The 142,676-nt window shown below is 44.9% G+C and overlaps 8 protein-coding genes across 11 annotated transcripts in view; 6 read left to right on the top strand and 2 right to left on the bottom strand.

Moving 5' to 3' along the window:
• The window catches only part of LOC307231778 (CUGBP Elav-like family member 2), a 32,458-nt gene extending 19,092 nt beyond the window's left edge, over positions 1-13,366 (top strand). Inside the window, exons 6-14 of one of the 2 annotated variants that reach the window (XM_080002606.1) lie at positions 454-533; positions 2,262-2,423; positions 2,525-2,588; positions 4,538-4,672; positions 5,660-5,788; positions 6,351-6,524; positions 6,896-7,039; positions 7,968-8,147; positions 9,976-13,366. In XM_080002606.1, the coding sequence (XP_079858732.1) occupies positions 454-533; positions 2,262-2,423; positions 2,525-2,588; positions 4,538-4,672; positions 5,660-5,788; positions 6,351-6,524; positions 6,896-7,039; positions 7,968-8,095 (1,016 nt within the window). In that variant the 3' untranslated portion in view covers positions 8,096-8,147; positions 9,976-13,366. The remainder of the gene's footprint in view (positions 1-453; positions 534-2,261; positions 2,424-2,524; positions 2,589-4,537; positions 4,673-5,659; positions 5,789-6,350; positions 6,525-6,895; positions 7,040-7,967; positions 8,148-9,975) is intronic. The other variant, XM_080002607.1, reaches the window with a different exon arrangement.
• A 7,911-nt stretch (positions 13,367-21,277) lies between these two features.
• On the top strand, positions 21,278-35,685 carry dhtkd1 (dehydrogenase E1 and transketolase domain containing 1). The gene is made up of 17 exons (XM_080002147.1): positions 21,278-21,523; positions 21,785-21,937; positions 23,667-23,878; positions 24,244-24,438; positions 24,704-24,973; positions 27,551-27,722; positions 28,135-28,333; positions 29,697-30,009; positions 30,131-30,215; positions 30,813-30,952; positions 31,085-31,235; positions 31,546-31,652; positions 32,426-32,590; positions 32,732-32,814; positions 33,975-34,141; positions 34,253-34,338; positions 34,870-35,685. Exons 1-17 carry the CDS (start codon positions 21,349-21,351, stop codon positions 34,969-34,971), a joined length of 2,775 nt encoding a protein of 924 aa, XP_079858273.1. The 5' UTR covers positions 21,278-21,348; the 3' UTR covers positions 34,972-35,685.
• A 657-nt stretch (positions 35,686-36,342) lies between these two features.
• camk1db (calcium/calmodulin-dependent protein kinase 1Db) lies at positions 36,343-50,806 on the top strand. The gene is made up of 11 exons (XM_080001854.1): positions 36,343-36,745; positions 42,877-43,008; positions 44,007-44,081; positions 44,347-44,485; positions 45,584-45,710; positions 46,260-46,335; positions 46,843-46,955; positions 47,651-47,729; positions 48,557-48,644; positions 48,843-49,005; positions 50,479-50,806. Exons 1-11 carry the CDS (start codon positions 36,645-36,647, stop codon positions 50,622-50,624), a joined length of 1,239 nt encoding a protein of 412 aa, XP_079857980.1. The 5' UTR covers positions 36,343-36,644; the 3' UTR covers positions 50,625-50,806.
• Positions 50,807-52,354: 1,548 nt separating this feature from the next.
• Positions 52,355-60,098, bottom strand: ucmab (upper zone of growth plate and cartilage matrix associated b). Its single transcript, XM_080002107.1, has 6 exons — positions 59,977-60,098; positions 56,135-56,206; positions 54,484-54,552; positions 54,302-54,394; positions 53,355-53,453; positions 52,355-53,250 (listed from the first exon to the last, which is right to left on the bottom strand). The coding sequence occupies exons 1-6, from the start codon at positions 59,993-59,995 to the stop codon at positions 53,153-53,155; spliced, it is 450 nt and encodes a 149-aa protein (XP_079858233.1). The 5' UTR covers positions 59,996-60,098; the 3' UTR covers positions 52,355-53,152.
• On the top strand, positions 59,109-97,020 carry LOC307231411 (cyclin-dependent kinase 17-like). 2 transcript variants are annotated; one of them, XM_080002105.1, is made up of 18 exons: positions 59,109-59,433; positions 72,011-72,159; positions 74,117-74,281; positions 75,688-75,821; positions 83,107-83,232; positions 85,143-85,199; positions 86,243-86,357; positions 88,409-88,503; positions 89,135-89,197; positions 89,921-90,044; positions 90,348-90,468; positions 91,837-91,934; positions 92,072-92,177; positions 92,911-92,964; positions 93,364-93,406; positions 93,836-93,926; positions 94,083-94,160; positions 95,047-97,020. In XM_080002105.1, exons 2-18 carry the CDS (start codon positions 72,033-72,035, stop codon positions 95,082-95,084), a joined length of 1,635 nt encoding a protein of 544 aa, XP_079858231.1. In that variant the 5' UTR covers positions 59,109-59,433; positions 72,011-72,032; the 3' UTR covers positions 95,085-97,020. The 2 variants fall into 2 exon arrangements, with proteins under 2 accessions (XP_079858231.1, XP_079858232.1); XM_080002106.1 differs by lacking the exon at positions 92,911-92,964.
• A 1,098-nt stretch (positions 97,021-98,118) lies between these two features.
• elk3 (ETS transcription factor ELK3) lies at positions 98,119-115,861 on the bottom strand. 2 transcript variants are annotated; one of them, XM_080001997.1, is made up of 5 exons: positions 115,270-115,861; positions 108,454-108,662; positions 105,706-106,518; positions 101,647-101,769; positions 98,119-100,347 (listed from the first exon to the last, which is right to left on the bottom strand). In XM_080001997.1, the coding sequence occupies exons 2-5, from the start codon at positions 108,658-108,660 to the stop codon at positions 100,249-100,251; spliced, it is 1,242 nt and encodes a 413-aa protein (XP_079858123.1). In that variant the 5' UTR covers positions 108,661-108,662; positions 115,270-115,861; the 3' UTR covers positions 98,119-100,248. The 2 variants fall into 2 exon arrangements, with proteins under 2 accessions (XP_079858123.1, XP_079858124.1); XM_080001998.1 differs by lacking the exon at positions 115,270-115,861 and adding an exon at positions 114,983-114,988.
• Positions 115,862-117,482: 1,621 nt separating this feature from the next.
• hal (histidine ammonia-lyase) lies at positions 117,483-125,690 on the top strand (the record flags this gene model as incomplete). Its single annotated transcript, XM_080002878.1, has 20 exons — positions 117,483-117,729; positions 118,245-118,305; positions 118,605-118,632; positions 118,741-118,815; positions 118,916-118,988; positions 119,138-119,204; positions 119,308-119,345; positions 119,605-119,730; positions 119,901-120,040; positions 120,249-120,296; positions 120,560-120,707; positions 122,099-122,194; positions 122,767-122,825; positions 122,963-123,043; positions 123,165-123,230; positions 123,954-124,119; positions 124,418-124,552; positions 125,149-125,257; positions 125,377-125,446; positions 125,553-125,690. 20 exons carry the CDS (start codon positions 117,483-117,485, stop codon positions 125,688-125,690), a joined length of 1,971 nt encoding a protein of 656 aa, XP_079859004.1.
• A 15,842-nt stretch (positions 125,691-141,532) lies between these two features.
• LOC307231996 (netrin-4-like) overlaps positions 141,533-142,676 on the top strand; it is a 9,688-nt gene continuing 8,544 nt past the window's right edge. The window contains exons 1-3 of the mRNA XM_080002877.1: positions 141,533-141,555; positions 141,658-141,754; positions 142,519-142,676. The exon at positions 142,519-142,676 is cut by the window's right edge and continues 378 nt beyond it. Of these exons, the coding sequence (XP_079859003.1) occupies positions 141,679-141,754; positions 142,519-142,676 (234 nt within the window). The 5' untranslated portion in view covers positions 141,533-141,555; positions 141,658-141,678. The remainder of the gene's footprint in view (positions 141,556-141,657; positions 141,755-142,518) is intronic.

Here is a 142,676-nt window from a genome sequence, read left to right as displayed (position 1 = left end):
AACAAGCGGCCTCTCTTCTGGGAGCCGCATGTGATGCAACCGCAATTCTGGAACAGATCCCGCATCCCACAAAGTGTCTTGTTATTAGGAATATCGATGCATTTCAGTGCATTCCACCCCAAAGCCTCTCAATGTGTATCTATGTGTGCGTTTTATGTGTACATAATCACATTGTTGACTGCCACAAGCCTCTCTGGGCGGTGATTAAATCTTTGTCTCTCTGTGCTCATGTGACACGTGTTACTGTTCTCGTTCTGTTCTTTCTCCGTGTGCTAACCAGCGAAGGCGGTTATGTGTGCGTGGGAGTCACCATTCTCTGTACAATGTGTTTTTTGGGGTTCATAACGAGTTGTCCAAACCTTTTGTCTTGTTTTGTTTCTTCTTGTTCCTCCCCTCCCTCCCTCCCTCCCTCCTCTCCCCTCTCCTATTGTCCCCCCCCCCCCCCCCCTACAGGCTGTGCGTTTGTCACATTTGCTACCAGGGCAATGGCACAGAATGCAATCAAAACCATGCATCACTCTCAGACTATGGAGGTACTGTACCCCTTAGCACCTATTTCTCATCTCCCCCACTCCTCCTCCTCCTCCTCTGTACATTCTGCTGCCCCCTTGTGTTGAAAAGATGGAAAACCAGGAAAAAAAAAAAAAAAAAAAGCAAAGCAGAAGGCATCCATTCATCAACATGGCATGAGTCATTCCAAAAGTCTTCTTTCTTGTCACCAAAATAGTTGAAGAACACATTGCTTCTCACATAGCAACTGGATCTAGAGCGAATGGCCAAAAATTGCTGAATTTTCCTTTTTTTTTTTTTTTTTTTACTTTACATCTCATTACCTATGAGATGATAAACCACAGAAGGCCGCTTCCTCGACCTTATAAGCCCACATTTTGTCCCACAGTAAAACGAGACCACCCCACTGAATGTAGGTTAACAAAAAACATTAGCCTAGACTGGAGCTATCTGATTCCTTCAAATCTGGGTCTGTTTCCCTGCGTATCCAGTGGAGTCTTTAAGGAAATGGAGCAGGAGTAATTTGACAGCTAGCAGGTCAGAGGCTCCCCAGTGAAGCATCCGACCAAGTCTAATTTTAGGAGCCCAGCCAAACATAACGCACATCTTCCCAGATTAAAAGCAGGCCCCATTGATGAAAGCACCTTTTTACCCCCCTATCTTAACCACATCTTCGATGCAATGGGAGGTGTTGCTGGTGCAGAAGCCATTTTCCCTGTCAAGCCTGGTCCCTGTCTGGTTCTCAACTCACTAAACACCTGACAACGCATGTCTGTGCGTCTGTCTGAACAGTATGTGGCAGTCTGTTCGCCAGATCAATCACTATGAGCTTTTTCTTTCCTTTTTATGTCCGTTTATTGTTTCTGTCTGACCTGATGTGTTTTTTTGTTGTTTTTTTTGATTGTCATTGTTTCAAGTCTTTTCTCCATCTTGTGTTGGCTTGTGTGTATGAACGTGGTTCCTACCCTCTCGGCACCAAAAGGTCTGCTGTCCTGTTGGAATGTGGCCTGGCTTCGGCTTATTGCATGACAGCTGTCATCTGTGTGTCAGCCTGCATATGAATGCAACAGATTTTTAATTAGGGACAAAAATGCTGTGATCGTCTTCAGACGTAGTATAATTCCACCTTAAACGGATACTCCAGTTTTCTTTTAAGTTTGCTTTTCATCCATCTTAGTGATGATCAGCTGTAAAGTAGCCGAAGAAACTCAAGGTGTTGGTGCTGTAGGGTTGCCAGTTCAGTCAACAGAGTTTGGTCGACAGTAATGTTCTGGCGCGAGGCCTTACAGTGCATACCCGGCAACCCCCAACTCACTGGAAGCAGCACTTTACAGCTGATTAATACACCTGTTGGATGGAGAGTCAAAATAGTTAGTGAATTAAGCTTTATTCAAAACTATCTAACAAATTTTTAGGATTTTATTTTTATTTGTCGTCCTGATGCAAGATCTTTTGCTTAAATAATTCTGCTTTTGTGATGCAGGAATATGTATTTCCTCTCATTTCCCAGGATCTCGGCTAGTTTATCCCCTCTACAGACTTTAATTAAGCTAGCACAGTTAGCATGCTTCTGAATCTGGATAAGCTGGACCAAAAGCAAATTTCCCAAAAACCGGAGCATCCTTTTAATAAACAGGACCTCTGCGATGACATCCTGCGTCCTTGCTTTGGCAGTGACAGTGAAGTTTGTCTCTATCCTTGTGAGTGCTATTGGGGTAGGTTTAAACCGTCCTCTCTGCTCCGTGCCCTAGGGCTGTTCCTCTCCCATGGTGGCGAAGTTTGCCGACACACAGCGGGATAAGGAGCAGCGGCGGCTGCAGCAGCAGCTAGCGCAGCAGATCCAGCAGCTCAACAGCGCCTCCACCTGGGGCAACCTGGCCGGCTTGGGAGGTCTCACCCCACAGTACCTGGCTGTAAGTGTTGGCCCCCCCTCCTGATCTGATCGGTCCCCGACACGGATGACTGAGGTCCTAACTTTCGTCTTTCCCTCTGTCCATGTCACACACACACACAGTTGCTCCAACAGGCCACAACTTCCGGGAACCAGGGCAGCTTCAGTGGCATGCAGCGGTTAGGGGGTGAGTCGGTCCTTCAGTTGTCAAGGCAACTCTCTCTGCATGCTCGTTTTGTAAATCAACATGAAAGATTAGAAGCCCACAAGCCCATGAGGTAGTCCTACTGCCAAGTCACATTATAACGTAACGAGGTCATGGACGCATTTATCAATGCTGCTGCTTGAGGGTTTCACTGGCTGCTTAAGACAAACATTGATTGCATCGGCACAACTTTATTAAATTACTCTGATAACGAGGCAGAAGGGTGTTGACATGAGGAAATATGTAGTGTCTTCGAAGAAGGAACTGTCCTTGGACTGCATAATAATAATGAAATGGGCGGTTAGCTGGGCGGCGACATTTTTCATTCAAACTAAATTTGCGTGGATATAAAAATAAAGAATTGACTTTGAACTTTTTCTATCATTGATAGCCTTGGATCCTCTTGCGCCATACAACATCTAGTTTGTGTCTGCCAATACACTGGAAGAATAACGATACTCAAATGAAAGACTTAAAATAGAGGTCCAATAATTATTTGCTATTCAATATAAATATTAGATTTGAGATTTTAGATATTTTTTTTTGGCCAAATAATAGTGAGCACCGAAAATATCAGTACTGTCCTTAGCACCCCTAATTTAAACAAAACAAGCCATTTATGGATCAATGCAATTGCATATTCCGCAAATTCTCTCATGCATTTTGACTTCTACAGTGTTGTCTAACAAGGAACATAATTTCAGTTCTGAAAATGGTTTGCGTGTACATGCTGTGTGAGGCAGACAATGTATTTAAAAACCATGACAAACTGACATCTGATCCATGGCACTGATCCAGGTCTGTCACTAATGAATATTTTGATAATGTGTGTGAGTGAGGGAGTGTTCTGTAGATCATTTAACAATGACGCGTTGACAGCACAAAAATGAGAGCCTATTTTTATTCTGCTTTCATGTTCCTCGTGTGCATAAATACACACAGGCGCAGGCAGTGCAGAGAATTGCCACAGGCTCTCATTATCCATAAGTGTGGAACTTCTGAATAGCGTTTTGCAAGGCTGCCGTGATCGATGAATGTGGGGAAATGGCCTATATTTTACCTTGTTGACATTCCCCTTAGCCCACTTTGTTCCCAAGCTGGCATGAACGGGCGAACGCAAACAGAAAACCTGGTTACCTCCTGGCTGTCGGCTTACTTTTACAATCTCGATGCATTGATCTGGTGCGGCCGTAGCGTCCCCTGGCTCCGCTGTAATTCATACATGCTTGGTTAGGTAGCAATTTGGACATGATGACCAAGCTGGGAGAGGAATTCATTGTTCATTTCACTCGGCTGGAACAGCCCAAGTTGAGAAAATTGGATCACATTACTGTAATGCAGCCTTGGAGACAAATATAACATTTAAGCAAGAGATGACAATTGGCAGGGACCTTCAAGTTCTAAATTGCAAATTATATAGGATTGTTACTAGTACAATAAAGTTAGATTTCCTTTTTACAATTTCCCATGAAATAAGGTAATTTTCATCTTTCACCTTTGTAATGTGTGAAATGCCTCCTCTATGTTGAAAAGTAGTAGAATAAGAGAAAAAGGGGAAATGGTGTTTAAGCTGTATTGTAATAACTAGAATCACTGATCTCGCTGATACAGCGCTTAAGCAGTGGCTTCAGAGTGGAATCCTACTAGTTACCTGAACCAACCTTTATGGCTCCCTGTTTGTGCCCCAAGCAGGACTCAAACTCAAATGTGTCACAAAGATTGACATTACAACAAAGACAAGCGTGAATCTGAAGCACGACTGGTGCGGTTTCTTAACAATATGAACACAATGTCACAGTTAGCCAGTTTTACTGTCCCTCTTGGTACTGCCATCTTTGGCGTTTCAGATCTTCCCATTGGGAAAAAATGACAGCCTGCTTTGCCTCCTCTATAGCAGAATAACAATGTCTGTGGCGTTTCTACGTCCTCAGGTGTGAATCCTCTGCAGTTGCAGAACCTGGCAACAATGGCTGCGGCTGCGGCTGCAGTCCAGACGTCTGGCAGCCAGTCCTCCACCAACCCCCTGTCCGCCGCAGGCGGAGCACTGGCAGCTCTGGGTAGTCCAGGTAATTTAGAAAGGAATTCCACCCCCTGCACAACTTAGAAAAAGGCCAAGAAGTGGGCAGAGGGGGTGTGTCTTGATTCCGAAAAGAATTAGAAAATGGACGAAATTTCAACGTCCCCACTCATTGCGCTGGGCGGTTGGTGGAGATCGGACTGCCTTTGTTTGTTTGTTTGTTTTTTGTTTGTTGTTTTTTTGGTGACGTGACCCACTAAAAGTACTAACCCATGTCAGCATCCTCCCTGCACGCTTTGTGCTAATTTCAACTGGTATAATTTGCCTAGCCACATTTCCAATAGATTACTGAGCCCATTAGATCGCATTTATAAAGGAAATGTTAAAATGTATGACCAAGATTGATCTTTTTCATTAGAGGGGAGTCATATAATTCAGTTTACGGCTCAAAATGGGTGTTCTGTGCACCGTGCAGTACCTCGAACATCAGCGTACACGGGATGATATAAGTCTCATGAATGGCATTTATGCGAGCATTTTAAGATGCGATCGTAAATGATGATCTCACTACCTTCCTGTAAAAACACATCATTAACTATTTTTAACCGGCAAATTATAAATTCATTGCATCTCTAACCCGTACTTGCCCATCGAACTACATAAGGCGGGCCTTATTCCTCAGACTCCCATTACGGTTCCATCCAGTTACACTGAAGCCGTCCTGCTATCTGCTGTTTTCCTAACAGCCCTATCAGCCATCCCTCATTTATTTTATGAGAGTTAATCAACCTAATAAAGATTTTTTTATGAGGACCCCCTTTTACCCCCAAGTCTATGTAAATATATATTGACTCCATCTGTCTGAGTTAAGCATATTGCCCTGTGGTAATGACCTCTCCTCATTGATTGCTGTGTCATCCTCTCCTGGCCATAACACTTTGCAGACAAGATGACAAACATTTAGAGCGATGAGCTTGTGAACCACTGATTCACCCTTGTGGTAATGTTTGTGTCATTGTCTTGTGATTCCTGGCAGCTGGTGCAACAGTGGGATCTGGGGCGGGCGCTGCCATGAGCACCCTCGCGTCCCTGGGCACCCTGCAGAGCCTGACTGGGAACTCTGTGGGCCTCAACAGCCTTAACGCTCTCACCAGCAGCGTCAGCGGTGAGGACCCTTCTCCTTAATGGTTAATGCTGCATTAACTCTGTTGTGTTTTTTGTTAAATGCCATGAAGGCATATGGTGCTGTGCAGAAGACCAGGGAAACTGAGGCCCCTGTGGTCAGGTGGTCTGGCTGGGCGATATTCAAAAGCAAATGATACACAAGAGATTTAGTTTTATGTTTATATGATACTCCTTCCTTATGGTAAAGACAGAATTTCACTTCGCTCTAGGTCACTTAACTCTAGGGCCCTAGAAGTCGACAAGTCCAATCATCAGTCTGAAACCCATCAGTAGACTAAGATTCTTCAGGGCGAGGAGTCGTTTATTTTTTTCCAGTGAGTGTCCGTTACCATGAGAGGATAAAACAGATAGAAGCTTACAAAATGCACAGGGATAACATTTCAATGAGAAATTATAAACAAAGGGAATATATTTTTATGTGGCAATCGTCCGGACACGGACTCCAGGCATGTGCGCTCTCATTTTAAAGATCCGGTTGACTCCCCCTGTCAACCCCATGTCGTCACTGTTGCGTACTAACGGGTTTCCTTGATGTTTGTCAGGTATGGGGGGCATGAACGGCCTCGGGGCCTCCATGGCCAATGGCTCAGGGGCCAGCTCCATGGACGCCCTGACCCAGGCCTACTCAGGGATGCAGCAGTACACAGCCTCCGCCCTGCCCTCCCTCTACAGCCAGTCCCTGCTGCAGCAGAGCGCCGCTGGCAGCCAGAAGGAAGGTGAGGAGGCACCGTGCTCATTTACACACCACAGCCTCCTGACATCCCATTCCCTCGGTCTTCACCCAATCCTGTCCCGTAAATTTAACTTAAAAAATATGTATATATTTAAACATTAAGCCAGATATTGATAATTCCAAGTTAAGAACGTCAAGGTCCTGCCATGTTTTTGCTCCTCCCTGGGTTGATGCTAATTACCAAATCCACATAGTTGACTTAAAATCGGGACTGGAACTTTACCCTCCGCCGCTGATTGACACATGGATGTTTGTGCACAGTCCGGTGCAGAAGGTAGTCTATCGTGGTTTTTGTGTTTGTTTGTTTTTTTTTGTTTTTTTTGCTAATTCCCTGATCTTTACCTGATATTACAGGACCAGAAGGGGCCAACCTGTTCATCTACCATCTCCCCCAGGAGTTTGGGGACCAGGACATCCTGCAGATGTTCATGCCTTTTGGAAATGTGGTCTCTGCCAAAGTCTTCATTGATAAACAGACCAATCTGAGCAAATGTTTTGGTACGTAAATCTTTCCCTGCTAAATAACAACTCGCTCTGTGCTAGGATTGGGCGTAGGGTTGGGCGGTATTGACAGTATCACTATTGTCACACACTGTCAATATTTTTGACCGAATACTTGGATATTGATAATTAGACGATAGTTTGGAGATGACTGTTGGTGCATTCATAGGATACTTACACACAAGAAACATTAGTAACCAGTTATTACAGATATAGTTATTACAAATCAGGTAGAGGCATTCACTCAAACAATGTTTCCTGAAGTATTTTTCCCCTTGGTGGGCCATGAAGGTACTGCAGGTGAGAGGTCATTTACAATAAATAAAAGGTTTTTAATTTGAGTTTGAAATGACCATAAAATATAAATTATTAAATATTTACACTACAAAAGTAATCAGAGCTAATAAAACAAAGCCATGAATTTAAATGATGTTATTGAATGTTATTCTTCATTTATGACTTTTTTTTTAATTATTATTTGTTAACCCTATTTTTACATTTGTTGCTTTGCAAATGATTATATGGATGGATTATTAGCTTGCACTGCATCACCATATGCCCACGTTGACGTAGAAGTTTTCTGTTTAGGGAAGTCAGTCGTCTCGCGTGTTGATCAGAGTTGTGATTAAAGGTTGGGGTTGCCGCAGGAACCTTTCTGTATTCAAATTGGGCTGCGGTGTTCTGAAGTATGGTAATTCCTGCACTAGCATCATCTGGAACGGTTTACGAAGTTCGGAAAAGCGGGAAGTTGAAGTAGCCCTCGCCCGTTTGTTTTGTTTTCAAAGCGCAAATGATGTGATTATGCAACGCCAGATATCTTCCAGGTCACTGGTGTGTTGCGGAAAAATTGTTGGAGCTTTGCGGTTGAGTGGAATTTCTGATACCGTATGTGTAACCCCTCTTCCTGCTCCTCTTCCTCCTCTAGGGTTTGTCAGCTATGACAATCCCGTGTCGGCACAGGCCGCCATCCAGGCCATGAACGGCTTCCAGATCGGCATGAAGAGGCTGAAGGTTCAGCTCAAACGCTCCAAGAACGACAGCAAGCCCTACTGATCCCCGACCCCCGCCCTCCCCCATCCCAAGCTCTCATGTTAGCACTGCTAGGGTAAGTTCACCCTCCAGCCAAGGTCACCACAGCAGAGACTCGCTGGCGGTGGGACGGGGAGAGGGCGTGTCTTACCCCACTCCTGCCACCGGAGGGAGACTTGTTTTTTCCTTTTTTTGGTTTGTTTTGGTTTTTTTTTTTTTTTTTTAAACGGTTGCAATGTTCCACATTTTAACTGTGTCCTGATCTTTTTCGGTTTCACAATGTTATTTGAATAGTATGAAATGTTTTCTTTTTATTTTATTTAACAGATTATTTATGACTTTTTACACTGAAGCCAGTGTTTTTGATGGAGGCGGTTATGCGTCTCTGTGGCGTTAAAAAGGAGTAAGGAACAGCGGTGGATAGCTCCCGGTTCACAAACTGAAAGTCCCGCCGGGTTTTTGCTCCACCTCTGGGTTCACGTTCACGAGCCTGCGCGGTTGACTCAAAAGTCCCGGGGTGGAGTTTTACTTTGTGAACCCAGAGTCGCCCCCCCCTGGTTACAAGTGTATTTCCATACCATTTCATTGCCTTCAGGTGGAGCCGCTGTAGTTTTCGAGCCCAGTGCTTCGGCCTTTCGTTTGGGTCTCCTCGAGTCTTTCTTGTTCACGTGTTTGTCGACCGTTAAATGTGGGGTGGGGGGCGGGGCTCCGTAACACGGCGTTTTAGTCATTGCCACCATCTCTCTCTCTCTTTCTCTGTGTCGTTCTCTGTTTTCCTCTCTCCCTCGAAGCCATGTTAAGCTAGGCTACCTCTCCTAACAGCTTCCTCCAGTCATTCCATCCATCCCTCCAGTCTCGCAGGGAACTGGCTGCAGATGGATCTCTTTGGGTGCCAACTTTACTCTTTCTCTGTGCATGTCGGCGTCCCTATCCATGCGTCTGGTGGTGTCGGTTCCTTTTGGATCTGTGCCGGTGTTGTTTTGTCCAGGGGGTTTGTGGGGGTTGGGATTAGGATTGGGCGATATATATATATATATATAAATTTTCCTATCGGCCGCCGTCAGCCCAACGATTGCCGATATATTCGCTCGGTTGGGTGTGCAACGCGCACGGGGCGGGGCCAGGGCGGTGCGGCTCAGGTGGAACATGGTAGAAAACTAAAACTTTGACCCCCATTTTTGTGGCAGCTTCAGCATGGACTTAAAACCGAAACAGTGGTCCGTGGAGGAGACAAACTGTCTAGAGCTCGAGGCGGGCCGGTACTCACGGGTATACACAGTACCGGCGCTACTCCTTGGCATACTAGGACTTCTTACAAGCTGCCGGTGTCTGCTCTGCTCAAATGGACAAATCAAGTGGACGTATTCATATATATATCACTATATATCATATTTTATTGAGTCGGAGCAGCACAAGCTGCGGGCGCCGGCAAACCCTACCAAATTGTCCCGGTTTTCACCACAATTAAAATATTATACTTGTTTTAAAGGGCTTACATTGACGTTTATCATGTTCTGTCCCACTCATTATCCACGGCGCTTTGACTTCCGCATGCTTCGAATTGCACTTTACAGGTTAATTATTTAAAACTGTTGAAATCTCGAGGAGGCAGACCATTCAATTATTAGCAAAATAGAAGGACGAAAATCGCCCCCAAAAAAAACAAAAAACAATATATGCCGATATAATCGCCCAAGCCTAGTTGGGATGGGAGGGGTGGGGTTAAACCAAACTGTCTTACGTGGTGGTGGATGGCATTGTTTTAGTTTGTTTGTGAGTCATTGCTAAAAGGTTCTTGTGTTGTGTGCCCTAACTTTCTCTCTCTCTCTCTCTCTCTCGCTCTCTCTCTCTCTCCACCCTCTTTCCCTCTCCTCTCTGTCTGTTTATGTTTTTCTTCCTTTTAGAACAAATCTCCATGCCTGTTTGCCCATCATTAGCCTAGCATGTCTTCATGGTGTTGAAAAGCCAAGCCAGACTCCTGGCCTCATCATCCCACCATTGTCTGTGGTGTCTCTTAAAGCTCGTCTGACCAATAACTGGCCCACCCACTGACCTTTGACCTTAGCTCAACCTGTGTTCTGCATGTGTATTCCTTTTTGTTTCTTTTGTTCCTTGTTTTATCTTAAAATGTGACCGGTGGGAGGGAGATCAAGAAAATCAATGTGAAAATGAAATACCTACTCTCAAGAGTTGTTCTTTTTTTTAACAAATGTTTAAAAGCCTGTGGGATTTTCTTTCGTTATTTAGCTTAATTATAAGTTGTTGTTTTTTTTTTTTATTATTTTATTAAAATTTTTTTTTTTTTTTTTTACCTCTCGTAAAGTTAACTTGAAAGTTGAATACAGGGATTGGCACGAAGCTGTGCTATTTTGTGCCATTAGCAATATGTTGGCTTGGAAAACAAATGCTCTTGACCACTTTCCAACACTTTTGAAAGTCAGATCAGAAAAAAACCCTCAATGCTCTGTAATGGTTTCTACATTTACGGCAGTGTAAAGATTTTCACCAAGGCTCTTTTACAAAAAAAAATCTTTCTTTTGTTTTTGTTTTTTTTTCTCCCATTTATAAAAAAAAAAAAAAAAAAAAAATACTCAAATGTATTGTTTTTTTTTCCTCTTTCAAAAATATTGATGGCACAATAAAAGGTACATTTGCTCTGGCTAGAGAAATGATTACCTACATGAGTCAACTTTTTTAGAACTGATTCACAAATAGACAATCTGTGGTTTAAATGCACACTTAGATGACCTATATTTTATACCATTGAATCTATAGATGTTTAACTAACAGAAACCCAGGCAGACTTTGGGTTTTTTGTAGATTATGTTGTAATGTCATCAATCTATGTTGGGGGTTCCTCAGTTTGTCAGTTTTTAAAGAGGACTAAATTGATTTTTGCTCGGTCAACACAGCCTTTTCAGTGTCATTTATAGTAAATTAAAACGCTTAAGTAAAAAAAAAAAAGAAAAAAAAAAAAAGAAAAATCCTCTGCATTCATTTTGATTTGTAAACTCTGGGGATGAACAAACTTATTTTGAAGTACCACAAAGGGTCACATCTTGAATATATATACTTTTTCCCCCTCCATTAAAAAACACAAAAAAACGAAACAAGTCAAATCTTAGTGTTGAATTTCTATGGTACGTCTTGTTGCATTATGGTGACTTTCTTGTTAATAATTTGATTAATGGATGTTTTACTTTGATTTAGTATGGATGCCTCATGTTGAAAGATAATGATTTATAATGTTTAATAACATAGATGCCAGACAATGTTCTTATTACTTTGGTTAAGTGCCCATGTGTCAAACTTGTGTACATCGTTTTTAAGTTCACACAATGTTTTCTTGTGACGGTACCCGGTTTTCCCCACAGAAAAAGCTGGATAAACACATTTTTAAAACTGCAAATATGGGAGTCCCTGAAGAAGAGATCACACGTCATATATAATCACATATATCATCACATCATGTGTACTAGTAATTCTCGCACATTTCTTTGCCGCCGCCCCCCCCCCCCCCCAAAAAAACAACTTGTTTTTGCTCGTGAATAATTTGTTTAATCGTCTAAAGTTTCGTTTAATAATTCGTTTCAGTTGACTTGCCTAGCATGTGTTAAAAACTTACCAAATTCACCAGTGCACCATTGGTTTTCAAAATGCATTCCATTGATTTCAGCTCAAGGTTTACAATGTGTCGCGTGATGACATCATCCTAATGATTACCGCTGCACCGCATCTCCCCAGACCAAGTGTTTCCAAATACTGCGTACCTGGTGGCGCTAAAAAGTTGTCGACTCAGGGTTTTTTTCTGTGTGTGTTATTGCATCACACGAGGGATTAAGATACTAAATGCACAATTGTTACCATCTGACATCTTATTTTACTTTTTCCAGTTCGTTTTTTTTATTATTATTAATTTTTTTATTTTTATTTTTTGGATTTCACGGTTTCTAGTTTAGTGATGTTCCAAAATGGCACCGCGATTTGGAAAATGGTTCTCAAGGGAGTTGTTTAGTTTGAAAGCTCGTTGCCAGAGTTAAGCACAATTATGGGAGATACGTTTGCAGAATGGTGTATGGTTGGTGTGTCCCTATTTGTAAAGCCACTAATTTCACTTTTTAATATGGGCATGTGCTTTTTGCAGTGTGGTTTTCTATCCAAATGCAATACAATACTCAAAGTGCCATATATACGTCTAAATACTGCCTACACATCGTACTATTAGGCCTTGGTTAGAGACTTCTGCAGTTCGCCTTTTTTGTCTATTTATGCCACTGTACTGAAAGCTCTGTCCCTCCCTCTCATGTGCTCCCCACTCTGTGTATTGAGTTATTGGTAAATGTGTATTGTGATGTACTAAATTTTAAACAAGTCTTGGTTACAAAGCGATGTAGATTCACAATAAACTACCCCAAACATTTTAAAGGTTAAACCATTTTGTGAGTGTAAGACAAGACGTACCGTAACACTTCGCGATACCAACGGGGACAGAAGATAGAAAAACGCAGGTACACCGCGACTGGTTGAAGTCGAGCGAAACGAGTCCAGTTCTGCTTTGCAAACGCACCCGTCCGTCACCTTGAAACAGCCGGGGCTCACATCTTGAAATCAAAACCGACTGGCGGACCTGCAGACGTATGGTGAAGTGTTACCGTAGAAACCAACTGAGAACGTCGTCAGGAAGTGAAGACTCGCTTCAGGGGCTTCCATCACAAACACCATTCTATTTTAAGAAATCTTACTGATCACATTCTTCTGCTTTGACATAATTTTTTTTTTTTTTTTAAGTGCTTTTTGATAGTGTGGTAGACTTGCATCTCTAGATATTGTCTTGGTCTCGAAATAGTCCATCCTATGTTATTTTTTCTTGTCTGATAATTGATAGAACTTTGTTCATGGTTCACAAACCGTTTGCATAGATGTTAGTTGTCTTGATGAAAGCCAAAGTGGGTGCATCTTGATGTGATCTGTACACATAGATTTCTGTTTTATCAACTTTTTTGAACTGGGTGGGATTTAAAAAAAACAAAAGGACAAAAATAGGCTTTCCAATTTCTACAACTGGTTGTTCATATGTATTTTGTACCAGTGAAGCTTTTTATATTGGAAATTAAAGAAAAAAACTATATTGGAAAAAATTGTCTGGCCTCTCAATGTGGCCTCGTCTTGACTAGGTCTCGAGTTTGGCCTCTTGTTGGTGTCAAGCAATTTTTGGTCACTAATTTTTGTCTCCAAAATACTCTTGATTTTAGACATGGATCTCCGCGTGTTCCTCACTTCGCTATTGAGTTTTAATTTGGGGGCGGGGGGGTTGGGATCCTCTAAATCGTGGTAAGTTTCATGTTAGTATTGTGCTGCTGTCCACATGGTTTAGTGGTCATCAGAATTTAGCAAAACTTGTGTGGATAAGTGTCTTAGTTTTATTGCAGTTTAAACTCTCTGTTTAGTTTGGGCTTTTGCTTTAACCTATGTAGAGTTTTCTGTTTTCCCATAGCAGAGTGTGTAGAAAGACTCAATGTTTTTTTTGGTCAATGTTTGTTCATGTGTGGTGTGTTTCTTTGACTCTTGTCTCCAAATTAAACCATTTCCCTTAATATGGAGTGTGTCTTTGTGTGTGTGTGTGTAGTCCTGGTGGTCGTCCAGTGTTGTAAAAGCATTTACAAACTTCCCCCAGTGTGTCACGTCTCCCTGACTTGTTCCTCTCCATCGTGCTTCTCTTTGCTTATTATTTTCAAGTGATCCACAGCATGGGAATATGTAGTTGCATTGAATTGATAACACACACTTCGGCGACTTTTGCGAAAGTCCCCAAACCATCCCACGGGAAACGTGGGACAATTTATGGAACACAGCCCACACAAATGGAACTCGAAAAAGGGGTTCAATTGTCACTAAAACTGAAGTTGTAGTTCCTCCTGCAAGTCAATCTGAATGTTTAGATTCACAGAATGCTCCGATTTCATGCGCACATAAATGTAAAAGCAAGATATGAGATGTGGCGATATGTGTATCTCCAAATAAACCACTGTGCAGAGTCTACAGTAGAGACTGTGTTCAAGGGTTGAACCTGAGGTCAGAAGAATTGCCTGAATTGATCACGTGTTGGATTAACACACAAGCATCTTTGAAAGGCCTGTCCAAACCCCTGCTTCTTTAAACCCAGAAGTGAAATAAATCAATAAAAATGGAATGTCGCCATCTAGTGCTGCACTTGAATGTTGACTTTAAGTCACACCAGTGTGCAGTATGGGTTTGTACTGAATTCTGGTGCCCATAATGATGACTTTGCAAAAAAAATTAAATTTTTTTATTTTCTCTTTGGGGGAGAGGCTGTTTTTTTTTTTTGTTGTTTTTTTTTGTGATTACCTTCCATTTCATGACCTATCATCTCATCCTTGTCTGAAAAAGCATTGGGTTGATCTGGGTGTGAGTTTAAATGAAGCAGGACCGCAAATAAACTCCAGGCAAACTCTTGTCGGCATAGGTAATACATGGTAATGTTCGTCCGTTAGAAATAAATGGTTTTATTCATACTTTCAGAATGAGTAAACACCTACAGACTCCTTGATCAGTTTCATGTATTATCTCCCATTCACACCAGGTTTGACCACATCACGGCAGCAAAACCTCATCGGTACCTGGGCCTGGAGCAGGAAAATAAAAACCTTATTAGCAGTAATGCTATTATAGTGAATAATTTGATTCTCATCACATGGAGCTTAGCTATATGCACTTCCTACATGAATGCTCCAACCTGCGTTAAATGTCAACTGCATGTGTACACATCATAGTCACAGTGTTTTATATAAGGAATAAATAAAACAATGACATCAAGCCTCCAGCACAACGGCCCCTAATTGTTAATGGTGGGAGGACATAAATAATTCAATACATAATTATATAACAGCCAATAAATCCATGTGAAAAATTAATCAACAAAAAATCCTCTGAGTCAGAGGTCGCCAGTAGCGTCTGTCCAATTACAACTTATGTTGATACTTCTTGAAGAAGACAGAAGTTTGGTCACTGGCCTGTCCAGTGCGCTGCTCTTGGTTTGCACTCGGTCTCACTTGATCTCCGAGTAACCGGGAACTACGTGGAGCTGTAAGCATCTGCAACAAGTACAAAGTGTCCGGGAACAGGACTTTGTCCCGCTTTACTCCACCTTTGATGCTCCTGTAGCAAAGGCAGGTATTCTCTCAGCCAGCGTTTCCAAAAAAGGTTGGGTACGTACTGTACCACTTGTCCCCACCTCCTTTTGATGTAGGGGTCGGTCTTCTCAAATCGTCCGGGTGGTCTCTCTCCCTTGTGAGCAGGAGATCGGGTGTGAGAGCTTCCAGATCGCCGGGAACACCGGACAACTCGGTGATGGGGGCATTTAGAATGGCTTAGACTTGGCACAGAACTGTATGGAATCCCTCGTTACTCGGGGTTCGTTGATGTAAAACGGATGTTGGTATGCGTCGAGCCACGCTTATGATGCGCGCCCATACACCTCCATGATGATGAGAAGCTGCCGGTGGGTTGAAGCGCCGCTGTATTCCTTCCCGCGGAGAAGCTTCTTGCATTTTTAGCGGCGAGAGCCTCCCTCAGCTGCCTCGACTCGAGCTCTCCTACAAACAAACCTGCGCAGAGCGTGTATGCATGGGTATCCGATGAGTGGGCAGCTTCCAAGTGAACTGCTCCAGGCCGTACATGTTGAAATGACTCCATAGTGCTTTTCAAGGTTACGGCCTCCCTCTATCGCAATTGGCCGGAAACAGTCAACTCCCAACGTCGCTGAATGGAGGAAGATCAGGAATGTTTTTTTCTATATGCAAGTCTTTGGACAGGACGACCGGATGTTGTGTCTCCCCAGACGTGGCCGCCTGACTCAATTTCCCACCGACGCTAAGCAGTCCAGTCCAGTTCCAGAACAGGGTCCAATTCGTAGATGGTGCTCTCCTTTTTCACTTCAGATTTGCCGGATGATAATGCCGAAAATTCATTGCGGAAACGTTCCCGCTGCGTGAAGGGAATGATGTATGTTTCTGCTTTTTTCTGCCGATAGATCGCCTGGAGTCAAACTCTGTCCCCCTAACCCGGCTTTAATCCGTTGCGTTTCCTGTTCCACTTTGTTGCCATGGACGTCTGCATCCTCATTTGTTCACTTTTTTTTTGACTCATTTCCGGTGGAGCCTTCCGTATTTTCAGGATCCGTGCAACTGACCTTTCTAACTTTCTCCGGTCAGAAAAGCAGGTCCTCGGATGACGAGCGGCACTTGGTGCATCCGAAACAATCACAGCATTGGTTGTGAGCTCCCCCTTCTGACCTCCAGGTCGTCAGCAGCAGCGTCGGGAACCAAGCTGTTAGATGGCCACCATCCCTCAGTATTCGACAGAAACTCCGGCCCATCAATCCATCTTCTTTCGGTCAACAAGTGATCCACCTTCAACCCCCTTGAGGGTCGGACCGCAGTATCTCCACGACTGTTGCTAATCCATTTCGTCAAATTGAAGCCTCCCTTATGACAAACGGCTGTCAAATTCCAAACCATTTAGACAGCCTCCTCCTCTTGTCTCTGGGTTTTAATGAGTCTCTCAGAGTTTATATGAAGAGACTGTTCTCTCTCAAAAATGTCAATTGTAGTATTGGAAAAACCAGACCACATTCCATCCTCACTTAAACTTGTGTGGAGATAAGGATAACCCCAGGCGGAGCTTAAAAGAGCATTGTGTGTTTGTTTTATGGCACAGTAGGATTGTGTCTGTGACCGGAGTTTGACCATTAAATCACTGTTTGGGGGTAACACCCAGGGAAGGTGAGGGTCACAGTGTTGTAAATGACACTTGACATAATGGTACACAACCTCTCATCGGTATAAAACCCTCTTCGTCAGTAGTAGGGGTAGACTGGTCAGAACACTGCTTTGGAGCAGCTCTGAATATTCCTCTTTATTCTGCAGAATAAATATCTTTGATACTCTCAGTTTTGTTTTCCTGTAGCGGGCAGATTAGCCTCACCGACCACGCAGTAGAATTTCTCCAACAATCGTCAATCTGTATTCCACAAGTTCTTGCTCTCGATCGCAATAGGGCCACCACAAGAACCAGACGAAAATCCAAATCAGTCTCTGCCTCCTTGACTTGATGGAACGTGGCGTGAACATCAGTCATCAATGCCACAGGTTCCTGTCCGAATCGTGTGAGGACTCCTGACAAAGAACAGGTGAGATAAGGGCCTTGTAGAAGAAGATTTTCCTTTAAACTCAGCTCCACAGTGAAATAGATGACTGATGACTGCTAATATCGAGCTCCAGCCTTTCCTTTGTCTTGCCGTGTGCATCTCCAGCTACAAGTGCAGCCCCCTCTGTCTCTGCCCGCGTGCGTGCCGATGAAGAAGAGGATTTACCGGATCTGCTGGTTCTTCAATGGGTGTGACTGTTCCTGCTTGATTTCGTACTGGAAACATTTGTTTCAACATTGGAAATGCTGCCACTGGGCTTTACTTCGCTCTCATTAGAATCATCATTAACATTTTCTGTGGGTTTGGAAATGACTTATTCACATTGTCAGTGAATAAATCGACAATCATTGAAACAATTCTACTTTGAACCACGTCTTATTTTCTCCTTTTCTTCAGGATGTCAAAGGTTGTAACAGAGGTTTGTGAGGTTCCCTCGCTTCATTGCACAGGCTTTCGTTTTGGTCACAAGTGCAAATGCACCTGATTCATATTCTCTGTCCTGCAGTAGCTCTTGAATTGTTCTTTTAATGTTCGATGCTTTGTTTAGTTTGAATTTCCTAGCTTTTCGTAGCTTGTCCGGTTTATCCACAAATGCTTTTTGTGTTTGTTTATTAGAACGTGACAGATTCTATTTCACCATTGGCCGCGCCCACACGGGACTGCGTTTCAACAGTGACAGGCTTATTAGCAACAATAGAACATTGATTCTGTAACCTTACATGTATATCAGAATCAATCACCAAATGCATAAACAATAAATACTTTTCACCGATAGACCACCCTGTAGCTCTTTTACTGTAAATACAAGTTGGTACCAATGCATTTGATTTATATTCAAAATAAATGTGTGCAGGAAATGACGCTCTCGCCCCCGTTCTCCTCTAAAGTGAAACAAACCGGAGATAAAGCCAATCCCTTTGTAACACGGAGAGAGCTTTTGAAAACAATATGTGTCACGACAAACGTCAACAAACTTTGAGGGAGTTTCATGTCTTCGGTGACGGCGGCTGAGCCACCCTATAATGCCTGTGTCGCTCTCCAGCAGTGACCTCCCAGTTTTAACCTGGGAGACTGTCCTCAAAGTCCTCAAGTGTGACTGACTTGTGAGTCTACATACATATACTGTACATCAATGCTCCACCCTGTGTTCAGTGTCAGAACTACATGTCTATACATCATAGTCACATAGTGCTTAAGAAAAGGAAAAAATAAAAAACAAAAAACGACATTAAGCCTCCAACAATAGGACACAAATTCTGTCCATATGACCAAGAGACATCAATTCGTAGACAAAGTTACTGCTTGTTGACTGAACAACTGGAGCTTAAGCCTCTCAGATTACATCTGCCCCTCACTCCCCCGCACCTTGGACACACTGCAGTTTGCGTACCGGAAGAACAGATCCACGGATGACGCGGCCTCCCAGGTACTGCACACCACGCTCACGCACCTTGATGGCCGGAAGGGGGCCTATGTGAGATTGCTGTTCATGCATTATAGTTAAGCTTTCAATACCATAGTCCCCACCAGACTGGCTGTCAAGCTGCAGGAGCTAGAACTAAACACTCCGCTGTGTGCCTGGATGCTGGACTTCCTCACAGCCAGGCCCCAGGTGGTTAGGGTGGTTAGGGTGGGGAGGCACACGTCCAGCACCCCCATCCTGAACACAGGGTCCCCTCAGGGCTTCGTCCTCAGCCCCCTACGGTACTCCCTGTACACACATGACTGTGTGGCCAGGTCCAGCTCCAGCTCCAGCTCCAACACCATCATTAAGTTTGCTGACGACACTGTTGTGGTGGCCCTGATCAACGACGACGATGAAAAGGCCTACCGCGAGGAGGTGGCTGACCTGTCACTCTGGCGCCAGGACAACAGCCTCCTCCTGAACGTCAGCAAAACTAAGGAGCTGATTGTGGACTTTAGGAGAGAATTACAACCGAGGAGGCACGCGCCGTTGGTGATTAATGGGATTTCTGTTGACAGGGTGAGCCGCTTCAAGTACCTGGGAGTCCACATCACAGAGGATTTAACATGGACTATACACACAGACACTCTGGTGAGAAAGGCGTGGCAGTGTCTTTACCACCTAAGGCAGCTGAAGAAATTCCAGGTCTCGGTGAGGATCCTCAAGTCCTTCTACTCTGGAGCAGTGGAGAGCATCCTGACAGGCAACATCGCTGCCTGGTTTGGGAACTATACTGCTCAGGACAGGCGGGCCCTGCAGAGGGTGGTGCGTTCAGCCCAACGAACCAATGTAACTACCCTCCCCTCCCTGCAGGACTTATACACCAGGGGGTGTAGTAGCAGAGCCCGTGGGAACATGAAGAATCCTCACCACCCTGCAACAGACTGTTCCAGCTGCTGCGGTCGGGCAAGCGCCTCCGCAGTCACACAAGAAGAGAGAGACTGAGACGGAGTTTCTTCCTGCAAGCCTTAAGAACGGTCAATGTTGACCTCACCAGGGGTCCTCACTGAGCCACACACATAGGCTCCACTACTTTACTGTACTGTATGTAGCATACTGTACTGCATTCTGTATCACTGTCCTGGGTTAGTGCATCCTGTGCTGTATTGCTGTTCTGTTCGGTGTTACTGTGTTTGCTGTGTTGTACTGTTGTATACTGTACTGTATATCTCCACACACACTGCCTCACTTTATTCACATGCCACTTTAATGCACATATCTGTATATACATAATAGCCTATCCCATATACATAAGTCTATTCCCTTTATTTCTATTTTGTACCCCCACCCTGCATTACCTTTAAGTTATTTTATTTTATTCTGTGTTATTCTATTTACTTACTGCATTACGTTTTAGGAATCAGTTCGTTTCAGCTAGTCAGTCAAGTAGAAGTTAGGTAGCTATTGTGTTAAGTTTAGAACATATTGTGCGTAATAAACAGGTGCGTTGCATTGACATTTCACGGCATATATGTATGAAAATATGTATACGTATGTGACGAATAAACCTCTTGAATCTTTAACACACACACACACACACACACACACACACACACACACACACACACACACACTCACACAAACATGAAGCTCTTTGGAAGGAAACACTATAAGCCAATAAATATTTCACTATGCAAGCAATGTCGGCATACATGACATGCAGGAATAATTAATTAAAACCATATTTACTTTCTTAAAATAATCAGCCTCTTGTGTACACCATAAGCCTCAACATCAGCGCTATTAGAGTGGGTGGCTCCACCTAACTCCTACATATACTTTACTCACCACCATTTAACTTTTACACTGCACTGCACCGTTGGATTAAGTTGATATTGCTTGGCTTTTGAAAAAATAAAATAAAAATAAAAATCTTCATTATAGCTTCCCCGGTCTGTTTAAATTTCTTAAACACCATTCATTTCATATTTGTTTCTAATTGTCTGTCTGTCTGTGTGTGTGTGTGTGTGTGTGAACGACAGACACGTATCCCTGTGCTCTTCGTGGTTTCATCAGTGAACTATGAAGCGCTACAGCTCTGCAGGCAGCTTTGCGTGCAGGCAGCGTTGCCAAGTCCGCAGTTTTCCAGCGGTAATACGGCTGCTTTCCAAGTGTTGCCGCGGATTGAACCTTTGGTGCGCGGTTTGGGCAGAACTGTTTTGTGTATGAATTACATGAATGATATTTATCAATGAAGTTAAAAAAATAAAAATAAAAAATAGTCGACAGTCCGCCCAGAGCTGCAAAATGGCAAGAGCCGGCTCCGATGACAAGAAAGCTTTTTGTCGGCGAAAAAGCGAGATTCGCGCGCATCACAGTCATCTCCTTGGGCTGGTTTTGAGGTGGTTTTTAGCTGGGTTTGGGCTGGTTTCGGGCTGGTTTTTAGCTGGTTTTGGGCTGGTTTCGGGCTGGTTTCCATTCGCCATTACGCCGGTTGTGTCGAATAGACGTGGCAACCCCGCCAGCGGGCAGCGCCGAGCCTCCCAGCCAATCACACCGCGGTGCGGCGCCTCCTCCCACCGCTGCAACATGGCCGCTGGCCCACACACATGCACCTAGTGTGGAAAGGGGGTTTCGTTTAACACCATGTCCGCCGTCCTCTTGCTGAGAAACTCGCCCCGCTTCAGCAGGCTGTCCCGGGCTGCGGGGCGGCAGGTCGCGGGGTTGTTCTACCACACGGAGAAGGGGGTCTACGGCTACAGACCCAGGAACAGCGGAGAGGAGCACAAGTTCCAGACCGCGGGCAGCTCACTGAACCAAGGTCAGCCCCGGTATTTAGAGATAAAGTGGAACTGCATCACGCTTTTTCCTTTATTCCCACGTTATTTACACACGTTACATTAAAGCGTTATGATCACAGAGTTGTACTAAACGGATTGATACGGACTGACTAACTTTATTACTTTGACCACCTGATGTTCACACTTGACCACCTTGTTTACAACCGTATCCGTGCTGTTATTCCTGTTGGGAGGGTTTAAAGATGGACTTATCGCTTTGTTTTGTTTTTTTTTAAACCCAGATCATGGTCTGGCTCGGCTGGTTGAAGCATACCGGGCACATGGACACAAGGCAGCCAAGATTAACCCCTTACTGCCCCAGGAGCCTGTGGTGGACACGGTGCCAGAGATCAGCCTGCTGCTGGGGGCCCTGCGGGAGCCACTCAACACCTCAGGTAGACATACACGGATCAGCTGCAATATTAGAACCACTGACACTGGTTGATCATCTGGTTTCAACGGCACCTGTCAAGGGGTGGGATATATTAGGCGGCAAGTGAACAGTCAGTTCTTGAAGTTGATGTGTTGGAACCAGGAAAAATGGGAAAGGGTAAGGATCTGAACCTTTTTGACAAGGACGAAATTGTGATGGCTAGACGACTGGGTCAGAGCATCTCCAAAACGGCAGGTCCTGTGGGGTGTTTCCGCTATGCAGTGGTTAGTACCTACCAAAAGTGGACCAAGGAAGGTCATGGGCACCCATGGACTTATTGATGCATGTGTGGAGTGAAGTCTAGCCTGTCTGGTTCGATCCTACAGAAGAGCTACTGTAGAACAAATTGGTGAAAAAGTTAATGCTGCTATGATAGCAAGGTGTCAGAACACACAGTGCATCACTGCTTGCTGCAAATGGAACGGCGTAGCTTTAGACCGGTCAGAGTGCCCAAGCTGACCTGTTTTTTACCACCGAAAGCGCCTACAATGGACACGTGTGCATCAGAACCAGACCATGGAGCAATGGAAGAAGGTGGCCTGGTCTGATGAATCACGTTTTCTTCTACATTATGTGGATGGGCGGTGTTTGGGTCCGATCCTATGGAGCATCTGTGGGATGTGCTGCAACAACAAGCCTGATCCATGGGGGCCCCACCTTGCAACTTCCAGGACTTAAAGGATCTGCTGCTAACGTCTTGGTGCCAGATACCACAGGACACCTTCAGAGGTCTTGTGGAGTCCATGCCTCCACGGGTCAGAGCTGTTTTGGCCCAATGAGGGGGAGCTACACAATATTAGTGGTGGTTTTAATGCTGTGGCTGATCGGTGTATATGGATCTGCCTTAAAAGACTGGATCAAGTGCAATACAACACAATACAATGCACTGAAATAAAATGTTATTCATGCCCGAAGGGCAATTTGACCCTGGGCATAATTCAGGCACAGGCAGTGCTGGAAAGTGCCATTTTTGGCCATGGGCTGTGAGTGCAATAGCTTTAAACTAAATAAATCGATGCAAAAAAAAAAAAAAGAAAACACATCTCGTAATCAAGTGTTATGTGTCATTAAAGCTCAATACAAAGAAAATGTCGCTGAGATTTCCTTTGTCTATCAGATCAAACAGCCCAAAACCAGGATAGGATTAAAAGTGTGTGTATGTGTATATACTAGGGGGTGGTCATTATATGGTTATTATATAACTTTATAAAAAACTGATATACTTTAACTGTCAAATACTACTGTACATACAGTGTGGTCAGTGGTAATTGGCAACCAAAAAAGGGCTTTTTGAAGTGTCTTTTTAAAAAATTTTTTTTATCACATTTATCATACTAGGTAGCTAGTAGCCTAGTAGCTAGGCACATCCTAAAAGAGCATCAAAATCAAAAATACATACATACATACATACATACATACATACTATATAGGGAAATTTGACATTTTGACATGCATACGATGCCTTTTGAATACTTCAACCTTGCAGTAGGTATAACAAAGTGATGACTACTTTAACTTGTATAAAAGGGACACATTGGGGACCCCAGAACAGAACCCCACATTATCATTAATATTATTATCATTATAAATGTAATCCCTCTAAATACTAAATTTTTAAAAAATAAATATCAATATAATTTACCAAGTGTACGATCAGATCGTCACAGCTCACATTGCATGTGTGTCCCCAGGGCTGAGGCATTTTGGGAAGGCGGAGGCCTCAGTGGAGGAGGTGCGAGTGTACCTGGAGAGCGCCTACTGTGGTCACCTCTCGGTGGAGACCAGCCAGCTGACCACGCTGGAGGAGAGGGAGTGGTTTGCCGAGCGCTTCGAGGAGCTGAAGAAACAAACCTTCTCCACCGAGGAGAGGAGGCGGCTCGCTAAACTCATGCTGGAGTCCCAGGTGAGTCCAGGAATCTGTCTCTCACTCCCCAAGCTGCCTGAGATTGGAAGAAATAGATACTTTATTCACCGCCAGAGGGAAATTGCAGTGTCTCAAATGGCTCGCATCAAAACAGTAGGCAAAATAATAATAAAGCAATACAATAAAAAAGAAAATGGAAACATTGGAAAACATACAACGAACCTAACATTTAAATGTACACAATAAAGATATGGCATTATACACTAAACCCATTGATAAACAGCAAATATAACAATATGCCGTCAGAATTAACCATGTAAGTATATCTACCAGTATAACCACATACCAATATACAAATATGACCATCAGATGTAATATTACATTTATTTTTTCACCCTAACTAGGAATTTGACAATTTCCTGGCCACCAAGTTTGCCACGGTCAAGCGTTACAGTGGAGAGGGAGCAGAGAGCATGATGGGATTTTTCTACGAGCTCTTCCACCAGTCGGCCCACACTGGAGTCACTGATGTCATCATCGGAATGCCCCACCGAGGGCGACTCAACCTGCTCACCGGGCTCCTGCAGTTACCGCCAGAGGTCAGAGGACCGCCGGAGCCGCTCCCTTCGCGTGGTTTTACTGGTTTAGATGGGAAGTGATGGTTACTGGGAACAAAGGCTCCCAGCGCTCCCCAGAAGGAGGGATTCTAACCAGAGCAGAGCTTTAAATGAATCTATAAATCAATTTCTGTGTATATATAGTCCCCCAAAAGAAAGGTCATAATTTAGGACAGCTTTACAACGAGAAATTCATCCAAGTTTACTGAATGACCAAATCCAAGTGAGCTTCCCTCCCCGTCTCCAGCTCATGTTCCGTAAGATGCGCGGCCTCAGCGAGTTCCCGGAGAGCTCCCCCGCCATCGGCGACGTCCTGTCCCACCTGACCTCCTCGGTGGAGCTGGACTTCGGAGGCAAACAGCCTCTCCATGTCACCATGCTGCCCAACCCCTCGCACCTGGAGGCCATCAACCCCGTTGTCCAGGGCAAGGCCCGAGCCAGGCAGCAGCTCAGGCAGGAAGGGGACTACTCCCTCGAGGGCGGCGCTCAGCCGGGGGACAAAGTCATCTGTCTGCAGGTACCGCTGTCGTGATATATCGTGGCATGACGTTTCGCCACACTAAAATGTTACTATATCTATCATGAAGCTGACAAATGGATCGGTATATCAACATGTACTGATCTTTCCTTCACATGCTTTAACTCTATAAAGCCCAAATAGAATGATGGCAAGAGATGAGCTCAGAGGAAAGTTGGCAGACTGTGTGAGTTCATGACCAAATTTTCCAGATCTATGAACACATTATCCAGCCAATAGGGTTACGAGGATAAACAACTGAGACCAAGTGGGAATGTAAATGTAGTCTTTTAAAGTGAGTTCTGTAGCAGAGCTAATTACAACTGGGCTTGACAGGGTTATATGACCGAGTTAAGAGGACCTATTACGCTGCTGAAAACACCACTCAGATTATGCATTCTGACATGCCTCCCTCCTGAGGCCACAAGCTCTGTGAGCCAATGAGGTTTGAGCTTCGCTTCCAGGCTTCCGTTGTTTTTACTCTAGGCCTGCCCCCGATGTAGGATTTTCCTCGTCGACTATAAGTCATCATTTCAAGCAATTATTCGCCTTAATAGTTGCACGCTTATGATAGAAATTTTATTATTTAGATATATCTTTTTGGGGCATCAGAAAATTGTTTGAGTTCCAAGGCTGAGAAAGCATGTTATAACGAACATTATAAACACTGTGCTACATTACAGATAAATACGAAATCTAATAACCAGCCTTTAAGACATACATTTAATTGACGAGCGCTGCGCACACAAAGCGAGCCGCCTGTTAATTACACCGGTTAAACATTACATCCGTTAAACTTTAGGTCCTAATATTATTATTATTATTTGATTAATGTACACATTTAAATTACATAGTGAATTCATATTGACATAATTTGCACTGAAATGCGGCGTACAGAAGATAGTTCTCCTGGTGTTGTGTGTCTTACTACCCCCGGGGCTCAGGCGCACAGCCAGCTGGCCTCCGCCCGGTCCGTCGGTACATTTAAAATACGATTATTTGTCATTGAAGTGACAAAGTTGTGATTAACTGATGCAAATGGCTCTTACACAATATTTTTTATAATATACACTATTTTTTTTTATAAGATACACAATATTTTTATAATATATGCAGTATTTTTTTCAGACTTTTAGACTAGTCGACTTCCGCTTAATCATCAGGGAAATTAGTCGTTAGGAACATCCCTATTTTGAATGTGTCTGAACAACCAGCAAGCGGACTGAACATTTTGGCAATTCATCAGTAACACCAACAGAATAACTCAGAACCAGCCTTTAAAATATAAATTTAATCTACATGCGCTGCACGGCGTGCACGTATAAAGCGACCCGTCTGTTTATTACCGGCAAAAGCCAATCATCAAAAGCTGTAGTTATTCTTCTGAATGTGTTGGAACAACCAGCAAGGAGACCGAACATTTATTCTTGTTAACATTTGTTGCAAATAAAAGGCCCTCTAGCGTTTCATACACGACGCCAGCCATATAGGTTTCAAGAGTAATTTTGACAAGGGGAAGCTTTAATTAATTATTTTGTGTGTGTGTGTGTGTGTGTGTGTGTGTGTGTGTGTGTGTGTGTGTGTGTGTGTGTGTGTGTGTGTGTGTGTGTGTGTGTGTGTGTGTGTGTGTGTGTGTGTGTACACGTACAGAGCAGTTCCCAGCGGCTCGTTATTTCTCCAGCCGTGGGTGGAGTTACTCAGGCGGGAGGTGGTTCTTATTCTACTGTGTCACAATTTGACGTAGGACTGAGACACTAATCTGAACGGCGTGTTGAATCACGTTTTATGAAATAGGCAGCTCCCAGACTGGTGGGTTTGATTTTACAGTTTGTGTGTTAGTAGAATCGTCAGAGACCCCAAATCTATGTGCACAAGTACTGAAAAAGTGATTGATTCATTTTATAAAATATGGGATTGTTTGCACTTAAAATGAAATACGTAACAGAAAACTAATAAAATAAACGATAATAAAAGATATTTAAATAGAAATTGTTATCGCCTTTTGAAGATTTGGTGATGAAGAAATGAAGCCAGAATTTTCTACGGTCAGAAATTGAATTCCATTCAAACTTTAAAATATTGGGACGGTATCGAACCGTGAACTGCCGCCTAGCCAGTGCATCATCGGTTGTACTGCGAAGCGCTAACATTTCTGGCGTTGGAAAAGGTTCTCAATAATCATTTGACTGAAGTTATGATGATTATGAAGAATATCCTGAGGAAAATTGTGTAGAGGGTGGAAAAAATTCAAAAAATAATAATTATCTAAAACTTCTATACAATCAATTTTCAAGATGTTTGATATCTCACGACTTCTTGCCCGTTTCCCCTTGACTTCACAAGAATGCATTTTTACATGAGTCATGCAACCAACGCTTGGCAACCGGGCCTGCATTTCGTTTTCACGGTATCTTTGTCCTTGACGACGATGAAAGCCGCTCGGGGAGGCAGGTGACATGCCGAGAACTACTTCTGACGTGTGCAGCGCTCCGGGATGAATAGATCAGATTCAAACAAACCCTTCTTCCATCCCTTCTAGCGCGGCGTCGTAAGTGTCACGTTTCCCCCGTCCCCCAGGTCCACGGCGACGGCTCCTTCACCGGCCAAGGCATCGTTCCAGAGACCTTCACCATCTCAAACCTCCCCCACTACAGAGTGGGTGGGAGCATCCACCTTATTGTGAACAACCAAGTGGGGTATACCACTCCGTCCGAGCGGGGGAGATCCTCCTTGTACTGCAGTGATGTCGGTGAGGAATTATATAGTTATTGATATCCAAAATAATACTTAATATGCAACTTTCTTTACAGACCTGGGTCAAATGGTTCTTGTATGTGGATTTTAAGCTCATATGGAAGTTTGTTGTGTGGATGAGGAGGTGATACTTGAAAGTCCAATAAATAGAATTGGGATGGAAAAATATTTCACCTCCCACTGTGTCTTAATTACCCTGCCGAGACTTTGAATCAGTATCAGCATTTAAAATAAAAAGTGGCATCGCTGCATAATAACAGGAAAAAAAAACTAGGTTGGCATAATCAGGATAATGCACTGCAGAGGAAACTTTACTACCATTAAGAAGAAAAAAAATACATAAAATGGAAAAATCTGACCCTGAGCATAACCCTCATCCTCCTGTCTGAATGGGTCTACGCTGGCAGGTAAGATGGTGGGCTGCGCCGTGGTCCACGTGAACGGTGACGACGCTGAGGAGGTGCTGAGGGCCACGCGGCTCGCGGTGGACTACCAGCAGCGCTTCAGGAAGGACGTGGTACTGGACCTCATCTGCTACCGCCAGTGGGGCCACAACGAGCTGGACGAGCCTTTCTTCACCAACCCCACCATGTACAAGATCATACGGTCAGCCGGCTTTAATCTTGTCAATTCTATAAAAAAAAAAAAAAGTACCTTTTTTAATTTTCCGTTGAAAAGCTACACATTTACGGTCCCATTAATTGACTGTGAGCTATGGAAACAAACAGATAAACGTCGAATTAAATGGACATTTTTATAATGAATCAGTCTTAACATCGACAAATGAAACAATCAAATAATTCCTATTTTCATGAAGATGTTGATGAAAATGAACAATTCTCACATTTCCCTACAGAGTACCAGAAATGTCTTCACTTTGGAGTAAATCCCTGTTGTGTACACGACAGGGATTTCATGTTTGTCCGTTGCGTCATCCTGTTTCTATCGCTCTATCCGCGTAAAAAATAATCCCATTTCTCAGAAACGTTACGGCATAACAATGCATTAGCAGCGTGAGACTGGCCTTCACTGCCCTTATGTCATTCTCTCTGTACAAATGAGTTTTTGGTTATGTGGAAGGGCAAAGTGAACATTCATGGTTTCCTTCTTAATTTGGTCTTGTACATAAACTTATATACTGTTGGACCAGGCATCTCTCTATAGAAGTTGTCATCACCTTATTTAACTTTGATTGTGCCAACTGTTGTGTTTTTCAGGCAGATTTGTTCGTCAAATCAATCATAACTATTTAGAGTCTTAATATTTGGAGACATCAGCCACTGTTTTTCTGTGTCTTTCGAGCAGAATTGAGATTCTTTTTTTAAATTTTTATTATTATTATTGTGCGAGGGGCAAAATGTCTCATAAACTGCACGTCCATTTTGAGCCAGTGCGATCAAATTCGTCAACAGAAATGAATAGTTAATTCATAGTTAGGTATAATGAGCTCTTCTTCTTGCTCCTCCACAGTCCGAAGATGTCCGTGCAGCGACGGATGCAGGGCTAAAATACATGAAAGGAAGCGAAAAGCAAACAACTTTTCAGATTTTTTTCAAGTACTTTTCTGTTTTTATTCATTCATTTATTTATTTATTTATTTATTTATTACAGCCAACTGCCTTGAAGGTATTTGCGTCTTGCATCTGTGACTTTTCTTTTCATGTTGTTCTGCCCGAGGCTGGAAGACGCCGACTGCATCATCTTAAAACACAGCGGCGACGTGGAAGTAGAAAGTTGTCGAAATCGGGCAGGTTCCCAAGATTTTGAACGGTCCCCAAGGTTCCGTCAAATGGTAAAAAATGATGCCAAAGAGGTTTTCGGGTGACTCAGCCGGTAGTGGCTTGATGTGTCACAGATATGTCAGCGCGCCGTTCACCTGTGACTCCAGACGTCACGCGTTCCTACACGCTCTTTACGAGAAACGCGAGCAAAATAAAACACTCGAAAAATGCTTCCGCCGCCCACGCAGCTCCAGGAAGAGCATCCCGGACTCCTACTCGGAGCAGCTGATCGCCGAGGGGCTGATGCAGGAGGCCGAGCGCGCGGAGATCAAGGCCAAGCACTACGGCATGCTGAACGACAAGCTGGCCAACGTGACGGCGTACTCCCCTCCGCCCGCCAACCTGCAGGGCCGCTGGAGCCACCTGGTGGAGCCGCAGCCCCGGGTTTCCACCTGGGACACCGGCGTCCCCGTCCCCCTGCTGCAGTTTGTCGGGGCCAGGTCCGTGGACATCCCCGAGGACATTCAGCTGCACAGCCACCTGGAGAAGACCCATGTGCAGGTACCGCCGCGTTTGCAACCTTTTTTTTTTTTTTTTTTTTTCTGGCTGTTCCTTTGGCGTTAAACGGTGCTTCGCCGGTGTGTGTTTTCCAAACATTTGACAGTCGTTTTTGTTGTTTCAGGCTCGGCTGCAGAAGCTGGGAGACGGGACCAGGTTAGACTGGTCCACGGCAGAAGCCATGGCCTTCGGCTCTCTGCTCTGCCAAGGTGCGTGTTTCCCCACAAACACACATTGAAGTCAACATCATTTGAATGTCATTGCTACGAAAAACTGCAAGGACTTCCTGGAAAAGCTCCAGTGGGTTTTTATTTTGAATTTTTTGCTCATTCTGATGCCAGTCACTCTGACCCCCCCAATGAAATGAGGGGCAGGTTCAAACCTACCGTAGTTTTCCGTTTAAAATGGTAACTCGAAAGATTATTTTGTTGTTAAATCCCATATTTGATTCTTTATTTAGCTGATACTTTATAGGAAACAGCCATTCAATGTTATGCTTGTGCTCCTCTATATGCTGTTTCCATTGTTTGTACCGGGGTCCGCCTTTCCTGGCGAAAATGCACTGATTGGACACGTGCAAGAAGTGAAAGGCAGCCGTGGTAAATTTGGTGTGAAACAACGTAGCTAGCTGTGGTCAGTAAACTGTCGATATGGATGAACATTCTCAAAAAAGGACAAATATCCCCCTGTTTTAAGTGACCAGGAAGAAAAAATGAAAAATTAAAGTGATTCCTGGACTCTGATGGATGCCCTGCTTAAAAATGTCCCTCTTTTTAACACTCCTTTTCACCTTTGTTTGCCCCCAGGCTTTAATATCCGTATCAGCGGGCAGGATGTGGGGCGGGGAACCTTCAGCCAGAGACACGCGATGGTGGTTTGTCAGGACACCAACGACATGTACATCCCTCTCAACCACATCGATCCCCAGCAGAAAGGATTCCTGGAGGTAAAAGTGGCTGGAAGCGGTAAAACCCCAAATAAACCTCCCATCCTGCTCATGAGTGGCCATTCTCACACACACACACACACACTCTCTCGCTCTCGCTCTCTCTCTCTCTCTCTGTGTGTGCGCTGACAGGTGTGTAACAGTCCGCTCTCCGAGGAGGCGGTGCTGGGCTTCGAGTACGGCATGAGCATCGCTCAGCCCAAGCTGCTGCCGATCTGGGAGGCTCAGTTTGGGGACTTCTTCAACGGAGCGCAGATCATCTTTGACACCTTCGTCTCTGGAGGTGAATAACAGCCACGCGAAACGCCGCTTAAAGGGGTGACTCGCGGGAATATTTAGCCAAAGAGAATCCCGTACATTCCTGCCGTATTAGCTCTTCAACTGACTGACACTACTGTAATGGACTCCTCCTGCAGAGTAGAAACCGTGTCGGTGTGGCGCCTTCCCACATGTTTACCAACGCACGTAGGCGTTTATCGCAACGACGCACAAATTCTGACAAAAAAAAAGGGGAACGTCATTTATGTCCGTGGGAACGTTCAAGTCCGCCTTCCTTGGGTTTGGGTTCACATAAAAACGTGTTCCTCGCTCAGGTGAGGCCAAGTGGCTGCTGCAGTGTGGGATGGTGATCCTGCTACCTCACGGCTACGACGGAGCCGGACCCGAGCACTCCTCCTGCCGCATGGAGCGCTTTCTCCAGGTCTGTACTGTGGAATATAGTACAGAGTATGATATCTATAGTACAGTATAGCATATCTATAGTGCACTATAGCATATCTAAAGTGCACTATAGCCTATAGCACTTTAGCATATCTAAAGTGCACTATAGCGTATCTAAAGTGCACTATAGCCTATAGCCAACAGCACTATAGCCTATCTAAAGTGCACTATAGCGTATTTAAAGTTCACTATAGTATATTTAAAGTGTATAGTGCACTATAGCATATCTATAGTGCACTATAGCATATCTATAGTGCACTATAGCATGTCTATTGTGCACTATAGCATATCTATAGAGCACAATACCATATCTATAGTGCACTATAGCATATCTAAAAAGCACTATAGCGTATATTTAGTGCACTATAACATATCTATAGTGCACTATAGCGTATTTAAAGTGCACTATAGCATATCTATAGTGCACTATAGCATATCTATAGTGCACTATAGCATATCTATAGTGCCCTATAGCATATCTATAGAACATAGTATAGTGCATTATTCAACTTGGTCCACTGTTTACATTGATGGAACATGATGGAACGTCTCAGAATGGCCTAATCCTCCTCACCGTGCATTGCTGGATACACTTGCCAGTGCAGTGTTGGCATCCTACCATATTTCACCAGATGTACTATACATACTATGGTGTCAGACATATAACACCAGTTTGGCATTCTGAATAGCGTGCTATTATGCTTTTTATTAGTAGTCGGTTCGACTCGGTTCTGTTCACCTCCCTCCTTTTAGATGTGTGACAGTAAGGAGGGTGGAGTGGATGGGGACAGCGTCAACATGGCGGTGGTGAACCCCACCACCCCGGCGCAGTACTTCCATCTGCTGAGGCGACAGATGATCCGCAACTTCCGAAAACCGCTCATCGTGGCCGGACCCAAGATGCTGCTGAGATTCTCTGTATGTGTTCTGCTGGGAAACGGAGGCTGTGCTTTGCATTGTTTTTTTTATTATTATTATTATTATTATTTTTAGTGTTTGAATTAATCTACAATGTTCTTCTTCTTGTTCTTTTTTTGTTTGTTTGTTTTTTTCCACCAGGGGGCCACGTCCAGTCTGGCAGAGTTGGCCCCGGGAACATCTTTCAAACCAGTAATCGGGGATTCCTCAGTCCCGGCTGAAAGGTACAGGAGTCCACAGCAACATTAAAACCTTCACTCTCGCTTTGAGACAGGTCCGATGTAAAGGTGCCTTCAGATATAATCACCTGAGTCATCTGAGTTCCGCGCCTTCGAAAATACAACTCATCTGTGTTGAAAATGTGGACACTTTCAGCTTTCTCAAGGGTGCGTTTGATCGCCATTTTCCCGTTTTGTCCATCTGAATTTTGTGGTCGAATTTCATTTTGTTAAGTTTGGCATCAGAAATATTTGAAGTGGTCCTAAACCCTGCAGGTCACAGGAAGCCATGTTGTTATTTAACTTCATTACACTGCATCACTCTGTAGGATATACTGAGCTGTTCCAACTGCAATATAATGAATTGCACATTCCTGATGATCCTATTCAAATCAAATCAGGATAATTAAATAAGTAATGTCACCATTTTGATTACCGCGTGTGACTAATGTACGCTGATTATGTTCCGATCACTTTTTAAACGGGCTTTGGCTGTGCAGAGATATTTCCAATCAAAACACTTTACATTTAAGATTGACAAATACAAAAAAAAAGAAAAAGGTCTTTGCACAGCTCCTCCTGAGTGGGGAAATGCGACGGTGTTCGTCTGCTTGTCGACCAACACCAAGAGAAAACCGCAGGCGAGGTGCGAAATGTGGACAACCTGCCCCCGAAATGAAGGACGAGGCGACGGGGTTCGGGAACAAAAGACAAACGGTTTAATGGTTTATGGTTTAATTTTAATCTGAGGTTTAGGTCGCAAGGGGAAATTGCGCTGGAAGTCAAACTCAGTCACAAATAGTTCATAAATAGACGGGACGCTTTATTCTAACGAGGGGAAATTGCGGTGTTACAGCAGCACACAGCAAAACAACAGGCCATAATAAGAAGTGATGAAATAGAAGAAAATGACAATATACAATAATCCATAAACCAATGCATCAGCAAGTCATGATTCTGACAAAAGATGAAGATTGTTGCAAATAAGATTCAATGTGATCCAGCAAATTTGAAACACACTCGATTGCATAGTTTCCTCTGTAATGGATTGAACTCTCAGGTTTCTTTTGTAATTCACTTACGTCACACACACATATACACATACACACACACACACACGTGGGCATGCGTTGCTCCACATCCTGCTTGTGTTGTTTCCCCGCCAGTGTCCAGAAGGTGGTGCTGTGCTCCGGGAAGCACTACTACGCCTTGCTGAAGCAGAGGGAGGCGTTGGGGGCCGGCAGCACTGCGGCGCTGGTCCGGGTGGAGGAGCTGTGCCCCTTCCCCCTGGAGCCGCTGCAGCGCGAACTCCACCGATACACCAACGCCAAAGGTGCTGCAACCGCCCTCTGTTTTCGGCTTTAAATTAACCAATGAAAGGGGGGGGGGGCATGGTTCCGTTTGATTTCAATGAATAAAAGAGTGAAAGCTGTTTTCTCTGCAGAGTTCGTCTGGAGTCAGGAGGAGCCGCAGAACATGGGCCCCTGGTCCTTTGTGGCTCCCAGGTTTGAGAAGCAGCTCGCCTGCAAGGTGAGCACGGGCCGAAATAATGCTGAGAATCCCGAAAGGTGTGGTGGCACATTGGCCCCGTGGTACGTTAGCCCGTCCCAAACACAAGGACCTGGACGTTGGATAAAGATGAGATGAGATAGTACTTTATTTAGGAATTGTATCTGCACACAGAACATTGTGTATTCATTAGAACTGTTTGTCTGGTGAAACACCCCTGCCCAACCCCTTTATTTTGAGAAGACACTGAAAGGCAAACTCTTAATTTATTTTATTTATTTTTTTACCCAAGCCTTATTTTTAAATTATTTGGGCCAGTGGGACCATGTTCTTCAGTGACGCAGTGATCAGCTGAAGCTGTTCTCTCAATACTGGATCAATTTTCAATATTTTAATGGCAACCACTAATGGCTGACTTCCTGTGATGGATAAATAAAAAAAATACCAGTTTCTTTAATTTGGTTATCAGCTGACTGGCGCTTTGCACCTGCCTTGCTGGATTATTTGGTATTTATGTTTTGTTTTTTTTCTCCTCCCTGTTCCGCTCCCCAGCTCCGGTTGGTCAGCCGACCCGCCCTCCCTGCACCGGCTGTGGGCATCGCAACGCTTCACCAGCAGCAGCATGAGGAAATCCTCAGCGCCACCTTCTCCTAAAACACCAGAACTGAAACATCGATTGGGGTTCGACCACCCGAGAGAAAAAAGAAAAAAAGCACAAACTCTGTGCTGCAGAACGCAGACACAGCGGTTTAAATGAAACTATTACACTACCAAGCAAGGTCAACTGTTGAATAGAATAATGTTGTTTTTACTCTAATAGACTCATTTTGGTTTAATTGTGGGGGTTTTGTTTGGGGTTTTGAGGCGAGGCTTCCTGTGTTCTGTATTCGGGCGTTACAGTTGGGACTGGAGCACCAGCTGCTCCCAGGAGGGTTTGGACTTTGATTCAAGGCCTTACAAATGGAAGTTTACAATATGATAGTTTTACAGTGACACTTTTGTCTCGAGTGCAAGGGATCAGAAAAAGTAAAATCACTGTAAAGTTCTTGTACCGTCTAATTCACCAAACGAGTAGCAGAAGTATTTGGTTTAATGTGTTAGGCGGAACTATTTGGTTGGGTTTGAATTTTTTTTTAAAGATATAGATATTCTATTCGTCACCGTGTTGTGCAAAAATTGTTTCGCTTTCAAACGTTTGTCTTTGTTCTGGAAGCAGGTGTGAGTTCAAACAAAACCCAGATCAGTCATCCATGTTAAATCTTAAGTCTTGAAGTTCAGTAGTTACGTCTAAGGGCTATAATGTGAATCAAAGTTTACCGAACTTTGGAAAATATACAATATTTACAAATAAATTATATTTTCACCATTTTCATTTTTGACCATTTTTTTTGGACTGTAATTTTCCAAGAGCTCTACTCGTCTTTGCATGCTCTATAAACACAATTTCCTATATAGTCCTTCATAGTCGTCATTGTAGAAAAAAAGTTTTTTGTCTTTTTTCTTTTTGTTTCAAGAACAATAGACCAATGTTTCCCAAACGTGGTGCCGCGCCCTCCTAGGGGCCCGTGAAAGAATTGCAGGGGGTTCTGTGCCAAAAAAAGGATAAACATTTTTTTTTTTTTTATGTATTCATCGTATATATAAAAATGTCAAATTTAAAGATATAAACATTTAGATGTATGTATTTATATATATTTGTAATTTTTCGCGTTTTTTTTTTGTGAATGGGAGGGAGGGGTCTATCAGAACTTAGTCTTCCGTGCAGGGTGTTGCCACGGAAAAGTTGATCAACCCAGAACCAGAACCACAGCACCCGCGGTTCGCTCCAGCGGAGTTCGCCCCAATGGATCGTTGGATTTGGTGCAATGCGAACACTTGGAGCGCTCCGTCCGCGTGACGCCCGGCATCCTCCCACACTCCCGTTGTCATGACGACCGCGGGGCGGGCGGTGTGACTCAGTGGCTCCTCCGTGGTTCGGTATCAGACCGACTCGCACAAGTCAGAACGCACTCGCACACCGGCGTCTGTCGCCCTGCAGGGAGGGGAGTTGAGCCGCGCCGCGCCGCACCGCACCGCACCGCACCGCATCGGACGGGACGCGCCGCTCGGAGCAGATCGGGCTGGGGAGCCGCGACGTCAGACAGATTAGAGGACCCGGAGACCGAGAGCAGCCGCACGGATGGGCTGATCGGGAGCCGGAGCCGGACCCGGACCCGAACCGACGCATTTTGGGAGAAACGCGGAGCAGCAGGACGCGCGAGTGAAGCGGCGATTCCTGCGGAGACCGACGCCCGGACGGAGCCTCCTGCCGCCGCCAACGCCGCGGAATGGCGAAAGAGAACGGAGAGTCCGGAGCCGGAGCCGGGTCCTGGAAGAAGCACGTCGAGGACATCAAGAAGATCTTCGACTTCAAGGAAGTGCTGGGGACGTGAGTGAGCGTCTGGTCTTCGTGTGTGTTTCTCTCGCCGCGCGCCGGCTCCAAACTTCGCGTCCAGTCGCGCGAATAGAAGGAAACCGGCGCCGCGGCCCCGGCAGCTGTTGAATATCCCCCAAATTAAGTGCGGGACGAGGCGGCCACACGGCCCCGGAGGCCCGGGTGGGTGCAGGTGGGGGAGGGGGGGGACAAACCACCGGTCAAACGGTCAACATTAAATCATGGATGGAGGTGATGATGTCTGCAGGTTGAGAGAGGGATGGTGCGCGTGCACGGCTGAGTTGACGCGCGTGCCCGCGCGCTGCTCCCAAACTGTGTTTTACAAAAAAAAAAAAAAACACTTGGATGTGAAAAAAGGCTCGAGAGTTGCTGCTGCTGTTGTTGTTTACTCTCATTCCCCCAGATGATCATTATTAATGTGTGAAATGGGCCCTGACCACAGGCTTCCCTCTCCTTGCTGCTCCACATGATGATGATGATGCAGCTCAGAACAGCAGACATACTTCATTTAACATTTTACCAGATTCCAGCCAGAAAATAGACATTACAGTGTCAGGAATGAAGGCGAAGGCCGAGTTTAAAAGGACTTATTTACAAAGCAAACACGCCGCAACCACAGTTAAAAAGTGCTCCATGCCTGTGGTTTATTTGTCTTGTCTTGTTAAGTGCATGTAAGTGGCTTTACAAGTTGCTTTATTGGGCTTCGAGGATAAAAAAAAAAAAAAGCATATATATATATTTTACTCCTCGTAACTTGTCTCCTTGAATGCTATTTTACCCCAAATAGAAATGTCTTGCGGTGGAGGGGATTTTGGTCAAGACCGAGGTGAGGAACGAAATGAGTTATGAGTCTGTCCAGCGGTGATGTTGACGTCTGGGAACGTGGTGATGACATTTCAGTGTTTATGTAAGGGATGCACGCATTAAAGAAGTAGCGCCCCCGGGGAAATATGTTTAGTGTCTTTGGAATTGAATGTCAGTCTGAGCTAAAAAGAAAAATAAATAAAAAATAAATGAATAAAAAAAGGCGAGCAAGCGGCCCCAGCGGCCCTCATTAATCTCCTCCGTTCATAAAAGCAAATGCAGGCTTCCTGGCCAAGTGATGGCTGCTTGCTAGGGGCGAGTTTCATCCCAATATGAACACAAACTATTTCATAGCGTATAAGAGAGGAATGAGAGGGGCTTGCTAAACGAGGCCCGGGGACAATGTGCTCACCCGGGTTCATCTATCTGACGTCTGTTTCACGCAGAACCCCCTCTTCTGGGATCCGCCTTCTCCTCTCCAGCCACAGAGCAGCATCATAACGTCCGAATGGATTTATGATTCATAACTCCATGTGTGACACCGCCGCTGCGCCGCTTCCACAGTGACACAGTCCTAACGGACAGCGCGCAGTCATGCCCCATCCCCCTCCGCCCTCCGCCCTCCTCCCCGTCCCCCAGGGATTTTCATTTATCTGTGAAGGACCCCTGAATGACATCAGAGAACCGTGCCGACTCACCGCCCAAACAACGACCTGGTTGAATGAGCATAGGGCTCTGGACCCCTCCTCCGTTTGTCCAAAACCAAGGGGCGGCTTGTTGCTCCATAGGGGGGTCACAGGGTCACAGCGGGGCCCAGAAAGCCGCCGCGCCACTCCTCACCGCACCCGAGCCTTCACCACCCTGCACCACCCTCCCCCCCCACCCAGGGCTTTGCCTCGCCGTGAGGAGGGGATTAAAACCAGATCTAGAATAAAGAGCGACGCGGAGGGGGAGGAGGCGTAGATTATCGCGGTCTTCCTCCTCCGTCCCCTCCTCCCCCTGACCCCGCCTTCCCTCTGCACCGCGGTCGCCAGAGGGGATCATCCCTTCGAAGCTTCCTCTGGGCGGCCGCCCGAAGCCGCTTCCAACTCTGCGACTCCTTCGGCGCCGTCCTAACCCTAATCCTCGTCCCTTCCCCCCGCGGCAAAGCTGTCGCCCAATCTGAGGAAGCCAGGTTGGAGCGTCCAAATAATGAGGACGTCCGGTGTCACTCCACTCGTTTTACATTGCACGCCGAGGTACAAGATTCACGTAGGGAAACAATTTTGTTCTCAAACTGCAAGTGGTGATCGATCGCTGCGAAAAAGGTGGTGACTGGTTGTGTTTCACGGATCGATAGAGGGTTTTGGAAACGGGGAACCGGCAGCGCTGCCGGCAATGCTCTCGCGGCTTCTTTGTTTCTCCGTTGTCACGCGGCGGCTGTTATGAGCTAATGAGATTTTGCGCTTCCCCCAAGCCTCCCTTCAGATCTCCCACTTGCCTCACGGCTAAATTTGGGGCCTTAAGGCGGTGGGGGGGGGGTTCCGTGGTGCCGTGGTTCTGAGGAAGCGGACTCCTGTGGGGGGTGAGGTGCTCTGCGTTTCTCTGCCGAAAGATGCACTCCACTTTTTGGCCCTCTCGAGTGCTTTGTCGTGTTTCGCCGCCGACGCACTCCTTCTCTTTTATTTTATTTTTTTATTCGGGCGGCTTTGTTGATTTTGAATGGTCTGCTGGCTCCGCTCTCGGGGGGGGGGGGGGAAACCCGGCCGACAAGCCGCAGACGATTCATTTTTAAATTTTATTTATTTTTCCCTCCGATGTTCACGGCCTCATCCTCGGCGCATTCTTTTTTTTACATTCAAAGAGGATTTCCTCAGCTTGTGTCGAAGTTTTAAGTTGACGAGCAGGAAGTGGCGTTCCCCAGCTGGTGTTAAGCCGGCCCCGCTTAGAGCCCGACCCGGCCCCCGCCGTGGGAGCGCGGGCCGCATTGATCTGTTCCTCCAACGCGGCGCATGGAGAGGGTGGTGGTGGTGGTGGTGGTGGTGGTGGTGGTGGTGGTGGGGGGGGGCCTCAGGTCCTTGAGAGCGAGCCGAGTGTGTGAAATGGCAGCTAGGCAACTGCGATGATAGGAGACCTCGCCCGTTCCATCAGGGCTGCCTCCCATCTCCCTCCTCCAGCACCCGAAACACATCTTTAAAAAAAATTAAATGAAAATAATAATTAAAAAAAAGCACCGTACTTAAATGGCATAGGTGGATATGAAAAAGCTGTGGCTGTCGATGACGGGGCGACAATCACTGCAAAGGAATACAGGTGTTGCATGGCGCGCGCAAGATTTAGTAACCGTCTGTGTTTTAATTGGTCCTTTGTGAGAGTGCGGTGCCGGACGGTTGACGTGGGGGAGAAACAGCGCCAGTGGTGGAAGCCTTCGTCACAATAACCACAAGGTATTTTTAGACTCTTATTGGCCAAACCAGGCCCGTTGGGATCCGACACGTACGCACACCGACCACGTGGCTTCACCTGGGATCCGTTGGGTAAAAGGGTAAAAAAGGGTAAAAGAGCTGTTTCGGTGTTCAACAAACGTCCTCACGAACACAGACCTCATCTCACGGAGGAAATCCCCGAATTGGAATCGATGTAGTCAACATCGGTCCATTTCCGTCCCGGCGATTTTGCCGTCTTTTGTTTTTTTTTTCTATTTGATTTGCGCGCTGCGGAGCGTGGGCGAGAGGCGAGGGGGCTTCTTATCCGTTTGCTTTTCCAAAGAAATTTCAAAACCAAAGACGGCGTTTTCTATCCCCCTTCCCCCCCGGCGGACACAGTCGGTTACACCTGGCACACACCTGGCGCACACCTGGATTAGCCGTCACATATGTTGTGTAACGGGCCGCCCCAACACGTCTCACGCAAGGTGATTCAGGCCGAAACAACACCGGCACACGCACACACACAGCAGAGGTGACGCTTGCATGAATTAAAAAAAAATAATAATAAAAAAATAATAATAATAAAAAAAAAAAAAAAAAATATATATATATATATATATATATATATATATATATATATAACATTTTTTTCCAAACACTCAGACTTCAGGAAATCCCCCCAGACAGAACACAGCACAACACTGAGGCCGAGACATTTTACTTTTTGGGGATAGCGTCGTGCTCTATCTGCAGCTGCAGCCGCCGCCGAGGGGCCTTCACAGATGAATGGATATGAATTTTAAAAACGGGCACGGCGATCTTTTCTGTCGTGGCTGCATACTCACGCGCACACGAAGACACATGCACACGCACACGAACGCACACTGTCGTACTGTGATACAGATGCGGTTTTAGGGAACGTTCCGCCTCCTCGTCAGATCACGCCTCTGCAACAGGTGCTCGGAGGCGGAATGCACGACGAGACGTTTCGGCAGATTCGACAGTGATCCTTCATCAAGGCGTGGCGTTCAGACGACCTACGTGTGGCTTCATGTCTGTAATCACTCGAGAGCTAAATTTCACCTGACGTGAGCTGTGTTTAGTGCGCGTGGCCATGGCTGCTTGTAAAACAAAAAAACCCCAGTTGCTCTCGGAACCTGTATCAGAATTTGTCACGGGTGACGGTGCAGGGGGGTGGGGGTGTAAGGGAGGGGGGGGAGTCGCACCCGGTTTGGTGTTATTGTGTCATTGACAGGAAACGCTGCAGCCGCTGCTACGTCTCAACCCAGCGTGGTGGCGGTGGGTTTGGGGATGGGCGGGGCCACAGATAGCGCCGCTGCTCCGAACAGTTCACGGGCTTCCTGTGGGTTTTAATCATCAAGTTTCTCCTGTTGCCGAAAAACCAGACATGTGCGAGGCGTGTCGCAGCCCCTGGAAACCTGTACCGCTCACGTCCACGGTCACAGCTGTAGGACACAGCTGCATGCGCGGAATGGAAATGATGGTTATTTTCCCTCGCAGCAGCGGCTGGGGAGGGAGGTATTGTTGTAGAAGGGTGCGCCACGGTGACACTGGGGTTTTTTTTTTTTTTTTTTTTTTTTTCTTTTGGGCCTCAGTTCCCTCAACCCGCACAAGCCCTCGACTTGAATTTTTTTCACATCGTATCATATCCCATATCCCAACCTTCTGTACCCTCACCGGTTCCCTCCCTTTGCTCCCGGGTGGTTTTCCATCCCATCGCCGACAGGCCCTACCCCGGCCCCGCCCCCGCCCCTGCGCTCAGGTGCCGATGTACTGACTTTGCCCTTGGTCTTTGTTCGCATCCTGTTGCTCCGGCCGTCCCTCCCCCTGCCGGGCGCCGGGAGAGGGATTAGCATGGATTTGATGACCGTAGGGGACTTAACGTGCCGGGTTCAGAGCCTGCTGGGAGGAACTTATTACCCGGCGAGTGTATAACGGCCTGGAAACTGTTATGTGAGCCGTCGTGCTTGGTTTTAAAAGGGATAAAAAGCCGACGCGGAGGTGAACGTCGACTCAGATCTTCAGTTCGCTCACGCGGATCGAAAGGCGCGGCGGGGGGGCGGGGATAAACCAACCCAATAAACTGAAAAACGAAAATTCGGGATTGATTGGTATTTAGTTCCCGCCGCTCAGACAAGCCGATCACGGCGCACGTTTGATCGAGCAAGTAGATCCTGGATTATCACGCTATCGCTCCTTTTGGTCAAAGGGGTTTTAGACGCGTGAACCTCAATCGATTAATCCCCGTTCCAGATCTGTGACGCAACCCCCCCGGAGCCGCGTGGACGCCGCGTCTCAGGCGGCGGCCAAGAAAAAAGGAATTAGGCTGCATGTGTAACTCAGAGAGACTTACCCAGTTAACCTTGCATGCGGTGACATGGCAACAGACACAGATTGCTTCAGCAAATATTCCCTTAATTCCGAATTTGCTTTTTAGGGCTTTCGTGTATGAGGACAGATGGCCCCTGGGGAAGCCACGCCATTCGCCGTCCTAAATGGGTGTTTTTTGGGGGGGGGTTTTTAGGTCTTAAAAGGGTTTGCCGTGCGATCGGCCGGACACGAGTGCACACACGCAGCAAGACGGTTCTCAGTAAATATTCACAATATGCTGTTTGTGTACCCTGTCCCGTCTGCCCGCGCCCTGCTCACTTAGCATAGCTTTTCTATGTCAATACCCCCGCGCTTATGTAAGGCTGACCAGTGTGCTCTCTCCCTCTCTTGCTCTCTCCCTCTCTTGCTCTCTCTCTCGCTCTCTCGCTCTCCCTCTCTCTCTCTCTCGCTCGCTCGCTCTCTCTCTCTCTCTCTCTCTGTCTCTCTCTCTCTCTTTCTCTCTCGCTCCCCTTCCCCCTCTCCCTCTCTCTCTCTCGCTCTCTCGCTTGTGTTTTTTCCCAGCGGTGCGTTCTCCGAAGTGGTCATGGCTCGGGAGAAGGCCACGGGAAAGATGGTGGCGATAAAGTGCATACCCAAAAAAGCACTGAAGGGGAAGGAGACCAGCATCGAGAATGAGATCACCGTTCTGAGGAAGTAAGCAACGTCAGCGCGGCCCCCCCACCCCCCCGGAGGGGCTGGTGGGAGGGAGGGGAGGGAGGGGTCACCACCCCGGGATGTCGTCGGCCCGGGGGGGGATAAAAACTTGAAACTTCTTCTCCCTGAAAATTCCTCCTGCGGCCGGAGCAAACTCGGGAGATGATTTAGAGCAGGAGAGGAATGGAGGCTCGACGCGGTTTGTTTAACAGCTGCTGTCGAGCAAAGTGACTTCCTTGTCAAATCCCATCCGTCCTCCCAGTCTATTTTAACACACAGGCACGCACACACACACACACACACACACACACACACACACACACACACACACACACACACACACACACACACACACACACACACACACACACACACTCCCTCACAACATAACAAATGGCTGCGACGCCAGGTGACACTCGGTTCACCCCCGAGGCCTGATGGGTAATTCCCCCTCTGAGGTTTGGGTTTATCACTCACTCCTGACATGAGAACTCCAGTTGTTGGGCACGGTTGCCTGGTTACCGTTGCTATACTTTGACTCCAGTTACCCCCCCTCCTTTTTCTCATGGTTTCTGATCCTCTGCCTCTCCTCTCGTTGGCCCACCCCACCCTGCCTGCCTGGCAGCCTTCCAACACCTAGATCGATTTTTTTTTTTTTACCTTCCATCCGTTTCCGCTGCCTCTGTGGCGAACTTATTAGCCTGTTTTCACAACCCCCACCCCCTCCCTCCCCCTTCCCAACACAGAAAATGGTGTTCTTCCTCTTTTGAGATTTACATGGGGTTTTCTGTACTATGCACGCACGCACGCACGCACGCACGCACACACACACACACACGTACCAATACCGGCAAAGCAGCGAAACGCTTCATTTGCGTAATGACTGAAGCACTTTCCCTCGACGCGGCGTCGCTAATTGCGTTGTCCTCGTCGTCGGCGCTGAGTGAGATGACTCCTCCACTCCTCTGGGCTTTTCTCTATCTCTCTCGCTCTCTCAGGATCAAGCACGAGAACATCGTGGCGCTGGAGGACATCTACGAGAGCTCCAACCACCTGTACCTCATCATGCAGCTGTGAGTACCTCACCCCCTCCGCCCGGCGCGTTTGTGCGCCGCCGCCGGAGTCGCCTCTCCTATCGTTAATCGCCCGCTCGTCTCGCGGTCGTTTTCCTCATTTCGCGCTAAGTCCAACCTTCATCCCGGAAGTCTCCGCGCTGACATGCTCCCGCAGGTCAACGCGTGACCGATTTCTTTAAGCAACGGCAACGCGGGCCGCAGACGGTAGCGTCCTCATGAATACTCCGTCCTCATGCTGTTGTCTCCCGCCGTACGCCGGCAGCGTGTCTGGAGGAGAGCTGTTCGATCGCATCGTGGAGAAGGGATTCTACACCGAGATGGACGCCAGCCGGCTGATCCGCCAGGTCCTGGACGCTGTCAACTACCTGCACTCCATGGGCATCGTGCACCGCGACCTCAAGGTACAGGCTCCCCCTCCCCGTTCAGACCCGGCGGGCGTAGGTAAATCCGGACGCATATCGTTATGATACCGATACCGCGGTTATGAGACTAGAATATCGTCTGGCTTATTATAATTATTGTGATATTGTTGAATGTTGCCTTAAAGGAGGATTACAATAAAGTAATGCAGTTTTCTGGCACTAAGGCGCCATGGGAGCTCACTTCATTTATAATAGGAATCAGCTCGCCAAGTCTGTACTCATTCATCAGATCCAGACCAGGAAAAAAAAACGGCTCCAGCGAAGAAAAGTGACTGGGAGCGAGAGTCAGAAGAGTCGGTTTGGCTCGTGACATTGTCAAGGGCGGAGTGTTCCTCAAACATATGAGTCCAGCCCTGACCACATACACCGCTCCGGTTTCCGTAGAGCGGCACGCTCCGAGTCAAAAGAAAAGACGGAAAATCTGCTGGGAAATCGCTCCGTCGGCGCTCGTTTCTCAACGCCGAGGCTTCTTTAGATGCACAGAGGTTGTCGGACTAAATACAAAAATTAAACATTGTGCGCCAGACCTATCCAACCGCTGGCCCACAGGCCAAATGTGGCCCACATATTAATGCAGTCTGGCCCTTGGAATACATTATGAAGGTTGGCAATGAGCTGCAGGTACATTCATTTCAGAAATACCTGAAGGGCCCGAAGGACCAAAAACAATGACTCTGCAGAAGCAGGAATATAAAACCTGACAGAATATCCAGAATGTACTGTTGTACTGAATGTTACTGAATGTACTGTAAACATTTTTGTAAACTTATAATAGATAATTTGAAGAATATTGTTTTGCATTGTCTTTTTTAGAGATTTTTCTTTTTTTCTTTTAACTGCAGCAACAACAACAACAACAACAACTCTCTCAACTCTTAAACCAATTTGTCAGACTCTTAAACCAGTACCAGGTCTCAAAGACTTTGGCCCCCAGCAGGATGCAGTTGAATACCCCGGGGGGCGTACATAGTCGATTGCAGGTCCTTCGGTGCAGCCAGGGACACGTGTACCTCCACACACACGCACACACACACACACACACACACACACACGTTCTAACTAGTTGTTTCCTCCCAGCCAGAGAACCTGCTGTACTTTAACCCTCATGATGAGTCCAAGATCATGATCAGCGATTTCGGCCTCTCCAAGATGGAAGGGACGGGCGACGTGATGGCCACGGCCTGCGGGACCCCTGGATACGTGGGTGAGTCTGCCGAAAACCAAAAAAACTCAACGTGTTCAGTGAGATTCATCCCCGTAATGAATTTCTGCGTGTGGAGAGATTTGATGTGTAGAATAATGGCTGTACATTTTGAGACGCTGGAACAGGATGCTCACGCCCCCAGACCGAGTTACAAGGAGGTCAAATTCCGCAAATTATTTTGGCCAATGACTTAATTCATTCCTGTAGATTCAATAAAGTAAAACATTTTTATTTTTAAGTAGTAAAGAAAAATTTGAAAAAAAAAAAAAAAAAAGTTTCTGAGTAGACCTCTGCGCGCTCTTTTCGGTTATTGGTATTCGATTTAAGATTTAGACTTTGGACATTGGACTTTAGACCTTTTTTTTGTACAAACACGTTGCACATGTTTGCATTAAAATTCAATGTGAGGCTCAGTTGTCATGCACTTTTTGATTTGAATTTGTACTGACCGATTTTGCGAAGAAAAACGTGAAAAAAGGTGAGCTTCTACCTCTTGACAATGAATTAATACTTTGTCGGACACCATGTTTTGTACTTGTGTTTTCCCAGCCCCGGAGGTTTTGGCGCAGAAACCCTACAGCAAAGCTGTGGACTGCTGGTCCATCGGGGTCATCGCTTACATCCTGTGAGTGCAGACCGCGGCGTCTTATTTTTTCAGATTTGAGGCGTCTCCTCTTCAGGCAAAACGTGTGGGTGGGGGTGGATGGGGGCGATGGATGTACGCGCTGGAGGAGAAACCATCTCGTACCTCTTGTCTCCTTTAGCTTATCCGGTCGTTTGTTAAGTGCTCCCAGTGACACAGATCTGACGAATGAGCGGTGAGAACCCGCAGCCTCGTTATCCCTCATTTGTTAAGTGTGAAAAGTGTGGAGGTTATAGAGTGGAAGAGTTTATGATGCCGCCACAAACCAGGGAGGTAGAAACATCGACAGCCACTGGCTCATAGTTTTCAAAGGGCTTTTTCGGGATTTTTTTTTTTTTTTGTTCTCTTTTGGGGTGTGTGTGTGTCTGTGTGTGTGTGTGTGGGTGTGTGCTTAAAAGACCAGACATGAAGGAGATGAGTCCACAGAAAATGTTTTTGGGGTGAAGTTTGGGCGGCAGCAGCGCTTAGTGTTGTGTAACGTGTGTGCAGGCTGTGCGGTTACCCTCCCTTCTACGACGAGAACGACTCCAAGCTCTTTGAGCAGATCCTCAAAGCCGACTACGAGTTTGACGCCCCGTACTGGGACGATATCTCCGACTCCGGTGAGCACTGTCACGCGCACGTCGTGTGTGTGTGTGTGTGCGTGTGCGTACAAATGTACTATTACTTCACAATGTGTCTTCGTCAATGTACTGAATGATTTCTAACTCTGGGGAAAAAAAACTGACTGTAAGAGCATAATACTGTATCCCAATACTGCTACACACAGCAAAACAATAGGCAAACATAATAAAGTAAAAAGAATGAAAAATAGAAAACTAAAAAATTACAAAACAAGGCAATATTATAATAAAATAACCAAAAATACCATGAAAATGAAATAAATCTCCAAAAAAGAATAAAATCAATAAAAGGCCATCTGTATAATCAATTCACATTCTGGAGAAGTAGAAACATTTGTCAGAATGTTAATTCATCTGACATTTGTGACCATTAAGACCGAACCCATCCTTTGTTAACCGTGTCCATACCACTATTATTATTCATCCTCTACAGAAATATCCTAACATATTTCGGTTTAGAGCCACAGTCGATACTGGCAACCACACTGCCGCTTGCCAGACACTTTCATTTATCTTTATTGTATATAGAGCACATTTTGTATATTCAGTTTTTTTTACTCCTCTGTCTGGACTCAAATGCACCAACCCAAGATCAATTCCTTGTACATAAAAATAAATGCAATGTGGCTCCGGTTCTGATTCTCATTCTGATTGATTTGTTGTGCCCGGCGCAGCCAAAGACTTCATCAGCCGCCTCATGGAGAAGGACCCGGAGAAGCGGTTCACGTGCGACCAAGCCCTGCAGCACCCCTGGTGAGATGCTTGCCCGGGCCCCCCGGCCTCAGACAATACCCGAGGCCCCCGCGCCCACGTTTCGCCGCCGTCGCCAAACAACGGCGTGACGCAGATCGCCCCCCCCCCCCCCCAGCTGACGCATTTGTCACGGCGAACGTGTCCTCCCACTGTCATCTGTCGCCATGGCTCTGAACCTCGAAAACCGAGCGCTGTGAGAGAATTCTCAGAATAAATTAGCGCCAATTAGCGGTCAGTGTCCTGAAGGATCCTTGAAGAATGCCAGGCCTCTAATGAACAATTAGAATGCTTTCCCAGGCCCGAGCTGTGGCTAACGAGAAGCGGCGAGCGTGGGCGGCCGCATCCCCGGTACCAATGGCGCCGTTCGCCGGTAATGGCCGCTCCAGGTTCGGGGCAGGTGGTCCACCTGATTCAAATCTGTGTTTGGTGACACAGATAATGGCCGTCTTAACGGTGAGAAATGGCCGTCGCTGGATGCAGACGTCGTATGTGGAAGACAACACGATGAGGAATGAATTGGATCTGTTTCACCAGATGTGTTCCAGAAGGGTGAAAATGTATTATCTGGCTTTGGATTTGATTGATTTTCAGATGGAACTGTATGGATATGTATTTCCAGTTGATAAAGAACTGGAGCATTTTATTATTATTCCTTATTTTTTGTGCAGTTTTTTTTTTTTTTTTTTTTTTGGCTCGGGTTGACTCCCAATGATTAAAAAAATATATATAAAAAATCAGGGGAAAAAAGGTAGGAATTTCCTTTATAATGCAAAAAAATGTTGTTTACATTGCCTTAAAACTTTCAACTATTATTGTGTTTTTTAAAGGATTGCCGGAGACACGGCACTCTGCAAGAACATTCATGAGTCCGTCAGCCGGCAGATGCGGAAAAACTTTGCCAAAAGCAAATGGAGGGTAAGAGCAAGTCCTTCACCACCAGCACGTCAGTCCAAAGTAGCTCCTCAGTACTTACTCAGCTTCATACATTACTTGCGTGATCCTACTGGAGCTGTGCATACATCCCTGAGCGAGCGGAACAAGGAATCTCAACAAGCAATCTCAAATGTTTAACCTTCCACACTTTATCACCCCCCTGTTCTCCCCACATCGCAGCAAGCCTTCAATGCCACGGCGGTGATCCGCCACATGAGGCGTTTGCAGCTCGGCACCAGTTTCGGCAGCAGCGTGGACGCCGCGAACCCTTCGGCCAACGCCCAGACCCGGGCGCCGGCCAAGAGCCAGTCGGTGGACTGTGCCCCGCTCCCCTGCAAGGACTGTGAGTGATTCACCTCAGAGTGTCGCTTAATGATTTGCTTCGCAGTCTTCATTGAGCTGTGTTCAGCTTGGCCTCTTTCCATCAAGCTCATTCTGTAGTGACGAAAAAAACAAGTTGTCCTGAAAACGAAGACCCTCCAAGGAGCTTGTTCTGAAACACACTCATTCGAATACACATGCTGGAGACATCCCATACAGAAACATTACAGGTTTATACTCATGCACATGTACACATACACACATAAGCTCATATATAACATATACACTAATCAGCCACAACATTAAAACAGTGACTGGTGAAGTGAATGACATTGATCATCTGGTTCCAATGGCACCTGTCAAGGGGTGGGATATATGAGGCAGTAGGTGAACAGTCAGTTCTTGAAGTTGATGTGTTGGAAGCAGGAAAAATGGGCAAGCGTAAGGATTTGAGCCACTTTGACAAGGACGAAAATTGGGATGGCTAGACGACTGGGTCAGAGCATCTCCAAAACACCAGGTCAATGGCGCCCAAGGCTTATTGATGCGTGTGGGGAGTGAAGTCTAGTCCGTCTGGTCCCATCCCACAGAAGAGCCACTGTAGCACAAACTGGTGAATGCTGCTATGATAGAAAGGTGTCAGAACACACAGTGCATCGCAGCTTGCTGCGGTTGGGACCGGTCAGAGTGTCCAAGCTGACCCCCGTCCACCGCTGAAAGCACCTACAATGGGCATGTGAGCATCAGAACTAGACCACGGAGCAATGGAAGAAGGTGGCCTGGTCTGATGAATCACGTTTTCTTCGACATCATGTGGATGGGCGGGGTTAGGGTCTGATCCGATGGAGCATCTGTTGGATGTGCTGGGACAACAAGCCTGATCCATGGGGGCCCCACATCACAACTTACAGGACTTACGTAAAGGATCTGCTGCTAACGACTTGGTGCCAGATACCAGAGGACACCTTCAAAGGTCTTGTGAAGTCCATGCCTCCACGGGTCAGAGCTGTTAGTGGTTATTTTAATGTTAATGGCTGATCGTGTATATACAATATATAACCTAAACAAACCGCAATAGACAGCCGGTCATTGACAAAATATCCCCAGATGGGGTGATCAGGTCTTGTATCAGTCTGAAGGGGGTTATTTTGCGATAATGACCAGCTGGCTTTTACATTAATCATGAAATGAATCATGCTGAATGGGACGTTTGGGATTTTTACCGACGTCCGCATTCATCTCTGTAAGTTTTCCATTGTAGTTTCTATGTAGCGTCACCAGATGGCGCCACAAGGATTTGTCAGCATTAGAATGTAGGCGGAGTGATACAACGTGAAACCAGGCGGAGAAGTGGTTGCCCGTGGAAACGGTCATTATTCACAGATCAGCAGTTATCATTATTCAGAAATAAGTTGCCGCTGATTGCCGCCGTAGACCAATCTGATTCAAGTATTCCACAGAGCAAATTCCATCCGAAATATTCCTCCTCCTCCAGGTCCTCCGATGGCCCCGTTGCCCTCCTCTGCCAACGGCCCGGACCCCAACATCCCCTCCACGGTGCGGGAGGAGCCCCCGGCGGTGGCGGAGGCCGCCCGGAACCGGCCCTCCACCGTCACCGTCATCCACACGGGGACTAAATGACGCCAGGTTCCGCGGGAGGTGAGCTGGGAGACCACAGAGCTTTGAGACCACCCTCAGGATTCTGCCGTTGTCCTCCGGTTTTGCCGAGCCCGCCGCCTCCTCCTATGTAACCAATCGTTTCCGTTTGTGGGAGGAACTCGAGAGACGCGTCGGCTTTAAACGGCGCAGCGCCGCACCCCAGCGCAACCTTTTGGGAGAGGGGTCGGGAGAGGGGCTGGGGTTGGGGGTGGGGTGGAGGGGGGGATCACTGTGACTCGAAACCAAAGGTTGTGATTATGGAGACCAGGTTCCCCGGAACAGGGCTGCTCTTGGATGTGCCACACTATGGGAGCGATGGTTTTACTGGACCCGGGGAGCCTGCAGGGGGCTCCGCCGAGCGGCTTGTGTGAATAACCCGTGTCTGTGGAGTCGAGTTACGTTAACACAAGTGTAACACGAGCTCTCAGTCAAAGTGTAAAATAGTGACTCTGTCTGTCGTCTGTGAGGATTTTAATTTTCTGTGGTAACTGCAACGACTCTTCACGGGGTCATGAATACAAAACAGTATGAGATGTTTCTTTCTTTCTTCGTGGTATCTCAACATTGAAAATAATTATCCACAGAATTGTGTGTGGGAGTGTGTGTGTGTGTGTGTGTGTGTGTGTGTGTGTGTGTGTGTGTGTGTGTGTGCGTGTGTTTGTGTGTGCGTGCGTCGGTGTGTGATGGACAGTTTATGATGGCCAGTGCATTGTGCTGAAGACCCGATTTGAAATGTATTGAATTATTTATTTTCTTACAGCATATTATGACTTTTGTAAGAACATAACGTACCGCTTAATGTGTAAATGTGTATTAGACAACTTTAAGATGTTCAGTGGACTGACCATGACACAGTGTGTGCTGGAGTATGTACTTGATTAAGTTACACGTTTTTAATCGATGACTTTTTTTTGCTTTTACTTCAGAGTTACTGTGAAGTCCTGCTTGACCACAAGGGGGTGACCACGTCAACTAGCTTTGTGACCATATCTCAGGGATGTGCTTTGAAACTAATCAAACTAATCAAACGAAATGGAGCGTAACTGGGGTTTGGGTTGCCATGGACACGGTCAAAGAGTTTAAAAAAACACCAAATCCTACTTCATCCCCATGTGCCGAAGGGGGGGTGGTGTTGCAGAGTGAGGGGTGTGTATAAAATACAATGTTCCTCTTCACGAAGCTCTATCCTGCTGCGTTTGCACGGTCAAAATTATAAACACACAAAAAAAAAGAAATAAAAAAGCCTGTCCAGGTTCTATCTAAATGTTGTGCTTTGCGTCCATTCCAGCGCTGGTGGCCACAGTGTTTGGCCCCTGCGCTTTTCATACAAACCCTCTGAATTTAGCAGGAAGACGTTGTCTCTCTCTCGCCCCCCCCCCCCTCGTGCAGCCGTTTCCTCTGGTCAGAATGTGTCGTTTTTTTTTGGGGGGGGGGGGGGCGTTGCAGCCTGCTCCACATGGACGGCTTGTCCGGCCCGATTGCGGCGGATGTGGAGCCTCCGTGCGCTGTAAATACAATCCTCACCGTATGTTTTGATTTTGCGTGTGTCGTCGTGTGTTCCTTACGGTTTTCCTCTCAAACGTCAAATATACAGCAAAAAATGAAAATAAACACGTATTAATATCCAACCTCTTGTTCTTGTTTTGCAAATGTCTTTTTATTCTCGTGCTGTTTTTTTGTAACCTTGGGGCCATTTTTAAGCTAATCAGGGTTATGCAAGTCAATATACATTACGACAACGTTTGGCCAGCACAGTAATCTCGGGGTGACGTAGCGACAAAGTCCTGGTTGGTTGGTTAAAATGTAAACAGGAAAAGCACAAAATCCTTTCACAGTTTCACAGTTATCAGGCGATGCATCGCTGTTCGAGAAACATTCTGTAACCAAAAAATGGACACGTCTAATAGAATTACCCCGAAAAAGTTTGTAACAAAAGGTTTGAAACTCAAGGTTACCCTGTTCCATGACAAGAGTAGCGATCGAGTAGAGAGGGAGCAGAGACGCATCATCAGCCGCGTAACCCGTCGGGCTGGAAGGACCGTCATTACCGCCCTAACGTGTCATTTTGCCTAAAAACAAAAAATAAATCCTTATACAACACAAGTGAGATTCATTGCAAAGACTGAGGTAGAATCTGGATTTCCGCCAATCGTTTTTGACCCATAATTTGCAGAAACCAGACATTCCTGACCCCCGCCACGTCTTTGTTCCACCCACGCACCGATCGGGCTGATTCCTCATCGCTTGGGCCCTCTGGGTTGTGCTCATTCACAAACCCGCAGGGTGGTCTCGAAATCCTGGAGTAGAGTTGGAATTTCTGGATCCGATTTTTTTGAACATCCGCCCAAACGGCCTGCTCAGCGGCGAGGGAGATAAAGGTGCATTGCATGCTGATTGAATCGGAAACAACACAATACAAGGAATAAAAAATGAAGATATGGGGTTTTAAAAGGTGTCAACCCTTTTCTCTCCGTCTCCACCTCCACACCCCCCCCCCCCCTCTGCCGGCCTCAGATGGACTGTCGGTTGTACTCGTGCGGGGGGTACATCCCGTCGTAGTGGAACTCCCTCCACTGCTCCGTGCTCTCCCGGCTCCGCTCGTCTTGCTCTGGAAGGTCAGAAGGATCAGATAAACCGGGGGTCAGAGCTCCCACTGCCACGGCCCGCTCTGCTGTGGGGCGCACCGGGGGGGGGGGGGGTCAGGCCACATACCATCGTCCTCCTCCTCGGCGTGGCGCTCAAACTTGGCCCTCTTCATCTCGTGGAACTGCCTCCTCCTCTCGTCCGCGGCCAGAACTTGTCGTTGTTCGGCTGCGAGGGACAGACAGGTGGGGGTGGGGGGGGGGGTTTGGTGATGACCAGCAGGAACAGGGAGGAAAAGCAGCCCAGGCTTCACATGGACACACACAGGTCAGGATGTGGCCTTTGACCGGAGCACGGCTCTGGGCACGCAATACGGGCCGTTACCAAAATGCAATGCACAAAGAAAGGAACGGCAGATAGAGGTCGAGGGGTCGAATGTCCCTTTCATGGCTCCGTCTCTCCAGATTCCACACAATAAGGATAAAGAAATAACGTGCAGTTCTGTTGCGTTTCACCTCTTGTAAATGAAGCAACCAACCATTTCATCCTCTTCTTTTCCCTACTTTTTCCACTTCCCACACTATTTTGCATAATAGCATTTCATGACATGCATATCGACCCTCACACTTAGAGTGATCTATCGTTCCAGTCTTCCCTGTAGTTCTGCTTCTTCGTCCCTGTACTGCGGCCACAGCAAGACTCGTGGTGCCTCCGCTCCAGTCCAGCGCCGCTCCTCTCACACCTGGCTGTCAAGAATACGTAACATTTCCTCGCACCGGCCTGGGAACTTCAAACATCGCACAGTGCGAGGAGTTCTGAGAGGATATAGAGTGGAAAATACTGCACGGGCCGTCCGCACTGTGGTCGACACGCAACTCTGTGTGCGTTCCTCCATGCTGGCCCGTGATTCCAGGAGGGTCAGGGTTCAGGCATGCCTGTCTTGGACTGTTCTGGTCTGGCACACGAGGCCTGGCGTTCCGACGCAGACCACCCGAGACCTTCCAGATGACCGGAAACATATGCTGTCGGCAGAAAAAAAAGCAAAAAAAACCCCTGGATCATCCAGGCGGCCTCACCGTCAATCTCCTGCTGAGATTTCACGGCCCTTCTGCGTCGCCTGAGGAAGTGCGAGGCGTCGGACCCCCGCATGAAGACGTTCCCCAGCCGGTCTGTGGAGAAACGGAGGGAAGACTGGTGGTTTCAGGAGAGATGGACGGAGAGCAGAGTGGAACGAGATGGAGCAGGACGCTCCTCTCACCTGGTCCGTCTTTGGCCACAGCGCCGTCCTTACCGTCAGACACCGCTGCTGAGTCAGCCTCTGGTGGAACTGGAACAAAAAAATATGATTCTTCCAAATCAAAAATAATTAAAATGATAAAAAACTGAATATAATAAGATACGATAAGAAGCCTTGTGGAAATAATCTTAATAATGGCATTATAATGATACTAATAGCCTACTGATAAAAGTGATAATAAATATAGCTGCAGGCAGCAATACACAGTGTCCAGTTTAGTCATGTTGGGTACGTTTTACAGTTTCCCGGGTTCTCTGAAACGCAACACGATTTTCCGAGTTTACAATGAACGCTGCGTGGGCTCCCCTCCCGGTCATCTCCCGGTTGCTCGTCTCATGGAGCAACCACTATGCGCTCTACACAGCGCAACCCTCCTGTCTTGAAAACAACCGTCCATGTTTGCCTGTAAAAAAACAGAACTTCTCATTGTTGGAACTCACCATGTCTGCGGAAATAGAGCTGCGCTCTCAGTGACCGGTGGCCGTTTTGGTGCCGTGTCGGGCACGTCATTTATTCGTTGAGTTTTTTCCTCGGATAACATTTTCAGTAAGTAACGTTTCCATGACAAACAAAAAACGCTCTGGCATTTCTGTGAGTTATTTCCATTTCCCGACGTATTTCTCCGATACCTCGGTGGATCTTGAACGCATCACTCACTTGCACATTTCAGTGTTTTCAAGTGGATGTGTTTTTGTGGACTACTTTTATTTTATTTTTCATTAGTCTGGCCAAGTATTTGGGACCAAATAGATCAAATATAAATCGAACGGATCCCCAGACATCTACCAGGTAAGGAGCTATATCAATATACACTAAAATCTAAACCACTACGGAGAGTCTACACCGCACAACGAGACACGGTTCAACTGCACATTCTCAATCGGAATCTGTACATTTACAGTAAATAGTATGATGACGTCATAAAGCATCTTGCTGTAAATCTCATCTCCTTCATTTTGTTTAGAAATAGTGACGTGTTAGTTAAGCAAGACAGCTGAAAATGTTATTCGGTTTTTCACTAATATCTGCTCCTTATGTGGATCGATTTGGATTTAATTTAAACAACAAGATCCTTGTGACATCACAGTTTAAACGACACCTCAACAGTTTCCGTAGCTTCTGCCGAAGTATGTGTTCCAGATAGCTTTAGCTGGGTTGGACATATTTTGCCAGAAAATACATTGGCCCATGTCTGTATATCTTCTCCGTATATGGATCGATTATGATGAAACTTCAATCATGAGGTGTTTGTGACAACGCAGTTCAAACAAGACATGAACCCTGTTCGTGTGTTTTGCCTTAGTTTGTGCTCGAGATAGTTTTAGACATCAAAATTACGAGATTTTTCCCCCAAACAATCACAATAATGCTATCAGTATTGATGGTAATATCATTAATAGTAGTGGTAATAACAAAAAAAATTAAAAAAATTATTGTAACTGCAGTAGCATGGAGAAGATTTCCATGCACACCTTTCCTTGCATACAAGTGACAAAAAAAGACATTGGTCATTTCTCTTAAAAGAGACCAATCCACCAAGCATGATTCTAAAAATACCACATATCAGAAAGATGCCCATCGCCCCCAAATCCTTTTGCAATATTAGACTCACAGGAGAGGACGAGAAGCAGAGCCAGGAGGGCGAAGAGTGCTGCCTGCGTCCAGGTCATCTTCAGTCGTCTGTCTGCGAGAGGTGAGGGGTGTGGGAGAGCAGGAGACGAGAATAAGGTGTATGAGAGCCTGGTCAAACGGGCTGGAGGGTGGAGGGTGGAGGGCGGGGGAAGGACAGCAGATTGAATCTGAGGACGATGGACAGTTTGGCAGAAAAGGGCGGGCAGGACACCATTGAATATGGTTCTGATGGAAGGGAGATATTGGGGGCCTTGCATGATGATAAAAAAACAAAAACAATAAACAATAAATGTTTTTCCTCAAAAAATTTTTTCAAACATGCTCAGTAGCCTCACCGAAATGGGAGATAATGGGCCTAACAGAGCGTAGTCCCCTCCCTCTCCCTCTCCCTCTCAGGTCAGGTCATGACACCTGGCCTCTAGCCCTGCATGGCGCAGGTATCTGCACGCTCCATGACAAACTCTTTTCGGAATTCCGTTTGGAGATTTCACTCATCATCTAGTGTGAACTGATAAAGTTGTATATTTAAAGTTTTTGCCAACTGAAAGAACCCACTACGGCCACTCCAGCGGGTCTGTTGTACATGTTGTGATTGTTATTGCGTTATTTGTATTGAATAACATGATTTCACTGGCACACAAATCCCCCTATATAACGTTTCTCATCTAATCCCATAAAACAAAGTAAACACAACACAATTGGACGTCAGAACGTATAGCTATCATATCATTCACGGAGATATTTAGGTAGCGTAGAACCTGACCTTTACATCATCCCCGTCTTTCACTCTCTCAACACAAATGTCACCTCCTTGACCGCTCAACCAGTTTTGTGCACTAAGAATGAAACAGATGCCAAAATGTTACGTTATGTTTATGCAGAATGCTTTATGTACGGTTCCCCCTTTTTAATCAGTGTTTTATTCAGTATGCACGTGAGCGACGGCCTATGCCATACATACTACATTATGGACCCGGGGTTAGCTCCATAGCCACCAGCGGCTCAGGCAGCGGAGGCCTGTGCGCACATGTTCTGTTGTCAAAGGGAGAGCTGGAAGTGACGAATCGCGGCGTCACCTTCTTCCGTCCCTCCCCACCCGACAGGAGGGAGGCTCCCTCCGTCCTGCGTCACTGAGCTCCGACGTGCATTCACACGGTTGCCGCTCGGGTTCGTCGGAGAACAGAAAGGCTAAAGAATGAGTAACTTACAGGAACCGCACGTCCTGGAAAACCAGCGCCAGCCGGAGCGATTCGAGCCCCCGCCCCCCCCCCCCCCCGGTCCGTCGGACTGAAACCAGGCCGCTCCCACTTCAACAAGGCCACTCTCTCTTGGCTCTGCGAAAAAAAATTGTTTTCAAAACCCCACTCCGGCAGCCGGAAAGTATGCGGCCCTCTGTTTGCTTGAGCTTCTTCCCCACCTGAAACCTGGCCTCGCACCAGAAGGGAGTGAATGTGGAAACTGTCGACGGAGCTTCGGCGGTGCTTTGGTGGTCGAAATAATGTTGTGAAATCGAAGGACAAGTTTGACATAATGCACAATGGGCGCCAGGGCCCGGTTCTAGACTGCTTTGACTGGGGGGCCAGTGGCGGCGCTAGCCCCGTCAGGATTTTGCAAAGCACCGGCGCAGAAACCCAAGAATTCCCTTACAATTTTACATTTTCATTAAACACTTGATCTCAAAAAACAACTGTCTGACAATTATTCCAAGTTTTATATTTATTTAAGAGTAATAATTCGTAAAACAGGCAAGTGTACAGCAATGTAAATGCGTAATGGTCAGGGGGCGATGTCCACTCTGCTGTGTGTCCCGTTTCCCGTTTAAAATAAATAAATGAATGAATAAGCCTGAATAAAACGGCGACTTTGATCGTTTTAAATTTGATCATTTTTAATTTGTGACGTAGAGAGCCACTCAGAGTACCAATCTACGTCGTCATCTTCTTTGCACGCGTTGTTTTGATTGAAACCAGTAGATGGCGGTGAGCAACACTAACGTAATCCAGATTTAATTCCATTTATAAAGAAACGGAAATAGCAGTCTGTAACAGTGGCCGTGTGTTTCATAAGAATCAAATATTTCAGTTTGCAGTCAAATAACATGTTGTAGTGTGAAGTACTTCTTTCAATATTAAGCTGCTGGTGAGAGTGGAGACAATGGGGAAGGGCTCGAAACTGCAGTTCGGCTGATGGCCGAGCCAGAAAACTGGCTCAGTGTAAGTCAATGGAAAGAGAGAGACATACGCTGTAATTTGAAAATGATTAAAAAGTATTTATATATTTATTATATATTCATTATTCCGTTTGAATTATTCAGTTCGACTCAGTCTTCCCCATTTTATAACTTAACAGAATTCGCTCCCAAAATATCTCCCATCTTATAAATAATAAGAAGGGCAACACAGTTTCAAAATACCCCCCCCCCAAAAAAATCTAGAGGAATGAATGAATAAACAAATAAATGAATAAATGAATGAATGAATGGGTGAACGATAAAACTGAACTGAACGTCATGCCTTCGTCTAATGTTATTTGGTTTACTTTTTATATTTTCGCTTTGTTTCCTACATCTGTATTTATTTATGTTTGATTCAATTATTATTCTTCCTTGTTCCAATCCATCCATCCATCCATCTATGTATCTATCTATATTTTGTTGTATTAAGATATAGTTATTGTTTGCTGTTCTATTCTCTGATTTGGTATAATTGTTGATTAAAAAATAAATATATACAATATAAACATATATATTAAAAATGGGGGAAAAAAAAGAAAAATGCTAAATAGATAAATAAAAATATATTTTCTATCCACTGTGGGGCGACATAGCCTCGCTGCCCTTCCTGCCCGCGGCGCTAGGGGGCGCTGTTTCGCAGCTGGCCGACCTGTCTGGGAGACCCTGGCCGGTTATTCCGCTGCCACGGCTGCTAGAGGCACTCCGCTCCCAGGCCAGCGCTCCGTGCCACGGCTGCTCCGCTGCCACTCCGCTCCCAGGCCAGCGCTCCGTGCCACGGCGTGCTCCGCGCTCGAGAACAGAGACGGTCCCTGTTTGTTTGCTTGAATCCAGGCATATTCACATTTTCAAGGAGTGTAACTTCGAAGGTCCGGGCCGCCATGGGAGCCGTATCCCCGCGGATATAAGCGACGCGGAGCCGGCGGAGCGAGCACAGCAGAAGCGTTCCTCCCGTCCCCCCCCCCCCCGGTCGGTGGAAGGACGGCGTCCGGTCCGAGAGGAGGCTCCGAGGCGGGGGACCCGGCAAGGAGCACCGCTCATCGTTTCTGGTGAGAGTCCGCCGTGACCCTGGCCCACGGCACCGCCGGGGACACGGGAGTCACAGTCCACTCTGTTGCTTCTGTGGCTTTGCCTCAAAATGGGGAATTGTGTGGCGGTGTTTACGGAGATTAGAACGTTAGTACGACACACAAGAACCGCCGAGGAGCGGTTAAAGTGGTAATCCGGGAGATTATTTCGCCAAAAGCTCTCGCATTTAACGGGTTATTCAGGCCGGCGCTTTATAAGAAACAGCCGTTTCAGTGTGTTTGCGTTCTGCATGTGCTCCTCTGTGAGCGGTTTCCATTGTTGGTGGCGGGGTCCGCCGCCGCCAGAGGTGAATGGCAGCCGTGGTGAATTGAATAAACCAAGCGTACAGTAGCTGGTTGCGGTCAGTAAACTGTCACTGTGGGTTAACAACATCCAGTCCAAACAGCAATGGAGAATATTCCCATAACCTCAAGTGACCCAAGAAAAACAACAGCACATCAATCGATCAGTGGAAGAAATACTTTGCAGGGAGGTACGGAGGGAATGTTGGATCTTAACTTTACCTTTCTCAGTCTGGGACATTTCCAGCGTCAAATTGGCACTGGAGATGTGAAGAAATAACGTAAGGTAACGTAGAGGATTCCAACCACGCCGGACTGTTTGAGTTGGAGTGGTAGAGGCCACTTGGAGATGGTAGAGGGCACTTCTCGTAATTTCACAATATAGTTAAAAGCTGCCTTTTTAAAGCTGCGTTGCATTACAGTTATGCAATGTTCTGAACTTCAAAGACTGTTCCGCTTGTTCTAATCAATGCCTCCACGGTTCCCACGTCGCTGAAATATCGTCAGGCCACGATATTGAAGCAATAATCAAAGCAATACCGTGATGTTTGATCGTGGAGCCATTTCAGCTGATGCTGATCGTCCAAAGCTGCAGCAGAGTGGGGCTGAAAAACAATAAATAACCCTCACATTCCAGGAATCTCACCCAAGGATTTTCACAACAGAATTCCTGTTGTACGACTTCTCGTTATGGGTCTCCACCACCCCCGCCTTCACTTGCCCCCACCCGCCCCCGCCGTGTGTGAGTTTGCCTGCAGAGGTATGTTTCCGTTGGAGTACGAGGTTGGCAGGATGTCCAAGAGGAAGGTGTCATTGTTCTCTGCGGGGGGGGGGGGGGGGGTTGTCTTTACTGAGGGGACGACGGTTCGGGAGTGAGGGGGGAGGTGGAGTGTCAGAGACTGTCTCCATGTTGAGTTTCAGCGTTGACGCGGAACACGGAAGTCAAAAGTTGAGAGGACGAACCGGTGTCACGTTGTGATGGCCTTGGTCGTGGTGTGATGACCCGGTGGAGACGTAAAAACCCTGTCTGCCTGCCTGCCCGTCTGCCTTCCTGTCTGCCGTGAAGGAGTAGATGGCGGCGCTCTCCTCCATTTGCTGTATACGTTTCTTTTTGTTCAGTCACCAGGTCACTGCCGAACAAGTTGCTGGTGACAACTTGGCGTCACTGGCGTGTGTGTGTGTGTGTGTTGGGGGTTAAGTGCAGTTTATAGGCTCACGGCGCGCACACTACCGGAGAGCACGAGCCTTTACAGTTGAGGCAGTGCTGTGTCCATGCCGTGGCAATATTCTCCTGAAATGTGATGTGATGTGCACGAACCGCCATCGGAAAGAACTGCTTTGAACATGACGAAGTTCTGAGGGAAGGATCAGAATAACACAAAAGAGCAGTAAAATTTGAATATAAAGTGTTAAATGTATATATATCTATTGTAGCTAGTGCAGGTTTATATAAATACATTAGTCTTAATTTTGTGAGAATTGTCGGTATAAAAATAGTCAATCTTTTGACTTGAGACGGCGCTATATCCTTCCATGATTTCAATGCCATCTGGTTGAATTGGATCATAAGTATTGTACCCCTTTCACAGATTGTACCTCTTTGCACAACCTTGCCCTGCCCACCGTCCATCTTGAATTATCTGAAGCGCATGGCGGGGAGCTCCAGCAACTGGGACGTGCGCGCCGAATCGGCGTGCGCCGCTGTCGGGAGATGTGATGATTTCATTTATGGCGGACACTAAATGACATTACGGCTGCGGCAACTGGAAACCAACCTTTAGTGGGCCATGTTGTGATAGTTGGGACGGACGGACGGGGAATGGTTCCTTTGGAGAGGGCCTCGGGGAGGGGATGGAGGGGGGTTTGGGGTAACATGACCCACTGCTAAAACAGCTGTAACCACACTGCACTGCTCAGTGCAGATCAAATGATGGTTTGGTGTGTGTCCGACTACGTGGTCTATGGACTGCGTGGATGCATGCATGTGTGCAGCTATACAGTGAGGTAAACACGCTCAAATTTGTGATGTCACAGTGTTACAGAGCCATTTGGAGTGGCACAGCACTGTGATGGCACAATACTGATTAGAAGAGACAGAACAGTGTGTGTGTGTCTGTGAGAGACTTATAAATTGATCAGATGCACATAATGATGTAGGATCTGAGCAAGCCCGTGATGCTTCTTTTAATACTAGTTGAAGTGTGTGTGTGTGTGTGTGTGTGTGTGTGTGTGTGTGTGTGTGTGTGTGTGTGTGTGTGGTGTGTGTGTGTGTGTGTGAGACGGCTCATGTTTAAGCGTCAAGGCAAGGACAGCTGGCTGAAGGTTAATATGTCACTCCTCTCTGGGGAGCAGCTGCTATGTGACAGCCACTACTTCTGTCTATACATAGCCATGAATAGCAACTCTTTCCCCTTTCTTTACCATTACTAACATAAGAATTCTGGCACCGACTCCCATTTCTTCAGTTGTCCCAGGCGACAAATGCTGTTCCTAACTATTTGGCGGTCACTCTCCCCCGTCACTCATCATCTCCCGTCTTAATCTGGAATTGTCTGGGTGTGCTGGAGTCGTCACCCCGCCATCCCCCGGCCGGCTGGATCCAAACCTGTTCGATTGAGTTGTAGAGTGGCTCGTTACTCGCCACATAACTGGGTCATCGCTCCCAACTATTTAAGGTCTCAAACAGGTGACGGGGAAAATGTGGCCTTTTTTTTCCGTCGCATTTGCTGCGTTTCAAGAACCCAACCGCTTGTCTCTTGTTAGTTTTAGAGGCGGCCAAAGGCCTCGACTCCCAAAGCGACTTCATCTCAACTCGGCATTACCAGGCCTATTGAAAGTACAATTTTTTTTTTCTTCTAAATCACATGTTATTAAAGCTCAGCGTGTTGTTTTTCATGAGGCGAAACTAAGTCTGCCGCATGACACAACAGGTTATTCTGAGTTAATCTTATCTAAGCCACCGCTCAAGTGCCAACGATGAATCAAGATTTTTTTTTTTCTCACTCACATTCCAATTTCGCATTAAACTAAAATATTTTTACCTAAGCCCTTGGCAGCAGGAATAACAGGCAACAAGACTCACTCAAGGCTCACGTTCCAGATTCAGTATTGTATTTTTTTGTTTTAACGGTAAGCGTTTAAACAAAAAAAAAAAAAAATCATTGGGAGACATGACCAACATAGGCAAACAAAACTATTGAACTGTTGACATGAGTGGCCATTCACTCTCTCTCTCTGTCTCTGTGTGTGTGTGTGTGTGTGCGTGTGCGTGTGCGCGTGTGTGTGTGTGTGTACTTGGTGTGTGTACGTTCAGATATGAAAACTGATTGTCTGATAACCCCGTCCTGCCACCTGCCCTTAGTTGGAGCTGCTCTGTTTTCAGTTTCCGCCAACGGCTCTCTATCAGGCCCTGCAGACTGCGGGGCCTGGTGGTCTCTCTGTGGTGATAATGCCTCGTACACAAACGACTAACCTGGTGGCAACTTGGCTGAGGCTCAGATCAGATGACTCCATTTCCAGAGCCATTATCTTTATATCGAACGAGCTAGGAGTGTGTGCAACTCATCAGTCGTTTTTTTAACCCACCAAAAAATGCCTTTTCATTTCTGGCTTGAAGTATGTGATTGCTTATCACTTCCCTTTCCAAGTCAACATAATACAGCTAAACTGCTGGATTTATGTGAAGGCAATCCTTTTATAGTGTAGAACTGTGATCAAATGACCAAATTGTGTCTCAAGTCATTTTATTTTGTATGAAAGCACTGGCTAACTGCCTGGCGGGGAACATCAGCCTCTATCTGTGGATCAGTGTGTGTGTGTATGCCAGAGCCCGCGGCATGTTCATGGCTGAGCTGTCACGGTTCACGACGGCCTTTTATCCCATTCATAAATTGTCTTGTCATGTTTTGCGAATGTTTTGCGAATGTTGTGCTCCGCCTCCAATGTTGTGGTAAAGTTTCACTCGATATCAAAATATATCTTTTTAAAAGGAAGCTATGACTTCCATGAAGGAAAGGGTCCACCCCGAAGGGCGGGAGCCCTATTGTTTTTGCTTGGATTCCTATTCTTCTAGCCATTATCACATGCCAAAGTGTTTGGCACTTAGAAACCGTCAAACCCACAAACATGAATGAATACTAGTTGTATTCGGGGCAGTCCTCACACGCCATGGTCCAAGTTTGATCCATATGAGACTGTATTTGTGGAAGAAGTTAGTTAAAAAGTGCTTCTGTTACCACATAAAATTACTGCAGGTGACTAATTGGTCACAGAGAATTGTCACTGGGTCATTATTGCGTGACATGGGACATTGTGAGGTCACATCCTTTATTCTGGAAGGGGATGCGGAAGGGTATGCGTAGCGACTGATGCCCGTCCTCATCATCCTCTGGGATTTTCACAAAGGGAATTTAAGACACAAACTGCTGAAAACCAAGCAGTTTATTAACTGTCATAGCAGAGAGGAGAACGCGCTGGATCACTGGTACACCGCCTTGCACAACGCCTATCATGCCTTCCCTGTGCTGCGCTGGGAAACTCCTAGACATGCACCAGGGTAAGTTCTAACCATGACCCTGGTTCACAGCCAAACTCAGACTGCTTCGTTTGAAAAACTAGGAGGCATTTAAGAGTGGCGACAGGGAAAGGTTTAAACTGCCAAAATACATGTTTGGCAAGACGGTAACATACATTTGTATTAGTCCTTAGATATTAAGCCAAATTCCAAATTATTGGTAGTCTACAATAAATGTTATATTTTAATGTCAAAGCCAGATTATTGCCATTGTAACATGAGGGTGTATTCCATTACAGACAATTAATTTGGTTAGGTGCCATCTTGAATCGTAGTTTGTTATATCATTAACCTAAATTAATTCATCAGTATTGCGAATAGGGCTTGGACATAATTTTGTCACACACGTCAGACCCAACTAACCATGCATTGCTGCCTGCAGCTATATTATTAGGTGTCAAGCCCTAATAATTGTTTTTGCTCAGATTTTTATTATTTTTCTCCTTGGCATTTTTTGGGCTAAAAGTGTCTGGCCCCTGGCAACCGCAGTACACACAGACATGGTTGAGGCCTTATTGGAACCAGGATGGTTAAGACGTCTTGTTTGAGTTTGACCGATATCGATGTACATTTGGAGCAGAAATTTGTGAAAACTGTTGCACATTTATCGGAATTTGAAGAACATTGTCGCGACCTGATAAGTTTGAGGAGTGGGGTGCTTTGTGACATCATCATCCAAAGTTATATAAGTTGAAGCTTCGTCTCTTCGAATTCATTCGCATCCAGCGCCTTGTCGACTGAATAGCGTTATGCTATGCCTAGACCGTAGGCTTGGGCAGATTTACGATTAAATCGTCAATCGGCGATAGACTCAATCGATCACGATGGACGTCGATGACAGACTATTTTTTAAAATTTGATTTTTATATGCCAGGAAAAATCAGAGCATTGACGATGTAAGTGCAGTTTACCGTCTTCTGAAACTGGAGCGGAGAGGGAGAGACGGGAATAGGGAGAGAGGGGGCGGAGGCTCTCGCCCTCTCCACTCAGAGCCGTCGAGTAACCACTTGTGATCAGATCTCATGTCCCCGTTCTATATGCAAATCTTGTGATTATAATATAGCATTATATAATATGATCTCAAAGAGAAGGATGTAGATTTAGAATTCCTTAGTTTCTTACTTGGATGGAAAATGAAAAACCTAACTCATAGAATTTGAGCAGAGTTTTAAAAATGTTTTTATTTCTCCTCCAGACAGTGCACGTCCCGTGGCCGTGTTTTTATTTTAAATTTTTATACACAACTGTGTTAAGGGACTGTGCCATTCTGTTCCTTTCCAAAAAAATCTGTGCGTCTTTCTGTTGCCGTGTGACTTTATTTACTAAAAACTGGATGTTTTTGTGTAAATATATAATAAATCTTGCACTTCTGGAATGGGGAGACTGCATTTGCCACATTACGTCTTATGCTCATGTACGTATCCTCGCGTGCGTGAGCGCCCCGCCCGGATAAAAACATCAGTCGGCGATTGCTACCCCCAAACGCTTGCTGATTGAAATTTTGCACGGTCGCCCAAGCCTAGTGGACAGACAACCCGAGCTGCGTTTCATGGAAACTCTGAAAACTGTAACTCGTGCTGCTTTTCACAAAACCATGAAAAACTACAGAAGGCGTTTTTGCACTGCAGAAAATTCTAAGAACCTTTGGAGATGATCCAGGAACGGTCCTAATTGTTAAAACACCGTTCTTGAGGGAACATTCAATGACGTAAGTCCACGGTAATTGGGGAAAAAAACAAAACATGAACTTAAGATACTACATTTAAAGTAAACATGTCAGCATCCCTCTGCCCGACCTCACAGAGGACACGGCGGACTCCGGGCGACCCTGGATCTCAACACGTTTTTCCCTACCCGACCGAGTCGCATCGCCATTCTGTGAAGGAGTGGATGGACGTCTGTCCTTAGAGGTTGGTCACAGTCGTGTTATAGAAAAGACAAAACAAATCTCAGAAAACCTTGAAAAAGTTATGAAACAACCAATGAATAAAAATATGCAGCATTCAATGTAAACTGGGAAAATTTTAACTTGTGCTGCGTTTCAATCCAGAAAACTGTAATACGTAGCTAACACGACTAAATTGGACCCTGTATTGCTGCCTGCAGCTACTGTATATTTCTTTTTTATTTTTGTTTACGTCTCAAGTTGTTTACTTCTCTTGGGGACATGAATCGTGATTCCAGAAGATGTATTCAAAACTAAGATGCAGAAGATGTTACAACATTAAGACACAATGTTTGACTGTCGCAGAGCCAAAGGGAAAGTTTTAAACTGGAGTGAGTGCATCTAAACACGTCATATTTAGATAGAACTTTATTCCTCCCCTGGGTGGAAAAAGAATGTTGCAGCAGCAAAATAAAACAACCCCAACAAGGAGTAGAACAGTGACGAAAGCGCTTATGAAATAATTCAAGACGATGTCGTTTTAAATAATCCCACAGTCAACTTACTCTGTTGGAAATCAGGGACAGAGTGAAGACAAAGTTCAGTCTAAATATTCTCAAAAGAAAAAAAGAAAAAGCGCACAATTTAAACTATAACCTAACCTACAGGGTTTTTCTTTTTGTTATTGCGGAAAATTACAAATGTACATGTGTGTGTGCGCATGCAGGGCTGGGTGATATATCGCTATAATATCAATATCCTAATATGTGACAAGATGTCATTTGGGATTATGGTACATTTGTTGAATCACATGTTGACTCATGTTTTATGAAATAGGCAGCTTACAAAAACTGACTGGGTTGTATGACACACTTTGTGTGGTAGTAGAACCATCAGAGACCCAAATGTGCAAAAGAAAACTGAAAAGGCGAGTTTTTCATCTAACGTCCACTTGAAAAAAAAAAAAAGAGAAAAGGGAATAATTTGAGCCCTCATCAATTTGTCTTTCTCCTGATGAGACACAGAGCAGCATATGGCTCAGTGTTCTATCAAAGTGCAGCCAAGCTCCCTATTAGACCTTCTTATCGGCGCCCAGAAGTAGCCACCTGACCGCTGGTCTTACTGGGTCACAGTGACAGGGAGCTTAATGACGAGCCGCCTATCGCTCAGGCTGATGTAGCCATGGCAGCGGCGTTAATCAGCTCCAGTGTTGAGTGTTATTGTCCGTGAGACCTGTGGCTGCGCGTCACTCAGCGAGCTCGGCCTCCCCCGGACACAGGCTGCTGGCAGCGGCGTCTGCTGTCGTCACATGTTACTTCCCTTGCTCACCAGCCCAGCGCTGCACAGCCCCACTGGGGCAGGCTGCAAGTCTGACAAGGGTGAAGGGAAGAAAACTATGCTTTAAAAAGTCATTAAATAGTCATAGATTATCATCTGTGAGGGTTTTAATTTCAGTGTTCCGCATTTTTATTTGATTTTATTTATCCATATATTTATTTTTGTCAAAGTGAGTCAAGTTTGTCTGCATTGCAGGCAACATTTCTGATGTTATAGACTATGAACCTAATACTTGCCTTCATAATTATCTGCTACGTTTATCAATTCTAATTGAACCAACTCACTTTACATTTACCTATCATACTTGCCTGTAGAGCCAAATCAGAGGAAATCCTTGTACTTTCCTGTCTTAAGTTCTGTGGAAGAAGAAGATTTATTCCAACCCTAAATCTCTTAATTAACTTTCTGACCTAAAGGAAACCGTTCTATTAAGGGTTCTTAGAATATTCTAGTTCATACAAAAATACTTACGAGAAGCTTTCCTCTAGTATTTAATTCCAATACCTAATAAGAGAGTGATGGTTTGTCCAAACATTAGTTATTAGAATAGTGTTAAAGTATTACATTTAAAAGTGTGATGCCTGCAGACAGCCTGGTTTGACAGAATCTCCATCAGGGCATGGAGGTCATTATGGACTCTTGTCTTTGTTTGGGAGACTCTCGAGGCCAGGCAGCCACACAGGGCTCAGCTCGGCCCCACGCGGCACGTCGCAGCCTCCCACATCTCTTTTTGGGAAGCCTACTTTTTAAATGGCGCACAATGCCAGCTTTATGCATGGCTCCCTTAATGGAGCCAGCTCCTTCACTCATGTCCTCATTGTCTTGGCTGGGTGAGAGAAAGCTGCTCTTCACAAAAGCAAGGCTGAGCTCACCCGTGAATCATGCCACTAGTCACGCTTGTTCTCTGTCTCCCTCCCAAACACCACCCTTCAGCCCCCCGGAGGAGCTGGGGAGACAGGCCTCATCCACAACTCTCTCTGCAAACAGTATTGACATGGCGGGCTTGCAAGGCTCGGCGGGTGTCACAAGGGAGGTCACAAGGGAGGTTGTGATCTCCCTCTTCCGGTTCCTGTGGGTGGCACAGACAGCAGCGGGCCCCCCTTGGAGCAGCTGCGGGCCCCCCTCTGAGCAGCTGCGGGCCCCCCTAGGAGCGGCAGTGTCCGTGGCGTGTTTGCTTGGCCGTGCAGAAGTGGGACAACCCCGGCGGCCATGGTTCCTGTGGTGATGGTCGGTTGGAGGTCGACCTTTGCCCTTGCTCTTTTACGAGGCCCGGGGTCTCTATCGTAGCAGCAGCTACTGTTTGCTCAGAGGCAGCGGGGAAATGACAGCGTCTATATGGAGAGCGTGCCTGCTGGCATCACACCAGGCCAGTGTCAATATGACTTCATACTGACTCCATATTCCATATTTCCATTCAGCGTGTTCTTGCTTTGTTTGCAGAATATGCTTTTATCAGTATGCATATCCTGTGGTAGTTGATTGTCTATCACTGGACTTTTACTTTCTGAGTTACTGTTTCACCTTTCTGCTGCTTTATTTACATTACGACGCTTTTGTCCAAAGCAACTTACGATAGTTAGGTTAGGTAGTATCAAACCAACATTTTTCACAGCTAAACCTTCTGCAGGGTTGAGCAACATTAGTAGAGTTAGACATTTTTACAAGAGTAAAGGGGGATGAGATCCTTATCTTCCCCTATGTTTATTCATTTTTCTTACATATTTACATTTTTATTTGACGTTGATGACTGCTGAATTTGTAAATAAAGATTGATATTTATGTATCTGTTATAAATGAATGAATACATTTATTATTATTATTATTATTACTCTTGCCATGCAAGCCAACATTAGAAAGTACATTTGGCATGCAGCTGGCACTTTGTTCACTGGGGAAAAGTCATGATGGGAAACAAAGGCTGGTTTTTAAAGGGCGGGGAGAAGCGGGGAATGTCCGGGGGGGGGGGGGGGGGGGGGGGGTTGGCAGTTCTGTGGGCTCTGAGATAAAGGGGGACAGAAAAATCAGCATGCAGTCTCCTGCCATGCTCTGTGTTTTCGACATGGAAAAAGCAACGGGGTTGCTGTGGTAACAAATCCTGAATCAGCCTTGGACCCCTTCACCCCCCGCCACACGCACACATACACCCAGATACACACACACACACACATCAGAGTGCACACACACACACACACTGGCACTGGCTTGCTCCCAGCGGGTCGACAGCTTAGACCGTCCTACTTTGGGGAGCAGGGAGAGGGATCATGTCCAAAGCTCTGCACCCGATCTCACAGCGAGATACCCTACCTCCCCACACACAACTGCTCCTATTTGCTGTTTGCTTTCCATGGAGCCGCGCATTGAGAGGCTCTTTGTATCCCGAGTGTTCTGGACACAAGCTTGCATCACCGTTAATGTCCAATTGTGATGCAGAGCTGCATTTATGTGTATAAGGACAATATGACAGAGGTTGGCGTAGAAATGGTTAAAATAACAGTTAAAAAAAAACAAACGAGAATATAGACAGTGGAAGTTTAACAGATGGAGTTTGGATCTCTTTAAATTCATATCAGTTGAGTTTTTTTGCAGGCCATGTTGTGGCAGTGAGCGTGACGTAGTGGGTGGTTCAGGAGATGACTTCAGGCTGATAGGTCGCATGGAGTAACGGACAGATGTACGAGAGACGAGGATGGTGATGATGGCATTGATTGTGACTTGGAGGCATGAAGTGTAGCGGCACTAAAGCACAGAGACTCTGAATGAGGAGTCTGATGAATGATCATTTATCTGCTATTCACAAAACCATTCATAAATACATTTTACTTTCTTATGAATGTCCAGCTGGAAGTGTGTCAACAATAAGACTATCTATGCACTTTGGTTTACTTTGCTTTATCTCTGGTGGGTAAAATTCTGGCTTCACTTTCCACATCCAGCGTGGTGTTGAATGAAGACAGATGGGCTGGATATGATTCTGAAGTCATGACTCATGTTTGGGTGACAAAGGTGGTGTAAGTTCAGTGGACCCTCCAGCGCTGCCTTACTCATACCCAGTATGTGTTACGCATTGTAGTGTCGTCTTACTCACCGCAGAAAGACAGGTAGAGAGAGACATACATGTCCAGATCTGTGCAGGCAGCGTAGTGACGATCAACCCCGTTGAAGTAGCTGGGTGAGGTTTCTGGTTTGTGTGGAATCGGTCCGTCCTCACCTCAACCCGCCTGTTGTGTTATCTCAATATCCTTGTTTTTTTTCATTTGGGATACAGACTATTGATGTTCTTACTGATAAATGATCACTTCAATGGGCAATTTGGCCAATATTGATCCATACGCATATGTTTTCCCTTTCATTGCAATATCGTCAGGTGTCTGTACCTCCAGGGTTTACCTAGTGAGTTTGAATTGTGGTGCTTGGTGTAGGTCCAGACCACGACACTTCAAAGACCACTGTTTAGTGTCAAAAGTGTCAAAACAGGTCAAATAAATGTGACAGTTTTTCCATAATATAATACAGGATACACTTGGGTGGTTTTTGGTGCCTGTAACTGACAAGTGAATTGTAAAAGTCCACATCCAGTTCAAACAGTGCTGTGAAATTAAATAATATTAAAACATTAAACATTGAACAACAAGTCTTCCAGTCTCTGCCTTTCGATAAATGTTGGCCCAGAATATTGCAAAATATAACAGTTTTTTTTTTTTAGCATTTATTGTCCTGATGAGCTCACCAATCTATTGTACAACTTCCCTCTTTATCTTTCTCATCCCCTCCCGCCCCACTGCCACCCTTCCTCCCACTCCCTCACCCAAAATATGCGACACTTTTTTTTTTCTGTCCCCCGCTCGTTCTTCACATGAAGTGACTGCAGATGGAATGTGTGATATGAAGTGGACGCTGGTCCTGCCCCATTCAGCTCCAAATCCCCCGGGTTAGGAGCTGCTTTTACAGGCTGGAGCTGAGGGGGCGGGGATCCGTACTCCTAACACCCACATGGAAGAATCTCCCACAGACCTGTCGGGCGTTCGTAGGGCCACGGCTCTGTGTGCGCTGAGTCATAATTATCACCCGGCTGTCGAGTGGGCCGCCTGTCATTTCCAGACTTGCGATGCCGCCTCGTCTCGGCTCAGCATCTGACTCTTGATGTGGTGACAGGGGAGCTGCGGCCGCAGGCGGCTGTGGTGTATTCCCCGTTTTGTTTTACAATGACAGACCCATTTATTACAGATGTCACCTGCTACGTGTCGGGGCACGGCTTTTACAACAATTTGTCGTTTTACGTAAGAAACATTCACCAAAGGTTTTTTTTTTTGTTGTTTTTTTTCTTCCCTTCCCCCTCTCTTTCTTTTCTTTCCCATGCGGCATTGAACACTAGGTCTCAGTGTCTTGAGCAGACTGTGTATCTGTGTGTAGTTATTCAGGAGTCCGTCCTCACCCATGTCTCCCCCCGTGTCTGTCTCCAGGCCTCCCCTTCCCGAGAGCTCCATGGAGAAGATGAAGAGGTTCAAGCGCCGTCTCTCCCAGACGCTGCGGGGGAGCCACACCATCGACGAGTCGCTGTCTGAGCTCGCCGAGCAGATGACCATCGAGGAGAACGGCCTGAAGGACAGCGGTGAGGGGCATTTTGAAACCCGATTGGGGGCCGGAGCCGTCATGGGTATTACATCATGGCCTTATTGCAATTACTTGAGCCGATTGGGAGTGTTTCCTAAAATCGTTAGATTCCACGATCGCATCTTTTCATCAAGATTTGAGGGTAATTCAAAAACCTATTTTAGAAATCTCTTGAGGTAAATTAACTGTCTACCCAAGTTTTTATGTTCCAATAATCAATAAATGTGCCAAAAAAAATAGGTACAAATTTAATTTTGTATTTTTATATCATATTTATTAAGGGAAGATATCACTTCAACTAACATTAATCTTCGGAGGGAAATTATATTTGATTGCATGAATTTGTTATATTGTTATTTTAGAGGCATAAAATGGAGAAAAAGCCTATTCAATTGTTAATCGTAATGTTATGTATAACAATTTATTGTCAACTAAAATGCCATGATGGTGACGGCCTGCTTACTGTAGGTCTATGTTTGTGTTTGTACAAGCGCACTATGACTGCTCTGGCTTTTTGTTGACTCAGTGTTTGTGCGTCACTTTGTTTGACTATACACACACACTGTCTTTGTTTTTGTTTTCTCTCTCCGTTCAATTTGAATTTAATGAACCTTCGCTGGCATGACATTCTGCTTGAAAAAAATACCACATGTTGCCCAAAGCATAAAAATGGGGAAAAAAGGAATGCATCAAACAAGTAAATAAATACATGAAATGGGCTCGAGTGAATTAAATATTTACTAAGAACAGAAAGGAACAATAAAAGGTATTTTTTATTTGTTTACTTAACAAATAAAGCTTCCAAATTGTAAATTAAATTAAAAAAAAAAAAAAATTCCACTCTCAATTTGATGGGTTTGTTGACATGGGAATCACACCTTTACAAATGCCAAAGCAACTGGAAAACCAAAAAATGAAGAATACAACTATTAAAATAGACTTTTAAATCTCTCTCTCTCTCTCTCTCTCATATTTATTATGTCATTTAAGCAGGAGGGTTTATTGAAGGTTGTTGGCTGCTAGGCGTCAAAACAAAGCCGGAGCGGGGGGGCAGCTTATCTCTCGCTGATATTCATAAAATGTTTGGGGAGCGGTGCGGGGAGCGTGCCTGGGTGTGCTGCCATAGCGTTGCCATGGTGTCGGGGTCTGGAAACATTCCGGAGTTTCCATGACATTGCCACGGTACCTTGAATGACTCTGTTAGACCGACCGGGCATCTCTACGCAGCTTGCTCCCCCAAGCTTCTTTCAACCCTTTCACCAGCTTTCTTCTATCCATCTTTTTTTTTTTTTTTTTTTTCCCTCTCCTCCTAGTCAATGTCCTCATCCAAGTACCCTCCCCACCCCATCCCATCCCCTCTCTCCCTCTTTCTTTCCCCCTGAGAACTAACCGGGGTTTGTAAAGAGCTTTTTGTCTAGTGATTAACGGCAGGTTTGGCCAGAGCGGTTTGTGCTTGGCGAGCAGAAACAGAAAAGCATATTTGGTGTGTGTGTGTGTGTGTGTGTGTGTGTGTGTGTGTGTGTGTGTGCTTGCTTCTGTAAGGCCTAGGGTCTCTGCAGTCTGAACAGTAAGTAGGTTAGGGAGGAGACATATCGGGGTAGCCAGATGAGATTTGATCTGAACTCTGCGATTGTGGAGCGTCTGATGATGTAAGAGAGAGAGCGGCAGCCGCACAGAGATGAGCGAGGCGGCACCGGCATCAGGTGGATATACAGTATGTTTATCTGTTTTCGAGGAACAATAGCGCCTGTCATGGAGAGAGGGAGAGGGATGGATAGCAGGAGTGTCATTGTGGACACATTTACATATTGAAACACGCAGTTGAGTTGTTTGAGCAGTTGGCGCGGGGTCCATGAATCTGCATGTCCGCTCAGCATGTCCTCAAACGACAGATTGTCTCTTTTTTGTTTGTTTTTTAACGCTCTGTTTTTGTTTTGGCTGCGCTTCCCTTCCAGAGCCCATCGTAAGGAACGGCCGGCCTCCCACGGCCCACAGCGTCCACTCCTTCCTGCACCAGTACGCTGGCTCCTTGAAGAAGCCTCCGCTGCGACGGCCTCAGAGCGTCATCGGGGGCGGCCTGGGCTCCCTCATGGTGCTGCCCCGCAACGGCAGCCGGCTTGGTGAGACAGACTGGGCGTAGTTTACGGGATGTTTCCCTGGAAAGCCTCTTTAAAAGATGTCCGTTCACTGGGGGCGTCGCTTTGGTAACGCCTCCAGCTCGTAGGTTTGGGGCCGACAAACCTGACGACTTGATGACCTGTATCTTTGGTTGTGGAGTTTAGATCGAAATCTAAAGTTCTGTCTTCCCTGTTTATATTTGAGAAGTATGTACGAATGTTAAAAGTTGCTCCAGGGACACAAGATTTTTTTTTTTTTTAATATGCATACCACATTTCCTCAAATAGTAACAGGGGCTTTTATTTAACTGCAGAGGGTACCTGGCTTTTATTGGAATCAGGCTTTTATTAGAGGCAAGCTTTTATATCTCAGACCAAACCAAAACTCTCTCTTTGAATTTTAAATCATACTTCCGGGGTGTAATGCTCCTCAAAATAAATGAATCTAAAATGACTATGTATATATGTAATATGTTATAATAATATAAAACAGGTGCCCCAGTCTTTATTTGAGGCAGCCCTGTATTAGTTTGTGTCAACCACGCTCTCCGGCATTTATTTGAGGCCCGTTTTTTTTTTGAGTACCGGTTTATATTTGAGGAAATACGGCGTGTGCATATATGCATTATGTGCCAAACAGCTCTCTACAAAGGACTGACATTATGGCATTCAAGACGAGCATGAACCTCAAAGCACAATTGGTGGATTTTCTTTGAGATATGAACACTAAAGTTGATTGGTCTCCTCTATAACAAGGCATTACCTGTTTGAACCCTGAAGAGAGCAACATATTTCACAGTAACTGGGGTCTGACTTGGCCCCCAACTTAAAACTGTTCAATGATTATCGTAATCATTATTAGAAAATGTTTGTTGAGGCAGAAGTTGTTTTTTGGGCTGGGGTTGTATATGACTCCCAAAGATATGTTAAATATGTTATGTTAGATATGTCACTTAAAATCCAACCAAAAAATCTAATTGGTGGCCTGGGTTTATTGGGGAAGACTCAATTGACAAAGTCAAAAAATATAAAGATTGAATAAATTATATATTAAAGTACTTTGAAAGCAAGGGGTGAGATCTGGCCCATCTTGGTCATTTAAAGTCAAAAAGGGGTTAAACTAAAAATATAAAATTTGATTTCAGAAAGAATATGGTTTTAGGCGGGTGGACCATTGCCGGTCTGAAATTGGGATTGTAGGTAGATTTACAGGCTTGAGCCTATAAATTAAATAAAGTTTTGAAACATCCTGACATCCCTGCAAAGCTAGATGCAGAGTATTCTCAAAAATCTTCAAAAATGTACACACACGCATATCATTCATTCAATCCTGTACTCCTTCATCTCGCTGATGTCAACCTCTCCCTGCCCCCTCCCCATCATTCCCCATCTTCCTGTCCTGCCTCCAGACATCGTCCACGAGAACCGGAAGATGGGTTCGGACGGGGAGAGCGACCAGGCATCGGGGACCTCCTCTGACGAGGTGCAGTCGCCCACGGGCGTCTGTCTACGCAACAGGGGCAACAGACGCATCTCTGCTGAGGTGAGTGCTGCTCCGCGTCCAATCCCAGCCCCCCTGACCCATCCCTGCCGCTCGTTCGACCCCCTTCTCAGGACTATCAGTGGCTGAACAGAAAAGGGATTTATTCCTCTGGCCTCATGTACCGACTTCCATTATCAGCCAAATTGGACTGATATTTACCTCGTCTCTGATTCCGTTTGGTTTAAAAGTTGTGGTGGTGAGACGACATATCCATATCTTTGTATGTTTTTCGTGTTTTTTTTCCATGGATTTGGATGGAGGTGTGCATTTTTAAAGATCTTCCAAACCTGGAAGGTTCTATATGTTTTTCCCACCACCTTCTTTTTGCATAAATGCTCAGAACGTGGTCAGGGTTTTGGGTGGATGGGTATGGCCAGAAAATTCCAACTTAAATCGTGGGACCACTGGATTTTGATGCAATTAGCATTAAAAAACACTCAATCCCAGAGAGGAATTTCACTTTCTAAACCCGGATTTTTCCACATCTGTCGTCAACTGAACTGATGATAAGTCTTGCTCTCCTCCGTCTCCACGATATTACGTGACTCAACATACAGCGCAAATTCCTGTTTGTCTAGTTTAAATCGCTGAGTGGGCGTTACTGTTGAGCTGTGGGGGCGCGGCCTTAGAAATCCAACCAATCATGAATTTTGCACCTTGAATATCCTCGTCATCTCTGTTGTCAGACCAGTTCTGGTTGAATAACCTTGATCATCTGGTTCCTGTAGCACCTGTCAAGGGGTTGGGATGTATGAGGCAGCAAGTGAACAGTCAGTTCGCTTGAAGTTGATGTGTTGGAAGCAGGAGAAATGGGCAAGCGTAAGGATATGAGCCACTTTTGAAAAGGGCCAAATTGTGATGGCTCGACGACCGGGTCAGAGCATCTCCAAAACGGCAGGTCTTGTAGGGTGTTCCTGGTACGCAGTGGTTAGTACCTACCAAATGTGGTCCGAGGAAGGACAACCAGTGAACCAGCGACAGGGTCATGGGCGCCCATGGGCTCATTGATGCACGTGGGGAGTGAAGTCTAGCCTGTCTGGTCCGATCCCAAAGAAGAACTACTGTAGCACAAATTGGTGAAAAAGTTAATGCTGCTATAATAGAAAGGTGTCAGAACACACATTTGGGATACAGTCAACATATAAACTGCTCTTTCCTGATGGCCAAGCCTATGTGTTGGGATAAAATTAGATGAATTGATATGAATATCATATTTTTATTTAACTATTGAATTGTAAAAAGACAAACCTTCAATCACTGGTATTGACTGGTTGATTTAACTTCAAGCCTTTTAAACGTGTAATATTATTTTCATGGCTTAACTTTTTGATCAAATCTGAGCAGAGCACTCAAAAACATCAGACCTGGTGTGGACATTAATATGGAAAATAAATACGAATCTTACTTATCTCCAGTCAGTAACAAATCACACAAACTAAAGTGCAGAAATATAAAAAAACAAATCTGTGGCTCTACCACTCTAAAAATATTGAGATAACAGGAAAGTCATTGTAATGAACATGTAATAGGTAAACATGTGGATTGCAATGTTAAATTAAATCTTAAATTAAAAAGAAACACTGTGTGAACATTATGAATATTAATCTTATTGATGTCCAGTCAGTAACAGTAAGAAACCACACAGACTAAAGTGTCCGAAGAATATAGCTCTGCCAGCCACAATCATCCTGCTGTATGGTTTCAGCATATTGACTTTTTCTGGTTTTAAGGACGAACGAGTGCAAGTTACTATATTCCCTCCAGTGCTAAACAGATGTTCTGAGGGGGAACTTGTGGCAGGTACACAAAGATACTTTATCTTAACTTGCTTGTAAATACATGTCTGCTGACTGTTCCATTTCAGTCTTCAGTTGTGTCTTAATGGCAGGGATGCGGTCTGTGCTGATGTACTGTGTTTTGAACCTCGGGTCCAGAAATGACGCAACGTCCAACTGCTCCTGGTTTTCTGGGTTTGTTACATTTGTCATTGAGGTATGCCAGGACCTTTATTTTAATCCACCTAGACAGGGCAGTGTCCTCATCATCTTCAGCCAGGACTGATGTGGCCTCTGGGATGCTGATGACTCCTCTCCAGAAAGAGCATCAGTAAATTCCTGGAGAGGATGTAGAACCTTGTGGATGGACTCCTAACACGTCAATATCCTGCCAGGTCGAGATGAGGGGGCGCGCATTTCAACGCCTGGCAACACTTGGGATATGGCCGTGGTCTGTTCCAGCGCTCTTGCAATGATGGTTTCTTTGGATCCCCACCTCGTTGGGCACTCTGTTATAAGGGCGTTTCTCAGGAAGATTGGGCTCCTTGTTCCTTAGTCATTGCTGCCTTCTTCTTCCAACCATGGGAGAAGTGCCCCACCAGCTTCTTGCACAGCCCTGTTTCTCTTGACACTCTGTCATCTTTCATTGCATTTTCTCAAATAAAAAATTAAAACACTAAAATAAGCGTACTTCCAACAATTTAAGTTGTGTGTTTCTAGGATATCACAAGCGCGCGCGCGCGCACACACACACACACACACACCTACATTAGAAAACAAACATCATCATTCCTTCAATCATTCTGTTCTTAATATTTAATGTTCTGTGTGCTCACCCACGCAAACACACACACGTACGTTATATAAATACTGAAAAAAAATTACCAATGGCAAGATATAATCTGTGTCTGAAACCCTGGAGCCTGGTCCACTCGTTAAGCTGCCTTCGCCATGTTCAATGCATTGTCCTTCATTAGGCAGACATGGTTTTCTTCATCAAGGGCCCAACTGGCTAGCCCATCTCTCCGGCCGACTGCAATATTCTCCCCAGTGTGGTCGTCCGGGAAGTAAACAGTCTGAAGACAGCGAGCTTTGAGTTTGAATTCTTCATTGATGAAATGCACACTCAGACTCTGATGCGGTTCCGCTGTATGACTTGACCACATGTCCGTGGTAGAAGTGAAACACTCTGCTGTTTTTAGCTCCGCTGCGACTCTCTGCCTGCATGTTTTATATAGCTCCGTTATGGCAGCCTGGCTAAAATATGTGCGGGATGCCATGCTGTACCCTTTATCCAGGGTCTTTACCAAAGCCGTAAACCCGGCCTTGGTCACCGTGTTGAGGGGTCGATCTCTTGCCCTATAAACTCCACTGTCGCCTGTGTAATTTTGCGGTGCCGTTTTGAATCTGGTTTATATGGAGATAGACTCTCCAACATTTCAGTCAGTGATCCCTGCTGGGTGTTAATTGGCCTACTTGACACACTGGTGGCTTTCTTAAAAAAGCTGATAAAAGGCTTGTAGTGTTTCCCCGTGTTGTAGCTACGGTAGCAAGGCACGTTTTGCACAGTACCGGACTCTGTGCATCATCCTCTTTTCTAAATCTAAAATAGGTACAGACAACCGACGTACTCCTCCTCTTTGACACTGAAGTCACTTCTTCAGTGTTCGGTTCTGCTGAGGCCATTTACCCTAACCTGATTGGTTAGATTTTGCAACATAAAAACCCCCCACTTTTTTTTATTTTTACTTACAGCCTCTGCGATTTGAAAATTGCGTTCTATTACATTGCGATATCTATTTTAATTTGATGAATCGTTTAGCCCTAGTCAGAACGCAGAGTGCTCATGATGACCCCTGTCCACCGTCAAAAGCGGCTACAATGGACACATGAGCGTCAGAACTGGACCATGGCGCAAAGGATCGAGCTTGTTATATGGCTGTTATATATGGTTTCTTGGTGCCATATATATATATATATATATATATATATATATATCCCCACACACACAATTTATTTTCTCTTTTTTGTTCCGTTGATTAATTAGCTTAAGTAAATCTTTATTTGTATGGTACGCAAACGTACTGTTACAAATTGCTTTACAGGTATGCAGTGCTTTGCAAGTAGTATAAAAGAAACACAATCGAAGAAAATTAAAACCACAGTGCGCATAAAAAATAAAACAAAAGTCATAGTACAGTAACAGCCCACAAAGTGAGAAGCACAAAAAACATCGCTAAAATTCGATCATGAGCAACCAGAAAATGTCTGAAAAATGTGATTTATTTTTTATATTTTAATTTAATTGAATTTTCTTAAAACCAATACAGTCTCTTGGAGTAGCGTGATAGTACAGTAGTGTGTGCTCTCCCCTGGTGTTGACCCAAGCAGAAGTTTTCAGCTCCACACCCACACAAACCCCAACACCTCTTATGCAAACAGGCTCTGCGCCCACTGCCTTCCGTGATACAACAGTTGGTGCGGCAGAACCCACACATGCGCACACACATGCACACAAAGGACATTAATGGGTCGCAGTATCTCTCTGTTTAAATACCCATCGGATGTATTCTAGGAAAAGAGGGAATCTTTCGTGAGCAGAATACACAGACGGGTGCGCAGGTCTTTTCTGTATTTTTTTATTTATTTTTTCCCTGTACTTGGCATCTGGACCTTCACAGGCCGCTGGTTATGTAATGTCAACATGTTATGGAAGTTTGCACCGGGATTAATTTCTGACAGACTAAGAGTCCGCAGGGATTTTAGACGGGCCAGAGAAACCATTCAGTGTGCAGGGTCAGGGCAGCTTTTTTGGTCACGGTACATTGATGAAGTTACACTTGTGTTGTTATTCAGAGGACCGTACTGATGTCAAATTGAGTTTAAGTCCGTCGACTAGTCGCTAACACATTTTACTTTACTGAACATTTTCCTGACGATGCTCACATTTATTTCAAAAAAATTAAATCATGTCTCTCCCTTTAGGTTCTGGAAAATTCTATATGATATGGTGGGAAACCTTCCTTAAAATGATCTCCGGGGCCCACTTAGGACTGCAAGGTTGTGCCTAGTTTTGCTCTTTTTTGTATTTGTTGAAGCAATGGCACTTAAGATAAGATAAGATAAACCTGTATTTGTCCCACAGCGGGGAAATTTACATTGTTACAGCAGCAAAAAGTGACAGCAGAAAATAAATGTTAAATAATTAAATTCACTTGTGCCTTTTCAAGCCATACTATTGAAAAATAAATACTATGTTTTGAAGTAGACACCGTTTAGGCCCTCATTCGATATGCATGTGCATATGGAACAACAACACAACCCCATATGGAACCCCCCCTCCCCAATGAATTGCGGTCTGTCATGATGTGTGAAAAGTGGAGGAAGTTCTCTTAAATGAGCTGTGACATCTTCGGAGCTAAGAGTGCTGAACAGCCTTTATGGGGATATGAAGCTCAGAGCACAGCATTGTTGATGCAGAATGCGTTTGTTTGTTTGTGCTGCTTCGTCTGCGTCGGCCTTGGGCGTTGAAGAACTTCACTCTATGTTCCCCTTCCCCTGCTGGGGGTCATGGGAGTGGCGGTCTTGTGATGGGAGAACGGGCTCTCCGCTCCCCGCCGCTGTTTATTGGCCAAGTTGGTCGCCGGCCGCAGGGGATTTGCCGACAGCACCGGTGGCCGCGTTCAAAGAGCAGGCATGCAGGATGATAAAAAAAACAAAAAAACCAACAACAGTTAAGCGGCTTACTCCACCAGGGCACCACTCACACATGCAAACACAAAACGCCACCTCTCTCCCCGTCTTAGCGGAAGGTGCAGCTCCGTTTTTCAGCTGCCTGACAAGCAGGCGCCTGTTTTGAGACGTGATTACAGTTAAATTATTATTGTTTGTTTTTTTCCCCGCTCCACAAACACTTCCGTCATTGTTCTGGCTTCTTGGAGGAGCAGGACTCACTGCAGGGGTTTTGCTGAAGAACTGTGAAGTTAGTGTTTACCCACGTTGTCAAGTCCCATGTGATGAGGCCAGTGGGTCACGGGGCTTGGAGAGCGGAGCAAGGAAAAGCACAGTACTGGAGGAGTAGCGCTGGACAATATTGACCAAATACAAAATATCACAATGTTTTTTGAGGAATACCTCGATATTGATGATTTGACAATATTTTGGGGAGCGCTGTGCTCTGGTGCTTTCATTAGAATAGATACAATACAATAAGAATTCATACACACAAGAATTGTTTAAGAAATGATGAATAGTAAGTAGTAAAAGTAGTTAGCAATTGGATGTCATGACCAAGCATGTAGAGCCGTTAATTAAAACATCTAGAACAGTCTATGAAGTTCAGAAAACAACATTAATTTACTCTCATGCTCCTTAAAGCCATTTAACTATATCATGATGGTACAATAACCAACATCTGAGGCGATATCTTGTCTATAGATGTATGGCCTGGCCCTAAGGAACACTTGGGGCATCCACTTGGTCCTGGGTTCACGTGGTGTATTTTATTGTCCTTCTTGATGTGGTGAGGAAACGGGGCTGTTTTGAGATTACGTCACAAGGATTACTGTAATGCCCTCCATATGGGTCCTGTTGTAGCAGATTAGCGAGGACTGATTGGACAACTGGAGTGGGGATGTGTTCAAAAGTCAGGTGATATGTCGTCTAATACTCCGGGCCTCGCAACCACTCATGTCTCGGAACTACCAAAGACCAATCGGATTCAATAACTGACATTCACAAAAAAAATAATAATAATAAAATGAAGTGATGGGTGGGTTGAAAAGGATGCAGATGGACATGGTGGTGCCCGCTAACGGGGAACATTCGCTTAAATCTGTCAAGGCTTAGTCATTCACACAGGCAGAAAAGGCCCTGGTGTGAAATGGTTTAAATGGAAAAACCCGCTGGTTGGTACCACCTTCGAGAAGTCAGCCACCCCTAGTTACAGATTTATCAATGGACCCGGTGTGGAAACACGTGAAGTTGCATTAATTCTGTGGGAGGAAGTGTCTACAGTGTTACCTCAGCGCGGGTAGGAGTGGATTAATAGCAGCTAGAGAGAGGGAAGGATTTAACAGTAATCCCACAAATAGAGGAAATGCATGATGGGAAGAGTTCCACTGGTGCATTGTGTGTTGTTATTATTATTTTTTTTAACATAACATGTTATTAGACTCTGGTATGGTACCCTTATCCCGTTGACAAAGACTTATCCCTGTAACTTTAAGTGTCCCTTTGCTAGTCTTGATTATGTACACAAGTCCAGTGCAAACAAACAGACAGACAAACGTACACGTCTGCAGTGCACACACACTGCCTTCTCTGTTGACTGACGGAACCTTTAGCTTACTCTTTGAGTTTACCCAGGGTTGTAGACGTTTTGTTTCGGTGCCACTTTTACTTTAATTACAGCTTTGTGTTTGATGCTTGAGGTTGGCCCTTGTTTGTCCGAGGTTTTGCACAGTGTTTTCAGCACAGCCGTGTGTGTGTGTCCGTCCATGTGTTGGCAGGACCTCAACAAGCGGCTGTCCCTGCCGGCTGACATCCGGATACCTGACGGTTACCTGGAGAAGCTGCAGCTGAGCAGCCCACCGTTCGACCAGCCGCTGAGCCGCCGCTCCCGGAGAGCCTCCCTGGTGAGAGAACGCATGGAGCAGCAGGCAGACGGCAATATAGAACTCAGAGGCATGCAATGCATATGTGAGGTCAAAATACCTTGTATTTTAGATGATTTAAGTTTATTAAAATACTCGTGTTTTAGAAATAAAGCAAAAACAAAATCATCACATGGATTCTAGGGTTAAAAGCAGAGGGGAAAAGAGGAGATATTAGCAATGCTAAGGAGGCCAGGCTCAAGTAGCTCATTGTGCAGAAGGCAGTAAAAATCACGATAACATGTGTTTACATTGGTCGATGATGGCCTATTAACACAGTGAAAATTTGATTAAAAACTTTCGAGCTTAGTCCTTCACACAGGCAAAGAGGCGGTGGTTCCAGTTGGCTTAAATGGAAAAAACTGAGAGTTTGTTCCACCCCCAAGAAGTCAACAGCCCTGAGTTCCAGATTTATCAATGGGCCCGGTGTTGAAACACTGTTAGTTGAATTAATTCTGTGGGGGGCCCCTCGTTAGGGGAGGAGAGAGAGAGATGGTGAGATTAACAGTAGCGAGGAACAGAGGGGGAATTGACGCTAACGTCAAGGAGAAAGGGAGATGGAAAAATGGCCGATGCCGTCGAAAACGCTGTGTTTCGAGCTCATGGGGTAACAGAGCGTAGTTGATCCGTACGGGTTGCCCGCCACAGTTCGGCGCCATGTGAACCGCGGATCAATCGCAAAATTTAAAACATCACAGTCATTTTTAAAGTCATAATTCCCCAAAATCTCGATACAGAGTTGCAGTGAAAAGAAGATAGACAAGACCAAAGTGAAACGATTGGTTTCCGCGTCTGCGTGTCCGCCATATGGGAGCGGTCAAGATCCGCTTGTAGACAAATATGTGTATTGAGAGATGCAGACCCCTCTATAAAACCAATTGTAACTCACTGAATTCTGAACATATATTCATTCATTTGGTTTGTTGTTAACGTGAGAATTTGAACATGGTAATGGTTGCTTATTGGAATCAAATTCAGTTACTGGGGGCGGATCCAATCATATTTTTTCATTAACTACCATGTTAAAGGTTTAATTTAACAATTGATTATTGAATATTTTATATATTTTAAGACGTTATTTAAACATTGGACATCTTGGATGTTGTTTCCATTTAAGACCACGGGCAAACGTTCCTTGCTTTCTGTGTTTTACGGAATAAATGGAAAGCACAGTTTTTATTTTTCACCCGCCCTCAATCCGAACCGTGAGTTGTGCGATGCGTCGCACCCCTACTCGGAGCAGGGAAACGGTCCAAACCCATTACAGTAACAACATGGACCGCACTGTGGTTATTCCAGGAAGAAAGGACCAAAGGGAACAGACGGAAGAGAGTAGCACTCGTGGTCAGGGCCGGATGATATTGACCAAAACAAATACCTCTTGATAATTTCACAGTATTTAATTAATATTCTATAATTCCTGTAAAATCATGAATGTATTGTGGATGTTATGACCAAGCAGGTAGAGGCGTTTATTAGAACCGTAAATGATAGGGCCGGGTTAAAATAAAACCAATATTAATTTTTGATGACATTTGGAATTCTAATATAGCTACTCTGGTTGGAAGTTATGCAACTATACATACATGTATAGAAACAAACGTACAAACAATACATGCAACAAGATTGATTAGAAAGAAAACGGGTCACCGTGGTACATGTTTCCACTCACATGTCCCTCTGTAGACACACACACACACACACACACACAATGTTAAAACAAAAGCCTAATAGTCGTCTGTCAGAAGAGATAGACTATGAAGGCCGTTAGGAGTTGCATCCTCTTCATCCCTGCAGGGTCGTCAGAAGGATTTGGCACGGTGTCCGCAAGCTTGTCAGAGTAATAAAAACAACCGCCTCATTAAAGCTGTTTTTCCTCTCCTCTCTTCCAGTCAGAAATTGGATTCGGGAAACTGGAGACCTACATAAAACTGGACAAACTGGGGGAGGTACGTGACAGAGAGTGTGTGTGTGTGTGTGTGTGTGTGTGTGTGTGTGTATCTCTGTGTGCTGTTCGCCATGTTCACCTTGGCCTCCTTTCAGGTGCCCAGGTGCTAATTTTCTCATGGTTATTGATAACACACACACACACACACACACACACACACACACACACACACACACACACCTGCTTTTATAGGTTGACCTCTCTCCTCTCCCCCAGGGTTCACTCTGCTGCTCCCAGCTCTCTCTCTGCCAATATGGGGGAGAAAAAGCCTCTCGCGCTACATGCTCTTTGTGTCCATAACAGCGGCCTTCACTCACTGTCAAAACTAATCTTCCGACGGGCGCTTCATCATTTTGTCTCCGTTTTTTGCTTTGTGAGTTGGCGGCTGGTTTGAAAACACAAAAAAGTCATGGGTGTTTTCTAAAAATGTTGAGACGTGTTCAACATTTGAAAGCGTTGGGTTCCACCGAAAATGGCAGCCCGAGGAAAGAGACACGGCCGCTTTACGACACTCGCAAAGCGTCTGGGAGATAAACACTCATGAGCCAGATGGACGTAGAGAGATGGCTCATGGATGCAGAGAGATGGATGATGGATGGATGCAGAGAGATGGATGATGGATGCAGAGATGGATGATGAATGGATGCAGAGAGACGGATGATGAATGGATGCAGAGAGATGTATGATGAATGGATGCAGAGAGATGTATGATGAATGGATGCAGAGAGACGGATGATGGATGCAGAGAGACGGTTGATGGAAGCAGAGAGAGTTTATAAAAAGACAATTTGAAGCTTCAAGTTCGGCTTTACGCTCGCTGCCAACTCATTAGGAAATAGCCACGCCCCCCCAAATATAACCTTCTTAAAGCCTTAATATCCTCATTGTGGGACTATAATCACAACTGATGCCCATTATTTAAAAAAATAAATAAATAAATAAATAAATAAAGTACATTTAGATATTGATGACTCAGCTGCACGTTGGGGCATTTAATGGTTGCCGCTTTCTATGAATTCCGTCCGCCTGCTCCTCTTTCACCAGGGAACGTATGCCACGGTGTTCAAGGGGAGGAGCAAACTGACGGACAACCTGGTGGCACTGAAGGAGATCAGGCTGGAGCACGAGGAGGGAGCGCCCTGCACCGCCATCAGGGAAGGTGAGCGTGCTCAAAAACCATCAGCATATTTTTTTCTACTTTTTTATTTCGCTTTTGTTTTTTTGCAAATGCAGGCAGTTTTTTGAAGTGCATGCAGTGGCTCGTTCTTTCTGTGTAATTGTATTTGTTTGGTTGTTGTTACGAGCGACCGTCCTGCTTTCTTAGACATCAGGCCTCGTTCCGCAACTCGGCAATTGATTTTCCAATGAAGGGCAGGTCCTGCGTAGTTGACAAAACTAATGTGACAAACTAAGTATATTAGAACGCCTTATCGCCTTCACTGAGCGTACTTTCCGCTTGTGCTTTAAAATGCTGTTTCATTTTCTACCTTCCCATATTAATCACCTGTATTTTAGTTTCTGTTATGTTTTTGTAGCTAGGGCTGACCATAACTGCATTACTGCAAATACGGGCCCCGTGATGTCACTGCGGGGTTGAGCTCATTACCGTCATCACTGCCAATAATAATAAAAAATATTTATTTATATATATTTTTTTCATTTTCATTTCATTCTTTTGTTTGTGAAAGTCACAGGAGTGCATATGATATGAAATATAAACACATAATCATTGTTTAGTTATCATCAGTGACTGTCTTCCATCCTATGTACAAGGGCTGCAAGAGAAACTAAACTTTTCAGTTACTCCACTCGGCACTGGGAGAGACGGTCCATATATATACATACATACATACATATATACATACCTACATACATATATAAACATACATACATATATACATACTTATATAATATATACTTTCATACATACATATATACTTTCATACATACATATATAAATACATACAGTACATTTATACATATACATATATATATATACATACATAAAAACATTTTTTTTTGTGGAATCCTATGCATATATACATACATACAGAAACGCACACCACACACACATTTATTTTGTGTGTCTGATTATTATTAATTATTTCTAGGGCCGTACCGGACTCAGAATTTTGTGAGTTGAATCATATTCGGCTGTTTAAATGCGAATATTCGACTATTTGTTCAGTGATCGGGGTGCATGGAGAACCGTGTTTGCGTCCGTGTCCAGACTCGCACAGATTCACACAAAATAAACATATATTTATGTTTCCCCTTATTTATAATTCCTCATTGAAATAGTGTCCCTCTGCATTTTTGTAAGCTTCTATCTGTTTGATCCTGATATTGTAATGCACAAAATCAAAAAAACAACCAGACTGCTGCCACCGCCCCCGTATGACCACGTCCTATATTATTGCTAAGATGACAACCATTTGCGAGGGTGTCATGGCTTTTTATTTTTTCTTGTATAGGGATTCAAAATACCCTCAAAATGTCATCATTCTGAGTTTTGCATCAAACCGGTAGAATTGCGTTGTTCTACAGGTAACATCTTCCTGCTGATGCTCCACTGTGACTTTTCTCTGCTGTTACACTCAGTGACTCTTCCTGGGATGTGAGTTTTAACTCTGAGAAGACTTGATGCAGCTCATCCTTCTACCAAACTTTACGCAACTCATGCTTGACGTCAAGATGTTTAGCCGGCACTGGGATGGTGAAAGTGTTGGTTAACATTTTGCAAGCGCAGATATTTCTTAACATGGAGTTAAACTGTGACTTATATCAACGGAAAAGGGAAACATAATGTCTCAAAACATCTCAAAAGACCAAATGGTGCAAATAAAATAATTTGAATCTGTATCTGAGAAGCTCTTATCATTTTTTTTTAAGTCAAGGTCTGCTGCAGCAACAAATGAATAAATGTTTAAAAAAAAAAAAAGTAACTGAAAATCAATGAACCCGTTAAAATGAGCACATCTTACAACTGCTAATCCACTTCCTTGTCTTATGGTGGAACCATTTATTGTCGCGTGAATTTTTATGGCTGGATTCATTTTTACTTTCTACTTTCCAATTTTTTAAATTTAATAGGATTAATACAACTTATTATTTTTTTGTTTTGTTTTGTGTTTTTACTATTTGTTAACTGTTATACCAGGATGTTATGTAATCCTTCATAATATAGTACAGTTGTTTGTATTTTTTCAGTGTCGTTATTGAAGGACTTGAAGCACGCCAACATCGTGACACTGCACGACATCATCCACACCGAGAAGTCTCTCACGCTCGTCTTTGAGTACCTGGTGAGAGACGTTAAATCACGTCCGGGGATTACCTTTGAATTGAAGAGGGATATTGGGTTACGGTACTATTGATATAACAGGCTTTAGATAGACGGTGTGTGTGCTGGTAATTAAACTGGACCCCCCCCCCCCCCCCCAAGTCCAACATTCATAGATTTGGTTTTTCCCAGATGTTTGACCTTTTCGTACGAAATAATGAATTGAATGGGTCTGCTAAAAATGGATATTGGCGTCCACCCGCATTGCAAATCGCAATTTAACCCCTGATGATGTCATTTAGCGGTCACTTCCGTATGAAGCCATTAGCAATAACTCGATTGTCACCAGTAATCAAACTGACTATACATCATAGTCTCCGTCAGCCAAGTGTTTGTTCATAAGAACACGTATTATGAAGAGTCATAGTTTCTTTTTGTTTTTGTTTGTTTTTTCTTTCTTTAAAATATAAAATCCAAAACCTCTCCCACCCGCCACTCTGCTCATTAATACCAAAGTGAACGTGTTGCGTATCGTCGTTTACGGCCCTGACCTATTTTTATGAGAGCTCAGCGGGGCTAGTCTCCCTCGTTTGATCGAGTATCTTCCTCTCCCTCTCTCCTCATCCTCATCTTCCTCTTCCTCCCTTCGCCAGGACAAGGACCTAAAGCAGTACATGGATGACTGTGGGAACATCCTGAGCATGCAGAATGTCAAGGTGAGCCTCTGGCTGCTCGTCCACCTGCAGGTTCTGTGCAGCCCCCACCCCCCTGCTCCCCGAATCAACTGGTCTGTGGGTAAGACACACTGCCAGTCTGCCCCCTGGTGGTGGAGGAGGGTGCTGGTCATTTAAAACCTCAACCCCTTCAGTGGACAGATACAGCAGTGGTTCTCAACGTGGGGGACGGGGATCCCCGGGGGGTCCCCAGCAAATAGGATTAATAGCTGAACTTCCCCATTATTACATTTAGAAGAGGTTGGCCTCATCAGAGGATGTAAAATAATGACTCCTAGCTTCACTGTTATGTGCCTAACTAGAATACAGACAGAAAGTCATATCTACCAATAAAAGGTTTCTCAGATTGTGGTCTCAAGGACAAAATATTATGGGGTCCGTGGCTCAATGCCTAATGCGTTTCTAATTTAGGGTCCATTATATAAAAAAAGGTTCAGAATCAGTGACGTGATGTATCGTGATCACGGTCACTCTAATTGTTGACATGTGAAAGGAGAAATACTCTTAAAACTTAATTGTGCTTAACATTATAAATACATACATACATTCATCTAAAAATGCTCTATTAAGATACATTTTAGTGAAGACTTTAAGCTGGCGGCAGCTCAGCTGCGTTTTAAGTACCTGAACGTCGCAGCTGGTTAACAGCACGTTCCTCAAAGTCCTTCCAGAATGTGACGTGGGCGGCTTTTTTTTGTCTCCTAGATTTTCCTCTTCCAGATCCTGCGAGGTCTGGCATACTGTCACCGGCGGAAGGTTCTGCACAGAGACCTGAAGCCCCAGAACCTGCTCATCAACGACCGGGGGGAGCTCAAACTGGCCGACTTTGGTACGGAAATAACGCCGCCAATCGTTGGGATTCGTGTGTGGAAATGAACGCCGTTTGGGTTATTATTTTTCAATCAAAAGAAAATTGATTAGAGAATTAGGAATGGAAAAGATCCCCCCCCTTTATTTTCTTGTAAAATCCTGCAGAAGCAAAATACATTATAGAGACTCTTGCGCACGAATTAGAAATATTTTCAAGGTTCTATTGATCAATATTAGGTTTTTACAGAGAGTTTAAATTTGGAATACTGATTTCTGAAAACGGAAGTTGTTTTATTTGTGCGTGTGTGTTGTGGTTTCGCAGGCCTGGCCCGGGCCAAGTCGGTCCCGACCAAGACATACTCCAACGAGGTGGTGACGCTGTGGTACCGCCCCCCGGACGTCCTGCTGGGCTCCTCTGAGTATTCCACTCAGATCGACATGTGGTGAGTGGGAGACCGTCACCGCCCGTCCACAGAACACCACTCGTGCCCTGTCCACTTCGGGCCTCCCACCGGCGACCAGCACGTCCTCCCAAACGCAAACACAGCTGATTTAAACACGCACGGGAAAATCATGTAAAGAAATACATTAAAAATGAAAAAATAATAATTATATATAATTATTATTATTTTGTGGTGTGTGTGTGTGTGTGTGTGTGTGTGTGTGTGTGTGTGTGTGTGTGTGTGTGTGTGTGTGTGTGTGTGTGTGTGTGTGTGTGTGTGTGTGTCATCAGGGAGTAGCATTATTCTAACTAGTGAACCCAATATGGCAGGTGGTAGTTACACTAAAGTAAAGTCCAAATAGTAGAATATAACAGTATAAATAAAGCAGCAGTGTGGTAGAAATATTGTAGTTGAAAACAATGGAATTGTGATAATCCTAACAGCTGTACTAATAATAACACAGAGAAGGATAATATCACTAGATGGATGGCTGGATGGATGGATGGATAGACCCCTTATTCATGCCAGGAGGGAAATGTCTCAACAGCTCACATCAAAACAGTAGCAAAATACTTATAGAGCAATGGAAAAAATATATAAAAAAATAAAATGGCAATATATGGAAAAATGTACTTTGTTTTAACACAGTCAACTGTGCACAATAAAAATATGGCAATATACACTAAACCTCATGACAAACGACAGATATAATAACAAAATAACAATATAATAGCTTACAATAACTTGTGAAGCAGAAGGGTGAACTTAAGATAGAAATAACAATAAACCTGACATGAAATATAATAAGCCCTGAACAGTTAACTAAAAGTTAGAAATAAGCATATACACCAAAAAAACAACAAAAAAACAACATACTAACACTGATGGTAATAGTGGCAGTACCACTAATAATAATGATTTATAATTATAACTGCACAAGAGAAACAACTGAACAGAAGGGAAGCGAAGAGAATGTTCAAGGTTCTGGAGGCTCACCTTTCATTCCTCATCCCTCTCTTATTTCATTCTCCTTTATTGTTGAAAGTGGATCCTGAAGTGAAATAAAATGTGTGCACACATCAATAAACAATAGTCATTGCGCTGACCAATGAGCACTATAGGGATCGGTGGCAGGTACGTTAAAGTAAAGTACTAATAGTAAATAATAATAATAATGTAGTGGTAGTACTGGTAAGTCAAATGCTTGTTTATGTCGCATTTGTTGAACTGGTTCCTGGTTCCTGGTGCGTGCCGCCCGTGTGCTCCAGCTGCCTTCATTGCAGATTAAAGGCAAAGCGCTCCTCATATTCTACATTTCGGGTGGTGACCCCGCCCTTCTATTGACCCGCGTTGACCTCTCTCCGTCAGGGGGGTGGGCTGTATCTTCTACGAGATGGCTGCCGGCAGACCCCTGTTCCCCGGCTCCACCGTGGAGGACGAGCTGCACCTCATCTTCCGGCTGCTGGGTCAGTGCCGCCCCCTGGTGGCGGGGAACGACGGCCTCATCTCCGTTATAAAGCTTTGGCGTTTTGGGGGCGGAAAGCTGCCCCTCAGCTGCCTGAATAAAAATAAAAATTGAGTTTTCTCCCCATGCCTCCCCCAGGCACGCCCACGGAGGACACCTGGCCCGGAATCGCCTCCATCGACGAGTTCAAGTCCTACAAGTTCCCTAAATACAAGACGCAGGCGCTCATCAACCACGCACCCAGGTAGGGCCGGGGTCAGAGGCCATCGCGGCATGGACGTGTGGATAAACATTTAAAAGGACCCCCTCCCCCCGGGGGTTAACGAAGCGTTGTCTTCACTGATCAAACTGTCAAATTGGGTCGACTAGTCAGAGCGTTTTACGTTATGACTATTTTCCTGACGATGGCTCACATTTTAAAAAAAATGTGTTTATTTAACGACGTAAACGTTATCTCCTGGTCCTGCTCACGACCGCCGTCACATCGCTTTTTTTTGGGGGGGGTGAAGTATTTCCTGTTTGGTTTTTGAATTCCATGTTTCGAAGCAGTGCAACAAACATGCAAAACACAAGTTGTCGTTGCTGATTATTAGAATTATGATCATTTTGTTTTATCTCAGGAAAGATGAGTTGTTACTGCGACCGAAGCTCCATCTGATTCAAACCTGCCATCGTTCTGTCACGACGATTTTATTCTGATGAGCAAAACAATTCTAACGAACGAGAAAATGAAATTATTCTTCGAAACGACTATTATGTGTATTGTTATGCGTTTTTTTTTAAATTATTTTTTAACAATGAATGGCCGACTTTGAAGTGGTAATGGTGACGGCCCTCATCAGGTTGACTGTGAACGGTGCCTGTCCATGTTTTATTTGGTACCTTCTGAAATTAAGATCCGATGGAGTCAAAGCCCCGTTTTTAACTTTTCTGAACGCCCTTTCCCCCCCCCCCCCCCGCCGCCTCCCCCACCGAAGCCCCGTAATGACCGGAGAAGGAAGCGAGCAACCCGTGTTGTTCACGAGCCCCAGGTACCTCAGAGACGTAGAGCTCCAGACGCTGCTCTAACAAGCCGGCTTCACCTCCAGCTCTAGTGTTAGACGTAGCTCGCCCTGTGTGCAGTGTCTCACTTCCTGGGAGGAAATCCTGTGGAATAGTTGACGTGGTTTCCTTGCAAACACCCGCCAACACCTCTCCCTCTCTCTGTCTGTCTCTCCCTCTCTCTGTCTGTCTCTCCCTCTCTGACTCTCGCTCTCTCTGTCTGTCTCTCTGTCTCCCTCTTTCTGTCTGTCTCCCTTTCTCTGTCTCTCCCTCTCTCGCTGACTCTCCCACTCTCTCTCTCTCTCTCCCCCTCCCTGTCTGTCTGTCTGTGTGTGTCTGTCGCTCTCTGTCTCTCTCTCTCTCTGTCTCTCTCTGTCTGTCCCTCTCAGATTGGACACGGACGGCATGGAGTTGCTGATGTCATTCCTGAGAGTGAGTGTTTCTTCGTCCGACGCTTGTTCACCAACGTATTGTGACACATTATGTTTCCTTTTTGGCCACAGTGGAAGTAACTGAATTATGACTCATTGTGTCAGGATTTCAAGATTCTGTGTTCTGATGGGGACGGCTCAAGGTTTTCATTCTACATGAAAATTTATACATAGAAATTTTATATAGAACCGCTCCCAACTTCTCATTTAATCGCAAAAGTATTTCACAGAACAGAGTCTGGTGCAGAAATTCCGCATTTCAGTTCATTTGTGGTGGCTCCTTCATTTCCGAACAGGACAGCGATGATCGGCTCGAAAATTGTAACAAGGAAATTGAAGCGATAGAATTTCATTGTGCATTTTGGGCGTTTTTTCTTTTCGCCTTTCATTGAACGACTGGATGTTTCCCTCCCTTCGCCCCCGAATCCAGTACGAGTCCAAGAAGAGGATCTCCGCCGACGAGGCGATGCGGCAGTGCTACTTCAGGAGTCTGGGGCCACGCGTGCACACGCTGCCAGAGAGTGAGTAACGAGCGGTAACTCAGACTTGGCAGCCGCTCGGGGTTTTTACTCTGGGGGATGCGCGGCCCCGCGCGCCAAGGGCCGCCGCAAAAACAAAGAGAGTATTATCCGCTCGCTGTGTTTTAACTCCCCGCTCGCATCGCTGTCGTCTGGCAGGCATTTCCATATTCACACTGAAGGAAGTCCAGCTGCAGAGGGACCCGGGATACCGGAACTCCTCCTACCCAGAGTCAGGTGAGCGGCAAAGGCGGTGATCGGAATCAGCCGTGAGGCAAACTGACCCGGGAGGGGGGGGGGGGGGGGGGGGGAGAGAGAAAATGTACTAAACGGGTATAAAACTGTGTGTAGGTTTTGACTCGAGCCGGTTGCGGACGAGTCACGCGTCATCTCTTTGTCGGTTTGGCTCGCTGCTCTGACGCACGGCGAGCAGGGGCGACCCACTCCCTGAGCGATGCGAAACCGCGCCTCCCGAAAAACCCGCGGCCCAAGCGGCCGCGTCCAATACCTACGCCGAGCCAGACGCCTCCGCTCGGCGCTACTTTAACCCTCGGCGATTCATGAGTCATTCTCGCTTCGCTCTCGGGCTCTTGGCGACGCGACTCCCCGGCCATGAGTCACCGAAAGCGCTTTGTTCGCCGCGGGCAAATCGTTTGCGAACCCTGCATCGCTCTTCTCTTGCTCATGGAAAAAGTTTGCACGAGGAGTCGAATCTGCCGTCGCAGTAGCAGATGTCTCCCAACGCCCGACGGGTTGTTTACTGTTTATTTCAAAAGGACAAGGGGAGGAAAAAGTTGCCGTAATGTTTATTTGTTCGCGTGTGTACCCATTTGAATTGTTTGCACGGTCGTGTTCTTCGTTAAATGATGGGTTGTTTTTGGTTGTGGGAAGAGACGCCGCTGTCGCTTGAAGTATATGTGCACGAACGACACCCGTGGCTCAAAATATCGAACAATGATATGGTCATCAAAAAAGAGAAAACGCTCGCGTCGGAAGGATCCGGCGCACCGGGGAAGAGACGGAACTCCCGCCGGCGCTTATAAACAAAAAAAAAAAAAAAAATGAATAGGGATTTATTCAGCCAATGTGTCCTGACGCTCCCTCTCCTGTTCCTCTCACTCAGGTAACGGCAAGAGCAGGAGGCAGAGCATGTTGTTTTAGGATCTTCCTCCTGAGCCGTCTCGCACACGGACCGGGGGCCCGGAGACGGACGTGGCCGTGGGAGGGGGCAGCCGTTTCGATTCGGGGGAAAAACTACAAACTCTTTTGCCGTTGTGCCCCGTGCCCCCCCCCCCCCCCTCACCCTCCCCCACCCTGCCCGAGTCATCCCGACCCCACCTCCACCCAGGGCACCACCCGCAGCGCTCGCCACTAGAAGGCTCGGTGCGAACCAGGCCCGCAAGAGAGAGAGACATTGTTTATATACATTTATATTTATTGGGAGGAGAATTTGCTGCTAAAGCCAACTACTGTTTAGAATTCTAACCGACTCAGTCACTTTAAGGAAAACATGCAATGTGTATAGATTTTTAATTTGTTCTTCTTGAAGTGGTGTTTTTTTTTTTTTCTTCTGTTTTGTTTTTTTTTAGTGACTCAGCATTTTCATTTTCATTTAGTTGAAACTCCTCCTCAGAGCGATGGAGGAGGGTTGAGACGGACGGACTTTGAAGTTTTTCATCATGTGTGTCGTCATGTGTTGCTTTGCCGTTTCCAGCCGCAGCCATCGCTCTCCATGACCCTTCACTGGCTGTTTTCAGAGGAAAACTTGGTCTTTTTATTTATTTTTTTTTATTTTCAGATTGTCTTTCCATCATTGGGCGATTGGAATCAGCCTCTTTTTTTAAATGGATCCGGTCTTGAGAGAAGAGCTGTGGGACGACTGCCCTATTGCAGCTATTCTCTCAACACCGGATCAATTTAAAGGACGCCGATCACTCGCATCGACTCCCAATGATTGAAAAATAAGGTTTTTTGTTAAAAAAGAAAGAAAGACTTTTGTTTCCTTCTAAGGGGTTCTAAAACAGCCACGATCAGACGGGGAACGGGCGATGATGGTCCCAACTGGAGGACGAGTCCCTTCTCTCGAAGACGCTGGCTTATCATTCCGTGACGCTGCGGTCGACGCCGCGACCATCGAACAAAGACGTTGGGAGAATTATTGACGCAGGCATTTTGTTTTTCTTTCTTCAAAAAAAAACAATGACGTATGATGCTCGGAAGTGCAAGACGACTTGAGATTTGATCGCAGAGTTCTCCTTCCCCCCCCATTCCTCCTCCTCCTCCTCCTCACTTCTAGTTTCTTGCATGAAACCCCCCCCCTTCATCCCTCCATCTTTTCGAGGGCGGTGGAGGTGTATTCCCAGCGTCTGAGTCCTGGTGTTGGTGTAAAGCTGGCTCCCGGCGGTGCTGCATGCCTGCTCCGCTGAACGGCCCCGAAGCTTCAGCGTCGTTTTTAGGCTCCAAGTGAATAAATAAGAGGCCGAGTCTCCGTCTATTTAACAGTGTTACAGCAGATGTTTTGTATAATACTTTAACTTTATTTTGTGGATAATTGTTATCAGTTTGGCATGTTGGTGCAGATGCCCTTCTGTATTTGAGCTTGATTCTTTTTTTCTTTTTTTTTCCAGAGAAAATATTAAACCTATGAATAAAATAACATCCCATATTGGTTTACATTGGTTTGTCTCTGATAAAACCACCAGGGGTGGTCGTGGTGATTTGGAGGCCCGAGGCAGGACCAGTGTGAGGCTCAAACTATTGAGCCTGAGGTCTTTTCAGTGAGTAAAGCTAAATGAGAATTCTAACTGAACCATTCAAACGCTCCTCACTCAGAAGAGACAATGGGATAAGAAAAATAATATAAATATGATAAATACTAAATTAAATGACTCAAGGGTCGGGAGTCACTCCAGCAGAAGAATCATTTTCTTGTTTTGCTCGTGACTAACTGCAGCGACTCACAGGCTCAAACAGAGACTCGGAAAGAGTCGAGAGGCCATGACACCCAAACCGTGAGTCACCGGTGGGATCTCTACACCGGACAGGTGTCAATTAGAAATTGGATTGATCCTGTTCGTACTCCTACATGTAAATATAAGTGGATTTATTAAAAAAAACCATTGGAACAAAATTTTTGTGATATCATGAATTCTAAAGTAGGATTAAGGACTTGTTTTTTCCCCCCCAACAAGTTAACCCTGCCCTCGCTGTGCCGGCTTGCAAAACGACTCCACATCGAGCCCTCAAGTGCAACAGTGAAATTCCCATCCGACGACTTGTTGCTTTGAGTCTTAATGAGCTCGGTCGTCTCCTTCAATAATATGAGCCGAGGAACAGGACTTGAACGTGTTAAGACAGCACCAGGCACCATCTGAAACCGCCACGCCGCCTTCGCGTTTCGTTCCCGTCTCCAGGCGTTTTCTACGTGTTTTTAACCGCTCGGGGTGCCGCCTCATAAGCTCACCGGGCATCGAACCCTCAAGTCCTTCGACAGAGGTATAGCCTCTCTGCCACCGGGTTTAACGGTGCGCGGTCGGCTTCCAATGATCAGATTTAACGAACAGGACGTGGACGGAAAAAAAGTTTGGAATTGCACCTGCGACTGCAGCGTCGGAACCACCGCTCCGCCCGGTCTCCTCCCCTCCTCCTCCGCCGTATGCCAGCTTTCAAAAGCTCGTCCGGCATCCAACCCTCAAGTCCTCCGACACTGAATATTGGGTTGGTCATGATCCTTGTAGCGCTCGATCCATCTTGTGTTATGGATTCAGACGACACCTCTCCATTTTGGTCTGTTGTGTTGTAGGCATGGCCGCACACCCACCCATACACTAGTGTCTCCTGTCCTCCACCCGACCAGTCAGTTCTCTAACCGCCTTTGTTCTAATTATTGGGACGACTTTGGAAAGTGAGTGATGCACAGCGCCGATCGCTGGAGTGACAAAGGAAATGTTTTTAATGAGAAAAAACACACAAAAAAAACAACTAAAAACATCCACACAGATTCACGAGGCTCCAGGCAATTGCTGAACTATGTCATATACAAAGACCGCCTGTGGGTGGGTCTCACACACACACACACACACACACACACACACACACACACACACACACACACACACACACACACACACACACACACACACACACACACACACACACACACACACACACACACACACACACACACACACACTCCAAGCATTCAATGCTTTGTTTATTGAAAATTACATTTTTTTTTTTTCACCAATACAAAATTATACAGATTACACTGTATATCAAGTCCAGTATAAAAAGGAAAAATAAAAAAACATTACAAGAGATACAAAAGTTTTCATTTGATTTGAAATCTCGTCTTCATAAAAACAGAAAATAAGAACAGGAAAAATAAAAACAGGAAAGAGAGACCAAGGCACAGCCAGTAATTCTGAAGCACAGTGCATACGATACATACAATGCCACGTAAAAAAAAAAAATGGAAACTTGAGTCTCCAACTGCAATGAACATTAGAAGATAAACAAAAAGAGATGTTTTCAAAAGAATTCTCAAACTGTGTTTAGCCGTCGTTCAGCTAAATCCACTACAGGCGGGTTACACGCACGTATTTCAGCCCGATATCGTCCGGCGTACAGAGCCGTCACAAGAAGGCCCATCATTTTGCAAAATAGCTTTCGTTTCCGTTTCAATTTAATGGGAATTTTGAGCCAATGTTAGAATTTGTACGAATAAATAAAATGTTTTCATCAGTTGGGGTGAGGGGAAATTAACCGTCTCACCAAAATGTGACGTTCCACTATTCCTGGCTTCTACACGTCATAGTGGCATAAAACAAACGTAAAAGAGAACTAACTCGTCTGGCGGTTAAGCGGCCACTCGGACTTCGTGGCGGAGACGCCCCGGCGGCGTATGGCTTTTACCAAGTGCTTTCGACTGCTGAAATCCGAAGCATCTCAAGTGCAAAACAAGGTGAGGTCACACACGATCGTTTATAAAGAATCTTTCATCGCAAGCAACATTTAGACCAATGAGAGCAAACTAACGACGACAGAGAGGAGATTTTGGAACAGACTATTTAAAAAAAAAAACAACAACAAAAAAAAATAAAAATAGGCGTCAAGTGTGAACTGGTTTAACGAGGTAAAAACATCTTTAACGTTGACGGAAAAAAGAAAAAAAACAAACAAAAAAAGGTATCAGTTGCGGGGCAGGAAATGTACCATCAGTGGTGGGAAGACAAAAGAAAAGCGATATCAAATTAAATCTTTTATGAATTAATGAAGTGGAAAATGGACAAAAACAGGATCGTAACGAGCTCAAATTCTACTTGAAGAAAAACTGGAAAATTGGACCGGACGTTGAGGGTCCGGAGACGTCTCTACGGTGAAAGTTTCCGGGGGTAAGAAAAATATGGAAAAAGCTAAAATAATTGAACACGCTTTGTTGGCGGAAAAACAAAATCAATTCAGGTCACTGGGGAACATGCGTTGACCATTTGAAGTGAATCAAAAATACGAACGATGGTCCAACATTAAAGTCAGTCACCACCAGGGGAAACATGTATCTTAATTGATAATAAAATACCCCGAGCTCTCCGCTTTGAGTCGTAACCTCCGGTTTCTGGTGTGATTGTGAAATGCTTTTGTTCAATATTGGCTCATTGCGCCAGGTTGAGCTCATTATTCATGTGCGCTTTCGCCCTAAATTAATCCATAAAAAATATAAACTTCTCATATTTTCCTTTTTCTTTCCATCGATAGTAGAAACCCTGGTTGCCGTACAACTGGGCAAAAATTTCTAACATTTCGACCAACGTTGATAAAGGTGTTTTTACCAAGTCAAAGCTGCTTTATCGCTCTGCGTGGAGCGGCCGCCGGGGGTCTCCGCGCCGCCGTACTGGCTGGGATTGGTCGCACACCCCGCTACGTGCTTCCAGTTCTTTCCCGCTGACGGTGAGAAACAAAGCGGAGGGCATGCGGAGCAGAGGCCAACGTCAATTTATACGACACGTCACCTTCTAATTATAAATATCAACAAATTACATTTGTGTCGTGAAATATCCAGGATCCGTATGCTTATTCCACGCTAAAAAAGTGTGACGGCGCCATCTAGCGTTCCAGAGCTCCACCTGCACGGCGACGAGAACCGGCGCCCGCCTCCACGCTGAACCATAAAGCAGACGTACAGCTAGATCAAGACTTTTAGAAAGTCCAGAGATTTTTTATTTTTATTTTTTTTGGGGGGGGGGGGGGGTTATTTTTGTGTTTGTTTCACAGACCTCCCCGGGACTGGGACCAGAACCAGGACCAGGACCAGGACCAGACCGGGACATCAGGAGTGGTGGGTGTTCTGGGACAGGAGCAGGGAGGCGGATGTTCCCTCCAGGCTTGGCAGGGAAACGGGCATGTGTCCGTTGATGAGGCTGGGGAACTGCAGCGGAAGGAAGGGAGCGAGTGAGAGAGAGAGAGAGAGAGAGAGACAGAGACGAGGGGGGGGGGGGGGGGTTTAGCAGGGGGGAGGGGTTTCCGGTGACGAACCGCTCTGCTTCCTGTTGTTCAGCCTCTCGCTCTCCCCTATCTGTCCAGCGACAAACACACAAGTTAATCTGCTTTTCTTTTCTTTCCCCCTTTCTTTTCCTCTTCCCTTTCCACACACAAAGAAACCCAGTTAGCGCTGCGCGTGCGTGTGTGCGTGCGTGTGCGTGCATGTGTGCGCGCGAGCGTGCATGCGTGTGCAAGTGCGTGCGCGTGTGCTCGGTAAACGAGAAGCAGCGCTGGAACCAGTCCGCCCAGTTCAGAGCGGCTCCCAGGGGCTCAAACAGGAAGTACTCGCAGGATTTCCTCTCGAGCCTGAAACAGGACACCGCAGCGCCGCGCACCGTCTGCAGAGCGCGTAAACACGTCTCCAACGGAACATTAAACTTATTATGCAGAGCAGATTAAATGTTGTTGTAAAAGGCGGAGGAAGAAGAAGGCCAAATTTTAACCGACACGTAGAGAAACTAATGTGACCTGAACCAGGTACAAAGGGACAGAAGGACAGAGGTAGAAAAGACCACTTTTTAAACAACACGTAGAAAGAAAACGTCCCAAAAAAACGCAACGTTGCACAGCAGTCTTCACTGTGATCCTAGAAAACAATGTTAATGCATAATCTTTCAGGTATGGGATGTTATAAAATGTACAGTATTGAAAAAGTGTTTCTTGCGCGTCATTTCGCAATTAGGGTGGGGTCAGAATGTGAATTGTTGATGAGTATTTTATTGTTTTTTTATTTGGTTTATTGCAAATCGGTTTATTTTCATTATTATTATTATTTTTATTATTATCACAATTTCACCCGTGGGATGAATGAAGTATCTCTCTGATCTAATCCAATGTGAAAAACAGTACAAAGCCTTCTATCCTAATCCACAGTTAAACAGGTAGATATTTCCTAAAATCGCTGCTGATTGGTCTTATTACACAGATCAGCAGAAAGTAACGGGGACTTTCCTCTGCAGCCGCAGAGGTAAACAAACCATTAATAGAGCGTTCAGAGCGCCTTCCTGGTTCCTCTACATCTACCTCCACCTCGCTCTCCCCCTCTCTAGCTCTTCACGTCATCCCCCCCCCCCCCCTCTACACCGCCCTTTCTCTGCATCCCTCTATTTACCTCCCTCTCTCGCTCTGCCTCCCCCGCACTGTCCCTCCCCCACTCTAGCTCTTCATCTCTCTCTATCTCTCTCACCTGAAACAGAGAGCTGTGGCTCTGCAGTCGGGCCGGGCTGAGTGGAGCGACCGGACTCAAACTGCTCCAGAAGTGGATCCCCGACAGGAGCGGACTGTGGGCGAGCAACAAGCCAGAGGGAGTCTGGAGGGAGAGGGAGAGAGAGAGAAAATATAATTATGAATATAAACAAACACGTGAATAAATTAAGAATGTGTGTTTTTTAAAGCGGGACCAGTTCGCTGGAGGAGGCTTTTGGTTGAAACCCTAAATGGAGGTTTATTGGCGTAAGAAACAACAAACCGGCGGAGCGGGAGGAAGTCTGTGGTTTCTCCCCTGGATCCAGGGGTGATGTGAGGCTTGGAGGAAAAGGTGGGGGTGGGGTGGGGTGGGGAGCGGCAGGGTGGGGGTTGTTGACGCTGGAGGGGGGAGGGGGGGGGGGAGGAGTCCCTAGCCTCGGAGGTTGGGGAGGAACATATGAAATCAATTTCCCCCTCCCCTCCCCCCTCTCCCCTGTGTCACCTCGCAGAAGTGAGCCAGTGTTGGGGGGTGGGGGTGGGCGGCTGGGGGGGAACTCTCATCATTAATGGAATTATTGGAGCATATGGCATCACTTAGGGCCTCCTTCCCGTCCCCACGCAGGCCGGAGCATTTCTGTAAATCCCTTTTGTTTTGCTCTGATCTCACTCTGCACCTCGTAAACAAACAGCGGGAACCCGCGTCGATCGCAGTGCAACAAAACCTCTGATGTGGGCGCCAACGCACCCCGGCGAAAAATTATATACATTAATAGCACACCCCACCTCGGAGTCGGTGGTTGTGTGGTTAAGATCAAATCAAAACCCAATTTTTCATTCCTGAATCCCAACTTGAGTGCAGCGGATTACAAGGACTATAAATTCTGTTGATTCAGTTCTCTGGGCTTGTTGCTTATTACACCGATCAGCCACAACATTAAAACCATCACTAATAACCACTAATATTGTGTAGCTCCCCCCCGTACCACCAAAACAGCTCTGACCCGTGGAGGCATGGACTCCACAAGACCTCTGAAGGTGTCCTGTGGTATCTGGCACCAAGACATTACCAGCAGATCCTTTAAGTCCTGGAAGTTTCCAGGTGGGACCCCCATGTATCGGGCTTGTTTTTCCCCAGCAATCCCACAGATGCTCCATCCAAGTGAGTTTGGGGGAATTTGGAGGCCAAGCCAACACCTTGAACTCTTTGTCATGTATCTTAAACCATTCCTCTGCAATTTTTGCAGTGTGGCAGGGCACATTATCCTGCTGAAAGAAGCCCCTGTCATCAAGGAATACAGTTACTATGAAGGGATGTACTTGGTCTGCGACAATGTTCAGGAAGGTGGTACATGTCATGTGGATCACTTCCCCAGGTAAACAATGCACACCCCCACCCAGCCACATGAGCCTTCATCAGACCAGGCCACCTTCTTCCATTGCTCCATGGTCTAGTTCTAATGCTCACATGCCCACTGTAGGCACTTTGGGCGGTGGACGGGGGTCTTCATGGACACTCTGACCGGTCCCATACGCAGCAAGCTGTGATGCACTGTGTGCTCTGACACCTTTCTATCATAGCAGCATTGACTTTTTCACCAGTTTGTGTTACAGTGGCTCTTCTGTGGGATGGGACCAGACGGACTAGACTTCACTCCCCACGTGCATCAATGATCCCATGGGTGCCCATGACTGTCGCCGGTTCACCGGTTGTCCTTTCTCTGACTTCTGGTACTAACCACTGCATAGTGGGAACACCCCACAAGACCTGGCATTTTGGAGATGCTCTGACCCAGTCGTCTAGCCATCACAGTTTGGCCCTTGTCAAAGTGGCTCAGATCCTTTCGCTTGCCCATTTTTCCTGCTTCCAACACATCAACTTCAAGAACTGACTGTTCACCAACTGCCTTATACATCCCACCCCTTGACAGGTGCCATTGGAACCAGATGATCAATGTTATTTACTTCACCTGTCACTGGTTCTAATGTTGTGGCTGATCGGTGTAAATTTAGGTTATACCGCTTTAAAGTCTCAAAAATGATACATAAGAGAAATGTCTTTCTGTAGTTGCTGTTACTGGAGGGCCGTGGTATCATCATCACACCATAAGCTATAATAAAAAAAAATGTTATTATTATAATAATAATAATAATAAATAATAATAATAATAATAATAATAGATGTGAGGGAAAGTGAGCAGGGCCAGAAAACAGCATGCAGGATGAATTGTAATTGTTTAGTAATTGAGTGATAATGATCCTATTTATAATCCATATTGCAATACTCACCTGTTTCGCTGTTTTTGACAGAGTGAATGAATGTGTGAGGACAAGTTATTTTTCTTGGAAAAACTTTACAAACATAGGGAGGAACACTACGCTTATTTTATTTTTACACCTGAAAAGTGGTTGACAGGGTTACCAGACCGAAGAAGATCTGGTTGCTGTGGGCAACCAGGCAGGTAACCGTTATTGAGGGGCCCCTTTTATCTTTATCTATTTATTTATTATTTGTATGTGTTAGTTACATATGCTGATTATGTGCCCCGCCATCTAGTAATAAAGAAAAACTCACGGAAAATTAGTGTTTCAAATTTTCAGTGTATAGCAGTTAGGCTTGGGCAATATCCAAAATTTGATATTGTGATGCAGTCCCACCCAAATATCATAATACACAATATTATCTTCGTTGTTGAGTTCTTGGGGGGCAAGTGATGGAGAAAGTGTTCCCATTGCGTACGGCATTTTTTCACATTGATTCAATTACAGTGAATACATCTACAATGAAAAACACTATTTGTTGTCTTTGGCGAAACGGTGAACTTTTAATGCCAGATCACAGATTGCAAGTTGCACGTGGGCGTCCACGTAACGTGCATGAGGAACGGATCTCGCATTCACCAGTCAGTCAGTGTGCATTACACTAACAGGATAAAAACTGAAGCTTACAAAATGCACAGGGACAACATTTTAACAGGGAATTATAAATAAGGGGAATGATAAATATATTTCTATGTGTGTGAATTGTCCGCGCCCGGTGTGGGAACAGGGCACGGCTCGTTTGACTCATTAAGAGTATTTCCTGCGCATAACGCATGGAGAGGGGGTGATCAGGGAGAGAGTCACGGAGAAAGTGTCCCCGTTACGCATGGTTTGATTTCAAATGCACTTGTTTCGATAAGGAGACGTAACGTAATCAAACAATAATAATAATAAAAACAATAAAAACACTGTTTTGGCGCGTCGAGTGCGGGGACCCAGTCGCTGGCACACGCATTACTAGCGGGCACATCGCCGGTGCCGTCGGAGCTGCAACTTAATCACCGCGTGATTTTTCAATACAGCAATACACAGGGTCCAGTTTGGTCGTGTTAGGTACAGTTTTCCAAGTTCATGGTGATACACTCCCTGTCGCTCTGGGCCGTTCGCCGCCCATGGGCGATGGAACTTCGCGGGGTCGCACTGAGGAAAATCTGTTATGATCAAGGGGCACTCCCAATCCGATGTGTCCTGGGTCCGGTGGAGGTACGTTGTTTTTGTTTTTTTTAACGTACATTTTATGTTTTTAAACAAATTGTGTATAAATAAAGACATGATTATTTTTAAATAAAGGGGTTTTGTGAAACACAGCGCGAGTTAAGGTATTCCGAGTTTCCTTTAAACGCAGCATCGGCTCAAGTTGTCTGTCTACGTGTCAAGTGGCTGGATGCGAGTGGGTTCCGAGAGACGAGGCTTGAATTTATTAACTTCGAATGGTGATGTCACATAGCGGGCTGCCCCGAAACTAATCAAATTGCCTCAACGTTCTTTTACTTCGGGTAAAATCATGACGGTTTTCCAAATGTACATCGATAGTACAAACTTAAAAAACAAGACGTCTGAAATGTCCTGGTTCTAACGAGACCTCAACCATGCCTGTGCGTTCTGCCATTGGTGTGTTCCAGGTACTTTTAGACTGAGAAACGTCAAGATTAAAAATTTAAAAAATCCCCGGAAATAACAATGGGGATAATAATAATAATATCAATAATAATCTAGATAGTTTGGGGACAGGAGGGGTCACCTGTGCAGTGAAGAAGGCCGGGGTGAGGGAGCCGGAGGGCAGCGCTGGGCTGTTGAGAGCGATGGAGCCCAGGTCACTTCCTGCCAGCAGCAGGGAGGGGGCGGAGATCTCCAGAGCTTTGGGCTTTTTGCTCTTTGATGGAAGTCCATCTCCCTGGTTACTACCTCTATTACTACCGGTAGTAGTACTACCACTGCTACAACTGCTCCTGCCGAGGGAGAAGCTCCTCTTGTCGGGGTGCTGCAGGGCTCGCTCGCGGTGCCCGGAGGAGAGGTTGAGCGGCTGGGCGCCCTGCTCCGAGTCCTCGTCCTCCTCGGCCACGGGGCTCCAGCCTCGTCCGGGCCGAGGGGCCGGCGTGCGGGGGGAGGGCGGGGAGCGAGGAGGGGAGGGCTTGAACGGCCGCGAAGAGACATAGGACTCGGCCAGGGGAGGCGGAGGAGGCGTCCTCTCTCTGCCGTTGGTTCCGAAGCGTATGACAGAGCGCGGCTCGTCGTGGCGCAGCGCCCTGAGCAGCTCGGGCTGGTTCCGCAGCGAGCTGACGCTGAAGGACGAGTAGAGGCCCGAGCGAAGGTAGTCGTTCCGGCACGCCTGAGCCCCCAGCGTGGCCAGGGTTCTCCTCTGGGCTTCGCTGTCGTCTTCCTCTTCCTCCTCCTCCTCTTCCACCTCCAGGTCCAGGTCCAGGGCCTCTCCCTCCAGGGACATCCTGCCAGACGCCAGGCCCATCTCCACCACCTGAGGGTCCATCTTCAGGATCTCAGGGAAGGACACAAACTTGTAGACAAACTTCTGGCCAATCACCTTCTTGATGATGTTCTGTAAGGTAGCAGAGGATCGATACGTTATTCTTAGTTCATCTAATTATTACATTTATTTTTGTCCATCTTATCCAGATTCAGACGAGAAAGTCGATACCAATTTCATCCCTGTCTGCCCAGTACAGAGAGAGCGACAGGCTGCATGCTAACTGTGTTAGCTCAATGCATGGCTGCAGAGGGGATCAACTAGCCTAGCCCCTGTGAAATTAGGGAAATACCGTCCAGCATCTCAAAAGCTGAGCTATTTAAGAGACACATCTTGTATCTTAATAAAGAGTAAATATAAAAATGAGACCTTTTTTTTTTTTTTTTTTTTAATAAATAAGATAGTTAAAAGTGAAACCCCTTCTAAAAATGCTCATATTGAATTCACTAGTTACCATAGTGCTACTCCTCAATTCTGAGCTGCTTCTGCTGCTATAATACCTGAATTTCACCCCTGGGCTTTATCTTATCTTATAAACTGGTTTAAGGGGTATTCAGCAGAAGCAGACAGGATGTTGCGATAATCTGTCCTTCTCAGCTTAAAGACCACGTAAACAACAAACTCTGCCCTCAATCTTATGTTGAGTAGAGAGAACAAAAAAAAGGAAATTTACCTGATGAGGTGGATTGTGTCTTGCAAAAAGACAAAATAAAACAACAAAAAAAAAAAACAAACAAACACTACTTACTGTGATTATTTGTATTGCTGCTATTACATGTTCTAGGGCTGTCAACATTGGCCAAAATAAATAAATAAATAAATAAAAATCACGTATCAAGTGAATATTAATGCCAGACAAAAAAAAAAAAAAAGCACAGCAGTTTGAATATCTTTTACAATTTTAAAATGTGTGTGGGGGCAGGGTGAACGTCTCAAACAAAGCAAATAAAAACAGTGTGTTTTTATTCTACATGTATTTGATTTCAGCTTCTGAAAGAATTCCCACCCGCATTCTCACGGGCCGGTGGCAAATGCAATCTCTGCATTAGCGAACATTCCAACTCCGTCGGTGACGGTCGGGCGGCTTGGGACCGTGTACCTTGGGTCAAGCTTGCGGATTAAATCTTTAAATCCAGACGCCGCGAGATGTTATTCGGCTGCAAATCTTTGCAGATAAAACGGGTCAATTTATCTGTAAACGTCGTTTGGCGGACAGCTTGTAATCCTCGCGATGAAAAGCCGGCCATTCCTGTCCGCGGTGTTGACAGAAATCCAGTGACGCCGCGGAGTTGGCTTGTGTGTGTGTGTGTGTGGAGATTCACATGCAAGTGCATTCACTTGCACACACAGAGACAATTGTGTGGACGTATGTACACGCAACATTTTTATAAAAAAAATACATTTTTGCTTAAACACTGCATTTTTTTTCGAATGTTAATTTTAAGATTCTAATTTCTTTTTTTTTTTTTTTTTTTACAATTCGAATACCATTCAAATATTGAACCATGGTTTGACAGCCCTAAAATGTCCACATTACTGTTATATAATGTTCACATGTATCACACCAGTAGTGCTTAATATGCAGTCATGCACTGAGGGAAAGTGTCACATCAACTAGTTTTTTTTTTTTTTTCTTCCCCATTTGTTTGTTGTTTTTGTCATTGGTTCTCAATGTGGGGTCTGGGGACCTCCAGCGGTCCTTCCAGAGTCTCCAGGTGGTCCCCAGCAAAATTACTAATAGTTAAACTTCAGTACTATTTCTTTCACAAGACATTAGCTGGATCAGAGAATGTGCAATAATGACTTTTGATCCTAATTTCACTGTTTCAGAAAGGTGCGGAAGTTTGAATGAAATAATATCAAACAATAAAAATCCTCTCAGACTGGGCTGCCAGAGAGTCGTCACATGGAGTCTGTGTTCTAATGGATATAAAACCCGAGGCTCCTCGATATGAACGGAAAGGTTAAGAATCGCCGCCTCGACCACGACGGAACGGCAGGACATACCTTGTCGTAGTAGTAGCGCAGGGCTCTGCTCAGCTTGTCGTAGTTCATGTTGGTCTTGTTCTTGCGCAGCCCCCACAGCTTGGCCACCTCCTCCGACTTGAGGAGCTTGAACTCTCCGTCCGTGGAGGTCCAGCAGATCAGGTGCTTATGCGTCTGGTCCAGGAGGAGCTGCAGCAGGAACTGCCACAGGGTGATGGCACTGTCCATACCTAGAAGCACAAGCCGACGCACGGATTCGTTTCATTCCCAACTCAATTCTCCTCTGAACACGACAGGAGTGTACACAGTATGATCCCGTGGGCAAAGCCCCCCCCCACACACCAATCGCTCATAAAAATAGAACCGCGACGCTGCGAGCAGTTCTGGAAACTAGAGATCGCGACGTAAAATTTGAGGCGTAGATCACACATGTAGGTTAGTCAGTTCCACTAGTTGATGGACGTCTGGATGGATTTCATCCAATGCTTTTCTTTTTGTCTCAGCCTAATCATTTTGTTTACAGATCTAACGTTGCCTGTATGTGATGTCATCATGCCCTGGGCTTTCCCAGCCAACAGGACAACTAACTAACTAACTGGGGAAGAAAAAGAAAAATGACGTCAGTCATTTTCATTTTTTTTTTTAAGTTTTATACCCAGATGCAACTGCTTGTTGTATAGAAGAAAAAAAAAAAACTGTGAAAACTATTCCAAAGTGCAGGAAAACAGCTGTACTTGGAAAGAAAAATGGCGAAGAAGATGCTGACAAGGCAACAAGCACTGGAAATTATTTTTCAGAGTAGTGACGGCAATGGAGAATCTTCCATACACCAGACCGTTGGTTTACACATGAAGAGGATTCATTTGTGGAAGGCATGGATCCCTCTGAGGTCACGTACTTTTATAATTGCGACAAAATAAAATAATAATTTATTTTTTATTATTATTACTGCAATTATTAGGGGTCCAGCCCACAGGTAGTTAAGGAATTTATAAGCCTAAAACTATCTGGAAAACCAACTTCGGCATAACACATGAACACGCTTCACGTCTTGAACCATGCTGTCACAAAGACCTCGTGATCAAAGTTTCATCCAAATCGATCCACATATACAGCAGATATTAGCGAAAAACTGAACAAAAATGTAGCGATTTTAAGACCAACGTGCCAGTCTGAAATATGTTCAACCCAGCTAAAGCTAACTGGAAGACATACTTTGGCGTAAGCTATAAACATTGTTGTTTAAACCACTATGTAAGAAGGATCTCGTGATTTAAATTTAATCCAAATCGATTCACATACGTAGCAGATATTAGTGAAAAACCAAACAAATTTGACCCAAAATATTCAGACATGGCACACGTGTCGTTTGAAATTGAACAAGTGAAATTTACAGTAAGACGCTTATTTACTATAAATGTACAGATTCCGATTGAGAATGTCCAGTTGGACCGTGTCCAGGGTGGACTGAGTCATTCTGTCCTTGTTCGACGTGAAAACTATTGATTTACGTGTATATTTATATAGCCTCTTACAATTAACAGTTATCTACAGGGTTTGTCAGGACGTTCACTGGAAAGCACTGAAATGCGCGACTGAGTGAGGCGTTCAGAATCCAACAAGGCATCGGAAAAATGGAAGCTGGGAAATGGTAATTACCAATAGAAATACCACAACCTTTTTTCATATTTCATGGAAATGTAATTTAATGACAATGTAATCAAAGTAAAGTAAACTCAACTAAATTTTACAAACACATTACGTAATTTTTAACTGTTATCGGAAATCTACGTGATAACACGACACAGAGACGTCATCTCCCGTCACGGACACCGCGGATACTTCAATGCATTCAAGGTAAGATAAGAATGATAATATATAATTGAAAATAAAAAATAAAAGACTGTAATACACGTCATGTATAAACATTTTCCTACAGCTAAGTTGTCAGCATTACAATACACACATAAGACAGAATAAGTACAATAAAGTAATTTTTTAATGAAATATATTTATTATTATGAAAAGTAATAACTGAAGTTGTTTTTGCCATTGTTACAGAGGCCAAAAAATAGCAAAAAATATAAGACAATAAAGACTCAGCTATTTAGAACAATTATTTAGAGCTGACCTGTCTTCACAATGCTTCATGGAAATGCTTCGTACATAATGTCATTAAAGTCGCATACATCAAATTCCAAGAATGTAATTACGTTACGTTCATATGTCCAGGTCACTCTGAAGGTCAGTCACAATTATTCTAAAATAAACTATGGACATAACTACCCGACATCAGTCCACAATGCTTGATGTTTGAACGTTTAGTAAATTGTGATGGATTTCACGTAATACAAATAACTGTAATATGTACCTAACATGAATATGCTGGACCCTGTGTATTGCTGCCTGCAGCTATATTAATTATTTATATTAGAAAGAGTGTGTGTATGTGTTTTCACTTTCATGTTACTTTCACCATTTTTTTTTTTTTTTTTAGTATTGATAGACCGCCCACTCCTGGTCTCAGGCCCAGCACTTCTGGACCAAGTCCACTCCTCTCAAGCTCAACACCCATTCAACCTCTCCCACTGAGCCTCTCAACCCCAGTGGCCACAACAGCCTTCAGAGGTGGCCATGGTGGACATGCGGCGTGTGTGTCATTGTTGACACAAACAGCTCTGCACAGTGGCGTGGCAAGAAGGCCAGAACCATTATAAACACTTCACAGTGCTTTCCTGAGGGGAGAGAAAAGGAAAAAAACAACAACAAAAAAAAACACCCACGGACAATGCCTAAAAATAATGGTTATATTTGTGTGGGGAAGACATACAGTATGTTAACAAGACCTGTGGGTACATGTTTGTGTTGTTGAAAATAAGTCCAATATGAGCTCTAGTGGTAGTGAAAAACGCTCAGAAATGGCTTAGTGTTCACATCATCTCCACTCTCCCATTAGCTGCTTTTGCAATTACCCTTTTTTCACGTCATAGTTCACATATTCTCTTAGAGGCACGTATACAATTGATGCTGCTTAAAAAAAAAAAGTATCAAAAAGTTTCAGGAGGGTATGGCAGGTTTATCAAATATTTATATTGAATGTGCAAGACCCTCAAGTTCTCCACTGTAACAAGAGGCTGTTTTCTGTGGCAGGTTGATTTTATTTATATGAACCACAGATTCAACTGGCCAGAGGCAGGAGATCCTTGATATATTTGAACTTGGAAATTCCACCATGGCCACTACTACTATAAAAAAAAAAAATCATAAATAAAATAAACCATTTCTCTTATTAACACTGCGATGTCGCAAAGGGCTAAAAATCTAAAATGTTTTAAGATTCAACAAATATTTTTAAAAAGTGGAATGGAAAAATTGAAGATGTCTGATTTCTGCCAACTTTTAGGTATAACAACCGGGTCAATGGGGGACCTTTAAAATGACCCGACTCTCCGCTGACTTATGGAACCGGATTTTTTTCCAGGATTGTTTTTTTCCCTTGCCTTTGCCTGATCTAAGGCTCAAGGTTTTGGGGAGAGAACAGCGGTAGGGGAATCACAAAAACTGTCAATACACCGTTGGGTGACAGAAGGAAACAACTGCGACACAATGACTAGTGCAAATACAGGGAACAAGAACGGCCACGAAATTGGCGAAATGTACAACCACATAACCCGTGCATGGAAACCGAATGAGGCCCAGACAAACCAATGCACCGACTGGTTTGCATGTTTAAATGTTGTTTTAGAAAAGGCAGTTTGGATCAACAAAGAACCATCGCCGAGTGAAGAACCAGTTTGTTGTGTGGACGGTGGACCATACAAAACCAGTAAATCAGATTTGGTCCCAGGTGTGACCTCACACCTGGATTTCAGCCAATCACCTTTGAGCAATCATTTGCATAAATCCGGCTCTAAATCGCAACCGTGACAACCCATCAAGTCAGCACTAACAGGTGCCGATTGCCTGGGGCAAGTCATGTGTCAGTTGGGCAAACAGAATGTGCCATGTGGATGCCCGAAATGGGCAAGTTATTATTATTATTATTATTTTTTTAATTCTCCATTTTGAAAGGAGGAGAAACACTCCGAGGTGCGCGACGTCATGTCGCTCCCCACGCGCCACCGCTTGATGACGTCATCAGCTTTTATGTTGTCAATTAATCGACTAATTGTTTGTTACAGCTATCGATTAAGGAAATTCCTATAAATTTGCATCCCTAATTCGAAACAATTTAACAAACAACATTTTTAAGGGGCAACTAACACTAAACTACGGGCAAATAAAAAAATTTTGAAAAAAAATAAAAAGACCTATTGGCAAATGCCTCTAAAAGCTTAGTGTCAGCGACTGCAAGCCCGTCCAGCTGAGAGTATAAAGTACACACAAAGTATAATTAGGCTCAGAAAAAAAAAAGTTTTTAGACTTTGTGGAACAATGATGTACAACCGCAGAAATTGCAAAGACATTGCAACTTTACAACATAACGGCATAATGGCTTTGGACTCTATATTACCGTCTCCTTAATATATGTCCATCCTGTGTTGTTTCAGTGCTTTGCGCGGCGCAGACTGCCGTGTAAGGCAGTGGAGCTGGATGAATAGAACAGTGTGTGGATGAGCGTAGTGTAATGCAGCCGGCATTACACTACGCTCATCTACCCGGCAGCAGCAGTGGCAGCAGCAGCAGCAGAAGAAGAAGAAAAAAAAAAAAAAAATACAAGGAGGAACAACAGCTCAAGCCAGAAATATGCTGCGGTTCAACCTGGCCCTCTCTCCACAGGAAGTATGACGGGCCCAGGGTGGGTTTCTCCTTTAATAGAGGAATGTGCAGCCTCTGAGCTGCTGTCTGCCACTACAACACACACTCTACTGGGGAACTGTTTGTGACCAGACAGGCAAGGACCGGCTGGATTTTAGTATTTTTCCTCATCATCATTTTCTGATGTGAAAGGATTAGTGAAGCGCCGGCTGCGGATAGATGAGGAAAATATAAAAATGGAGGTGGTGACGGTTGTCTACATCACAAAAGCGCGCACGCACGCACACACACACACACACACACACACACACACACACACACACAGATCTATTTCCGACACACGATATCCCCTGAGTTTTCAGCTTGCCATGTGAAACTACAGCCCTGTCAAAGTCAGGACTTCCTGCCATTCAACTTTCAAGGACAAATGGCGAGGAGAGGGGATCCCACAGCGGACGAGCGTTTCCCCCCAATCCTGCCACACTTCCGTCAGAACATCCGAGGGAGGGTCAGGCGACCAGATCGTCGCCCCCTTTTCCGCTTCTCTATTTTGCACAGACACATAAAAGCAAACGGCCGTCGCTGTCGAAAACAACTGTGGTAAACATGGCGTTGTGATGCACAATGTGGCTCTTGGAGTGAATAAATAAAATGTGACTTAAAGTGGAAATCCATGACTGTGTTTGGTGAGTTACACTATAAGTCCCAGAATTCCATTCCAAACTGCAACTCCATCAGAGGGTGCCGTTCTGTTTTGTGGATGTTCGTCGATATTGACAGTTTACCGGCCACAGCTCGCTTCACTGGTTTATCAAATTCACTTCTCGCTTGTTCCCCGATCTCTGCATTCTCCAAGGGAGGGGTAGTGGCGGACCCCGCCATCAACAATGCAAACAGAATATAGAGGAGGGCACGCACACCGCAACTACATCAAACGGCTGTTTGTTATTTAAAAAAATAGAAAATAAAAAGAAAGTGTCGGTTAAATAAATATCGTCTAAAACTCAACTAACGGATTAAAAAAAAAATAATAATAATAATAATCTTAAAAAGGGTTTACACTTTGGTGGTAAATTCAAAAAGGAGCTATGAACAGGAAGTGTTTTTTTCCCTGGTTGGTTGTGTGTGTGTGTATGTATGTGTGTGTGTGTGTGTGTGTGTGTGTGTGTGTGTGTGTGTATATATATATATATATATATATTATTATTATTATTATTATTTCTCCCCCCCATCCAAGGGTGCTGTTCTTTTTTAAGCGAACTGTCAACCTTTACAATTTACCGACCACAACCCGCAAGTTTATCCAATTCTCCACGGCCGCCTCGCTATTCTGGCGGTGGCGGACCCCGCCACCGACAAGGGAGTCGACATAAAGACGAGCGCACGCATAGCGCGCGCCGGACCGGACGCCAGGTCGCCGTTGTCTCCGCGTCTTATACGAGTGCAAAGCTCGGGCAAAGTTTCGAAACGCGGCGTTGTCTTTCAGCAGAACGAACCTCGCGGATTTTCACTTTAATGCAGATGCTCTGATTGCGCACAAAGCGGCGCAGTGTTGAGCGGAAACTCTTAATGAGATTAGATGCAGCTCTTCCTGTTCAGACGCTGGAAAACCCAATGGCTGCGTCCACGTTAATACCAGCTTTTTCATTTTTTTTTTCCCCCCCCTTCTCCTTTCTGCTTTTCTTTTTTAACCGAGGTCCCGGCGCGGGCCGAGCTTTCCCCGCACCCGTACACAGTTCGGGCTTTTCTCGCTCCGTCTGAATCACTTTTTCTGTTTTCTCCACTGACTCACCCTCAACGTGTTGCTCGGACCGGAAGGAGGTGAAGCTACTCGGGACTAAACCCAAAACAGCGCGGAGCGGGCGAAACACGGGCGAGAAAAGTTTGGAAACGGACTTTGTTCGGTGACCCCCCCCCCCCGCCTCGACGCGGTAAAACTCGCCCAGCGTCCGGGAACCGTCGCTGACCGGACCGCGAAACAAAGTGCGCGGTTCGACCCCCTCCTCCTCCTCTCTCCGAGGAACCGGGAACCCGAGCGGTTCCGACGGAGAACGCGGCGTCCGCTGGCCCGTACGTTACCTGCGATGTCTGCCGTGTATCCCCCGCCGCGGAGCTCTAGGACGACGCTCGTATGGAGTCCAGTTTTTCCATCTTACTGGCCCCGGGTGAAATCGGACCCTGCCTCTGTGTCTCCGGCAGGAAGTTGGAGCAGACACCAGCCGGCTCACTTCCTCCCAGTCTGAGTAAACACCGCGTTCCTCCCTTCCTCCTCCTCCTCCTCCTCCTCCTCCTCTCCGTCCGCGAACGCGTGATTATAACACACATGGCAACTTATTGCTCCGACTGACGTCACCCCCCCCCCCCTCGGCCCGTTACGCGGTCTGCCGCCAGGGGGCGCAGCGACGGAGCCGGACGCGGCGACGCGCGCAACCGGACGCGTCGGTGCCGCCGCCATCTTGTCGCGGTGTGCGTTCCGCTCGCCCTTGTCGAAGTTACGCACAAATTGTCCACGGCAAGGGCTCAGGGGTTGGAGGTTATCCTGTTGAGTGCTTCTGTCATGTACTCTGGGTTTTCTGTTCGAGATGAGTTGACCCCATGAACATGTTTATCTATTAAAAAAAAAAAAAAAAAAAAATGATAAAGAAAGGTCCAAAATATGATTATATAAATGTTATTTGTTATTTCTACGGAAGAGAGAATCTTAGAGAAATGTTCAGTTGTTTTAAAAAAATACTAATCATTTTTAAAATCGGATTACCTTGCTCATTTGGGGGGGGGCTTTTCGATTTCCCTGGGAAAAATATTATCCACTATTAGAACCTACCCTTACCCTAAAATTAGTAAATAACAAAAGGTATAAACATATAAACACTTTCTTCACAGAGAAAATACAAACATATATATTCATAGTCTAATCATATGAAGTTTTCCATAACCAGATGATTACAAATGTCCTCCCATTCCTCGTGTTGATGTTGGCATGTTAATTATCTTATTATCTTATTTAGTTTACCAATATATTATTTTGTTTCTTTATTATCACCGGACATTATCTGTGACAAATGAATATCCTCATGAGCCGAATAAAATCAAATGAGATTCATTTAAACAGTTTTAAAAATGATTTCTCAGATGTCCTTTATCTTTATGTTCTCAGAGGTCCTGAGAACAGAACATAAAACATGTGTCTGATTTTATTCATCCACACGTATTAATATTTTGTCAAAACAATTCAAGTTGTTCTGCATCAGACTCAGCATTTTTGGTGTTTTAAAACTCTGAGCCTGAACTTACGTGCTATACTTACCCATTAAACCCTTATTCATGTATTTATTTCTTTTTTCATTTATTCATTTATTGGACCTGTTGGGAAAATGCTCATTCTTGATTAACCAACTGGCTTCATACTTACCTGCAGAAAGAAGTGAAATTCTGTTTTAAAAAAGTACTCGTTCGACTTATTCCATCCAGTTCATAATCTCTGACCGAAGGGAAACCGGTGTAATAACCGCTGATAGAATCGTATAGTTGAGTGATTTCTCCACCTAACAGTTCATATGAAGAACCCTCAGTTTAACACGCATCAGACCACGGACCCCATTTGATAAGACTTGGTCTCTGCAGGGGACCCCAATCTGAAAAGATCTTTATTGTTGGATAAGTACAAACATCCATACCTGTTTAAACCAGAGCTCCTGAGATAACAGTGAAACTAGCACCAAAACGGTCGTTATTGTACATTTTCCAATGCGCTGACATCTGGTAATAGTGGTTTAACTATTAATCATTAAGCTGGGGACCCCCTTGAAGGACCCCCTGGACGTCCCCGGACCACACATTGGGAACCACTGCCCGTAGTTCACGACCTCCGCTATCTAATACTTACCTCTGTCCTGTAGCAAATACATAGTACTCGGTAGAGTGTCGATTACTTACCTGCAATACTTTATTGAACACGAGAGAGATGATTTGTCCCCAAATCGCTATTTCGTTCACTTAAAATCTGCCTGATAAAGCATTAAATGAACTCTTACACCTGCTGCAGACTCCCTGTTTCTGACTCATGCATTCAGTTAGTGACCCCCCCCCCCCCCTCCACCTCCACCCCCAGTTGTGTGTGATCACTGATGTGTGGACTAAGGTATACTGAGGCGTGGTCCGCCACACTGAGTCTGATTGGTGGCTGGGACGTGAGGTTTGAAAGGTCGCAGTGCTCTGGAGAGCTCCCAGCAGAGTGAGACCAGCGCGGGCTCAGCAGTCTTTCCCCCCCCCCATCCCCGCCCGGACGCACGATGCCTCGCTTCACGGTGCACATCAGGGACGAGTGGCTGGCCGTGCCCTGCCGGGACGGCTCCAGCACGGTGCAGTGGCTCGGGCACGAGGCCCTCAAGCGCTACGTGAAGAACAAGCCGGACAACGGCGGCATCGGCGCGCTGAAGGAGCTGCGCTTCGCCGTGCGCAGGTGCCAGGGCCTGGGGCTGCTGGACGCCGATGACACCATCGAGGATGTTCTGGAGGACAATGACTTTGTGGAGATTGGTAAATAGAACTGGGGACCCCACTTTCCATCGATTTGGAAGGGTTTTTTTGATTTTATTTTTTTTATTGTTCAGAAAGTGGGGGAGATATTTGTAGAAAAAATGTTTGCGCGCCATTGTGCGTAATTTCTCACAAGTGGTGGATAAAGTAGTGAGAGCTTTTTTTTTTTTTTCAAATAACCTGACACAAAATTACTCTAGTAAGAGTGAAAGAACCACACTGACATTTCTGTGTAAGTAAAATAAAAATGAAAGGACTTGCTATTATTAAAAATAGAATTCATATTAAAATAGTATAATAAGTAAAATAGTCTCGGTGGTTACAAAGTAATTTATAAGGATATAGACCTGAATGAATCCTGGATGAACCCTTTGATAATACTAAAGTGAACTGAACTGAACCAAAGTAACGCAATAGACAAACTATAGATATCTGCTTTGAAATAAACATTTACTAATCTGAGTTATTTTACGAGACCTTTGTTCAACTGTTCAATTATTGCACTTCATTTTCAGCAATCGAAGGGGACACCATGTCGCCCGACTTTGTCCCGTGCCAGCCTGGAGTTTCTCACCTGTATCCTTAAAATTCACACACCTCTCATAATGGAAATACAAAATATGCCGCAGATTGTGTAATATAGTACAGGCTGCTCATTGCACATATTGCTTTTGGATAAATTATTCTCAGCACTTTTGATAAAGTGGTTCTACCTTAGTGTAATACTTGTTGCACTGCTTTTTATTTCATATTTGTATCGAGATTTGCCTATTTTTTGCTGTTGCAAAAATGCAATTTCCCTCTGGGCCAATGAAGTGTGATCGATCTATATTTTCAAAAGCTCAATAAATATTATTCTTTAACCATCCAAACAGTACAGCAGCATACAAAGAACCCCGAGATGTAAGTATCTACAATTTTTGTCGTCATCGTTTATTCCAACCTGAAGATATCTGTGTTGACTACTCGTGACCGTAATCAATGCTGTGTGCCATACATCGCCCCGTGCAGCATATCTACTTGGACGGTAACAGCCTTACATCAACAGATCTGGTAAACCTCGGCAGGGGACTCCACAAGATAAAGGTAATGATCAACAAGTTCTGTTTGTTGCGGCTGTACATTTTTTTCCATGTAATTTAATCACCCCCCCCTTTTTTTTTTTTTTTCCCCCCAAAACTTGCAGCTGACAGCCGAGGCCGAAAAGAAAGTTGTGCAATCCAGAGAGCTTTTGGACACCATCGTCAAAGAAAACAAAGGTTAGGATAAATTTACAGCCGATAATACACTTTTCTTAAGTCATAACCAGTCCGATGCCCGACGCAAATGATGTATTGATGCCAAGCGCCTGAAGTTAAATTATTTATTTTAGTTTCTCACTTGAGCTGCTCTGTCTCTCTTCTTCCAGTTGTTTATGGAATCACAACAGGTTTCGGCAAGTTTGCCCGAACTGTCATTCCTGTCAGCAAACTCAAGTACTGACTTTGTTTTACTGTCTCTCTTATGTGAAAATGTGTATTTCTGGTTGGGCGCATTAGTCACCTTTGAAGCTGATGACATGTGTTTGCTTTCCCACAGGGAACTGCAGGAAAACCTGGTACGATCACACTCAGCAGGTGTGTGTTCTGTGTGTGTGTGTGTGTGTGTGTGTGTGTGTGTGTGTGTGTGTGTGTGTGTGTGTGTGTGTGTGTGTGTGTGTGTGTGCGCGTGACATAAGGAGGTGCAACATAATCTCAATCCAGTCCATTTATCAATCTTTATAACTCTAAATCCTTATTCTTTGTCTGAAACACACTACAATAGATTCGACAAGAAGAATCATCTATCGTCTATGTCTGTGTCTTCAACAGCAAATTCCTGTGTTATGTTTTCCAGGTTTGGGAAATCCATTGAGCCCAGAGAGAACCCGCATGTTGCTGGCTCTGAGGATCAATGTCCTGGCCAAAGGGCACAGTGGAATCTCTCCCGAAACCCTCCATGCCATGATCCAGGCTTTTAACGGTAAACCTTCTCTGGGCCATTGTTAACCTCACCGCCCCTTGGTCTACCTCTGGGTTATCAACTTCAGCTCACTAAAAAGCTACCGTTCGCTGCTTCCTGTGCTTATGGATGAAGACGGGGACTGTTGTTGGCGGTTCGCCTTGTTTCTGACACTGCCACTGTCCTTGCAGCCTCCTGCCTCTCCTTTGTCCCACAGAAGGGAACTGTCGGTGCCAGTGGAGACCTGGCGCCCCTGTCCCATCTGGCCCTCGGGCTGATGGGAGAGGGCAGAATGTGGTCTCCCAAGAGTGGATGGGCAGATGCTAAATATGTAAGCTCTGTGTTACAAATGACATTTGATTGATGTTCCAAAAGTTAGCGATTCCTCGGGTGTGCATAACGACACTTAGAGTAATCCGGCAGGCTACTGCCTTGTGATTGTATTAGTGATAAGATGCAAGGTCCAAAACCACAACATGTTTGCTTTTTGATGACCCTTCACCTTCTGCATGTTTTCGTCCTTTCATCCCTCCGACCAGGTCCTGGAGGCCCATGGACTGAAGCCCATATCACTGAAGCCCAAGGAGGTAAGACTTTTAACTCAAATCTCTCTCATATGTGATTGGCCTGAGCCCAGCATATCTCCTCAGGGTTCACCCTGATGGGTACACAAACCGCTGTTTGCATTGCAATCTTAAACAGTGGCTGAATGGTGGTCAATACATTTTGTTCAACCATACAGCTCAGGCACTGAACAGAGCATCCAGCCATGCCGCTGATATTGGAAAACTTTCCGTTTTACTCCGTCCCGCTCTATCACAGTCCCCATCACTCTCTCTCTCGCCTACAGGGCCTCGCTCTGATCAATGGCACCCAGATGATCACCTCTCTGGGGGCAGAGGCAGTGGAGAGAGCCGAGGCTATTGCCCGACAGGCGGACATCATTGCTGCCCTCACCCTGGAGGTGCTGAAGGGGACCACCAAGGCCTTCGACAGTGGTGAGGAGAAGTCCTTCGCCGACGGCGCGCACCCTCACGTAGAGAGCGCTGGGCGTTGATACTCAGCAACCAAGGGGGCAGTACAGAGAAAGTACCGTGTGAAGCAGGAAGTAGTAAACGAAGAACCCAAAACAGCAAACAAGACTGCATGCAGGTCACTGGAGCTTGTTTATGCCGGGGAGGAATTGCTGCTCACGTTGGTTAAACCGACAGGGTTAGGGTTAGGGTGGAGAGAGTCTGTCGGCCCATTCCATGCAAAGACAGGACAGGGGATTTGAACCCATGTCCTGCTCGGCATTTTATTACAGAGGAACTTACTGAGCTATGGAACGGTGTCACGTTGTGTGATTATTCTCCCTCATTGCAAGATTCTCTTAAAATAAACTGCACATAAATATCAGTGAAACGTTACCTTTTATTTGTAAACTCAACATTATAATGAGCATTTACAATAAAATCACCAAACCCGAATGAGCTGCTTGCGTACACTATTTGGTCTCTGCGTCAAAAATAAATTGGTAGACTTTGAATTTCACACTTGACTTGTGCTGCGGATCAATGTTGGCCAACATATCAGAAATAAAGCAGCAAAACGCAGATCTCCCATTGCTTCCAATGTGTTAATTTCAGGGAACGCCCTTTGCGCTCCTAGAGCAAAGTCCCCTATGTATGTCACAAATAATCTCTTGAACTTGAACTTGAAATCTAGGACCTGCGCGACCTCGCGCCGCAACGTCGCACAGGTCCGCAAGCGCCATGGCACCAACGCCCGGTGTCGTCCTCGCGCTTGCGGCGAGCATAAACCAGGCTTTAGGCCGCCTTCACACGAAAAGCCTCAGGGTCTTGATCACTGATCTGGTGGATCCGTCATCTTGGAGTTGATTGGAAGTAGAAACAATGAGGGGGATTGGTGGTGGTTCTGTATAACCAAAAACTGTGGTCATCCTACAGGTTGTCCACAGGACAGAGTTATTGCAGCAGTTCTTGATGATTAAATAATTAATAGAGTTGCATTGCCGGTTGAGAAGTTGAACTCCACTTGCAGATTAACTCTGTCCTAGATGCGATGGCACAAATACTCTGTTTTGTATGGCCAGCATGTTCACAGCACTGGTTTAAAAAAAAAAAAAAGAAAGTAGGGACAGTGCATCACCCTTTTAATGAGATCCTGGCATGACTGGTCTTGTAGAGTTCTGGGAACTCTGAGACACGTAGAAGGTTTCCCCTCTACTGTGATCAGGCTCAAAGTTTGACCTTACGAAATGCAACCGATGATTCCACAGTGTGACACAGGGGGAGATGAGTGGCAGGACACAATAAAAAAAAATCTACCATGACCTTTTCATAAAACTGTCTCCCGTTCCCTTGTCGGATGTCTTCATACTGTGCAGACATCCATGCGCTGCGGCCACACCCTGGACAGATCGAGGTGGCCTTGAGATTCCGCTCTCTGCTGGACTCAGACCATCATCCCTCGCAGATTGCAGGTCAGCAGAGTAATTGGGCATTATATAATAATAATAATAATAATAACAACAACAACAAAAATAATAATGGTAATTATTATTATTATTATTATTTATTAGCAATTAAAACTTAAAAATCATCCAGAGGAGTGAGTGACTCTAAAAGTTTCCTTGTTCTCTCCTTACAGTGGTAAGAAAAATACACAATTCAGTGCTATAGTCTAACCAGCTGATATCTTCATGTACTCTAAAAAGAGAAACATGCTTTATTCTGATATAAAAATCCAATTGTATTTTTGAGTATATAGGCAAGGTCTACCATGTGAGTTTTGACGGACTGTTTGTTATCCAGCCAAGTTTCTAACTATTTACAGAACTGTAACGATCCAATTTGATCAATTTCCATTAAGAGCAGAGGTGGGAGAGGGAGCGTCAGCAGTATGAATAGGAGTAAGGAATAGCATACAAGAATACAAGAGTTTAAGCAAGTTTAAGAACAATAAAAGGTGTCTGACGTCGTGGGCATGATGGTTACGGCACACATCAGCATCCATATCACAGCCGGTAATGTTATTCTTGTGACCATTCCCCAGAAAGCCACCGGTTCTGCGACAGAGTCCAGGATGCGTACACCATGCGCTGCTGTCCTCAGGTGACCTCACGTGCATAGATCACCCATTATTGCTGCTCAGCACCTTCCACGCAAACCACCGCTTGAATATAAATCTAATACTCTCCTATAAACCCAATACTCTCATATAAAGCACGGTCTTGTCTCCTGATCCGCAGGTCCACGGCATCGCAAATGACACCATCAATTTTGTCAAGAACATCATCAACACAGAAATAAACAGTGCCACCGACAACCCTGTATCCTTCCCTAATGTACTATTCTAGGTGTTAAAGTTAAGTATGTCATAGGTCTCTGCCACGAGGAGAAATACATTTTTTTGCACAAATCAAATATTTATATTCTTAACGGCTGAATAAGATGGTGTTTGCAGACAGAGGGGAGACTATTTCAGGAGGGAATTTCCATGGAGAATACCCAGCCAAGGTACGGTATACACCAGAGTTCCTTGTCAGGACTTAACGGTTGCTCAGTTGCCCTAGATAACCAGATGTGGGCCACGGTCAACCATCTTCTGCGGTCTGGTTGCCCCGTTGTGAAGAACTTTTCATATGTTAACAAAAAAAAAAAAAACCCCACAGTATACCATGCCCTCTATTTAGAAACTAAAAAAATAATAATTTGGCATCTGAGCAAAAGCTTTTAGCATAGTTGAACACAGTTCAAACTGTAGAAAAAAGCAAGCTAGACTTCAGTCAAGATATTCATGATTGTATTGTTTACCTTAAAAAATATGTTAAATATAACAAAGACATACATTTCTGTTAATTCATATGTTTCCCCTTTGTTGATATCACACTCTCTAACATTGAAATCTGGGTTATAATTACATAGGATCATTATCGCTCAGTTATAAAATGATAAAGATTCAGCAACCCTTTGTTTTGGCAACCAAACGCTGATGCATGGTTATTGGCTGATGCTAATTTGGCAACTACTTCTTCAAATTGGCGCCGAGCCCTGCTTGCGCAATATATCTTGTTCTATTTTCAAAAAAGAAAGGGGTCAGAGGAGCCGTCTTGCAGCCGCACACCAACTTGCCGCCTTGTTAACCGGTGTCTTTCTGATGAGGGTCAATGATAAAGATGTTGCGTACCTGGAAACACTCCTCGGTGGTTCTCCCACTTCAAACTTCCCTGTCCGCCGCAGGCCTTGGACTTCCTGGCCATCGGGGTGCACGAGCTGGCCTCCATCAGCGAGCGCAGAATCGAGCGGCTGTGTAACCCGTCTCTCAGCGAGCTGCCGGCCTTCCTGGTCAACGAGGGCGGGCTCAACTCGGGCTTCATGATCGCCCACTGCACGGCCGCTTCCCTGGGTGGGTGCCATCTTTTCCATGCTTCTTTAAACGACAGACACTCTGAGGGGATTTTTGTGCGTGTTTTCAACGAAAAACTTCCATTCACAAACACGATAGCTTGTTTTTTTTTCAACTCACCCTTTCAATGGTGGCTGCCAGGATGGAATGTGATTATTGAAGCCACTGTTTAATGGTATCTTTGATCACCGGGTGTCGTGACATTTCACTGCATATATGTATGAGCGTATGTATATGTTTGTGACAAATAATCTCTTGAACTTGACGTATTATGACTTTGACTCGGTTCGCCGTCCAGTTTCAGAGAACAAGGTTCTGTGCCATCCGTCCTCGGTGGACTCGCTGTCCACCAGCGCCGCCACGGAGGACCACGTGTCCATGGGAGGCTGGGCTGCCCGCAAGGCACTACGGGTGGTGGAGCATGTGGAGCAGGGTAGACATTATTCAGTTCAATTGTATATTCTAATTCTACGTCGTGTGTGACCTGACCTTTAACCCTGGGTTGAATAATAGCCAACTATCACTTAACTACGTAGCGTTTAGGCTGTTGTAGGACCTGTTACAAATGCAGACCAAAAAGGTGTCACTATTGTCAGTTGATCGGCTGATTTGATTTAATGGCTGAATGAACTTTACCTTGTAATATGCAGACCTCTGACAAACTGATATTCTTGGGAACAAAATGCGTTTAAAATTGAATAAATTGGATATTGTCATTTAGGATTCCACATTAATGGTGAAAAAATGTTTTTTTAAAGATATCTCAAACAAACAAAAAAAAATAGATATATACTGTATGCACACATATATACTGTGTGTGTGTGTGTGTGTGTATATATATCCAAATAAGTAATAAACAGCTCAAGAAATATGAAATATACAGTAAGGATTTTCAATTACATACAAAATAGAACAGGAATAATAGGAATAGGAATAGTAATATAGCATATTATGTCTGTTGTGAAATAATAGGTGTTCTTAACCTAACTATGCAGCTTTTCATTATAACTCATTCCGCTCTGTGCTCAGTCCTGGCCATAGAACTGCTCGCTGCGTGCCAGGGCATCGAGTTCCTTCGCCCCCTGCGCACCACCACTCCATTGGAGAAGGTCTATGACCTCGTGCGCAGCGTGGTCAAGTAAGTTAAACAGATTTGGCCAAGGTACACACATTTTGGTCCCATGGAACAAAATTCGGGAAGGTTAATATTTATCCACTGCTCTCTGCTTTTATCTCCCTCTCCTCTGCCATTGAAAGGCCGTGGATTAAGGACAGATTCATGTCTCCCGACATCGAGGCCGCGCATCGCCTCCTGCTCGACCAAAAGGCCAGTGACAGATAATACCCGATAATACGATACAGTACAATAATACTACTCTTTCTGCAGGGGCGCCATAATAAATAATTTGTTTATTTGGTTTTGTCTCACTCAGGTATGGAACGTTGCCAAACCGTACATTGACAAATACCAGACAGAGTACATCCCAGAGTCCCGTCCCATCTCACCCACGGCCTTCTCCCTGGAGCCCCCGGCATCGCCACGGAAACGTGTCCGTCACGAATGCAACTAAAAAATACTAATGAAATAAAAATGCTTTCCTGACCACTGCAGTAACAGCACACATCAACAACAGTTATACTGATACAGTTTGCCAAAAAAAAAAAAGCCTGTCTCACCCACCCTAACCCTGTCACAGATAAAATTCTACTGTAGTTCTTTCCAGAAATCCAAGCGGTGATTCCTTTGATTAAGTGTTTTGGCCACTAAGAAAATTGATGGTGTAGGCTTATTTTAATCGAAATGTTTGTTAAGCCTTTTAAATATACCAATCGTTGTTTAATGTCTTATTACTACCTCAGCCGTGTTAACAATTTTAACAGCATATCTGCCGTTTGTTGAATCAGCACACAAACAATTGTGCCAATTTTTTTCATGTAAAATCACTGATGATTTCCCATATATATAATAAAAACATCTAAAACACCATTCTTTACTCCTTTCTGTGGGCATAATTATATTATATTAGACTTAATTAAATTAGATAAATGATATTAAAACATTATTATTATTAACATAACATAACATAACAATATTATTATTATGATATATATATTATGATATATATATATATATTTTAATATATATGACGTGTAAATATTTATTATGTAAATATTATAACTATATTAAATACAGTAATGTTATTTGATAAATATTACTATATTATAAGCAAGTCGCATTTTGTCTTTGACTTTGTCAAATAAATTATTTACACTAAATCGCTGGCCATGACAAAGTTTTGAGTGAGATTACAGTCGGAAAAACAGATAGACAGATCAATCCATCCATCCACCCATCCATCTATCTATCCATCTATCCATCCATCCATCCATCCATCCATCCATCTGTCTGTCTGTTTTTTTCGCACATGGTCATGCCCCCTGATTGCTGAATGACATCACATGCTGTCTTTGTGATGTCACAACCTCCCCCTATAAAGCTGAGCGTTTGCAGGCCAAGCTTCCCACACCTGGAATTGTATGCGTGCATTTTTTCGCGGTCACGCTTTTGTCAATAACGCCAGTTCATGGTTATCTGACATCATGGCCAAGAAAGGTAACGACAAATGTCTACCGATAAATAAACAAATGAAATTGTGAAAGCGTGCTGGCTGTGTGTGCCCTTCCCCCTGTTTATGGTAACTGTTACCATAGATACTGAGCTTATATTGACACACACGGAAGGAATAAGGATACGCATCTCCGAAAGTGTCAATGACCTTGCTCAGAGGGGAGAAGTTACTGAACACTTTGATGTATCATTTGCCAAATTGGCTAAGAACAGTGTAGGTTACAAATTGACAGCTTCAGGTAGGGCTAAAAGATAAACATTTCCACACTGGTGGTGTACGCGGTGCAGTCTTCAAAAACAAACGCCCTCCCGAGGGGATTTTCTCAACGAGTCTGCGAGTCGGGCCCCGCTCCCCCGCGCCCGCACTGTTTTTAGTTGTTTTATTTGGAGGGAGGATGCGCGGCGCTCGGGGGGCCGCACAGAGAGCCGCGTTCGGTTCACACATATAAAAATATATTTATGGTTACCCTTTTTTTATAATTCCCCATTGAAATGTTATCCCTGTGCACTTTGTGAGATTCTATCTGGTTTATCCTGACCGGGGTCGACTTTCAGGGGGCAGCCGTACCGCCGGCCAAAACCTTCCACAGAGTTAGAGGGCACCCGCCGGGATCGAGACGGTTGTTTTGCTATATTTCGCGAGCACGTGGCTCAAAATCTGTGGGAGGAATAGCATAGGGAAATATCCTATAATAATAACAAGTTAAGCAACAACAGTAAGTTTGTCAGCTCTGCTAGCGCTTAATAGGTTCTAAATCTAAAGTTGGACTATGCATACGCCTATTTATACTATAGGCCTATATATGGGAGGGAATTATTATTATTATTATCATTATTATTATTATTATTATTATTATTATTATTATTATTATTTTCTGTGTATTTTATGGGACATTTATTGGTGAAATATAAATTGAACTCAAAACAAATATGTAATAGTTCAACAACAAATTGTACTCAATAATAAAAAAATGTATGAACACAAAACAACTGGTGATTGTTCTTGATAGACAGGGGTGTTGCATGAGCTTCGTCCCACACTAAGCGTATCATCGACGTGTGCTTGCGTTTCACCTCATCCTCTAAAAGTTGCAACGCATCATTTCCCCCGCACACGTGACTGCGGAGGAGCAGAACTTCGGAAAAATTAATTCTCACACTTCCGTCTTCAGGCGGAGAGAAAATCCAAGATGCGCCGTTTGTGGTTCCCGAAATCAGCGACATTATTAGACAGCTGGAAACTGACGCGCTGCTCAATAAAGAGAAGGTATGATTTTTAATATTAAAAATGTTTCATCTGCAGTGCCGGTGGTAGTAGTGGGGGGACAAGTGTGTGATGGTGTTTGGGGGAGGGATTTAACATCGGATCCTGTTTGCTATTTGTACGTACTGCACCACCGTGCCTTCAAAACCACAGTCCTCTTACAGGCCGCAAACAGTGATGCAGTCAGGGCATTGTTTTTGGCGGTGTCACGTAGGAAAGGACGTCCAATGTGACCCCGCATTATCTGAGCGACACCTTCCTGTCCGAGCAACGTCGCCTGCCGTCGGTGAACTGCTTCGCAGCTGAACCAGTGGCCAGGACGGAGGAAAGCCACCGACCTGCAGGTACGTCCGCGCAGAACACCAACCGCAGGTTAAAGGAACATTCCACACAGCGGCGTATCGGACCGCGGACGTTTGAGCGGTTAATAATGGCCACAGAAACATTTGTATGTGCTGTCTATTTGTTACCTATTTGACTTATCTGTTTCGTATTTTTTCTGTTGGTGTATCTCTTTATTGATTATTTTTATTGTATTTTTTTTTTTATGCTAATTGTCTGTAGCAACCAACCCTCACCGTGACAAATCCCTTTGATACGTTCCACAGCAGGTTTCAATGAGGGTCAGAGCATTACGGACTACTTGACCGACAAGAAAGAAATGAATATATTACAAGTAAAACCAAAAATTCATAATATGACTCGATCGTATGATTTCCATGTGTAATGTGATCATGCTGCGAGTTTGTTTTTGCACAATTTTCCCCGGCAGCAATCTCTGTTTTTGGAACAAGAATCACTCAAGCAGCTTGAGATGAGCAATGAGAGGAGGCAACAACGGATTTGCCAAGCGGAGAAGAATCTGGAGAACGACTCCATCGCCTTTCATAGGTTCCTCAAAGAAGTGGAAGAGAAGTCTGTGGAAGCTGTCAAGATGTATGTCGCATGCTACTACTACTACTAACACTAATACTAATAACACTAATACTACTTCTACTAACACTAATACTACTACTGCTACTACTACCACAAATACTACGAACACTAATACTACTACTAACACTTATACTACTAACACTAATAATACTATTATGACCAACATTAATGCTCTACCAATACTAATACTACTACTACTACTAGCACTACTACTACTACTCACACTAATACTAACACTAATACTACTACTACCAACATTAATGCCACTACTACCAACACTAACACTACTACTAATACTATTACTACTAGTACTACTACTACTACTAGTACTAACACTAATATTACTACTTCTACTACTGCTACTACTAGTACTACTACAACTACAGATAATAATAATAATAAGGGATGCACCAATATTCACCTTGTTGATTGCCATCGGCCCATCGGCCCAAATAAGATGACATTCACTGATGGCAGTGGCTGACGTTTTCCCAGCGTTTCCCACACACAGACTTTACGTGGACGGGCCGCCCAGGTGTATTCACGGCTGCCAAAGTATATTTGGCGACCCATTTTAGCTTATTTTTCCCCCTTTTTTTATCCATCCGAGACAGCGATGCCACCCGCGATCAAATTTAGAAGACGCTGCCAACGGCTCTCTGCAGCGCTCCAAGCAGGAAGTGATGCTGCATTCACGGGAGCTCGGAAAAAAAATATGTATCGGCCTAATTGTTATTTTAAACATCAGTATCGGGCCCGAATTTCACAATCGGTGCATCCCCAATAATAATCCTAATATAAGCAATACTGCTACACTGAATACAAAATACGACACCTATTTGTAGTACAACCACTACTCGTATAATTGAATACATATACATATTCATCCTGTACAGAATATCCCATCCATATTTATTTATAGGGAATGGGAAGTTCGCCAGTTGCTATGGGTGGCTATGGACTCCGGGCGCCATTTTTGGGGGCTCACTTCCAATTCAATTGCGTAGAGAAACGGCTAAAATATACCAGATGTTTAAAAATGGAGGAAGGAAGAGAGAAAAAGAATGGTCGAGGGTTCACACAAGACGGCTGCAAAATTTTCGGTGGTCGTTCTTCACCAAAGGAGACTTCCAAGCCGTCTTTTAACCCAAACGCGCCGATCGACATTCACAGTCCATGTGAGTGATCCCCCAAATATGGCAGCTGGCTCCCGCAACTTGACCCCAGCTCCACATTCCCTATTAATAATAATAATAATAATTTAGCAACCATATTGTCACTGAGCCCCTGCCTAGTAAATGCTTTGCATACAGTAGACATTCTGTATATTTTGTAGATTGCATTTTCCTTTATTCAGGCTGTTAATATAGGAATAACTTCTGTTTTTCAAGTGCTGAGATGGAAACAACAATTAAAATGGAGAAAAGCGCAGAAATTAAAATGCTGACGGTGGAAATGATGACAGTAAAAAGGTAAGCCCTTCAAATTCTTCCAAAACCCCCAAAAAACTAAAATAAAAAAATTCTCAATCTCCTTCGAGCCGGATTTGAACCAGCGACCTAAGGATTTCAGCTATGAGCCTCTACAGTCCTCCGCTCTACCAACTGAGCTATCGAAGGGACGCTATTTCGAGCCTCAGATTAACAGCTTTTACCACTACTCACACAATACGATTACACGTTGAGACTCAGTGTTGTAGTAGTAGTGTTGTGTTATTATTTCATAACTAGTATAAACTAGTTTAAAGAGCTTCCGCTAAGAACAACGGTTCCACAACAACGTAGCGATGTTGTCGTCCCGCACAAAAAAAAAACATACTGAGGAAAAAAAACAACGTACTTTATCCTTACTTACTGTCTGTGAAACGTGAATTTGCGCAATACCCACATTGGCGTCGAAGTCCTTCGTTGCAGTTTCCACGGAGCGTCACAAGATGGCGCCCCCGGCTAGTGCTCGGCTACCATTAGCGCGTAGGCGGAGTGACGCGAGGGTTGCCTGTAGCAACGGTCGTTATTCGATAACAGCCGACCCCGCCTGTCGCAGCTGTCGACCAATCGGAATCGAGCGTTCACACAACGTCCGTTTAGCTGTTTATTGTTTATTAAGGAACAAAGTCATAAAAAAAAAGTAAACCTGACACAGGACAGGGAAACCATTTGCCATAAGAAATATTACATTAATAAAACAGCTTCACTCGGCATAAAAGTTTGGAAAAAAAAAAACATATTTGCAAAATACAGGAAAATTATACACACAAAACTCCCACGTGGGCAAAACTAGAATAACCACATCACGTGTATTTTAGATATTTGACTATTTTCAGCTATTGGTGTATATTTTGATTTTTTTTTTTAATATTTTTTACTATACTTTTTATTCTATTTTATTCTATTATAATTGTTTTGTAATTCTAATTGTCTGTAGACACAGCCCCATGATCAACCTGACAAAGTCCTACATGTAGGACTTGCCTGGCGGAGAAATAAAGCCATCAATTTCAATTGATATCGTCCCTTTTCTACCTTCTCTTTTTTGAGAAGTGATTGGCAGGATGGTTTAATAAATTTCCTCTTTTACCTTGTTGGTATTTAAATATTCATTGGGCAACAACAGCAGCCGACAAACCGTTCCCCTTTACGTTACCAAGGAAACGAAATGTGATTCTGCAAACAGCCTCCGTGAGCACAGGGAACGTGAAGCCGACGTCTCGTTGCCGCTGGAGCAAGCGCCCGTAAATGGGGGATCGCTCGCATGGACTGTGAGCGATCCCCCAAATGCATGTTTGGGTTGGAGGACGGCTTGGAGGCCTTGTTCGGTGAAAAAACCGCCACAGAAAATCTCGCGAGCGTCTCGTTTTTGGTACATTTCGAACATCTTATCTATTTCTTTACACAACGGAACGGAAGCGATTTTCCAGAAGAAGGACAGAAGAAGAAACAATCTTTATTTGTCACACGACACACCACACTACAACACATGCTTGCACACACACACACACGCACATGCTTTGGATGGTGGCCGGTGAAATGAGGCCTCTGCATTTAACCCATCCTGGCTTGTCCTTCCTCTGGGGGCACAGCCAGGAGCAGGGGACCAGGTGATAAGTGTCCATCGCTGGTCCAAAAATGGCGGCCGGAGTCCATAGCGACCCCTAGCAAACCGTCAAAACTTCATCCGTTTTTTTTTTAACTCCTTTCCTCTGCTCTCAACACGTCAAGTGACATCTCCAAACACCAAGAAATCCTGAAGGAGTATCAGGCATGCAAGAACCTCCTCATGGACGTGGCGCCATCCGAATGGCGCGAGGAGCGGGAGCGCAATAAGGCCGCCAAGATGGCGGAGCAGCAGGCCAGGGACAAGCTGTGCAGAGCGGGCGGAGCCGACGCAGGTCTCTCGCTCTGGAGTCGGCGCACCGTGTTTGACCAGGGCCCCCCCGTTCGTCGTTTTAACCTCTTTCTCTGTTCATTTCTTTTTTTTACCAGACGGGACAAAACTGTCCGGCGGCGGGAGCGGTGCGGCGCAGCCACTGGCGAAACGGCGCGAGAGAAAGAAGTGAGCACATTTTGTTTTTCACTATTAATGTATAGGGAACCCAGAATTTCACAATAGGTGCATCCTTAATTATAATCCTAATATAAGCAATACTGCAACACTGAATACAAATACTACACCTATTAGTAGTACAACCACTACTAATATTATGGTATACATATACATATATTCGTCCTGTACAGAATATCCCATCAATATTTATTTATAGGGAATGTGAAGTTTTCCGGTTGCTATGGGTTGCTATGGACTCCAATTCACTCGCCAATTCAATTGTCTGAAAAACGGCTAAAATATAGGAAATGTACAAAAATGGAGACAGCAAGAGAGAAAAATCAGAACAGGACTTCTGAACGTGCCGACCAGCATTCACAGGCCGTGCCAGTGATCCCCCAAATATGGCGGCTGGCACCAGCAGGAGCGTGAGGTCAGCTTCACGTTCCCCGCACACTGGTCATCACAACGCAACGTTGACTCATGAGCACACTTTACTATTTCCATATTTATCTCCAGTGTGAAAATGCCGACACAGAAACAAACCAAATCGGAAATGAAAGTGGCAGAGTCAAACACCGACAGCGATGAGGTTTGAAAATCTCTTCACATTGGGTGACACGATTTCAGATTTACATTCTCTTGGATTAGAACGAAAAATCACTTTATCAGAGCTGGAAATGTCCTGTTTCCATGTTTTCGCCTTGACCCTGCACTGATCTGATTCCACTCAGCAGTAGTTGGACCTCTACACATGGTCGACTCGAAATCCTGGAATGGAGTTTTACTTTCTGAACCCGGAGTGTGTGTGTGTGTGTGTGTGTGTGTGTGTGTGTGTGTGTGTGTGTGTGTGTGTGTGTGTGTGTGTGTGTGTGTGTGTGTGTGTGTGTGTGTGTGTGCGCTATGCGTGTGTGTGTGCTATGCGTGTGTGTGTGCGTGAGTGCTGCGTGGGGCTGTATGGGTGTGTGCGTGTGTGCGTGCGTGAGTGCTGCGCGTGTGCGTTCCCAGGAGTCCGAGCTCTACTTCACGGACCCCCATCAGCTGCTGACTGCGGTGGTCGATCTGAAAGACGAGAATTTCTCGTACATCCAGAACTCCCAAGAGACCGAAGAGACGGCGGACAAAATCCAGAACAAGATCCTGTTGTTGCAGGAAAAAAGGTAAAAGCCCCGTCGAGTGTGAGGGTCAACAGCACTATACCAAAAACATAGTTAAAGTTAAGTATCTCATCATTCAGAACGTCGTCCCCAGTGTACATTTAATGTCTGGATGACTCCCTATACACAGTATATTGCTTTATTTACCTGTATGTTTCCTACCACTTGTCACCATTTTTCAGATCACAGTATATTTTCAACGCACTTCTTTTTATTTATTCGTTTTTTTCCCCCCCAAATACTCTAGAGTCAAGGAGATCGAGGGCATCGAGCACAAAATCGAGTGCCTGAAAAGCTCCGTATTGAGGGAGCAGGAGAAGACGTCGGAGCTGGCACACAAATGCAAGATGTTTTCCCACGGAGAGTACACGGCTGATAAGCAGGTGAGTGAGGGGGAGCCCAAATCCTTGAGGCCAGGTTTGAGGAGAGCCTGACGCCCGTGCATTCTGTGATCTTCCAGCCATCGGGGGGAATCAACACAACTCCGGCCCGGAGTTGAATGAACCGTTTTGTGGGAATGGGAAATCCAAATAACACACACCGATGGATGAACCCACAATAGAAGCTTTAAAGTGGAAAAAAATCCAAAAGATGTTTTTTATTTTATCTTTTTAACCCAATTCTCACATGTTTTATCATGTGTCTTATCTGTTTTACGACCGATGGTTTTACCTATCTTTGGTTTCAATGATGCGTAGCTTGTGGAGCTAGTTCTGTCAGACAACTGGGCGGCGCCATGACTTATATGGCGAGCAGCAGGGCCCAGACGCCAAACCGAAAAGAGGCGCGATAAATAAAGAAACATCTGAAGTAAATCTTCTCAGGGTTCCCCGTCAGAGCTTATTTTATAAGTAAACCTATCAAAGTGAATTCCAATCGACCACATGGTAACATGTTAAAACAATACGTCAATGAAGCACTTGGATGCAGAGTTGAATGTAGACATTGAGGAGAATACTGATCGGAACCTCTCGCAGTGAGTGAGGAATCCTCCCCAATAAACATTCAAATGAAACACAATCTTTATTCGTACTCTTCATTCACAATACCCTTAGTTCATGGGTTGACGTTTAATGAGGGCAAATAATGTTGCTTATAAAAAACAGATGAGATGTTTTTTGAACGACGATAAAAAAAACAATTTCTCGTTCCCCCCTGCCAGGGCGAGATGTTCAACAGCCTGCGCAAAAAGGTGGAAATTGTGTTCAGGGCGTGCATCGAGACGGACACGCCGCTCCTCGGGGCCCTGGACATGCTCAACAACATCGAGCAGAAGTTAATGGACCTGATGGACAAACTGGAGACGCTGCCGAGGGACAGCGTGGACACAGCCCGGGCCATCAGGAAGAAGCAGAAGATGCAGGAGTGCGTTCGGCCTCGTCTGGTCCTCACTTTCTCGCGCCAGCACGGGGTTGATTTTGTGTGTTGTTCAATGTGTCGTTCGGCTTTTTTGAAAATGTGACTTTTTTTTTTTTTTTCTGTCCAAAGAATGTCTAAGGAACTTCTGCTGGAGCAGCAGCGTCGCCAGGAGGAAAGACGCAGGCAGGCCTATGAGAGGACCATGCAGGAGATCAAGAGACAGGTATCTCGGCCGGAACAAAGTCGCTTCCTCTCAGCCTCACTGACGTTGATCACAGTTAAAGACGTGAAGCGTAACACTGTTTTATCATCTCTGTGGTTTTACAGATCGGTCACAAGTTGATGCCACGATCTGAGCCTCCAAATATAATCAGGAAGAAAAAAGGTCTAAAGATGAGCGCGAAGGATGCAGAGGATGACATGTATTTCTTTAAATAAAGCCCCTCCAAGCAAATATCATTATTATCAATATTATTATAATTATAATAATAATAATGATAATAATAATAATAATAATAATAATAATAATAATTATTATTATTATTATTATTATTATTATTATTATTATTATTATTATTATTATTATATGTCATACACCTCATATATGACATGTATTTCTTTTAATAAAGCCTCTCCAAGCAAACATCATCATTATTATTATTATTATTATTATTATTATTGTTATTATTATTATTATTATATGTCATACATCTCATATATGACATGTATTTATTTTAATAAAGCCTCTCCAAGCAAATATCATCATTATTATTATTATTATTATTATTATTATTATTATTATTATTATTATTATTATTATATGTCATACACCTCATATATGACACGTATTTCTTTTAATAAAGCCTCTCCAAGCAAACATCATCATTATTATTATTATTATTATTATTATTGTTATTATTATTATTATTATTATATGTCATACATATCATATATGACATGTATTTATTTTAATAAAGCCTCTCCAAGCAAATATCATCATTATTATTATTATTATTATTATTATTATTATATAATTATCTTGAATCACAATACTTCACTCAGGCTGGTTGTATTGCCACCAGGTGGTAATGTTCCCACATCTTTTGAATAGAACTGTTTTTCATCCAATTAAATAAGTAATTAATAATAGCTAAAAATAGTTACTATACAGTATGCACATTTAAATATTATACGTTCTATGTAATTTAGATAAATGTATTAGATTTTAAATGTAATACATTATTTTAGTTCAAATAATTTGATATAATAATTGTGCTTAAAATGATTATGAGACCAGCTGGAGACCAAGGCTGTACTTTTTTTATTCTTAAACACATCAGACATAAAAGATTTAAACTTTTTTTAAAATATAATACTAAACAAAGGTATAAATTAACTAATATAATAAGGATAATATATAATATAGCGTGGATGCTATTTAATTAAGCATGTGGTTTATGAAAGCAGGTACCAAGCTCCTGTCATATGAACTTTCACAGGTGTTTGTCGAATGCAGATCGACTTTTGTTCAGCACCAAATACCGAAGACCAAAAGTAAGCAGATAGTTGTTTAGTTTACTGGCTATTGTGTGGAAGACTTCCCTAGGCAACCGTCTCAGTGACACTTCATCTGAAATCCACCTCCAGTTGCACGTTGTGTAACGTGGAAACAGCTCTGGCCCTTATTGTTCTGAGGACATGTCCCTGCAGTCTCTGAGGCCCATTGTACGCTCGCCAATGACGGAAAGTAAGAACCCTGAAACTATCCGTGTCATTATGCAAAAAAGGTAAAAGGCGCCGAGACACCTGGGCCTGTGCGGCTGGACGGACACCAGGGGGTTTTGGCTGCATCGTGCCGGGCCCGTGAGAGGTCGATGGACGGAGGTCGACGGTGATGAAACGGATATGTTTCAGTGGGGGTCAACATGGCAAAAAACAACCTCAGTTGTCTGGCTGCTCTCTCTGCAGCTCTTGACCAAAACATAAGATATACTGTCCTCCTCCTGGCTAGTGCTGGTTATTGAAATTCAAAACTTACATCGTATGGACCAAACTGTATGTATACTATTCGAGTATCAATAGTGGTGGTACCTATGGCAGGTAAGGGGAGTACCGGCACATTTATTTCCACTTCAAGCGCTGCGCACTGGGAGACACCAGCCCTGGTGTCTTAACTGTATGGTTAATTGGTTTTCTGCCAATATAATAATTTCGGGCTTCTTTTTAGGTTGTTAGACTGTGGCCTGCAGCCTTTACCTGAACGGTGGCACCAGAACTGGTGGAATAGATAACGAGTGAAACCAGCCATTCGGGCCGAAAAGGAAATAGAAAGCGCAAACAGGGATGCCCACAACCAAACAACCGATGCCCATGTCCATACATGGTCAATGACGGCATGGCAACCCCGATATCTTTGGGATGAAGCGGGGCCGGTTCGTGGGGGGGGGCAGTCGTGCCCGTGCTGCCCATGCCGCCCCCGGACCACCAAGCTGGGGGGGTCATTTGACAAGTTTACAGCGCCATCTGGTGGATTCAGTTCCCTGCTGTTGGACACGTTCAATGTCAAAGTCGAAAACATTTCTATAGTATGAAACCAAGACACAAAAACATTTGGAAAACAATATTCATTTCACTTCAGTTTGTTGAAAATTGCTTCGGTCAACTTTGGGTGAGCTGTTTTCATTGTCAGTTTAGTTTTAGTTTTTAAGAGAAAACGTTTTACTTTTGCTTTTGTCCTCATTTCACTTTTGGTCCCGTCAGACATGCTGCTCCTCTCCTCCCGTCTTTCATCCAGGTCTCACCCCGTTTGCGCCCGAGAGCTGAGAGCGCCCGGGGCTTCAACGCATCGACCGGATACTCTCACAATGTTTTCTGGCCCTTTGCTTCACTTTCTGCGTTGAGGAATCCTCTGGCGGCGGCAGGGGGAGTGAGTGAGTTCGTACGGGAGTAATGGGGCCGCCCCGGTCTTTGAACGCCGTGTGTCTGCGTCGTCCTCTCAACAGAAATGGACGCCAGGTCGCCAGTGATATAAGGCGCAGGAGGTTTTCCGTCTTGCTTTCCGAGGCCGCTGTCGCCCGTTAACGTGCCGTTCCACGCGGCGTTTGCTTGTTGAAACGGGTGAAGTTTTGGCATCCCACCAGATCGGGGCCAGTCCCTGGCGCTTATTGCTGTGCGGGTGTTTTCCCATTCGTCCTGTATGACAGATCTGGCATCCCTGTTAATTATTAAGGGCACAGCAGCACCGACGTCACTATTTCACTGCCGCTACGTCCCAAGTATCGGCCGATTCACCAATCTGGTACCTACGTTTTTACCGAACAGTACAGACCAACAGTTTGGGTTCCCTCACACTTTAATGACTGAAAGAATTATATAATTTCTTACTTTTTTTTAGTGACACCTATCATACCCCTTCATCCAAAATAACAAAAGTTAAAGCTTTTCATGTTCATAACATTAGTGGTTTTCCAAAGCCATCCAAGACCCTTTTTAGCTCCGGCAGATCTCGACATTTTTAACACCGTCTGTGATTTGCATTTGGGACGCCAAGCTGCCAGTAGACGGGCTCTGCGCTGTGTTATGTACAGCACATCCCACAAAGGGGAAGCCGCATCCCCGGTTTGTTTCCCACTCCTCGCGGTATATTCCTTTATTCATACCAAAGGGCAGATGAGGTGACGCAATTTGGATTTTGCGATCTCTGTGGGCCCCCCCCTTTCACCGGGAACACCGAAAATAGGACAGATGTGCCCGCTCGGCCGCCGTGAAGGTTGAACTTTCCGAATCCCCGCGTTCCTCCATCCACTTCTGTTCTGGCTCTAATTCGGGACAGCGCTCGCGCGTTGAGTCTCTCCCGCGGCGGTACGACGGGGTGTCGAAAGGGTGAAATATTACCATAAACTTCCAGAAATGTCAGTTTGCGGAATAGCAGGAGGCCTACGCCGTAGTTATTAGCGTCAAGTCTCGGAATCAACTGTCTCCGATGCTCCGAAGACTAAAAACAGCTTATTAAAGGCATGTTTCTGTAACACAGGCCTAGCTCACTTTCTTTTCATCGCAGACTAAACACGGCGGTGAAATGTGGGCGACGGAAATGTTATGTTACGGCAAAAGAAGACAGCCGTGATGAACGTCCTATAAAAAAATTAAATCAGTTCAAAAACGGCAAGACAAGTGGTAGCAAAGATTGAAACAGGATGAAGTGCATATTGAATGCCTCCCCTAGAGCCGTCCACCTTGCCGCTCCACATCCCGGCCAGGAGCGTGTCTGGCTCCCTGTCTGGCTTTCACACAAGTGGAGACTGATTGCTTCCAAGGGTCTCAACAGTTCAGTGAGCCAGGGGGTTCTGGGAAATATGGAGGGGATGCCGGGGGGGCCCTGGGGGTGCTGGCCATATCCTTTTACAGTCTGGAAATAAAAAATGCGCCGGTGGTGAGGGAACGGCCCGACGGCGGAGGCCAGCTCAGGCGGACCGCAGCGGCGGCGCCGCCCGGGAGCGCGGGCAGCGGAAAAGATGTACGTCCGCGGGTGAGGGTGGAAATAAAGTAAGATGCAGGATCTGTGTGTTTTCTGCCTCTTTTTTTTTTTCATAAACTCTCATAAATTTCTAATTAAAAGCAAAAGGATGAAAGACCCTGCGACGTTTGGCCGGGCCCGCTGAGATCCGGGGGAGTCCGATGTAGTTTGGACATGAGACAAGATACACAACAGCCATGTTTCCTTCATTGGCAAAGCTCAAGTTAAACACCGGATCTAAGTTGTTTACCAGAAGGACGACATGCATGAAAAGAAAAACGAGGAATCGGTGAGTGATGTGCGTTGCTGCTGTCCTGCTGGGGGGGTACGCAACACGGACGAGCCAACATCACACAGACATCCTTCCTGAAACCTTTTGGTCACTCGCGGGATTTGAAGATCCGAAAAAAAAGAAAAAAAAAAAGAAACGGCGAGTTATGCCGGATGAGAACAGATCACGGTACATCACCTTTCCAACCCCGGCCTCTCGTCTGGAGACAACTGAAACAACCCATGCAAGTCTGAAGCGCACACAGAGCCGAAGCCTGTCTCCCGAAAAAAAAGCAGGAGGCCGGAGCGGCCTCGGTGTGACAGGAGTGACAGAATTCCAGGAATGTCCTGATCCATCAGGGGGATGCATTAGGGAAGAGAGTAGGAATGCTGCCTCCGTGATGATGTTTCAGCTTTGCTAATTTATAATTCCCCCCCCCCCCCCCCCATACACACACACACATACACATGCACGCACACGCACATACACACACGCACACAAAAGTTAAAGTGCAACAAATAGAGAATAAGTCGGATCACATGATAATGTACCGTGGTACTGTGATAATGTACATGGCTCACCTCAGACAACCTCCTGTTAAACGTCATGCATTAGTCATTCCTCACGTCATTCTCTCTAAGTTCTAATTTAAAATGATAAAATGTGAGATCATTTAATGAATAAACTGCCATATTTGATGTTTATCCCCATATTTAATCGACTGGAACTTGGCACTTTGTAAGGAAAAGCCATTCAATACATTTGTGTTGTACGTGTACATGTACTGTATCATCCGTAGGATGTTTCCATTGCTGGTGGCGGAGTCCGCCACTCCTGGCAGGAATGCACTGATTGGGCACGTGCATGAAGCGGTGAATTTAATATAGAGGCGTAGCAAGTTATAGTCAATAAATTGTCAATATTGTTGAAAATTCACAAAAAAAGAACAGCGCTCTCAGATGTAAAAATGTATCCTAAAGTGACCTCTGGGGATGAACTAAGTGTTATCTTATCTTATCTTATGTTATCTTATCTTATCTTAAGTGACCAAGAAAAACTGAAATTGAGTCCATCAATAAGAAGAAGGCAAATTTTGGATCAACCCGGAAAGGTAAAAAGGTAAAAGTTAAAAATTGCCGTTTCCAGTGGATGTAAAATCCCCCAAACACAGATAACCTCATGGATTCCCACGTCTATATTGGATTTGTTAAAGACATGTTAATCTGGTACAGTATAAGCCTTTCCGTTAAGCCTGAAGGTGAGGAGAGGTGATGTCACAGTGAGGTGAACCTCCATCTTGGGAATAGCTGATTATTGGGGTCAAGGGTCCAGGGTCCATTGGGGTCACAGCCCTCTACCTGTCTGACAGACAGGTAGAGGGTTAATGAGCGGCAGGTAGTAATAGAATATATAGTAATTTGGCAGGAATGCATGGACACACACATGGGTGACTCATGTGCTTTGTTTAATTAAAGTAATGAAAGTAATAAAAATGACATTCTGGTTGTTTAGTAAAACATGATTACATCTGCAATGAAGTGAATGTTTTTTTTTATATTTATCATTAATGAAGAAAAAAGTAAACCCCACAAGACAGCCAGGTGAGATCCTATGGGAGTTATTGTCTATGAGGTATTTTGCAGAATGGGATTTAATAGTTTGTGTAGGAGGGGTTTGGGAATGATGATGGGGCGGGACTTTAACTTAATCTCCACAGTCCACAACTCCACAGAAGGCTCCAAAACAGTGAAGCTCTGAGAGGTGAGGGATGGGATGTGATGATAATAACATAATAATGTGATAGCACTTCAATATTTCTCGATTAGTTTCTAGTCATCTTATTTGTTTTGTTTGTTTATGAAGCAACATGTGGAATAACAGCTGATGGAGGCTGCAGCTTCATCCAACATGAGGCTCTGGACGCTGCTCATCCTCCTGATGTGCGCGTCTTCTGCAGCCGGTGAGTGGATCCCGTCCATACACACACACACACACACGCACACACACACACACACACGCACACACACACACACACACACACACACACACACACACACACACACACTTACACGCGCGCACACGCGCACCTACTAGCGCGCGCACACACACACGCACACACACACTTATTGCGTCAAAGTAATTTGGTCTTTAAAATACAGTATTGTGTCTTTAATATTTTAAACCAAGGGTCCCAATTTCGTTGGCCAGACAACTGTACACTTAAAATCCGCAAGATTTATTATTATTATTTTTTTTATCCCATATCTACTATGTTGTGTACATTGTTCAGCTGGTAATTTACAAGAAACAATCATTCAATGTAGGTATTTGCGTTGTATTGGTATTTGCATGCTGTCCTCTATGCTGTCTTTATTGTTGGTGGCAGGGTCCGCCTTTACTGGCATGAATGCCCTGATGATCTGGGGGATTGACACTTTAATGTGGCCCCTTAGATCTATTTTTTTAATCTTAATTAATCCACATAATTTGACGTAATGTTTTCGGAATATAAAATAAGATATAAATATAACAACGATTTGTTTATCATTATGTGTCCATTTTTTTGTACTATTATTTGGCAATTCAGTAATGCACAGCGTTTGTTTTTCCCTTGGTGTTCAATGTGGCCCCCGTTGGAGAAAACAACCTGGCCAGTGGCCTCCAGGTGATTTAAGTTTGGGAGCCCTGATTTAAACAACGCAAATGTCTACTTTAAATGCAAAGGTCCAGCTGCAGAGAGCCGGTGCGCTGGCCGAGCGTGCAACCCCCGAATGGGCAACCTGGCCCTGGGTCGAGTCCTCAGCACTCAGTCCGTCTGTGGGTCCAACTCCTCGGAGCCCTACTGCTTCTACACGCACTCTGCCGGCCCCTACAGGCGGGAG

Source organism: Zeus faber, assembly GCF_960531495.2.
Source record: "Zeus faber genome assembly, chromosome: 6".
Classification (NCBI taxonomy): Eukaryota; Metazoa; Chordata; class Actinopteri; order Zeiformes; family Zeidae; genus Zeus; species Zeus faber.
Note: the sequence above shows the minus strand (reverse complement) of the source record. Positions and strands in the feature narration are given on the sequence as shown.

What these genes read in the sequence shown, in the direction of transcription:
- camk1db (XM_080001854.1), top strand. Translation starts at nt 36,645, where the DNA reads ATGGCGAAAGAGAACGGAGAGTCCGGAGCCGGAGCCGGGTCCTGGAAG. An exon ending in TTCAAGGAAGTGCTGGGGAC is followed by an intron (nt 36,746 to 42,876) that starts GTGAGTGAGCGT and finishes GTTTTTTCCCAG; the next exon opens with CGGTGCGTTCTCCGAAGTGG. An exon ending in CCCGCTCCCCTGCAAGGACT is followed by an intron (nt 49,006 to 50,478) that starts GTGAGTGATTCA and finishes CTCCTCCTCCAG; the next exon opens with GTCCTCCGATGGCCCCGTTG.
- elk3 (XM_080001997.1), bottom strand. Translation starts at nt 108,660, where the DNA reads ATGGACAGTGCCATCACCCTGTGGCAGTTCCTGCTGCAGCTCCTCCTG. An exon ending in CGGCCTTCTTCACTGCACAG is followed by an intron (nt 101,770 to 105,705) that starts GTGACCCCTCCT and finishes CTCTCCCTCCAG; the next exon opens with ACTCCCTCTGGCTTGTTGCT. An exon ending in GCCACAGCTCTCTGTTTCAG is followed by an intron (nt 100,348 to 101,646) that starts GTGAGAGAGATA and finishes CTTCCGCTGCAG; the next exon opens with TTCCCCAGCCTCATCAACGG.
- LOC307231411 (XM_080002105.1), top strand. Translation starts at nt 72,033, where the DNA reads ATGGAGAAGATGAAGAGGTTCAAGCGCCGTCTCTCCCAGACGCTGCGG. An exon ending in GAACGGCCTGAAGGACAGCG is followed by an intron (nt 72,160 to 74,116) that starts GTGAGGGGCATT and finishes CTTCCCTTCCAG; the next exon opens with AGCCCATCGTAAGGAACGGC. An exon ending in TCCACTCAGATCGACATGTG is followed by an intron (nt 90,469 to 91,836) that starts GTGAGTGGGAGA and finishes TCTCTCCGTCAG; the next exon opens with GGGGGTGGGCTGTATCTTCT.
- ucmab (XM_080002107.1), bottom strand. An exon ending in ATCTCAGCAGGAGATTGACG is followed by an intron (nt 53,454 to 54,301) that starts GTGAGGCCGCCT and finishes TGTCCCTCGCAG; the next exon opens with CCGAACAACGACAAGTTCTG. An exon ending in CGCCGAGGAGGAGGACGATG is followed by an intron (nt 53,251 to 53,354) that starts GTATGTGGCCTG and finishes CTGACCTTCCAG; the next exon opens with AGCAAGACGAGCGGAGCCGG.
- dhtkd1 (XM_080002147.1), top strand. Translation starts at nt 21,349, where the DNA reads ATGTCCGCCGTCCTCTTGCTGAGAAACTCGCCCCGCTTCAGCAGGCTG. An exon ending in TCCTGCAGTTACCGCCAGAG is followed by an intron (nt 24,439 to 24,703) that starts GTCAGAGGACCG and finishes CCCCGTCTCCAG; the next exon opens with CTCATGTTCCGTAAGATGCG. An exon ending in ACCATGTACAAGATCATACG is followed by an intron (nt 28,334 to 29,696) that starts GTCAGCCGGCTT and finishes CCGCCCACGCAG; the next exon opens with CTCCAGGAAGAGCATCCCGG.